At 36.5% G+C, this 117,304-nt stretch overlaps 12 protein-coding genes, 1 long non-coding RNA gene and 2 other non-coding genes across 19 annotated transcripts; 6 read left to right on the plus strand and 9 right to left on the minus strand.

Annotated features, from left to right (window-relative positions):
- Positions 1-4,011: 4,011 nt before the first annotated feature.
- LOC103937351 (AUGMIN subunit 7) lies at positions 4,012-9,562 on the plus strand. Its single transcript, XM_009347295.3, has 9 exons — positions 4,012-4,358; positions 4,440-4,516; positions 5,278-5,339; positions 5,708-5,799; positions 5,935-6,060; positions 6,369-6,459; positions 7,143-7,250; positions 7,673-7,771; positions 9,193-9,562. The coding sequence occupies exons 1-9, from the start codon at positions 4,225-4,227 to the stop codon at positions 9,388-9,390; spliced, it is 987 nt and encodes a 328-aa protein (XP_009345570.1). The 5' UTR covers positions 4,012-4,224; the 3' UTR covers positions 9,391-9,562.
- A 2,518-nt stretch (positions 9,563-12,080) lies between these two features.
- Positions 12,081-15,600, plus strand: LOC103937363 (aspartic proteinase CDR1-like). The gene is made up of 4 exons (XM_048586471.1): positions 12,081-12,149; positions 12,599-12,821; positions 12,937-13,045; positions 14,436-15,600. Exons 1-4 carry the CDS (start codon positions 12,081-12,083, stop codon positions 15,598-15,600), a joined length of 1,566 nt encoding a protein of 521 aa, XP_048442428.1.
- Positions 15,601-17,098: 1,498 nt separating this feature from the next.
- Positions 17,099-18,707, plus strand: LOC103951740 (aspartic proteinase CDR1-like). The gene has a single exon (XM_009363187.3). It carries the CDS (start codon positions 17,333-17,335, stop codon positions 18,704-18,706), a length of 1,374 nt encoding a protein of 457 aa, XP_009361462.2. The 5' UTR covers positions 17,099-17,332; the 3' UTR covers position 18,707.
- Positions 18,708-18,765: 58 nt separating this feature from the next.
- On the minus strand, positions 18,766-24,351 carry LOC103937350 (pentatricopeptide repeat-containing protein At5g01110). Of its 3 annotated transcripts, XM_048586351.1 has the most exons (5): positions 24,085-24,351; positions 21,137-23,680; positions 20,275-20,363; positions 19,952-20,108; positions 18,766-19,378 (listed from the first exon to the last, which is right to left on the minus strand). In XM_048586351.1, the coding sequence occupies exon 2, from the start codon at positions 23,421-23,423 to the stop codon at positions 21,156-21,158; it is 2,268 nt and encodes a 755-aa protein (XP_048442308.1). In that variant the 5' UTR covers positions 23,424-23,680; positions 24,085-24,351; the 3' UTR covers positions 18,766-19,378; positions 19,952-20,108; positions 20,275-20,363; positions 21,137-21,155. The 3 variants fall into 3 exon arrangements, with proteins under 3 accessions (XP_048442308.1, XP_009345567.2, XP_048442307.1); XM_009347292.3 differs by lacking the exon at positions 19,952-20,108; XM_048586350.1 differs by having other exon boundaries at positions 19,952-20,363.
- A 599-nt stretch (positions 24,352-24,950) lies between these two features.
- On the minus strand, positions 24,951-34,233 carry LOC103937349 (protein TIC 40, chloroplastic). The gene is made up of 14 exons (XM_048586327.1): positions 33,904-34,233; positions 32,917-33,025; positions 32,705-32,762; positions 32,586-32,603; positions 31,961-32,294; positions 30,273-30,382; positions 30,127-30,190; positions 29,408-29,486; positions 28,694-28,734; positions 28,245-28,290; positions 27,442-27,536; positions 26,740-26,843; positions 26,260-26,307; positions 24,951-25,455 (listed from the first exon to the last, which is right to left on the minus strand). The coding sequence occupies exons 1-14, from the start codon at positions 34,088-34,090 to the stop codon at positions 25,396-25,398; spliced, it is 1,353 nt and encodes a 450-aa protein (XP_048442284.1). The 5' UTR covers positions 34,091-34,233; the 3' UTR covers positions 24,951-25,395.
- A 28,121-nt stretch (positions 34,234-62,354) lies between these two features.
- Positions 62,355-63,656, minus strand: LOC103937360 (F-box/kelch-repeat protein SKIP25-like). Its single transcript, XM_048585975.1, has one exon. It carries the CDS (start codon positions 63,654-63,656, stop codon positions 62,508-62,510), a length of 1,149 nt encoding a protein of 382 aa, XP_048441932.1. The 3' UTR covers positions 62,355-62,507.
- Positions 63,657-72,186: 8,530 nt separating this feature from the next.
- Positions 72,187-75,918, minus strand: LOC103937346 (disease resistance protein RUN1-like). The gene is made up of 3 exons (XM_048586472.1): positions 73,948-75,918; positions 73,067-73,764; positions 72,187-72,974 (listed from the first exon to the last, which is right to left on the minus strand). The coding sequence occupies exons 1-3, from the start codon at positions 74,450-74,452 to the stop codon at positions 72,828-72,830; spliced, it is 1,350 nt and encodes a 449-aa protein (XP_048442429.1). The 5' UTR covers positions 74,453-75,918; the 3' UTR covers positions 72,187-72,827.
- A 146-nt stretch (positions 75,919-76,064) lies between these two features.
- On the minus strand, positions 76,065-80,785 carry LOC103937347 (disease resistance protein RPV1). The gene is made up of 5 exons (XM_009347290.3): positions 80,120-80,785; positions 78,730-79,831; positions 78,215-78,652; positions 77,240-78,115; positions 76,065-76,959 (listed from the first exon to the last, which is right to left on the minus strand). Exons 1-5 carry the CDS (start codon positions 80,623-80,625, stop codon positions 76,249-76,251), a joined length of 3,633 nt encoding a protein of 1,210 aa, XP_009345565.2. The 5' UTR covers positions 80,626-80,785; the 3' UTR covers positions 76,065-76,248.
- A 6,547-nt stretch (positions 80,786-87,332) lies between these two features.
- Positions 87,333-89,425, minus strand: LOC103951676 (UDP-glycosyltransferase 89A2). The gene is given in 5 exon segments (XM_048586323.1): positions 87,333-87,985; positions 87,987-88,202; positions 88,204-88,883; positions 88,886-89,040; positions 89,076-89,425. Coding segments are annotated over 4 exon segments (1,419 nt in total). The 5' UTR covers positions 88,953-89,040; positions 89,076-89,425; the 3' UTR covers positions 87,333-87,529.
- Positions 89,209-90,794, plus strand: LOC125468039. Of its 3 annotated transcripts, XR_007259118.1 has the most exons (5): positions 89,209-89,350; positions 89,459-89,514; positions 89,928-90,249; positions 90,413-90,576; positions 90,656-90,794. It is a non-coding gene; the product is annotated as an uncharacterized LOC125468039 (long non-coding RNA). The 3 variants fall into 3 exon arrangements; XR_007259117.1 differs by having other exon boundaries at positions 89,928-90,576; XR_667811.3 differs by lacking the exon at positions 90,413-90,576 and having other exon boundaries at positions 90,656-90,789.
- On the plus strand, positions 89,260-89,362 carry LOC103951675. The gene has a single exon (XR_001953517.2). It is a non-coding gene; the product is annotated as a U6 spliceosomal RNA (small nuclear RNA).
- LOC103951674 (probable glutathione S-transferase) lies at positions 89,971-91,334 on the minus strand. The gene is made up of 2 exons (XM_018648523.2): positions 90,515-91,334; positions 89,971-90,336 (listed from the first exon to the last, which is right to left on the minus strand). The coding sequence occupies exons 1-2, from the start codon at positions 90,821-90,823 to the stop codon at positions 89,971-89,973; spliced, it is 675 nt and encodes a 224-aa protein (XP_018504039.2). The 5' UTR covers positions 90,824-91,334.
- Positions 91,335-95,524: 4,190 nt separating this feature from the next.
- On the plus strand, positions 95,525-98,254 carry LOC103951677. The gene is made up of 4 exons (XR_007258940.1): positions 95,525-95,728; positions 96,270-96,339; positions 96,433-96,525; positions 97,962-98,254. It is a non-coding gene; the product is annotated as an uncharacterized LOC103951677 (transcript).
- A 420-nt stretch (positions 98,255-98,674) lies between these two features.
- On the minus strand, positions 98,675-101,254 carry LOC103951678. The gene is made up of 4 exons (XM_009363109.3): positions 101,096-101,254; positions 100,490-100,616; positions 100,314-100,386; positions 98,675-99,090 (listed from the first exon to the last, which is right to left on the minus strand). The coding sequence occupies exons 1-4, from the start codon at positions 101,121-101,123 to the stop codon at positions 98,821-98,823; spliced, it is 498 nt and encodes a 165-aa protein (XP_009361384.1). The 5' UTR covers positions 101,124-101,254; the 3' UTR covers positions 98,675-98,820.
- A 4,302-nt stretch (positions 101,255-105,556) lies between these two features.
- LOC103951680 (mechanosensitive ion channel protein 10-like) lies at positions 105,557-115,356 on the minus strand. Its single transcript, XM_048586070.1, has 6 exons — positions 113,948-115,356; positions 109,571-109,694; positions 109,231-109,327; positions 107,876-108,072; positions 106,501-106,703; positions 105,557-106,041 (listed from the first exon to the last, which is right to left on the minus strand). The coding sequence occupies exons 1-6, from the start codon at positions 115,144-115,146 to the stop codon at positions 105,771-105,773; spliced, it is 2,091 nt and encodes a 696-aa protein (XP_048442027.1). The 5' UTR covers positions 115,147-115,356; the 3' UTR covers positions 105,557-105,770.
- Positions 115,357-117,304: the final 1,948 nt, after the last annotated feature.

Consider the following 117,304-nt stretch of genomic DNA (forward strand, 5'->3'; position numbering starts at 1 on the left):
TTTGATGATTTTAATTTTTTAAACTCCTAAAAAAACTTACTATAAAATACAAGAGTCATAGTGTACTCGTATATATTGTTTATTAAATATGTATTATTGTATTATTCTGTATAAATTTAAAAGATTTAAGTTTTATTTATTTATCTATGTAGTATACTATAGGTAAAGAGTGGGATTAAAAAACTATAAAGCACATTAAAATTAAAAATATCAAGTAATTTAAAAATATCAAACACATTGAAAAAAAATTCTAATAATTAATTTACATGTGCGAAAAATGTGAAGATAATTTGCAAACACTCGTGATGCATCCTCTATGTTTTGAGGATGCGTACATCGTCATTTGAATTTTTAAAACCATACAAACCAGCATGAATAGTATTTTTTAAAGGAGTTCAAAATAAATAAAATTTGTAATCATTGATGTGCAACTCTGAAAAATGTGAAAGAATATATAAATGCTTGTCATTGGATCCTCTACACTTAGACGATGATTACATATTGTTTAGATATTTGAAACTCTCCAACTCTCATGAATACTATATTTTATTTGAGTGCCAAATTTAATAATAATTATTGTAGGAAAATGTAAAAAAAAAAAAAAAAAAAAAAAAACAATCACTCGTGTAATGACAAGTTTTACAACTTTAGTGAAGGGGTCAACTCCAAAATCCGACGCCATAATCCATAAACCTTATATTTTAATTTAACCGTAAATTATCGTTTACACTTTATTCTACTCACCAAATTCATTTTTTAGATTTTTATTATTTATTGATTTAAAATATACTTTCTTTAACTGGTAACAGGTCAAGTCATATTACCTAATAATATTAACTAGTCAATTTCGGATCAGGTCATATTATCGGTTTACTTTAACAAGTGTTACGCGACACAACCCGTTAAACTATCGGGTATGTCACGAAAACAACACAAATGTGAAAAACACGACACGAATGCCAAGTTTATATAGCCTCCTTAATTTACCATCTAAGACCCAACAAAGATTTGAAATCAAGATTAAAATTAAGTGCCCCACCCACCTCGATGGTGACTCCATTAGGCTCTAACTTAAACACAATATTTAAATGTTCAACTGCAACCACTTAATACTACAGTCTAGTAGTATGCCTCTTCACTTGTAAGTGAGAGATCTTATGTTCGATTTTCGCCAAAGACGAATTTGAACCACATTATTGCTAGGCCATTATGAGGTTTAGCCCACTCCCTCACCCTTTAGTATAGATAATATCGTTTGTTAAAAAAAAAAAAATGTTCAACTGCATAATCAATATCCAACGATTCAAATTAAAAAAAAAAAAAAAAAAAGAACAAAAATGGTTACTTCTTCCATTTGTGCAGTGACATCCAAACTATAAACTCCCTTCATACTCAAGCTTCAATGGCTTGCCTCTCTTTGCTGGTGATTTGTACCTTTTGTTGGTAGATTGTGATTGTGGTGGCACTACTTGGGAAGTGCCACCAGTGCATCCTTGCACTTGTTGAAAACCAAATGGCAACAACTTATAATTAGTCACCCTATAAAATCCAATTGATACTCTTTTTATCAAATTTACACAAATTATTATTGAAAAAAAAAAGGATAAAAAATAAAGCCAAATTTCATAGAAGAAAGAGAGATTACTATTGAGCCAATAAAAGATATTGATATGGAGCAACATCAGCTTGAAATATTTAGAATTAGCACAATACAACAACAATATAAAATTTGTCTTAGAATTGTAACAATTGATATGTAACTAATGAAATCCTGAGAGAAGAAATCCTAAATACCAAATCAAGACTAATTTCCACTGACATGCATTATGAGTTTGAACCTCAAACAAAACAAAATGTAAACATCATTATAGAACCCACTATGATGAGGATATAATAGTAGAAGAGTTCAAAGAAAAATCTTTGTTCCTTATAGTCATTTTGCATAAAAAAATATCCTTAGAGGCAATTGACCAAAGTTTTGATCCTTATGGGGAATCCTCTGTGACATCCCACATCGTCCAGGGGAGTGATCCTTAAATGTATATTCACATCCCTACCTAGCACGAGGCCTTTTGGGAGCTCACTGGCTTCGGGTTCCATGGGAACTCCGAAGTTAAGCGAGTAGCGCACGAGAGCACTCCCAGGATGGGTGACCCATCGGGAAGTTCTCGTGTGAGTTCCCAGAAACAAAACCGTGAGGGCGTGGTCGGGGCCCAAAGCAGACAATATCGTGCTACGGTGGTGGAGCGGGCCCGGGAAGTGATCTGCCCCGGGCCGAGATGTGACAATTTGGTATCAGAGCCTAACCCTGGTCGCGTGTGTGCCGACGAGGACGTCGGGCCCCTAAGGGGGGTGGATTGTGACATCCCACATCGCCCAAGGGAGTGATCCTTAAATGTATATTCCCATCCCTACCTAGCACGAGGCCTTTTGGGAGCTCACTGGCTTCGGGTTCCATGAGAACTCCGAAATTAAGCGAGTAGCGCACGAGAGCACTCCCATGATGGGTGACCCATCGGGAAGTTCTCGTGTGAGTTCCCAGAAACAAAACCATGAGGACGTGGTCGGGGCCCAAAGCGGACAATATCGTGCTACGGTGGTGGAGCGGGCCCGGGAAGTGATCCGCCCCGGGCCGGGATGTGACATCCTCCCTATTAACTAGTGCATACATGAATTGTTTTTTTATTCCTTTTATTTTTTCACTCAGTTTCTTGTTTTTTGTCTGTTAAGTTTGTTTTAATTTATTCAATTCAAAGGTTAAAAAATATAAATAAATGAGTGCATGCGTGAAAAAGAAGTGCAAAAATTACTTTCACTTCTTCATATTAAATGAAAAGTGATATTCACACATTTATTTTCTAACCATACATACTTCCATTTATTTTGAACTTTTTTGTTGAACAAATCAATAGTAATGCTATCATCACACTTCTTTTTACTTCACACATACATGTCTTAATTTTCAGCCGTCAAATCGAATAAATTGAAGAAGATTAGTGACAAAAAAAATTAATAAGGGCATATGGGGAAATCAAAGATAGGTTTGTGAATAGCACTTGATTTAGGGTTGGTTTGAGATTGTAGTGCTTTAAAAAACAAGTAGCTTATTAGAAAATTTGGAACATTAAATGTGTTTGGTAAAATATAAAAAAAGTGTTTTTGTTTTTTTTAAATTGCTGTCAATGAAAGTAGATAAACATAAAAATACAGAAGCAAAGTCTACCATGTTTCTAAATTTTTTTTTTTTTCAAAGCATAGTAATCAGTGCTCATTTAATGAACTTTTTAAATGACAAAGTATACCGCCACATGCTTTACAAAATTACAATCTTTACTGCTACATTATTGTTTTTGACAATTATTATATCACATTAAATACTATATCATTTTCAATCATTTAACATAATCAAAGCAATTTATATAAAAGTTTACCAAACATTCAGAAACTGCATTTTTTTTTTTTTTTTTTTTTTTTTTTTATACTAAAAGCACTTTTACAAAAAAAGATTTACCAAACACTTAACAACTTTAGCTGTTTATTCTCACTGTACGCCAGAAACATTTTTTTTAAAGTATGTACAACATTATCAAATTAGCCCTTAAAGAACCGAGACACATAAATTAAGAGCTCGTTTGGATGTGCTTTTGACATGACTGAAAACGCCTTTGGTGAAAATATTTTTGGAACCAATTTTTAGTAAAAATGCAAGTAAATTATGAAAAAACACTTAAAATGCTTTTTGAAAGAAGCACAAGTTATATGCTTCTTCTAGGAAGCACTTTAAGTGCTTTTGGGACCAAAAAATATTTTTTCTAAAAACGCTTTCAGTAATTTTAGAAGTACATCCAAACGAGCCTTAACAAAGTATGTAAAACTTAAGTGTTTGGAAATCGTTCCCCATGTGGATTTAGTAGATTGGGCTTTGGGCCTCATGATTGTGTTTTCAGTTTGTTTATCTTGCCCCAATCATTTTGGTTCTGAGAATTCCGTGGCAAAAGAAGAGTCCCATCATTCGCTAATTAAACCATCTATGTTTTTGACTTAGATCTAAAACCCCTTAAACAAAATTCAAAAGCAATTTATTAAATCAAAAGCTAACATCTCAAATTGTTGATTGATTCAAACGCCCCAACTAAAACCTCAAAATTCACCAAAACATTTTTTAGTTTTTGTGACGATTTCGGATCTCAGTCCAAGTGTTTGATTTAGTGTTCGAATTCGAAAATGGCAGCAAGACAAATGGAAGAGATACAGAGGAAGCTGGCGCTGCTGAATTATCCTAGAGCCACTGCGGCTGCTCAGTCCCTCCTCTTCGCCGGCATGGAGCGCTACGCCCTTCTCGAGTGGCTCTTCTTCCGGTACACCACACATGTCGTTACCTTTTCTGGTTCTCACTGTGTAACAATTTTGATTGCCCTGATTGTGTGGTGTGATTTCAGCTTGTTGGGGGACAAGTCGCCATTCTCTCAACAAAATCTTCAAGGGGACGCCAACGAAGAGACCGCTCGAATCCAGTGTAAGCCGTCTTTTGTAGAATGCTGAATTTGTTGAGAATTTGATGAAAATGTAGACTTTATATTGGTTTTTGAATTTTATCGTATCGTTGATCTAAAGTTTATTAATGTGTTGTAATGTTAATTATAAACGAAAATGTGGGCAGTGATTTTTGTTTAACTCGTCTGCAGACTTCTTAAATTTTCGTGATGATAATGAAGATTGACAAAAGTTATGACTTCAAAGAACTTCTGCAGTAGTTTCCGAACACTAACAGAAAACAACCTTTTGGTATCAGCACTACATATATGTTCGACATGGCCATGCCAAACTGATATGGCAAAATCGCCAATCTCTCAAATCTAGAATAAGACTATTTAGCGTACGAAGATAAGAATACATATCAATCCTACTATATAAAAGATGGATGCTTGCTGCAGCTATTATTGCACAATCTCAACTCAGTGTCACCTTAACGATGCAAGCACGGATAGGATATTGCTTGTGCTTGGGAATTTATAATTATCCAACTTGGTACTGTATGCACCCAAATTCTCTCATTAGGGACTTTTTAAGATAACTTTGGGGATCATCCTTCTCTTGCTGCTTCCTTTTTGTTTAATCCTTCTTCTAAAGCCATCTGGCGTTGATTGTTTTTTCCTTTCCAAATTCCAAGTTTCTGAGTATGTGATATTATATACGATTGTTTTTTCCCTGTTTTCGGTCATTGATGCAATATTCTCTTTTATTGTTTCTCATAACAAATATTATTTTGTTTTGCAGATTTGGCAGAGATTGCAAAGTTTTTGGGTATTACGACTACTATTGACACAGAAGCCATCCAAGTTAGTTGTGGATTTGTGTTGATTTAGGAGTATTTTTTCTGCTGATATGGGAAATTTCTTTTTTTCTTTAGCAAGCTTTACAAATTGAGTGCACTTTTACTTGTGTTGTCTTTTTATTTCATATCCCATTTGAAAGTCATTGTTTGGTTGGTTTCTTAGGCAACCAATCTTTATGACAATTGCATCCTGAGTCGAATCAATATATTCATATTTCTGTTGAGTTTCCATTAAGTAAAATTTATTAATTGATACTCCGTAAATAATGTCAATCTTTTTTCATTGCTGTTTATTTGAAGTGCTTTGGGTAGCAACTCTTTACTGTGTGAGTTTTCTCCACTTTTGTTGAATGCAAATAAATTTTGTTGTAGGGGCGAGGAAGCTATGAAGATCGCACTGAAATGCTTCGTCTAATTGTAGATCTTGTGGAGGCGAGTATTTATGCTGATAATCAAGAATGGAGGTAGGATGGTACTAAGTATTACATGGCTTGGCAAGGTGTTATTGTTTGATAAAATAACTTTTACATCTTCTACAGCATGTGATTTGTTTTCTGATTTCGAAAATCATTTTAGGCTGAGACCTGTAATTTCTGCAGTACCGATGAGCAGGTAGCAAAGGACATACAACTAATTGATTCCATAGCTGAAAAACAAGCTCAAATATTCTCCGAGGAGTGCAAATTGTTCCCTGCAGATGTTCAGATTCAGTCCATATATCCATTGTAAGGCTATCTATTTTTCAACACTGCCCATGAAGTAACACAATGAAAGATAATTGCTTCATTGAAAATCTATCCTTGTACTTTTTAACAAAAAAAGAAAAGCCCTCATTTTTGTTTCTACTCCCCTGAATTAAAAAGAATAACCGCTTCCCTGAAATTTTCTTGTCAAAAAGAAGAAACCTTTTTGAAAACCAACCCAATTAATTAGGATAAAATGCTTAAATGAGATGATCGCATCATGTAAATTTGAACAACTTATTCCATTAGATACAATAACATCCTGTTGTTTAATCAAAGTTCATTTGCAGGCCTGATGTTTCTGAATTGGAGAAAAAGCTTTCAGAACAATCAAAGATATTCTTAAGTCTTCAACAGAAGGTTGACGATTTGGCTTCAAAGGTTCTCTTCCTTTACTTAGACCTTCTTGCCTTTTACAAAAGTTGCTTATATTTTCTTATGATTTGTATCCTGGAACTATTCAACTATTTGATCAGCTTCACCTAGCTCTCTTTGTGCTATATAATTGTGCCAATTGTTTATTTCAGCATAATAACTAAATCGTCCAACTTAAACCAGAAAATAAACTCTTCTTTTTAAAAAAGTATACTACTGATTCTCTTTTACAGCCATTCTACTGTCATTACCCCCTATCATTGTGTTTATGAAAGTTCTCAGTTTCTCTGATTGCCTCTGACACCTAAAGACACCACCTCCTTACTTTTCCATTTCTCTTTGGGCTTCACCTATCCCATGCTGATATGCAGAGAACAGATGCACAGTAATGCCCTCTGTAGTGCCAAAGATTGCTGAAAGATTCATTTATATGTTCGTAGGGTTCTTCTTAAAATATATATATAATTTAGTATGGTATTTTATCATTCCTTTATTGTCGTATGCATTTTGGATTTTTTTTTCTTCTGTTTTTTATGATGTTTCCCAATGCCTATAAATCAACTATATTTCTTCTGGCAATGAGTTCTCCCTCGAATTTGGGTTGTCAATCTACATCTTATGTATTTGTAAAGTTCTCCTTGTCCCAGTTAATTCCTTCTTTTTCTCACTCTATGTGCTATTGCATGTAGCATGCTTACAACCCAGATGAGGATTATGCAGAGGTGGAATCAAGATTGCGTGCACATTTAGAGTCTTTTCTGGAAACTGCAAAATCATTCAATACGATTTACACTAAGGTTGGAGCTGCTCTGTCTTTTTATACTCTGCCTTCTGACAATCTGATGTCCCTTTTTTTCTTTTCTTTTCCTGTTTGTTGTACCACTTTTTAATATTTTGGCATGTTACTTAGAATTTTATATCTGCCAAAAAAAGTGAGGCGCGGGTGGTGCATGTGCACCATGATGAACTTTATGCTTTTTGGTGGATTCCATATTCACATATCTGGCTTGGTTGGCGTGGGAGAAATTTATGCTTCCGTTTCAGCTCCTTGCTTGTATAAAAGTTCACCCTTTAGCTAGTACTCCAGTTGGAATATTGACATTTATTGATGTGCCTGAATCCAAAATACCTTTTTGTTATTTGTTTTGCTTTGCTTTGTGTGCATGTGTATGAGGTATCTATGCTTATCTGCAACCTTGAAATGTCGTCCCTTTTGTAGGAAATACGTCCTTGGACACATATGATGGAGGTACCCCAGCTCCATGGATTTGGGCCGGCTGCCAATCGATTGTTGGAGGCATACAAGATGCTTTTGAAGGTACCTCTTTTGCTAATCTATACATTTTTTTATAGCACATTAGTCTGAATGCCAATTCACTAGTTCATATACCGCTATTGTAGTGATGGTTTTTATATAGTACTAAGACCTCATGGGGAACTCATTTTCTACTAATTCAACAGGTGTTACTACCTGTCTAGAAAGTGACATATTTTCTTGTTATACGTAATTATGTACCAGTGAAGTATCTCTCTACTGTAGTTCATCAATATTCAATCTATACTAAATTTCGTTTACTATTGAATGTCACAAGGACAGGTGTTTTCTTTTATTTAAGGTGATGAACATAGGTATCTAGGGTGTGTGTTGGTTGGAAGGGGTCTAGATTGAAATTGTTCAAAGTACGCTACATGCCACATTTGGCTTCTTCTCTACAGACGGTGTCATGGGGATAGTCTTTTATCATTGTTCATTTGGTTTTACATGTAATCTTGATCTTTGGTTATTCTTTTGGAGTATCACACATAAGTATCTTGGTAGCACAGTGGGGCACGCATGATGGGCCTTAGTTGAAGCTGGCCCGAGTGAACAATTGAACGTTCTTTTGCATATCCCCACATTTTTCATTGGCCTTTTTATTCTGAAAGCCTTGATCTTCTAAATTTAATGCTGTCCCTTCTCTTCTCTCCCTTCACATTTATGCCTTGTGTTTGCTGTCCATATGGAAATGCTGTGGTGGCTAATCCACCACTTGTTTACACGGACCGTCCCTGGTTCAAACGTCCATAGTGGCCCGTAAAGTTAGCATGGAAAATTAAGTAAAAGAGTAGCCATTTTCTTGTAGCACGTACTCAGTGCTCACTTGGTCGACTTCACCTTTTACCTTTTGTTTTGGAGAAAAAGTGAAGGAAAGAAAGGGGAAAGGCAGTATATCCTTAAGCTAGGAAAGCATTCTTCTCAAGCTCGGTCAAGCATTATCCTCCAACATGGGGAGAAAAAATGGGAAGACTGAATGTCTGGTTATTTATTTTTACCTTGTGATCTTAAAAAAACAAAATGGGTACCGAAATGTTTGTACATTATGCAAAGGGACGTAGTGTAGTTCAAACATTTCTGGATTTCTTTGCTTCCCTTCTCTTTTCATCAGACGAGGAAAATCCATGTTCTTCAACTGAACAATAGGAGAGAACCATAACCAAAATTGTCTGGTGGGATTCTCTCCCATTCTCTCTTGCTCCCAAACATGGTATTACTTCCCCCATTGCCTTTTGTATGTCAGTGTGTTCGTGTTGCTGTAGGTCTAATTGGGTTAGAAGTTAAATATGCCAGGTGGGATTACTTGGGCATGGAGCAGTGTAGCTCAAATTACTGAATAATACCATATTTTAACCAGACCATTCGTATGACCATGAATTTTGTAACAAGGTGTTTTCTTCTTATAATTCTTACATTTATTGCAGTTCCTGGGGAACTTGAGGAATCTTAGAGACTCATACGCAGCTCTTGCTGTTGGATCGTCTGACTCAGTTGCTGGCGAGCCCTCATCTGTCACAAGAATAATCTCTGAGTGTGAATCTGCATTGACATTCCTAAATCGCGATCTTGGGATTCTCTCAGCTTCCATTGCTCGCGAGCAAGGTGAGGAGGTGAGTTTATGATGAAATTGTTGTAATTGTTGTGGGGAGGGCCATGAATTCAGTGTCTTCCCCTTCTTTCGGGACTGCAGATGTATGCTTGGAAAATGTTGTTTCTTCATGTCGAATGAAAGCGAAGTACAATGTAATATTGATTCTGTGTTCATATCACCCATCCTTGTTCGTTTGGCTTGCAGACTGACTACATGACTAGACCTTTCTTTTTAAGTTCTTAGGATTTAACCCTAGGTTTAGTTTTAGAAGGTTCGACATAAAATTATGGAATCAATTGATGCTAACGCGGATCTAGTTTTCAAAATAGTCATCTTGCACTTCTTCCTCTTGCGGTTATATCCTTTTAGTGTACATCACGACCAACTTGTCTGTGAAGGCTGGGGCGGGGCTTGTAGTGTATTCAACCTGCACATTTACTCAATCCAAAAAAAAAAAAAAAAAAAAAATGCATCAACATATTCAATTATATACTTGATTTTACGACAAAATATGGTCTTCCTATCATTTTCCGAAAAATTAATACAGAAGTAACTTATGTACTAGAAACCTTCATTAATCCGCTTCCTATAAACAAATATAATAACAAGTTTTGAAAACGATTACTTTAAACTTGATTAGCTAAGGCATGGTAAAAAAGAAGTTAATTGAGAAAGTTCCCTTTGATGACCAAGACTTCATACGGTAATTGAAAGCATTTTTGTTTGCCACCATAAATTATGTTGTATGCTCACAATACACCTAATTATCTGACGTGTGTCATTTCACTTAACTTTGGTTAATTTTTTACAAAATTGAAAAAGTAACATTTAATGTGAAAGTTAATTAGAATTAGGTAAATGACACGTGGCAGATGATTAAGTGTATGGTGAGCAAAAATACTTCCTACTAGTAATTGTGAAAGTTATGATACCTGTTGGCAAAGCTAATTTTCCTTCATAAACAACTTTTCCCAGGTAGCATTTGGTCGAGACTCCAGATTATGACAACCTTACCAAACCGATCATAAACTAATAATCTGGTCAGTCTGACTAAATAATAATCAACTTTGTAATTAAATTATATTTTATCAAATTAACTTTAGCCCACATAACAAATTCATACCTCATATTTTGAACATTATGATGTCATACATAAACGAGGAAATTATAGTAATGGTCTTTCAACTTTAACCCAACTGTATTAATGGTCCTCAACTAAAAATTTGCGATCATTGATCCCTTTAACTCATTAACATGTGCAATTATGGTCTTTTTTGTCAACTCCGTTAGAACTTCAGTTAAAATGAGTTACGTGTCACACACGTGAGGCTCAATCAAGGGACAGATATGGAAAACCAAATGAGAAGAATTGTAGCAATGGACCCTTAATTTTAATTGAATTGGAGCAATGACCCTTAAGTGTAATCCAATTGGAGTAATTATCCCTCAACTTTAATCCAATTAGAGTAATGGTCACATAACTCATTAAAACGTACTTCTATGGTTTCTTTTGTCAACTTCATCATATCCATCAAAACGAGTTTTGTTGGAAGGAATTCTGAAGAAGTTGACAAAATGAACCATAGCTGTATGTTTTGATGGGTTAATGGACATTTGCTCCAATTGGGTTAAAGTTGAGGTGCTACAATTTTCTCTACGTAAACTTACGAACTTGTTACAATGTCATAGCTTCATTAGTTAATCTGTTAATTTGACCATTAAATGATGGGTTGTCCCCTATAGCCTATAGGTCCCCATATTTACTTATATGATGTCAAATTTGTGCCACGTGTACAAACAACCAAAAAATTCTACGAAATGACGAAAATGGTATGGAACTCGTGGCGGTAAACCGAGTTTGGCATCAGGTTGTGCTGCTGTTATTTCATGAAGATAGGATCTTGGTCCGGGGGTGCAGCGGCGACTTCCGTGACTTTCAAGCGGGTGACAGATGGTGATAGTCTAGTGATTGGTGGTGGGTCAAATCGCGGTGGTGGTGGGGAATAAGCAAGTGGGTTTCAGTCAAGCAGATTGTGGGTTGGGATCTCGTGGGTCTTGCGAGTGGTGCAGGGGTGCAGATGTGCAGAGGTGCAGTGGAAGAACAATGTTGGTGTAGTGTGGATGATTCGATGGTACGAGTAGGCTAGTGCGGCTGCAGGTTGATGCTTCATAATATTTTTTTTTATTTATTAACAAAAACCTTAACAAAATTGATACATCAAATGAATATAGCCCCAAAAATGTGATTTAATCTACTTGGATGAGGAAGATAAAGGGAGGTGGAGATATAGAAGAGGGGAAGGGTTATCATCGCCAGGGTTAGGGCAGGCTGCTAATGTTAGGTCTATTGAATTTAATTTAAAGACTGTTGGAATCAAATTCTCACATCACCATTGACGGAGGAACTACGCACGTCTGACCACCTAGAAGAAACCAAACAACCATAATCGGACCTTGGGCATCGATGTGATACTGGCCAAATGGCCTCCAAAGGTTAAGTTAGTAAGCAATATTAAGACTTAAGCAGTGGGCAAGATAATAAGCAAAGAGTATGTGTAGATTGTGCTATATGTGTTACTAAAGTTATGCCCTAGATGAGGGTGAGTATACTAGTCGAGTGAGAGACCCTTCAGAATATGAAATTTGTATCAAATTGGGAGAATTTAAGTGAATATATAGGATTAGATATTGTTTCCTCTTGGAAGGGTGATTACTTATGGTATGGTCGATCTCAGCGAAGTTTGTAGACTTTGCCTACCTTACTGGGTACAGCAGGATGTGGTAGCACTGGTTTGTTTAAGCAGCTTAATTTGATCGGAGCTATTGAGTTCATGGTTGGATTTCTGACGGACGCATATTTTGATTTGCCTTACTCCACCCTTGGAAACTTGGGAGTAAGATTCTCTCCCTTCCTATCCCTTCTTATTTAATCAGTCACAATTAAGCCACGTCAACATCTTATGTTGAGTTCTTTATAGAGAGAGAAAGACAAAATGGAAAGTGAGAATGGAAGGGAGCAAAGAATAAAGGATTTATTAGGGCTAGTTTGGCATTGCTGTGTTTTTTCAAAAAAATTGCTTTTGCTGTACTTTAAGAATAATCAACTATAAAATAAAGCAGTTGAGTGTTTGGTTAACTGTATTTTAAAAGTGTTGTGAATAAGAAAAACAATGTAAAAGCATTTGGTAAATTTTAATACATAAAAGTAATATAATTGTATACAATGACAATAGTAGTAGGAGAGAGGAGACCATAACAGTTGTGGGAAAAATGGTGGTAATGGTGGTGTTGGTTGCGGTGGTGGTGATGGTAGTAGCAATGTGGAGGTATGGTGGTCGGTGTTAATAGTGGGATGTGGTGGTTATGGGTGTAGAGGTAACAATGGTGCTAGGGGTGGTGGTAGCGTCAATAGTGGTAGTTGTGGTTGTGGTGGCAATGGTGGCGATTGTGATTATGGTGGAGGTATGGTGGTGGTGCTAATAGTGGGCATATGGTTGTTGGGGTGTAGAAGTAACAATGGTGGTAGGGGCGGTGGTAATGCTAGTGGTCGCAGTGGTGGCAATGGTGGTGATTGCAGTTATGGTGGTGATGGTGGCGGTGATGGCAACAATGGTGGTAGTGGCAGTCACTGATGGCAGTTGCGGTGGTGGCAACAATGGTGGTGGTAATGGCATAGGTGGTATAAGGTTAGTATTTATAGTGGTCGATCGTAGCGGTCACTTTATTTTCTAAGGATAAAATGTATGTGGAAGGCAAATTATGTCATTTTAAAAAAATTAATGAGGTATTACAAAATTAAAAATATTAATTAAAGGCTCAATTTTGTTTTTTATCAAAGAAGCTTTTAAAAGCAACATACATGCTGCTTTTAAAAGTTGTTGTATGGAGGTCATTGTTTTAAAATAAGTAGGATATTTTACTTCTATCAAACACTGTTTTACTTCTTAAAGTGAAGCAATTTTGAGTGAAAAAAACAATATCAAACGAGATCTTAAAGGGGAGAAAATCCTACTCCATAAATTTAGTAAAGCGGTTTTTATTTCTTTTTTTTTTAATTATAAGGAAACCACTGATCAGAAATATAATTAGGGAAGTGTTATTAGCACTCCAAAAATATCATTCTACACTCCTGTATTTTTCTTTCCTAATGTAAAAAGTTTAGAATGTAGAATGAGATTTTTGAATTGCTAATAACAATTTCATATAATTATTCATGCAGAATCCCATACGCGTTGACTATTGCATTGGGCCGATCGATTGATCCCTTCACAATTTATATGACAAATCCACTCAAAATTTTCTTTTCCTATATAAAGGTAAAGAAATAAAATAAAGGTATCTAATCATTTCTCCTAATCTTCAAAATCAGACTAATTACCATTAATATAATAAAGAGAAACTTACACATGCATTGACTCATCACGAAGCAAGCAGTAATCTTGGGACAAATCCATGCAAAATCCCCTACTCGTTAATTAATCATTTGATAAGTCAACTTGAATATTTATATAGGATTAGAATTCCATTCCCTCTATATCTCCACGTCTTGATTCTCCTACTCTTTCACTTTCCCCTTTTTTCTTTCTTTCCACAAAGAAGTCAACACCTTCAAATAAGGGACCAGAGCATAAGGATATTTGAAGGAGAGAGAATCTTGCTATATTCATATGTTGATGGAAGAATCACTGAGAATCCAAGAAAAAGGAAACAAACGTCAATCTAGGCAACAAATTATCGTACAATTGGATATCGAATTCACGGTTGTCGTAAGAGCAAATCCCGGATTCCCTCTTTGAATCACATAGTTTAGGCTCCTCTCTACCTATAAATACACACCATAATCCCAATGTCTTCCTCACATACTAATCTTTTCTAGCCATGGCAGCTTATCATTCTCTCGCCTTCGTTTCATTGTCAACAACAACATTGCTTTTTATTCTTTGCGCCTCTAGTTTCTCTTTCGTCTCAGCTCTCAATGGTGGCTTCAGTGTGGACCTCATTCACCGTGACTCACCAAAATCTCCTTTCTACAACCATTCACTAACCCCAGCTGAGCGCCTGCGCAACGCCTTTCAGCGTTCCATTAACCGAATCAATCACTTCAACCCAACAGCTTCTTCACTTCTCTCAGCAGGCTGGTCTTAACCAAGCTGAGGCCACTATCACCAGCGATAATGGCGAGTACCTCTTGGAGTTATCAATCGGAACACCGCCCTTTCCAATCAAAGGAATTGCTGACACAGGTAGTGATCTAATTTGGACCCAATGCAACCCTTGCGTAAGTTGTTACAAACAAAAAGATCCTGTTTTTGAACCCAAAAAATCCTCAACCTACAAAGCCCTTTCTTGCTCTTCAAGCCAATGTAACTCTCTAAATGGTACTTGCTCTAGTGAGAGTTCTAGTAACTGCCAATACGAAGTCACCTATGGAGACCAATCATACAGCTATGGAGATTTTGCCAGAGAAACCCTAACCCTAGAATCCACCACTGGCAGAAATATAGCATTCCCAGAAACCCTAATTGGATGTGGGTTTGACAATAAATTTACCGCTGGTAGAGGTAGCGCGTCCGGCATAGTAGGCCTTGGAGGTGGCTCAGAGTCCCTAATTACCCAATTGGGTTCTTCTATTGGTGGAAAATTCTCCCATTGCTTGGTCCCATTGGGTTCCGAAACCACAAGCAAGTTGAATTTTGGTAGTAACGCTGTCGTTACAGGCGCTGGAGTTGTGTCCACTCCTATAGTCCAGGGCCAAGATCCTAAAACCTTCTACTTCTTGACCTTGGAAGGTATAAGTGTTGGTAACACAAGAATTCCTTCTTCGTCATCAGCTGTCTCCTCAGGTGAAGGCAACATTATTATCGATTCTGGCACCACATTGACCATACTTCCACCATCGGTGTACTCGGATTTGGAAGCAGAAGTTGATAAAGCCGTTGGTAGTTTGGAACATGTGCGACTCCCCGGCGTTCCTTTGAATCTTTGCTACAAGATTAGTGAATCCAGTTCTGATGATTTCAAGCCACCAACCATCACTGTGCATTTCAGCGGTGGCGATTTGAAGTTGCCTCCGACTAACACCTTTATTAGGGTCAGTGAGGAGGCTGTGTGCTTTGCTTTCGGTTCTTCTCCAAGTGTTTTAATCTTTGGGAACCTGTCACAGATGAACTTCTTGGTCGGATATGATACTAAGGAGGGGACTGTTTCCTTCAAGCCAACTGACTGCACCAAGCAGCAGTAAAAGTCCCTATTGCTTGTAATCTGTGTTTTATATTTGGTGATTTTCTATTTAATGTACTTTAGGCTTCTCATTGTTGTTGCTTTGTGATAAATAATTAATCGAATAATAATTTGTTTTTTTATATTCTACTTTCCATTTTTAATTCTCTTTGCTAGCTCACCATTTTCATTTGAATTCAAAAGTTGAAGATTAGCTAACTGCAGTTTCACTAGAACTATTTTATTTTCCAGTTAATGATAAGGATTTATTTGATTAGAGACGTTTTTAGGGTTTCTAATCAACTAATTAAATCTTCATCATTTGCAAATAGTATTAAAATTTAAAAATCTTGCCTACAAGAAACTTACACAGTTGCACTTTTTACGAAAGCATTGACTTTTACCATTACTCATTAATCCGATCATTCGTTTTTTGGTTCAATTCATCAGCTGAGGATTTCAGTAAAAATGGCTATCACTAAACCCCAAACCCTAAAGCCTAATAAAATTCATGATTTGTTTTGCGTATCTCTTGTTTTTTGTCTTGTTTTGTTTTGTTTTTGTTTTTATTATTATTTTTTATTTATTATATTTTTTATATTTGGTCTTAGTATTGAACTCAATCACCAAAATCTCCCTTCTACAACCTTGATCTCTAACTCAATCACAGCGGTTGACCAATGCTCTTCGTAGTTCCTTTCATTGGTTTGAACCAAACGTTTCGACCCGACAGCCACAAGTACTCTCTGTAGTTCCTTTGGTTGTATTTCTTAGCTGCTTCTCGTGCTTGTCATGCCACAGATCCATCAATATGATGGCTATATTAGATTAGCTAAGTTGACCTTGTTTTAGCACGAGAATCCAATAAAATTTAATACATAATGTCCTTTATTAAGTTTATATTTTTCTAACACTGCTATCGTTTTACTTAAAACATTTCGACAAAGAAAAACCTTTTCCAAAGCGCAATTAATTTAGAACATCTATATATATATATATATATATATATATATATATATGTCAATTGAGCTGTCCTTGAGACAGACCAACCAAGAAACTAGAAGGTTTGCTGGATCTTATCTTTTGTGCAAAGAAAGAAGGTTTGTTGGAATTTTGTGCCAACAAATAGAAAGGGACACCAGCACGTACGTCATTTGCACGTACGTTTAAAACTCAAACGTGATGTGTTTATCGCGTTTTAAGTTTGTTGTGTTTATCTTGTTTTTGTACTAGATTTGTATTGATGACGTTTTGTAGGGACATGACAATGTTTCTGGTAGCCGTATAAGGGTTTACTATAGTTTGTTTCATGATGCAAATTTACTCTAGATAAATTTCTTGATCACTAAAACTTATTTACCTAATTAACAACCTCTAATTATTTGTGAAATTCAATGAAATACCACCCTCTAATTTCTGGTAGAAACAACTCAAACCGAGGAATTAGACAAAAGAGGAAACAAACTATAAATTCAAATCATAATTCCCACAAAGCATTAAATTTGATGCTATGTCAAACTTACTCATAAGAAAATATAGTCAAACCATTCCACTTTCTAGAAACAGTTTTTGACTCTCTCAGGTCCAACCATGATTTAATGAATAACCAAATCCAACCAGATGTGCTCTGATATTTTTAGTCTTTTGAGACTCTCATTTGGAAAAGAATCATTCTGGTTCCGCCACCAATTATATAAAATACCATTGCAGAGACTCTTTTGTTATATGTTCAAAGTGTTGTCTTCATCTTTCTCATGGAAGCTATTCACTCACTTTTCACCATTGCATTTGCCATTATTTTCCTCCCATTTCTCTCGCTCACAGAAGATGATGACCATCACCACGGAATCGGCTTCAGCCTCGAACTGATCCACCGCGATTCGCCATCATCTCCGTTGTACAATCCGGCGGAGTCTCATTGGCAACGCTTAAGCAATGCCTTGCAACGCTCGCATTACCGTGTGACCAACCATTTCGGCAGAAAAGGTTCAGGACTACGCGCTACGAGTCCTACAGCGAAAGCCCATTTAATCTATGTTGCAGGAGAGTATTTGGTGAACATATCGATTGGGACACCGCCCAAAACTTTGATTGGCATTGTGGACACCGGCAGCGATCTTACATGGACGCAATGCAAGCCGTGTAAGGATTGTTTCAAGCAAAAAATCCCCATCTTTGATCCCAATTCTTCTTCAACATATGAGCCCCTTTCTTGTTTGTCCAAACAATGCCATTTGCTAGGTGAAGGCACTTGCTCAAACGATAAGTTTTGCTATTACAATTATACGTATGGGGACAATTCCTACACCTCTGGAAATCTGTCCGTGGACACTGTTACATTGGCTTCCAGAACTGCAGGCAAGGCCGCCGTATCAATCCCCAACACTATATTTGGATGTGGACACCACAACGGAGGAATCTTCAGCGGGACTGAGACAGGCATAGTCGGACTTGGAAGCGGAGCTGTGTCGCTTATATCCCAAATCGGAAAAGTGGTTGGTAGGAAATCTTTCTCCTACTGCTTGGTGCCGAGTTACGAACTACAATTTCGTTCAAACTTGCACTCTAAGCAAAGTAGTCAAAGTGAAATCCCAAGCAAGATGTACTTTGGTGGTAAAGTTTCAGGCCGTGATGTGGTCTCAACTCCTGTCCTGTCGAACGGTTCGCAAACCTATTACTACCTTGAGCTTCAAGGCATCAGCGTCGGAGACGACTATATTAAGCTTGAAGTTTCCAGTCCTCAAAGTTTTAAGGGCAACATGATCATAGACTCCGGGACTACTATAACAGCTTTGCCTACACAGCTTTATGAAAGTTTCGAATCGGCAATTAGAAAGGCAATTCATCTGGAGGTGACGAAAGATCCAACCGGCATTCTACTGCTCTGTTACAAGACTAAACCGGAAATCGACGCTCCCATTGTTACAGTCCATTTCCGTGGTGCAGACGTGAAGTTAAAATCCGTCAACACTTTCGTTAGGGTTAGGCAAGATGTTGTGTGTCTTGCATTTTCCCCGACCAACGATGTGGGGACCTATGGGAATGTGGCACAAATGAACTTCTTGGTAGGATTTGACCTGCAAGAAAGGACATTATCCTTCAAGGCAACCGATTGCGGTACTGGGTAAAGAATTGCCATGGATTTTGTTTTCCATATTTATTTGCCATGGTACCTGATGCCAAAGAATAATAATAATAAGAGTGATCATATATAATGGAATTTTTTGAGCATTGTTCTAATTTACAAGGGATTTGATGAAAATAAATAGTAGAAAACTTGAAGATTCACAATTTTTGTTCTCAATGGATTTGTAAAACCGATCGATATTACTTGGAATTTTTCACAACCCGTCACATCAAATTCCGAAAACAGCTGCCGATACCAACATTACAAAAGCCTGTAGATGGCACCCCCGGCCTTTCCTCCCAAATTATTGCAGGGTGCCATTTTTGCAGCACACTGTGATGACTGATGACTGATGAGGGCACACATTCGTACTGGCTTCATCTGGCCAGTCACACCTTATTTTTCAGATGTGCAATTTTTCTTTTGCTTTTGGTATTCCTCAAAAATCATCACTCAGTGTAATTAGTCTCTGTTTTTTTGAGATGGCTCGTTAGTCATCCAAAAGAGCGAGATAAGGTTGGAGTTCACGAATTATAACCTTACAGCACTGGGCAGTGAGTCCAGCCTCTCCAGTCTTCCCTGCAACAGAGGTTCTCGAATATGCTAGAGTGGTCATCCAACCTGCTTCAACTCTCTGATCTCACCGGACTGAATCTGGCTCCATTCCTGGAATCTGTGGGAAAGCCATTCATACTGTTTATGACACAAAAGGAGAGCATAAAAAAGAAACTGAAATTGCAGAAAGCGAATATTGTTCTAGGAAAATCATGTAAACCCTGCAACCAATTTTATTTGAACCCATGTCATCTCACTGTACAGTCTACACCCAACTTAAACCATATATGTGAATCGTCTTTTCTGTCCTATTGTACAATTACCGTTAGAGACAGGATTTTATTAAAACTAAAACCATATTTATCTATAACCACATCCAATAATCAAACCCTCCACTTTGTGCCTCCATTCCTGGAGAGCAATGGGCTCGTCAAACCCTTGAAAAAGTTTCTTTCAGAAGCACATATAGAGAATGGTGGATTGAAGGACTCTTTACTGGATTTAGAAGAAATGTACTGCAAGTATTTTGAGATGAGTAGTGGAGGTACAAATGTCCACCGTGAAGAAAGCATTTAATGCCTTAGAATAGCTGTAATGATTGACAAGTATTACAAGGAGGCAAAGAATTCCAAGAAAGCTTCTAGTGCAATTGAAGAAATTTTAAAGACAACAGAATTAAACATTTAGTTACTTGTTTCTTCATCACAAAATCTTTATAAAGCAATTGCCGCTGTAGCAGATAAGGGGACACTTTTGCTCTACTTTTTCTTTCTTTTATGGTGATGGGAAATTTTCCCTCCACTTCGAACTTTTCACCAAGGGGTAAGTGAAAGACGACTGGACCAAGCCTAATTGATGACAACAAATCAAATTTTCGAACTTCAGAGACCAACGATATTTATGCTTTGCAAAGTAAAAAGCACAAAATGCTCACAATTTTTAACTAAATAAGTGAGAACAGAAAGCTCCAACAACAGCTAATGTAAATACAGCAGAAGAAGAAAAGGAACTTACAATATGTCTTCTAGTGATCACTGTACGTACTACTGAAAGATGGACTTACATTGAAGGAAGAAGGTTTCTTCATCTCCTCAAGTAAATATCTACAAGGAATAGAATTAATTCTTCTCTATAATAGCATGAAAAACATGTGATTAAGTTCTTCGAAAGAAGTATGTTGATATTAATTATCCAAATATGCCACTGATACAAAGTAATTTTCTTTTCCTGTTCATTAATTAATTAATAAAAACATTAAAAACTGTCTGAACAAACTCCAAAAATGCAAAATTGAGAAGTAAAAAAAAAAAACAACAAAATATAGTTATGAATCAGTCATAGATTCATAGCTATACTCAATGAGGTTAAAGCAGGAGAGTAGGGTACATAATTAATCGATATGAACTTCAAATCATAGTGACTAGAATTGCTTGGTATTTCAATTTTGATTATTTCCTATTGATTCACGACAGAGTAATATATGATGATGACTCACAGGATATATTCACTATAAATCCCATCCAAAAGTGAAATCCTCTCATAAATAAATTCCCTCATGTGACTGCAGCCGAAGTACTAAACGTAGAAAAGCATAAAAATCCTATAATGGCTATTTAAAAGATGATGAAAACAAATATAAGATGAGTAAGCATCATCTCACTACATTCAATATGGTGTATGACAGAATAGACCTGTATATGCATTATTTAAGAAATTGTAATCTCACATTATGATAACAAAATACAAGACAAGGTATGTAAAGTAATGAATTCAAGTCCCTGTATGTAAAATATAAACATAAGATCATTAGGTCACAACATTTTAGAGGTAGCTAATTAAAATGAAGAGCGCAATGAGATTTAAGAGAATATCCAACCTTCAGCTGCAAGAGCAAACTAGAATTCATCATCCGGCACAAATCCCCTTTGAAGCATCTCATCATGGAACCGAAATGCCTCCTTCAAATTGTCCTGGGTCACATGTCCATTTATCAATGACGTATAAGTGGATCTATCAGGTTTTACACCTCTCTCAATCATCTTCCGCAATACTAGCTCGGCTTCGTGCATTCTACCTTGCCTACAGAACCCATTTAGAATTATATTGTATGTAAACTGATCCGACAGTATCCCTTGCTTTTCCATCTCCTGAACTGAGGAAAATGCTTTGTTCAGATTCTCTTCTTTTACATATCCGTTAATCAAAGTGTTGTAAGTAATACTGTCAGGAACAACTCCTTTTGAAATCATTTTGCCTAAGAACTCATCCGCCTTTGTTGTGTCACCAGAGCGGCAATAACCTTTAATGACAGTGTTACAAGTAACGAGAGTGGGTTTGATGCCTTCTTCAATCATCTGGTCCCACAACCTAAACGCCTCATGCACGTTCCCCACGCTACAAAATCCATTGATTAGGATGCCATATGAAATGTGATTGGGTAATATCCTTCTTGAAACCATGTCACACCATAACTCCTTAGCTTTATCCATTTCACCTAGTTTGCAGAAGCCATCAAACAATGTGTTGTATGTGACAATATCAGGCTTAATATTTCCACTAGTCATTGCATCAAACAGATTGAGAGATTTAGTCATATTCCCGTGCTTGCAATAGCCATGAATGAGCGTTGTGAAAGTATAAAAATCAGGAATGACACCCCTTTCCAACATTTCATTGAAAAGCTCATCTGCATCAGAAAGCATTTTCTCTCGACACAGTCCGTTTAAAATTGTATTGAATGTTACCACATCAATAGTGCAACCTTGCTCAAGCATTTCATCACGCAGCTTCAAAGCCTCTAACATCATTCCCTTTCTACAATATCCATCTATAAGAATAGTGTAGATCACATTATCTGGAACCAAGCCTGCCCTTTTCATATCTCTAAAATATAGCAACGCACGATCAATATTTTTGTTCCTCGAAAAAACCCCAATAAGGGAACTGAAACTAACTATATCAGGAACAACACCTCTCTGTGACATTTCATGGAAAATTTCTTCAGCCTCTAAAAAATCACCTTTTCTACAGCTCTCAAAAAGCATTGTATTATAAGTAGTAGTATCAGGATTCAATCCACCTTGCAACATTTCATACAACATTTCCTTTGCTCTTGCATAATTTCCTACTTTACACAAACCATTCATGATAGCATTGTACGTGAAAAGCTCAGGTTTCAACCCCTTAGAAGACATAGAGTTTTTTAACTGAAAAGCTTCTTCTAGAAGCCCTTCGCGACAATAGGCATTGATTAGTGTATTATACGTCACAATATCTGAAAACACCCCCTTCTCTTCCATATCTGATAAGAAGAATTTAACGCTCTCAATTTTGCGAGCTTTGCATAAGGCATTAACCATTATATTTAGTGTATAAACGTTTAACTGAATCCCACTGCTAACAACTTCCCCATATACCACCCATGCCAAATCAATCCACCCGACTTTCACAAGCCCACCAAGAAGACTATTGCAAGCATTTATCGAAACACAAAATCCCTTTCTTCTAAACACCTGAAACGCCTCAAATCCTTCTCTCAACTTCTTAGCCTGCACATACGTTCTAACAAACAGATCAAAGACCAAAGAACTTGAGCCGCAACTGCTATAAGTTGAAACCAAAGAGTCTGCCACTCCAACACGCGAAATGCCACTCTTTCTAACCATTCTAAGAATCAGAGGTTGTGCATCTGACACCCTTCGACCACGCACCAACATGTGAATCATTGCACTCAAAGACTCTGACGAATGTTTAAAATTAGGGCTATTTAACAGAATCAAATCAACAAAATTCAGACCCAGTTGCAAATTTTCACGGCAGCGAGAAAGAACTTCAGCAATAAGAAATGGGTTTAACTGAAAACCGCGCAAGGAAGTGAGGGTGCCTTGCTTCAAACCTAATAAAATCTTTTCCACCAAAAGAGAATCTGATAGAGACGCTGACGAAAACGGTTCTTGGCTTGTACTACTACAAAGTTCTTGGGATTGCATACTTTTAAGACCAAGTTCCAGGTCATTTGGTGGACAATAAGCAAAAGAATGAGGTCTATGAGAGTTAAAGAGTGAGTACTTAGTTGGTTTTGTGAAGGTTGTGAGGGTTCTGGGAGCTACATTTCTTAAAATTAGCCGTTGGGTTTGCATATTTGAAACTATAGTTATAGCCATTGAAGAATGAACTTAGAATTCAAAAGGATGAGGGATGCTTGGGGGTTAAAAGGGCCTGTCTACCGATTAAAAGTTCATTCCAGTTTGACTGGGTTAGGTCCCAAACCAAGAACCAGTACCAAACAGTTTGTAGGCCATAAAGATGAACCGGAAACTGAAAACTGTAAACTTGGACCTTAAATAGACTGACCGTATACCGAAACTTTAAGTATGGTCTGGTCTCATTGAATTATATTCTCATTTCTGGCAGGTTGATCCTGAAAAAAGAAAAAAGCAGTCATCAATATCGAAACAAAACTAGAGAATGAAAATACTTATTTGTGAAATAACAAAGGAAAAATGAGAATAGCAGTTATTAGAATATCGAAATTGCATAATCCAAATGTAATAGAAAACAATCCAACAGACATTGGATTGCAACGAGAATCTCCGAATATGGGCAGAAAGAATTTGAACAGATGATTAATTCAACAAAAATGATAATCCAGATTAACAAAAGGCTAAGGGTACAATTATTTAATCAAAATTTCCATGCTTGTTCCTAAAATTTTAAGATATTTCAGCAAAATTTACAGTAATGGCACATAGTCAGTTGCAAGATATTCCGGCAAAATCTTGTTCCTAAAATTTTAAGAATCACGGAAAGTAGAAGAAAAATAACCATGAAGTCTGAAGATTGCCTCGGTGATCGGACGGACCAAGTCCAACAGCGGCGACAGGAAGTGAGAGCAGCGAGCGATGGGTTTGAGTTCGAGCTTCGATAGAAACCTTCAGTGGAAGAAGAAGAGGATGAGTTCAGATGAGAGGTTGAGAAGAATGGGAGGATTCTGGTGGCTGTGAATGGCGGATTCCGGTGGTTACGACGTTGAGAGAGAGAGAGGCGGGAGAGAATTCCAGACAGAGAGGTTGACAGATGGAGAGTGCAGAGGGGTTTTTACTTAAACCGACACAGGGTAGATGTATTTTTCCATTTCTTATAAACTTATGATTGATTCTCGTCTAACAGTAAATTTAAACTAAATTATTGTGAATTTATTGTGAGACTAAGCATATCATCTCTCTATTAGTCTAGATAATATCGGTTGAGTTGGAGTTGTATTGTTGACTTGGGTTGAGTTGTGTTGATGAAAGCTTGTTGGAATTTATGAATGGACTACATTTTTTTTATTCATGAAGCTTTGTTCAGGGTTGATGTATGTTTATGATACTTGGATGGCTAAGATTTTACCGTGGTGAATTCTGTTATTTCCAGAGTTCCAGCAACTCGGCAGAACTACATTGGAAATCAAACCAAATACAATATAAGAATGCTAGCAACCTTCTCATTCGAATCTTCTTCTTCTACCTTTCATTTTTTTTTTTTTTTTTCTGATCTAAATTACAACGTTGCTTGATAATCGAAACTGTCTATTCTCCGTGCCAACCTCGAAAGATCAACCTTGCCAAAAGCCCTTTCATGCAAGGAGACTTTTCATTTTAGCAACCGAGGACATGCGTTGGATTCTCTCTACCTCGATATCACTTGCATAAGACGAACGCATATTTTATTCAAATTTTCCTATGTACAGCCAATAGAATCCATTGGAATATTATCCTTAAACATAACATCACATGGTGTACAGTCATAAACCTTGTAAAACCTACCATTTCTATTCCGAACTGGTCACAGTTCCCTACATAAAGTTCTGAACAAAGCTACCAATACCAACATTACAAAAAGTCTGCTAGACAGATGGTCTCGGACACCAATATACATTTCGTTTTCACATTATGGGACATGAAGCTTTTAGTTTGTCCAACTACGCTACAAGGGTGTCAACTCATCTCCAAACAGGGCAGCAAAATGAGCCTATCGCGCTATGCATGGGCATGAGAACGACAAGCATGTTCAGTTTCGCAGGACTGGTAAAGCTCTAATTCCCTTACTTACTGAGCATGTTTAACTCGAGAAACTAGCATCCATGAACAGAAATTAAGGCGAACCAGACACCCCAGGGAAGAGTTCTGATATCTTATTGAAAACATCCATAACCTGAGACAACAGAACACAGCATACTGTCATATTATATTAAATACGTAATATACTTATAACAGCAATCAATGCCACATCCCAACCTGGTAAAGCCACATAATGCCCCTTAAAGTACATTGTGTATCCCAAAACAAGATCAATCAAACTTAATTAAACTTGAGGCATGCTGGGAGAAAACCATTTCCAACGATCCTCAACAAAAACAGATACAAACCAATAATATCGCTTGATCCAAGTCAAAATATCCCATTGTAATATTAAGTAATTGTACTGTTCCGCGTCAACTGTTAGATCACTATATACATACTTTGGCGGGTTTTGCTAATGTTTTATATGAGTTACTGAAATATTGCCTATTGAATTTGGATCTCACAAATTAACCAACAGTATGTGCTCGTTGATGTCTCTTGGAAGGAATTTATTCATCTAAATAAAGGTCTTAATAAAGTACTTCTACGAGTTATCCAAAAGCTCTTAATTACATTCCATTAGATAGATATTATCCAGTTAAAGTTATGAGAAGGAAGCAAGAATACAAATCAGAACTTTACAAGCAGTAGCCATCATCTCCAATACAATAAAGTAATTTATTGTTACTCTCATGCTAGCTAAATAAGAAACAGATGAACTAGAGTGTTAAAACAATCATTTTGAAGAAGAGAAGGAAAAACTCAATAATAATCATATAGTGAGTTACCGATAGGATAAATTATATGTTAAAAAGGTAATAAATAAACACAACTAGAAACCACATAAGTAGGCAAATCAGAAATCATTATTGAAAGTAAAAAAGTTCTAACGTACCTCCTTATCGTTTTGATATTTTGCAATGCTCAGTGGGTTCTGTGAACACTGCAAAAGGAACATAAAATTTAAGAGAATCGGTATGTGCCATATAAGAGTGATGCTATGACCTCCCATCATTCCCAGTTGCCCACCCACCAGGTTTCTCCGCCTCTACCAACTTTAAAAGTATTAATTTACTCTTCCCACCCTTATCATTCCCATAATGTCTATTTCTTAACTTTGACCATGATACCGGTTAGGACTCCTCCCCATAGTGGGAGGCCAGTCGGACTGACCTTCCTCAGAGTGAGGCTACCAGCGGCCAGTAACACTATAATTCTATTATCTTTTATCTTCATATTTTGCAAAAAACAGTATTGTCGTTAAACATCGTTCTTGAACATAGTTTTACAAGAGAACAAAGTACGTGGGTAAACAGAAACAGTGGGGTGAGAAGAGACATTCTAAATCAAATCCAAGTACATTGGAAATACATACATCCATGATTGCTGCTTGAACTCTTGGGTTTTGAAATGCCATAGCAACTTCAGGATTGGCCATTATTTTTGAAATTACTTCCTCAGGTGAAAGCCCAATTTGGTCTGCAAAATATAAACAAAGAAGAATTAAAGAAAATACATGCTGCATGAATTTATCTATTCTCCTTGAGCTTTTATACCTAGTCTCCCACACCATGGGAGAAAAATAAGTCTACCTTCATGTTTTTTTTAGCCAGATACTTTCTTGTTAAATGACAAGGAAATTGTTTTGAATTTCATAAATATCAACTTATCAAGGAAAGAATAGTGTTGAAAGTGAAGAACAGCTTGAAAAACGAACAAATAAGTTTTACAACAATCGAAAGCCAAATAAAGCATACACAATTGACAACTGAGAACGTTTCAAAAAGGAAAAATAAAATAATAATAATGGAACAAACAATAAAAGATCAAGAATAATGTAAATTACTCAATCTTAAACTTGGTCTATACTAAAATTATCCAATCAACCTAGTCACTAGCACATCATTCTGCCATGATGGAACTGATCTAACTTCCAGATTTATGGAATTATCAAATTTAATCAGGAAAATGAAGTAGCCAGAAGATAAAAATTGTAAATGAATGCCATTCGCTAGAGCAATTGGAATTTAATCAGAAAAAGACTGAAATCCAACAAGACCTGGTACTTCACACTTACCAAACTGCTGCTTAACCTCAGGACTGCTAAGATCAAAATTTTTCAATGAATCCATCATACGATTGTCCCATTCACTGCTTCCGCCCATATTATTTCTGAAACAAACATCAAGCATAAAAAAGATAAGAGAAATTAAATTGGATAAAGATTAGAATATCTTGTTTAGCATAAGCATCACACTGCTCCAGCCTTCTCTGGTAACAAAATGTTTGTCATAAAGTTTAGTGGACACTATTTCTCAAGTATTATTCCAGACACAAGGGTTCAAAATTCTGACGAACAATACATCCTTTAACATGACCGACTAACAAGCATGGTCGTTCAGATATACATGCAATTGAGATCACTGACTAAATCAGGTTTCTTTTATATTGAAGCAATGGTATGTCAACTATGGTCAAAGTTTGTTACAGGAATGCCGACTTGATTCAGTTTCTGCTTCATGAGAACTAAAAGTATTACAGGATGTCAGAACAGGCAATGCACATGCAACCTATGGCTTTAATTAGATGACTTATGACTTTATTTCAGGCAAGTTAGTACAGCTGTAGCAGATGGGAGAACGATTTTGTTCCATAAATTTTGTATTCTATTAGAGAAAACATTAATCCACCTTTTTAACAAAATGCCGGGATTGAGAAAATGAGAAGAAAATCAAAATTTGGGTCAAACTTCAGAGACCAAAAATATTGTTTTGCCACATCAATTTATGAAGCAAAATTGCTCAGAATCTAAGTACAAACACAAGAATAAAAAGCTACCAGCAATATCAAATGTAGATAGAGCCAAGAAAAAGAACTTACAGCATGTCCTCTAGCTGTTGGCGATACTCTGGATTTTGTAGCATCCCTATCAAATGATGACCATCATAATAAGACTAATGATCAAAAGCTACAGATTAAGAGACACAAAATGAACTCTGGACCAACAAAAAAGAAATGGAATGGAGAAAACAACCCTCCACCATGAAAGAACACATGGTCACAACAAAAAAGAGTATTAAAAAATAAAAATAAGGAAAAGGTTCTACGTAATATGAAAAAAAGACCAGATATTATGCAGTAAGATCAGCTATGACAAGGGGCAACATAGACATTGCTTCAAACAGGCGGATGACCGCAATTAGCCTTATCAGGTGTGAACAAATAACTATCAAATTGAAAACATTATTTATGGTTATAAGCCATATCAAGGCTATAACTGATAACCCAGGATCTTAAGGAAAAGCTGTGTTACTGAAAGATGGACTTACATTTGAAAGTGGTAGGATTCCTCATCTCCTCTGGTAAATAGCTACAAGGGTATAAATAAAATTAATCTTCATTCCAATAGCAAGAAAAACATGTTATAGTTCCTCTAGAGGAGTAAGTTGATGTTAAGTCACATTCATGAGACAGAATAAAATTAAAAAATGTTAAACAAAGAGTACGACAACTGGAAGCTTATTACAACATATGATATAGACTTAGAAGGAAACTCTGAGATCAACTTTTATAATCACATAAACATTCCAATAAATGAATGAAAGGAATGAACAAGATATTTGATAATGGAACTAAACAAGGTGAGGGATTTGCCAAAGGATAACCATCTTCCTATAAAATGTCAAATTTTTGACTGAAAATTGGTATTCCTGAACAACAGACCAAACACTTTCAGCTTGAAATAGGCAATAAGTTATCCTCATCCAAATGACGAGGTTACCTTTAACAAGCTTGAAAAATTATCCTTGTCCAAATGAATTTAATACCCCAAAAGTAAACAGTTCAAGCTAGATTTAAATTGCATATGCTGAGAATTTGATAAAATCTTATTCCAACCCAATCAAAATACCATTGACATTCCAGAAATTCACAAAGGTATGCAAGTGATATGTAGCTAATTAGCTAGATTCAACCATGATAAGACACTAGAACAAAATCATTTTACACAACTAGTAAGCACACAAGATAAGAAGGTATATTACGGATAAACCATCTTCTGCACTGTGGGATCTTCCAACATTTTCTCCAAGGCTTCCACTGATATTGCAGGATTTTCTTTTCCTATCCATTAATAAATAAAAACATACTTAAACTGTCTGATTAGATTCCAAAAATGAAAATCATAGCCACTTAAAGACATACTGATTAGGATTACACAGTAATGCAATCAGGATTATTTCATATCCATTTACAGCATAGTCGTGTAATCCTCTCAGCTGGCATAAACTATTTAAGTAAGCACTACCTTAACAGACCTATGCGACTATTTAATTCAAATGGCAAATTTTCAAGCAGTAGTTTCGGAGAGAGGTGATTTATTAGCAATTTATTTTTCAATTTATCCATATACAACAAGTTTTGGTGTCAACATTAGTCAATTAAATGTATAAAAGTAGTGCCTCATTCTAGGTCTTTTCTTTTTTAAGGGGCTGCCCTAATTTCCCAGGGTTGGGCCTTGCTTTTAGGGCAGGCCAGCCCAATCCTTGATCAGATCCATGCACGAATCTTTACATAACTAGAACTCTAGAACCATTATCCCAAGTGGAGCAGGCGAAATTTAGCATAAGCAGTTCAAAAGTCTTTAGATAAAGATGGCTTTTGTCACAACTAAGCTACCAAAAATATTTGATATTAAATCTAAAGCAAAGCATTCGCTGGAATCCTTAGAGACTGCAAAAGTCTCACATGACTCTTTACATACCAGTAGATTGGGAACCGGTGAAAGAACCTGCCCCCTGCTTAAAAGTAGCTCCATTTTGAGAAACCTTCATGGAGTTTGGAAATAGTTAAATTTGAAGATTAACTCAAAACACAACATCTTGAGGAACAGCGACAGTAGATACTCACTTCCACATCATTCTGGGTACCCTTAGATGAACTTGCTTCAGAAATATCTTTTAAGCTACTTTCGAAAGGACTCTTTTGCTCTGTTTCTTCAGGAGTAACATCTACAAAAGCTGTGAGTAGAACATAAATTTAGAATATCTAACAAGAAACCTTCATAAGAAAATATTTCAATGTCCAAATAAGAGTATCTTGTAAAAAATCAGACGAAGAATTGATGGCCTTCATTTGTTATAGAAATTTTCAATCCATTCACTACAGTAAACGATAGTATTGACAATATTCCTACGTGTCAATATAAGATAGGTCATATGACTAGCCCCCACAGCTGTATGCAGGTAACTGCCTCTGACAGATCTAAGGCTTCCGTCGCAATTCAAGCCCACAAGATCATTTTGAAAAAGATTTTGTGAGTTCAAACATCACGGAAATCACATATTTAGCCTTGATAGTTTGTCAATCATACTTTTTGACATTAAACCAACCATAAACAGCAATCTGCCTTGAAATCAGATCAGCTCCATTAGAATCAAATGGCCTCCATTTATTACTCCAAGCTGTGTGAGAGAACCATCATAGCATGGATTCATACAAATGACAAATAACACAACTACTAACATATTACAATGATAAGCCTTGCACACCTTAGATTGGTAGAAGAAATATAACTATTCATCTAAGTTATCTATGTATCTTTTTTTACACATAAATTAATATATATACATATATATGTAGTCCCCTTATTATAATGATCGCTTGTGAGGAGAATATATAGATTGAATTCCTTTATTAATAGGGATCGGACTCAATAGGAATCCCTTGTGAGGAGAATCAAAAGAGGATCCCACTGGGCCACCATGCAATGCAGTTCAGCGATCCAAATGTCCACTACCAGAGCCCCAACAATGAAAACCGCGCCTTTAACAGATGGACCAAGTGCTGTGTTGCCCATACCATTAGCAACTTACCTTTCTTTCCAAATTTGACTACGTTGTTTTTTTGGTCAAACGATAGATTTAGTTAGATTAAATGTTAGATTAAGAGCTGACGGGATTCGAACTCACGCCGTAATGCAAGGGCACAACAACCTTTCCACCACTGTGGTAAAGGGCCACTTGCATTTGTGACTACTTTGTTGAACTATTGAAGAAATCTCCCAGGCATATATCTTTATAATTACGATAATTCCTCAGGAATGATTTGTATTGCCCAAAACAAAAGATTTCAACGTTCCTAACAAGATGTCTAACAAAAATCAGTATATGACATGATACCTCAGATATAGATAGCCCACACAGATCTTCACTCGTTCTTGCAGCCATCAATAAATGATACTTTAGAGTGCCCACATATATTTAGAAAAAAAATTATGAAGTCCCAGCCACTATAGAAGTGAATTCCCTGTTTTACTTTCATGGCTATTTGAGCAACTTAAATTTACTATAACCAATATATTGGAACATTGAAAAGGGAATTTAGATCATGTATTAGGATCCCAAGATAAAGTTAAAGAAAAAGAAGCAACGGAAAAACAAGATACATGCATTGAAGGCCATAACGATTATTAATAACATAAAATATTCTAGGTCAGAGACAATTTTCTTTGTAGATTAAAAATAAATTTCAGATTGAGAAAATTGAACCATATAAATTCTATGTGCAATATAAATGAGAGTATCATATGGGCTTACCAAATCTTGACGTTTTATTTAGTTCTGAGTCACTTTTGACATCAGTGGCGGGGGTGGCCGGTGTGGTCGGCGTGGTAGGTGTGGTAGGTGTGGCTTGTGTGGCTGATGAGGCTGGTGCGGATGGTGCGGATGGTGCGGCATCTACTCTGGTTGCAGATACATCTACGGTCGAATGTTGGGAAGTAGGTGGAAAAGGTGAGCCAAAAGGCCCTGATCCTGGAGCTGATGGAAACGGAAATGGTGACCCAGGAGAAAATCCAGCATTGTTGAACTGGCTATCTTGTGGATTCATTTGACCCATCAACGTCTTAAAAGCTTGTTGCATTGCATAATTCTGAAAGAATATTGAAGACAAGTTAAAATTAAAACAAAACTCACATATCAAAAGAGTGTGAGGCTAGATTTTGTGTCAGACAATAAACAAACACTTATCCTTTTAAACATATGTATTCGCATACACATTTGAGGATGGCAATTTGAAAAAAGTTCTTTCACAAATATTAAACATGTTAAGGGCACTCAACTCAAATATTGTCTTTTTATAAACACCCTGCGATATTAAAATCCAGTAATTGAAAAAGAAAAAAAAAATAAGACCCATAAATGATAGAATGAAAAGACGCACCTTTAATCTCGTAGCTACCTGTCATTAAATATAACTTGTCAAACACGCAGCAAAGGTGAAATGGTCTAATAAAAGTTCATTTTATCAAGCAAAAAGCATGCAATAATCCATGTTCTCACCCATGAAAATAGTGCTGAAAGCCCAACACCAACTCCAATCCAAAACAGAGGCGACCCTCTAGAACATAAAAGGTAAACAGGTGTAAAGATGAAATGGTCATGAACGTTTGGGCACATGGACGAAAGAAGAAGCAGCCCAAAAAGCTCATAAAATACATGATTAGTTATAAAATAAATTAATAACTGAGAAAGTGAAGAAAACAAATCCTTACACATTTGAGGGAGGGGGAGGTACTGAGATTTGTGGGTTGACACCAATTGAAGATGTTTCTTGGGTACTCGAAGAAGAAATGCTCGCAAAACGTTCCACTTCTAACTTTGCTGCAATGGTATCATAAAAATAACCCGTGTCAGTACAACTAAATTGAAAACTTGCACAACCGAGAGACCATAGGAAATATGGCATCATAGAATCAGTAAGATACAATAGCACTTTAGAAGAAAAATAAAACAACATCCTTAAAAGCTAGCTTCTTTGTTTTTCCCACCCTCAAGAGCTATCATTATTATAGTCTTATAGATACACAATGTAGGGTAAGAATAGTAGTGTTCCAGAAGGGCTACAAGCACTTTTGACTGCTTGTAGCAGTCAAAAGTGCGTTTTCACAAAACACTTTCAAGTGTATTTCCTGGAATCGCCTGGATGTGCAGTAAATTCTGACATGCTTCTAAGAGAAACACTTATGATCAGAATTGTTTTTAATATAAGCACTCCTAACGCCTATTCTTGTCTCCAAAAGTGCTCAATTCCAGAAGTTGTGATTCCATTATAACTACTTTACGACCACACATAAGTCAACTAGCATGTTTTATCTGTATTCAAGCGTCAGTATGCAGCAATGCAGACAGGATGTGAAGGTTATCTTTCCCGAATACAGCCACTTTCAACAAACCAACCCATCCGCTCTCTTCAACCCGCTAGAAGTAGAAATTTCAACCGCTGCGACTGTCTTTCTTATAGCCACTATGCATGGTTTTGAAGACCCTTCACTACCCAATTCACTAAAGCTTGAAAAATTAAGAAATTTAAAAAAGTTAACAGTCATGCATTTCAAACTTAGAAATCCAATTCATACAACACCAAGGAACATATTTCCTGTCCCGGACGCATCATTTCAGACTCACAATTCAACATAGAGCAAAACAGGTAAACAAATTTCTTACTTGAGTCAGTCAACAGTAATGGAATCAGTAAAAACCTGGGAGGCGAGGGGCAGTGAAGCGACCAGTGGCTCTGGAATTTTGGTGATTTTTGGAGTTTCTGAGATTGGCGGAGCATCGAAAGAGAGGGAATCGATTGAATGAGGGAGCGAGAATTCTTAGTTGGTTTGAATGGAGGAGCGGCGGCGAGCGAGGAAGCGAGTGAGGAAGAGACAGAGACGTCATGATTTGCTACGAAACAATCAAGGAAAAGGGCACTGCAATTGTACCAACCCAGAACCAGTATAAAGCATAAAACGCAAAGCTTTGGTAGGGTTTTCTTGTGTGACTGAAGAAGAAGAAGAACCTGAGCCCAAGAGTCTCTCTCCCTTTTTTTTTTTTCAATTTAAAAAATAAATAAATAAAAAATAAAAAATCTAGTCTCTAGTTTTACAATGTTCATTGATTAAGACCTTATAATTTTTTAAATTTTGATCAAAGTTTCTAGTATTAATATATTAATGAATTATATGTAAGTTACATAATTTTAATAATAAAAATTAGTAACTGATTTAGAGTTTTTTCATCTTATACGCATATGGGCACACACAAAGTGTGTGAGAAAATTTTTTATTTTTGTTTTTGAAATATAAGGAGAGAGGAATGGAGTCATAGAGAATGTGAGAGTTGGAAGTTTTTTTTTTTGTTCTTTTATTTTTTTTAATTTTTTTAATTAAAGATATGTTAAGATTATATGTAGGTCAGGATTTGAAAAAAAAAAACAAAATTTGGTTGTGTGAAATTACATTTCTACCCCATATTTTTTATTCATGTTCTGTTTTAATTAGATGGTTAAACTGATAATTTCATAAGGTTTTGGTTAACAATGAGTGTTTTATTAATTAGTAGAGATATGTACTCATTCTTAAATATACCAATTTGTTATATGAAAATGTACCCTTTTTTTAATATAAAATGCACCCATTTTTTATATAAAATTCATTCAATCTTTTCTCATATCCATTTTTTAAACTTATATGGATACATTCTATTTCGTTAAATTGAGAATGTATCAATGTCTAGTTTAATAGAAGAAATTTAATAATATTATTAAGTCTAATATCTTTTTTTTTTTTTTTATGTCTTTGAATAACGTACTCATGTTTTGGTACAATAATTTTTTGATTAATTTTTATGAATGTACCTGTGTGTGTACACACACACACACACAATATATTAGAGAGTATAATTCATCTTTAATATTTTTAATCCCATAAATTTTAGGTTTATTTAAATTTCATTAATATAAATAACTGCAAATTTCATTTTTAATATAAAAATATAATAACCTATATAGAAATATATTATTACATTAATGTCAGGGACTTCCTTAAAAAAACTAAAAAGCACAAAGGTTTCAGTCAAAGAACATTGGTAGTTAGGAACGACATTCAAAGTGTCCCTTTTTTTTTTTAAATTCATGTCAGACTTAACAGAGTTGCTCTTCTAAAGTTAGGCTTGGCAAACAGGTCGTGTTTGTCGTGTTTCGTATTATTTTCATGTAACACATGTTATCTTAGCTGTCAGTGTCGTGTCACACCCTTTATCTTAACGAGTCCTTAACAAGTCGGATCACTTTACCCAACAGGTAAAATGACCTAACTCGGTATGACCCTTTAAGAAAAATACTTTTTTTTTTCCTTAAATTTGCACATACCACATTGCCACGCAAATATTACTTCAAAACATAAAAACATATTTGTCGTTAAGTACTACATTTACACTCTAAAATAAGAGCCTAATAAAAAAGCATGAATACATTACTAGTCTACCACAAAATATCAAATGTACAAGGATATGCAAAATGAATGAGTTTTTCTTTCAAGGTAGCGAAGCCTATCTTAGAAGTTAAAACCTTACCAATGAAATTCAAAGCTTGCAAGTTATTTCTTTTATAAATTCCTTCAATTTTCATTGATCATCATGGGGAAATTGTATTGGAACTTTGACTTGATTTATTGCCTTCAAGAGTTGTGTTAATGATGTTTTCAGTAAGGTTATCCACATCAGAACTCTCTTATGTATAAACTAAGTATAGAAAAACCAAACATTATAAACCATTCAAATTATGAGAAGTTTACCAAAATAATTATGAAAATAAACAAAACAATAGTACTATATCATATAAAAATATATTACCTCCTTTTCCAAATTTTCTAAATTTAGTTTAATGTATATATATTATATAATTATATATATAATTATTATAGTATTTTAGTGGTATAAAATTATTAAATTAATATTTTGCTTATAGTGTATCAGGTTACCTGATAATGAACCGATTCGTTATCATGTTGACCCGGTAACCTGTTCATTTCGTGTCGTTTCGTGTCAAGTTAACAAGTCGTGTCAGAAATTGCCAGGCCTATCTAAAGTCATCGTCTTAAAGATTTGTGAGGTCTTTCTTATATGAGCTTAATACTAATTTTACAATAGATTTAAATAATTCTTGTTACATAGAAACAAAATACTAATTGATAAAACAAAAATATAAGAAGAGAGAAGAAGGTTTCACGTCATGTCGAATCCCTTATATTTGCAAAATCCAGTTGTATAAAACTCTAATAACTTTAAACATTCAATTTCATCCAATCTCTTATCAATAATATTCAAACCTAGTTAATTACAAAGCACCAAAAATTTGAGATTGTGGGGTCTCGATCATTAAGGATTCCCTTCTTCTTGAACACATGAACTTTTTTTCCATACAGAATTTTGAATTTTTTTTTTATTTCAATGAATTCGCAGAATTATTGTGTTTAGGTGCAATAATAATTATTTAAATTGATAACTTAATCTTCCATAAGACTAATACGAATGTTCATATGAAAACGACCTCACAGATCCTCAAAATGAAGACCTTATGAGAGCAATTATCTGTATCAAGTGCAATTTTAATCTGGATTAATGCTCACCTAAGGACCTCATTTTGAGAACTTGTGAGGTCCTCTTTCATTTAAAACCCTTAGATTAATTTGACGGTGAATTAATTAATAGCCATATATTATCCTTGCTACACCCTAATAAAATAATAATGTCAATTAAAAATAAAAGAAACAACATTTGCGCGTGAAACGGTTTCACCTTCTTCTCATACCGTCTCTCTCCCCTATATCCCTTCTCTCGCCCTCCCTCTCCATCTAAATTTTCTACCCAGAGAAAATATATAACATACCATTCAATGTCATACATGCATTTCACTTTCCTGATGATTGGATCCTTAACAGTAGGCAGAACATTTCCGTCAGTCGATGTTTTGTTCTCATAATTATCCTTAGCATAGGTTACATAGCTAGAACCACTTGTTTGCACCTAAAATGTGCACAATTTTACTTATTTGGGCCTAAAGTCAAAATATGGCATTTGGAGGATTATTGTGCAAGAGGGCAAACTTGGAAGATAATTGGCTACATCAAGGGGGATGATTTGACATTAAGATATTGCTTTTCCCGGTGATGGAGGTGTGCCAAGAGCTTTATTTAATCAAGACAACTACATGCTTTCCTATTGCAAGTGGATTGGAAGGCAACATGCGGGCATTTGGGCAGAGGACATGTGGTGAAAGAAGCTAGCTTGCTTCTTTTAATTATTAATCTATTGCATATGGTGGAAACATGTGGTGGAAATGTGAGTTGGCCTCTTTTAATATTATTTGATATGCACGTTGGTAGTGGAGTTCTATTGGGCAAGTTCAATGTTCTCAACAAAAGGGCTATCTCATATCTCTATATAAAGAAGTAGAGGCACAAGAATTATGGACACTCAACCAATCAATTAAGCAACTCTATTTAAATCAGCTCCTCAATTTCCTTGTAGACATATACTTTTAGCCAAGCCCCTTTACTTTCCTTGGTTTTAGCTCTAATGCTCACTTGGTATTGATCTCCTTTGTATTTTTATTTACAACCTTCAAAGCCAATCTCCAAACCAACAAAAATTGCCACAAGACTATAGCAACTTGCCCAATCCGTCTGGAACAAGCTCAAACCTTGTATTTGGCATCCCTTTGTACTTTAAATAATTACATTTTTGTACAACTTATTTCCAGTCATTTAATTTACAAGCAATCTACAATACCAATCATTTACTTTCCTCTGTCATTCATACTTCCATCAACCTTGTCATTTACATGTTGTTATATTTCTCCACATAAGTAAAGTCCTTATCTTTAAGGCAAAGAAATAACCTTGATTTGAGCCATTCCCACTCAATGGCGCAATCTCTTGATTAGAAGTCAAACTCAGGCGCAATCTTAATCATTCAGATCCCATCTACTAGCGGCATCTAGTAGTGGCACGCCCACACCCACTAGTTTTTTGTTCGAGTAAATTCCCATCTTACTCGCGAAGCCCATGGAAATTTTGGGGGCGAACAAATTGACACGCCCAGTGGGACACTTATATGGAGTTAGATCATGAAAAATCCTTATGTTCATTGTTTTTCTCAATATGCTTTCGACCACTACATTCCAGAGTATGAAGAGGATGACAGTGTTGAAAATTGCCCAAACTATGGCTATGACAAAAATCACATCAAGCTAACCTATGAGCTACCAACTTATGGGTACATGGCTGGAAAGTACTCAAGTCCTATGGAATATGATTGTCGGCCAACTAATGACTACCAACTATACAATAATAATCTTGAAGATTGGCCAACTTATGGCCATGGTGAAAGTTATTATTCTTTTGATGACAATCACATTCATGAAAACTACCATAGGTCAACAAATGGCTTTGAGTATCAAAGTGCTAGCAATGAGTACATAGAGCCAATATATGAGATGCCAACTAATGATCATCCGGATGAAGAGCTTTACAATAAGGATGTGGGCAAATTAGGTGACCAAGTGTTTTGAAAGGATGGTGGAAAGCTACACAACTTTCGGAGAAACTATGAGAAAGTTGATAGATCAAATGTGTCAAATCCCCTATACAAAACAAACTCATCCTACTACAATCAAGGAAGAACAAATCATACACATTGATGAAAGCCAAACAATGGCCCCAATCAATGAAAAATCCATGAAAATGGATTTGGTTGTAGGAGAACAAACCAACTTGTCGAAACTGATAACGGCTAAAATGGAGCTTATGGCTAGTAAAGGCAAAACACCAACACTCGGAGGGCTTAAACTTGCATCTCATGTGAAGCCCGAAGAAGAAGAGAGCTCTTACACTCTCCCCTGCCAACACAAGTATGTCGTCCATGCCGAGATTTCAAAAATGACAGGGCTTGGGGTGACACATGAATGGCCTCCTCCTACAACTCCCAAGCTACATGGTATGGTATGGCTAATTTAAATGTTGGATTTGATTTTTCTGCACTCAACTTTAAAAAGAGAAAAAGGCTTAAGTGTTAAGAGAAATAAAATCTAGACAATCAAGGGTCTTCATCCAGTGTGCCGAATAAGGCTTTTATTGTTGTTTCCTCGTTTGCCCGAAGTGCTCCTCTTTCTTTTCCTTGCTTTTTCTCCTTTCTCCTTTCTTCTTTCTCACTTTTTTCTTTTTCTTTCTCTTTTTTCTTTTCTTTCTCTTTTTGCCTTTTTGCTTGAGTGGGCTTTCTTTTGCTTGCTTTTTGATTTAAAAAAAAAAAGTCATTCAAAAAAAAAAAAAAAAACCAGGTTGCTTTTTCTAGTTGGCCGATGAGGCTTTTTGTGTTAGACCATCTCCAACCGAATGGTCCAAAGGGCTAGAGGGCCGAAAATAGCCCAAAAATCGTCTCCAACAGAGAACCAGGCCAAAGGGCTTGTGAGCCCCATTGGACAAAAAAGGGACAAAAGGCCAACCGGCCAACCCAAATGAACTAGCCAGCCGGCCTTAGGCCGGGCCACAATTCAAATTGCAACGGCTAGCTAGTTGATGTCAACTAGCCATTATTTTTGAATTTTTTTACATTTTTGTTTTTACAAAATTTTTAATTTTTTTTTAAATTCTATTTTTTTTCCCTATAACTTCCTAAGTCATTAAACAACATTAAATTAAATTAAGTAAATGAAACAACATTAAACAATATGAAACAACATTAAATAACATTAAACAACATAAAAAAAAACATTTAACAACATGAAACTTAAACAACATTTTAAAAAACATTTAACAACATAAAACTTAAACGCCTACTTCATGCTTGTTTTGGCCCAAAGATGTGCAACAAGCTCCTGTTGTAGGTATTTGTTTGTGGCACGGAAACGTATCATCCTATAGCTGACGTCACCTAGCCGTTGGATTTGAATTTGAATTTTTTTCGGCCAAAATTTTTTAAAAAAATATTGAAAAATTCTCATTTTTTCCCTATAAATTTAAGTTGTTGTAGTTTTTAAATTTAAATAATAAATTATGTTTAGCCCTTTGGCCCACGATTGGAGACCCTTTTTTGTGACAAGGCTAAAACGAGCCTTACGGCCCTTGGGCCCTCGGTTGGAGATGATAAGAAATATGGTCATGCACTGTTCATTAAAATATTAATTTTTTGGAGGGCCAGAGGGCTCACCCTCCTTTGGTTGTGGATGGTCTTAAATGCCCAACCGGGCTATTCAGTTTGCTTCTTTTAATTTTTTTATTTTTTTATTTTTGTTCTTTTTCTTCCTCTATCTCTCCCCCTTCCTTTCTTCATCTTTCTTCCTTCCTCCTCTATCTTGCTTTATTTCTTGCCCAACTTGGGCATATGTTGTGTTGCCCGAATGGGCTAGTGTAAAAATTTATAATAATAATAATAATAGAAAACACAAAAATCTAGGCAGTCGCCCAAAGGTCTTTTACCTTTCTTCCATTTTCCTTCTGTCTGAATGGATGTATTTAGCTCGAACCCAAAAGTTGAAATTAGAAAACCATCAACAACTGCAACAAGATATTCTGATTTTTCTGCCATTAATTGTCGAGGACCTGTCAACCACCATTTTTAATGGGTGAGAAGTAGAAAAGTGAAGCCTCGTTTGGATTTGGGTTCTCAAAACATATTAAACCACAGAGGTTGGATGGTGAGTGTAGAAAATTGTTTTTACAATTTGCCTGAATGCTTGACTAGGCTTTCCTTGCATTTGCCCGATGTAAGTTTTCTTCCCTCTATCTCTTTTTCCCTTCTCCCATTCTTTTTCTCTTTCTATCTCTCTCTTGGCTGTTTGCTTCTCTCCCTATTTCTCCTTCTTTCTTTTTTTCTCTCAATGTCTGTTTTATAGTTTGCCCAAATGGGTTGTGTGTGTGTATATATCACTGTTCTAAAAATTCTCGTCTAGGTCCCGCCTAGGCGCTAGGTGGCTGGCCACCGCCCCGATTAATGTCTAGTCGTTTGAAAATTAAGAAAGGGTGCCTATATCTGTTGAGGCATCCGTCTAGCACACCCATACCCGACTAGGTGCAACAATAATTATTTAAATTGATAACTTAATCTTCCATAAGACTAATATGAGTGTTCATATAAAAATGACCTCACAGATCCACAAAATAAGGACCTTATGAGAGCAATTATTTGTATCAAGTGCAGTTTTAATCTGGATTAATGCTCACGTAGGGGACCTGTGAGGTATTCTTTCATTTAAAACCCTTAGATTAATCTGATGGTGAATTAATTAATAACCATATATTATCCTTGCTACACCCTAATAAAATAATAATGTCGACTAAAAATAAAAGAAAAAACATTTGCACGTGAAACGGTTTCACCTTCTTCCTATACCATCTCTCTCCCCTCCATCCCTTCTCTTGCCCTCCCTCTCCATCTAAATTTTCTACCCAAAGAAAATATATAACATAACATTCAATGTCATACATGCATTTCACTTTCCAAATGATTGGATCCTTAATAGTAGGTAGAACATTTCCGTCAATCAACCTTTTGTTCTCATAATTATCCTTAGCATAGGTTACATAACTAGAACCACTTGTTTGCACCTAAAATGTGCACATTTTTACTTCTTTGGGCCTAAGGTCAAAATATGGCATTTGGAGGATTATTGTGCAAAAGGGCAAACTTGGAAGATATTTGGCTACATCTAGTGAGATGGTTTGACATTAAAATATTATTTTTCCCTTTTGTTTGGGTGGTGGAGATGTGCCAAGAGCTTTATTTAATCAAGATAATTGCATGCTTTCCCGTTGCAAGTGGATTGGAAGGCACATACAGGCATTTGGGCAGAGGACATGTGGTGAAAGAAGCCAGCTTGCTTCTTTTAATTATTAATTTATTGCATATGGTGGAAACATGCGGTGGAAATGTGAATTGGTCTCTTTTAATATTATTACATATGCAAGATGGCAATGGAGTTCTATCAGGCAAGTTCAATGTTTTCAACAGAGGGGCTATCTCAGATCTCTATATAAAGAAGCAAAGGCACAAGGATTATGGACACTCAACCAATCAATCAAGCAACTCTACTCAAATCAGCTCCTCAATTTCCTTGTAAACATTTACTTTTAGCCAAGCACCCTTTACTTTCCTTGTTTTTAGCTCTACTGCTCACTCGGTAGTATCGATCTCCCTTGTATTTTTATTTACAACTTCAAAACCATTCCCCAAACCACCAGAAATTGCCACAAGACTAGAGCAACTTGTCCGATCCGTCATGAACAAGCTCGAACCTTGTATTTGGCATCCTTTTGTACTTATAATGCTTTGTACTTTAAATAATTACATTTTTGTACAACTCATTTCCAATCATTTAATTTACAAGCAATCTACAATACCAATCATTTACTTTCCTCTGTCATTCACACTTCCATCAACCTTATCATTTACATGTTGTTATATTTCTCCACATAAGTAAAGTCCTTATCTTTAAGGCAAAGAAAGAACCTTGATTTGAGCCACTCCCACTCAATGGCGCAATCTCTTGATTAGAAGTCGAACTCAGGCGCAATCTCAATCATTTAGATCTCGTGTACTAGCGACATCTAGTAGTGGCACGCCCACACCCACTAGTTTCTTGTTCGATTAAATTCCCGGCATGCCCGCAAGGCCCATGGGGAATTTAGGGGGCGAACACCACTCATGTATCGTTCTTCCATCATTTTTTTCAAACTCTTCACCATCTAGATGCTCCTTTTTAGAAACGAATTGAAGGTTATGTGCTTTCCCTGGATCATTATGGGCTACAAGTTCTGTTTCAAATTCTTTTTCTATAAAATCTGCAATTAATAATTTCTAAATAAACTCCCATTGTAAACACAAATTCCATTTGCATTGCTGCTACTGCAAAAAGTTCAAATAGGAAGGGAAGAGGAGGGAGAAAAGGGATGAAAGGGGGGAGAGAGAGAGAGAGAGAGAGAGAGAGAGAGAGAGAGAAGGGTAAGGGAAAAAAGGTGGAGCAGTTTCAGTATACACCCTTTTTTATTTTATTTGTAATTGAGATTATTATTTTGTTAGGATGTAACAGGGATATATAAGGATATTGATTAATCTACCATCAGATTAATTTAAGGTTATGAAGTAAGGAGAATGACAAAGAAAAGAAAGCAACAAAAAATGTTATAGGGATGTGCATTGATAATCATCAGTGGTCAGTTTAATGTAATCACATAATTGATTGCCACATTTGTGGATAATTACAAATGAGTATAATATGTAAAGCCGAGTTACTAAATAGAGTCTAAAGCTAATGCTTCGTCCCTAAAACATAAGAGCCAGTTGGAAGTGCTTTTAAAATAACCGAAAGTGTTTTTGGTGAAATTAATTTTAGATTCCAAAAAGTGGTTTTGAGAAGAAACACCAAATATTTAGTTCTTGCAGGAAACACGCAGTATGCGGGGGCAACCGTAACATCCCACATTGTCCAGGGGAGTGGATCATGTAAGCCACGCAGTATGCGGGGGCAACTATAACATCCCACATTGTCCAGGGGAGTGGATCATGTAAGCCTTATATGTATATTCCCATCTCTACCTAGCACGAGGCCTTTTGGGAGCTCACTGGCTTTGGGTTCCATCGGAACTCCGAAGTTAAGCGAGTAGCGCGCGAGAGCAATCCCATGATGGGTGACCCACTGGGAAGTTCTCGAGTGAGTTCCCAGAAACAAAACCGTGAGGGTGTGGTCGGGGTCCAAAGCGGACAATATCGTGCTACGGCCAAGTTGAGCCTGGGATGTGGTGGGGCCCGAGCCGGGATGTGACAATTTGGTATCATAGCCAATCCCTGGTCGGATATGTGCTGACGAGGATGTCGGACCCCTAAGAGGGGTGGATTGTAATATCCCACATTGCCCAGAGGAATGAATCCTGTAAGCCTTATATGTATATTCTTATCTCTACCTAGCACGAGGCCTTTTAGGAGCTCACTGGCTTCGGGTTCCATCGGAGCTCCGAAGTTAAACGAGTAGTGCGCTAATGCAATCCTATGATGGGTGACCCACTGAGAAGTTCTCGTGTAAGTTCCCAGAAACAAAACCGTGAGGACTTGGTCGGGGCCCAAAACGGACAATATCATGCTAGGCGGAGTTGAGCCTTGGATGTGGTGGGGGCTCGGGCTATCAGAGCCTAGTTTTGGCAGTCTTGCATTATTTGTGAGTGTTTTAATTATTTTGGTGTCTTCTGTCAGAACTATGCCACCTCGTAGAGAAGCACGTCGCTCAGCTAAGCCTAGTTACCCCGATATAGATCAGTTGGGGGAATCTATATGTAACATCCCACATCGCCCAGGGGAGTGGATCTTGTAAGCCTTATACGTATATTCTCATCTCTACCTAGCACGAGGCCTTTTGGGAGCTCACTAACTTCGGGTTCCATCGGAACTCCAAAGTTAAACGAGTAGTGCGTGAGAGCAATCCCCTGATGGGTGACCCATTGGGAAGTTCTTGTGTGAGTTCCTAGAAACAAAACCGTGAGGGCATAGTTGGGGCCCAAAACGGACAATATCGTGCTACGGTGGTGGAGTGGGCGCGGGATATGGTGAGGGCCCAAGCCGGGATGTGACAGCAACGCTATCACTAGTATTATTTTAAAACCACTTCTAAACGAGCACTAATTAAACATAGATCCAGAAGATTCAACATTTCCTCCTCGGAAGTTGTCGGTCCATAGGGCCCAAGCTCAATGGGTTTACTTCAAATCATAAGTTGGCTAGAAGTGCACAAGTGGCCTATAAAGGATCCAACGGGCCAACACCACTTTGGATGAAAATTGCTAGTGTCGGACGATGCTGATTATTTCTTTATAGATAGAAAAATAAAAATTGTGCATACTTACCTTTTTGCATGTATTTTTTTTTCTTTTATGATATTTCTCTTGGAATATGAATAGAGGACCAAATGATGTTGTTGATGCACAAATTTGAATGAATTTTGAGTCAACGTAAAGAGTGATGTGAGTAATTTCGAGAGGGGGTTTCGGTCAAAGGTAGACAGACAAAGTGACTTGCGAGGAAGGTAGAGTAAGTAACGAGAGGCACCGGTGTGGTATTGGCCTAAGAGCCTATGATGTTTAAGTTAGAAAGGTATGTTTAAGCTTACACATGGACGAGTTTAGTGATAATATAGTATTGAATAGTAAATGTGAATAACCTTTTGAATGGATGAGGCAAAGTTGAAAGAGATTCTTTGACTTGGCTAATGTAGGATTGAATGCATTTAATATGGTGTTGCCACTTGTCGCATTGTGATTTGCGTCCAAGTTAGAGGGAAATCTCTCATTAGTCATGGAAATAGCCACATGTGTAGCTCTCACTTGTTGTGAGGTTGATTCTAGCGCCTCAGCAAGGGTATTGAAGCAGGGGCCCTTCAGAAGATTATCAACGCTTCCTAGTTGATCAATACTCGATGATTTCAGGTTTACTATTAATATGCTACAACATGTGTAATATTCATAACATTTAAATCTACATCAAACTCAATAATAAATCATGCTATACAATTATAAAAAAAAAAAAAATTTACACATTCAACCAAAACAAATAATTTGCTGATTTAAACAAAATTAATGCCAATAAATGAAAAGGTGAAAAAGCCTACTTCTGGCTCTTTCTACCCCTGTCTAAGGCCATCTCCAATGGGGAGGGATAAAGGTCTAAAAACCAAAAAATGACCTGATTTGCCAAAAAACTCATCACCAATTGATGGCTGGCTACAATTCTATAGAGCCTACCAAACCATTATTTGGCCAAGGGGCATCAGGCTGGCCAAATGTAGCCCCCTTCTTAGCCTTTTTCCTTTTTTTTGGGTTGAGTTCCTCAGTTGTAATAATTGATTCAAAGATTTGAAAGCATCCAAATGTAGTTTAATTAAATTAACTAATAAATTTAAAGTATAAACTTAAAACTAATAAATTATTTAGGGGCTATGTTTAGCCCATTTAGTTGGAGATAATATATATGATTATGGTTGACACTGTTGATTTAATAATAACTTTTTGCAGAGCTATAATTCTAGACAGAGCTATATTTAGCCCTTTCGGTGGAGATGGCTTAATAGTTTCCATTAGGCCATGTATGAAACGGTTCAAGTAATTAATCTTGTGTTAACAATATAATAGCAGTGTCCCACAAACCACACGTGTGAGTGGTGAGTGAAGAGAAATAACAATATTTTTTTTTTTGTGAAATTACTTTAATGCTCGTCATTTTTCGTTTCAAATATTTTTATAGAATATAGAGGATTAAATTGTCTTTTCACCTTTTTGTTGACAAAAAAGGTTCTTTCGATAAGTAGTTTCAGAAGTAAGGAGAAAAAAAAGTAATATAAATTGTATAGGGATTAGACTTGACAATTTCTTGCATAACTCGTTAACCGATATGGAACAACACAAAAATAACGAGTTTCAAGCCAACACGTTAACTAATGGGGTCGTTATCTGGTCACCCCTTAATAACGAGTTCTTAACAGGTCTACAATAGTTACAGATCAACCATTTTTTTTTTTTTTGTCAAAACAAATCAACCATTTCAAACCATTAAGAAAAAGGTTACTTTTTGTGTTTTTAAACTACTAAAAAACCTTAGGACATTAGTCATACGGTTTAATGTCACATAAGTGAAATTAAATACTTACATTTGGTCAACAACTTTGTGACTCCCACATCATCCAGGAGAGTGATCCTTATATGTATTTTTCCATCCCTACCTAGCACGAGGCCTTTTGGGAGCTTACTGGCTTCAGGTTCCATCGGAACTCCGAGGTTAAGCGAGTAACGTGCGAGAGCATTCTCATGATGGGTGACCCACTGGGAAGTTCTCATGTGAGTTCCCAAAAACAAAACCGTGAGGGTGTGCTGGGGGCCCAAAGCGGACAATATCGTTCTACGGTGGAGTAGGGCCCGGGAAGTGATCCCGTCCGGGTCGGGATGTGTCAAAGTCTCAAAGGTTAAGGGTGGTCAACTTTGACTGCTCATTATGAATTTTTAACGTAATTTAATTTTTCCTACAAAATACCAAAGCACATAAAAAAAAAATTCATAGTAATAAATTTACAAGTGTGTAAAATGTGAAAAATATGCAAACGCTTAATATCGCATCCTCTACACTTTGGCGATGGGTACATCGTCATTATGATTTTTAAAACCTTCCAAACCCTTGCGAACAATGTTTTTATGAGGAGTTCAAAATAAATAAAATTTCATAATAATTAATGTACATGTGTGAAAAAAGTGAAAAAAAATATATATAAACGCTTGTGATTGCATCATTTACAGTTGGACGATGGTTCTATTGTCGTTTGGATTTGTAAAACCCTCCAAACTCTCATGAATTAAGTGCAAAATTAATAAAAATTAATGTATAAGTGTGAAAAATGTAAAAAAAATAAATATAAAAGGTGAAGGGGTTAACTCCCAAATTCGACACCGTATCCATAACTCTAGATTTACATTTAATCGTTAATTGTTATTTACATTTACACTTCATTTTTCTCGCCATATATATATATATATATTTTCAGATCTTCTTTTTTGAAAATATGATTTTTGCCATCCCACCCTAATTTCCTAACGAGTTTCAAACACCATCAAAACCTTCATCTCGTCCCTGGAAACGTGATGTCGACGTTGGTTTTGTGAAATTTAGTGCACAGACGTGATTTCAAGAACATGTTTTGGAGCTGTACTTTTCCGATGAGATTCAGGAGACCTTCGGCTGACTTTTTTTTTCTTTTATTCCAACAGGCATAGAAATGTTCTACTCTCTTTTAGCTTCATTTTCATTTAAAGATCGACGAATTTGGTTAAGAATCGAAGAAGTTATGAGCATTTGAAATCAACTCAGATATTCGACAAAAATCTGCAGAAACTGGCGACTTGGTCGGTGACGGACGGTAAACGGCGGATGGCGCCTGCGACTGGAGAAAGAAAGGGGGAAAGTGAATATTTTGCAGCCTCTGGAATATTCTCGAACGGTGTCAAGGTATATTCCTTAATATTCCATTTGTTTTAACGAAATATTCCATTTGAGGATAGAATATTCCCACTGAATCTCAACTATGCGTGGGGGTACATGGTAGCGTATGCAGTGGCGCACTACGGTATGTGGCCAGAGCACGGCGGTGGTCTAGGGACGAAAAATTCAAAATGTTGTCCTAGGCTAATTTTGATGCTTTGATTCTATTTTTGGCAGTCGTTTAGCGAAATTCAGCCATTTTAACATAGTTTCATGGTGGACCGCCACTTAATTGGTGGTGACACACCCCGATCGAGATCAGGACATGCTGGCCGTCACGTGGAAGTGACGTAGCCATGTGCACAGTGCGGAAGCTAAAAAAAGTAATAATAAAAATAACACGAATAAATAAAATCCAGCTTAACACAAGGCAATGTCATACATGTGCAAGCAAAGTGTGAAGACAACGTTCAGAGCACAAAGACCTAATGCAGTCCGGAAGAAAAATGACACGACAAAAGCACACCCGAAGGTGGTCCTACACTGGTGACGGTCTGTCAGATATGCCGGGGAAATCCTCATGGAAGCCACCAAACGTGCTAGCCAACTAGAACCTGGAGGGGCGCAAAACAAAAGCGTGAGTGGGCAAAAACAAAGCTTTTCAAAAACTATTTCAAAACAAATTCTAACCCCTTGCCGTAAAACCTGTATACTTCCCAGAAACATAATATACATATAAATATAATCGTGCTCGGAAAATGTGCCATGCCAGATGCCTCGAAATAAACGCAAGTGCCCAGGAAATATCGAAATCAACGCTATGTAAACTGTCAGCCGAAGTCACCTAACGTGACCTGTACGACTGGATCTAGAGCTCAAATCTCCATCTCACTAACTATACCTGCATGTGAGTCGGAACCACCTAAAGTGGTCTGTACGACAGGCCTGGGTGTAATATAAGTACGCTCAAGTGCTACAATCACGTGAAGGCTGGGCGAATAATCACGGGTCACCTACGAGTCGGAACCATCTAAGGTGGTCTGTACGACAGGACTGTGCACCTAACTTGGATCCAAGACGAGCGTATGGTGCGGGAGGTGAACATCACGTGAAGGACTGTGCCCTACTCTGGGCGAGAGCACTAACACCGGGGGTGCAGGTTATGAGCTCTCTATGTATCTAGAATCATTACTGAATGTAAATATAAAACATACTCACCTGGCACTTACCCTTGCGTCCGCAGCGCCAACAAACAATATATATATGCTACTAATAATGCATAACCAACGATAAATACAATGCATGGCATAAAGACGTATAAACGTTTTAATTCATTTTCTGGGAAAAACATGAGTATATAGGTATATACGGAAAACCAAAAGGCCACTCACTGGTATGTAGAAGGGTCGTAACCCCCTTACCTCGAGTGACCACGCTCGTCCTCGGGATAGGTCTCACCTATATGCGAAACAACTACAAAAACATTAATTTTAAAGCACATAACCAACCTTATGAAATAACTTCTCATACAATGTCAAATGGGGTGTATGAATACACCAACGTGATCTACTCAACCTCCGGAACATCCCCATATTTTTAGAAAAAAATTTCACCGTCGCACGCACCCCCACGTGCCGGCCACGCGTAGGCACTTGCTTGGCACGCTGACGACGTCAATTAACGCCGTCAGGAATATTCTGTTAACTTTAATAGATTCCGTTAACGCCGTTAGGAATATTTCGTCAGTTTTGACGGAATATTCCGTCGTCTTCTTCGGCGAGGCTCCGGCGCTGGCGACAGCGCCGGAAAATCGGGAAATTTTCAAATCGCGATATCTTGTTCGTTTTTCAACCAAATTTCACAAAATTGGTACCAAATTGAAGCTTACAACGAGAGGAACAAGTTCATACCACTTTCAAGTGCTAAAATCCACGAAATCTCGCCGGGAAAACACCACCAACTTCGGCCAACCTCGAAACTCACTATCCCGACGTCCAAAACCTTCAAATGAACCACCCCGAGCCTCCTAAGGACCTCACCAAGCTTTCTACAAGCTTGAAATTCCCAAAAACATAAGAATTTACGTGTGCATGAACAGTGACAAAAATCGAGTATCCCGAGTTCGACGTGAAAACGAAGGTATCCTTACCTGAAATGGGTATGGTTGGACTCCTATGAACCTCACGAGCATGGATATGTACTTTGTTTCCTCGATCTGTGAAGATTTGATGGGTTTTGGGATATGTCCGTACGAAATGGATGGAAATGAGAGGGAAAGGGAGCTCGGGACAGGGTGCGGGGCAGGGGAAAAAGGGTGTGGGGTGTGGGAGAATGTGTGTGTGGCCCAAAACTTGCCAACAAAACCCCAAAAACAACCACACAACGAAAAATCACACTAGGGGCAAAATCATCCTTTCACACGTACGTTTTAAAATTTCTGGAACGGGCTGTCACAACGATCCGCCCCGGGCCGGGATGTGACAGGTGGAGACCCAACTATCGGATCAACATGAACTTTTAATATGTTGTTTTCGAACCTGATAGGATTAAAAGCACACCACAAAGTAGCACACAAATGTCCTATTAATTTTCCTTATTAACAATAAGATTTATCAATTGTAGCATATGAAAATAAGGGTCTTTCCTGCAGAAGATTGTTTTATCTAACTACTTAGAATGTCACAAAAACTGGGCTGTTGTCCCTACTGACCAGCCACCGAAAAATAATTATTAGACCAACTTACACTTATCTAAAGTCTACAAAATTTTATACGCATATACTAGACACACAGAGCTATACTCACACAAATATTTGGGATTTTTGGAGTTGATTTGATATTTAAATTAAATTGAACAAAAACAAGACAGAGACAGATTTTTACGTAGTTCACAAATTAAGAAAAACGAGTTAGGGGAATTGCTATCCACCACCAAATAATCATGCAAACATGTTATGTTTCATTCAAATTCCTTTCATTTTTGGATGAAGATGCTCAAGTTGGCTCAATGTTAGAACTCAACCTATTACTTTTTCTTATGTAGTATGTTAAGAGAATGGCGTTTTCAACTTAACTTAGTCCCTAACATGCAATCTCGAATGGTGTGTTCATAGATTTAACAAGTAGAAATCATTAAGAACGAAAAAAGTTTGAATCATCACAAGGCATCGTAAGTACTAGCGTTGTCTTACTAATCCTAGAAATTGGTTCACATGTTAATCACAATTAACAAGTACTACTCTAGAACATATGTAGGTCCTCATTCGACAAGGGCAGGCACACACATATTCATAGCATTAGAATCCTAGATATGCTTACTAAGTATGCATCCGTAGAAAACACATAAAGAATTCATCAATGAGACAAGTAGTGAACCAATTTTCATCCATTCATAAAAGTAATTCAAACGAAATGTCATAACAAACTTGCAATCATATTAGGGGCTACAAAACAGCCTCTAACTACTAAAAATTAGTTACACATAATTCTCAAATTAAACCAAAAGAAAGACATAAGTTTGAGAAGATAAAACCGAGAGAAGAGAATGCCAAGATTTCCTCCTTCCTTTCCTTCCTTCCCCAACGCAGCAGCCTTGCCTTTTTTCCTTGCTTTCCTTCTTTTTTTTCTCTCTTTTTTCCACACTTTTTCTCCTTTTTGTTGCTACAACCTGTAGGTCTTTTCTTCTTTTCTGCTGCTAAAGTTTTTTTCTCCATAACTCACCCCACTAACAGCCATTTAGTGATGACAATAAGTGAGAGGAAATGCTAAAACATTTGTAACTCTTTGGGCAGCATTTATGCCCATTACTCTCACTTAATTTTTCATTTCCTCTGATATTTGAGTAGGTGTTAGCTGGCTTGTTCTTGGCTGCATCAGTTTTGGCTGTTAGTTTTATGGGATTTATTGCTTTCAATGCTTTCTTGTTAGTTACAAACTGATCAGCCTCTTGGAAACCTTTCAGTGTTAGAACGGCCATAACGTTTTCTAGAAATATGATATTAACAATCCGCAAAATGCGCCAGAAAATAGACATCCGTAGCTTTCCAAGCATATAAGGCTCATTCTCTAATTCATTCTGAGCTGTCCGCAACTTGCTTCCAAAGTCAGCTGACCTGCACAGGCAGTTTTGACGAATTTATTACTTAAAATTCCACTTGTGTTATTTTTCTTTTCTTTACTTGACAAATCCTACAAAACACAAAAGCAAAGTAAATAACTCAAAAATATAAGGAACTAACTAAGAAAAGACAAGTGAATTTGATATAAAATATATATAAATATAAGCTTATCAGAACCATATTGAAATTTTAGTATCTTTCAGATCGAGTTACGTAAGGTTATTGACCCTACCGTTGACGGTCGACAGACATTCAACTTTTGGTCAACGCGTCCCGAATCCATCTAGAATGTCCTAGAGGACGTGTACAACGTAAAATTATGTGCTAGAATTCTGAGATGGGACTTGTGATTCATTATAGGCGACAAACGTATGTAGACGCCTCGTTCTCTATGCGAAATCCAGGTGAGTGATTTTAATATTTGTGGTAATGGTTATTACCTTGAGAATTCCCCTGTTAGTATCCTTGGTGGAAACATCATGAATTTATAAATGTGTTTTTTTTATTAAATAGTTATTTTAAATTATGTCATCAATGTATTTTATGACATGTGATTTGACTTGCATATTCGAAATGTTTGTGAATTGTGATTTGTTATACATATTTGAATTGTTTGAGAAACATGAGGGCTAGCAAAGGATCATTAAGCCATTGGCATGGGGAGTTGTTAAGGCAAAATTGTCAAGTCTCATTTTGTTTAGCCGTTTGAAACTGAGTTCCTTGGATTCTGGTCGGTTCCATTGAGTGTTCTAGAACCGGGTTCCGTTGGGGTTCCATTGAGTGGTCTGTTTCCTTGCTCTATTTGTCTACGTTCAGATTTCGTTGAGTGGTCTAGAATTGTATCCTGTTCGGTTTCGTTGAGTGGTCTGGAACACGTTTTTTGTTGGATTTCATTGAGTGGTCCGAAATCGCAACCTTTATTTAGTTGGTTCGTTGATTCTTCAGATTCAGTCTAAAATGTTAAAGCTTAGAAGATGTAGGCTCCAGCCAAACTAAGTCACTTTAACCCTAGTTTTCGGTGCATTTATGACTGATATGCCTCAAAACCTTTGTGGTTGATTAGAAAAGTCGATGGATGTCTGTGTGATTCCTTTGGAATTTTCAGTGGTTTATTTTTTATTTTGATTATGTTTTTATAAAGAATTGATTTATATTTGTCGTTAATAAACTATGATCGATGGACTGGTTTTTATGATTATCACATATGTCGGATTATTATCACTCGCATGAGCTTCACAGCTTATCCGGGTTGTTGCTTTGCCCAATGCACCATTCCCACGGTGTATGGGTGATTGTATAGGACATAGGTTTGAGTAGATACAAGGATTGGGGTAGCAGTCAAAGTTCATCAATTGGAGCGATTAGGTTACCTTTGTACCTTTCCTCGTATTTCTTTGCGACTTTCTTTTGGGAGCATATGGGTGTTAGCTTTGTTGTACAGTTGTATATTTCTGATTGAGATCCTGCCACCTTGTAAATGTTGTTAATTTCAGTTTTAGTATGCCATTGTGTATATTATTTGTATTACTTTGCACCCTCTTACAATCACTGTCGCACGTCGATACTGGACGTATGTTGGGATCGGGGCGTGACCCGCCCACACTTACAAGGTGGCCTAGCCACAAAATATACTTGGTTCCACGTAAATCAGTCTAATTAATCCATTATATCACATAACTAATCATGCGTATATTGTTTGTATTCACGTGGATTACAGTTATTTCATGTGATCTTCCAGAACTGGCTGTGTCAATACTATGAACAAAGACCAAATCGGGTATCCGACTGACTAGGTTTCAAAGAGCTTTATCAAGTCAAAAATATTAAATTTGTAAAGGTGCATGTTGTTGGAGTGGTTGTTGCTTTTAGCGGCAATAAATTGTATTGTATGGATTCGGGAGGCGAACATCGTTTTTGATCACTTTACAGGCCTTTGTCAAATTTATTGCAGACAAAGAAAGAGATGCCTTTAGACCTTTACACCTCACTACCTTTCATGCATTTGACGTTTTTCTGAATGTGGTCTCATCTCCTCTCTTATTGATTTTGTCTTCATGTTGACTATTTTGTCAATAAATTTGTTGATTGATGATTTCTTCTTCACATGCACGATGCACCTTTCTAAGACCATCTCCAATGGTTGAGCTACAAGTCAAATATTTTAATCCGAAAATTTAGTTTTTAGCTCAGAAATAATTTTTCTGCTCCAACCGTTCTAGCCTAAAATTTTAGCCCGGGATTATTAAAGAATGAACTTAGGCTTTTTTTTTTTGTTAAATTAAATTTTAAAAAATAAATAAATATGTAGACTATCGTAAATTAATTTTATGAACATTTTAATTTAAAAAAATTTAAATTCCGATAAATATTAGATGAAGTCCACTCCGATTTTTGGGCTAAATTTTGGGGGGAATTTGGCTTTGGTTTAGCATTTAGCATTTAGCCCAAATTTTCCCCTTGGGTTGGAGTGGGTTTGAGGGGAAATTTTGGAGGGTAATTTGGCTTTTAGCCCACCATTGGAGTTGGTCTAAGTAATATGGTAACATTTGAACCTCATATTGAAATATCATAATTTCTTTAAACAATTCTACTCTTTAAATCATTATTTTTTTTATAAAGAAATTTGAAGTTTTGGTCAAATAGGAAGATAACTTAACAAGTTAGATACAACAGTGTGTTTTCTTCTCGCACTCAATTTCAAATGTCACTCCATGCCATTCAGATTGTATTTAATTATCCCTCTGACAGACAGACTTAAAAAAAATAAGAGAATAAAGTTGTTAGTAAGCAGAAGCTGAAAATGGTTTCGTAGGGGCCAAGGCGGAGTGCACGCTGCCTGATTGCTAGTTGAGTAGTTGCTTGTTGGGACACCTTGGGAGAGAGAGCTTCATGCGCTCATGTCCTACTTCAAAACACCTCGTCGTGATTGCATTGTGTTTCGATGTGCTCGAGGAGTTGTATCACCAAGTGGTCTGCTACGTGAGCATGGGTGAATCTTCACTAGAGCAAAGAGGGGCCTTTGATCATCTGAAATTCCTAGGAAATTTGAGGAATCCGCCTCTCTAAACTTACATGGAAAAGTGTTTGAAAATATGCTTGAATGAAGGATGTTGTCACTGCTACTGAGATGCGCGCGCCATATTTATTTTTTCAATCCGATTTTATAATTCGAAATTAAAGTTTTCTGTTTTTGAAACCAGAGAATACAGACTTGACCATTTTTTTTTATTTGAAACCAGGGAAATCAAAGTTTAATTGTATAATTCGAAAACTAGGTGGAGATCAGGAAGAAAAAGAGAGAGTTTCTCACTCATTCCCACCCACATGATTTCTTAACTTTCACCATTTTTTTTGTTGTTTTTTCAATTGATGTCTAATCAAATTACACCACTTGTTCTTGTAGTTATTGTCCAATTAAGTTGCGCTCTTCTATGTGTCCTTCTTCGGCAATGTTTTATTAAATCACATGCTTGACATCGTTATTCTTCTTAAAAATCACTATAAATTTATATGAGTTTCAAAAAAAAAAAATTATATTCTGTAAAGTCTTACAATCTCGTAGTCACTCAAACTTTTATCCCATAATATAATTGACCAAAATATTAAAGGAAATTTGACACACCCCGACCTAAATCAGGGCGTGTTGGCCGTCACATGAAGGTGATGTAGCCATGTGCACAGTGCAGAAGCAATATTAATATAAGAAATGCGAATAAATAAAAACCCAACTAACTAGAGCACTAGATAAGATGAGGTGCAAGACAAAAAAAAGTTGTGAATTCACAACCAGAGCATAAGTAGCCTAAGTGCAGTCCAGCATGACGAATACTAATTATACAACACCAAAGGTAATCCTACAATGGTGATAATCTGTTAGAGCTTCTGTGCATTCCTCGCAAGCCATCAAAAGCATTCCTAACTAGAACCTGAAGGGGCGCAAAACAGAAAGTGTGAGTGGGCAAAAACAAAGATTTTCAAAACCATTTCAATTATCAAAGATAGTAACCCCTCGCCGTAAAACCTGTATAATTTCCCAGAAAATAGAATACATATCTATACCACAACCATGCCCAGAATAGTAAAATTCACAAAATATGCATGTCGAATATCTCAGCATGAAAATATGTAAGACAGGTGATATAAATCAATGCAAATGATATGTCAGCCGGAGTCACCTAACGTGACCTGTACGGTTGAATCTAGAGCTCATCCATCCAGCCGGAGTCACTTAACGTGACCTGCATGGCTCAAATCCACATCTCAACAAATATACTGCACACGAGTCGGAACCACCTAAAGTGGTCTGTACGACAGGATTAGGTGTAAATAAATACGCTCAAGTGCTACGATCACGTGAAGACTGTGCGAATAATCACGGGTCACCTACGAGTTGGAACCACCGATAGTAGTCTGTACAACAGGACTGTGCACCTAACTTGGATCCAAGGTGAGCATATGGTGTGGGAGGTGAACATCACGTGAAGAACTGTGCCCTAACTCTGGGCTAGAGCACTAACATCGGGGTGCAGGTTTATGAGCTCTCAACATATCTCACATAATCATCAAGTAACATAAACAATCTATAACTCATCTGGGTACTTACCTAAGCGTCCACCACGTCAAATCACAATATGCACACTATATTAATTCAATGATCTACGTATAAATCAATATGCATGGCATTTCTAAACATAATTTCATTTAAATCAATTTTCTGGGAAAAATCTCAAGTATATAGGTATATACGGAAAATCAAAAGCCCTTTAACTGGTATGTGGAAAGGTCGTAGCCTCCAAGTCTCGATTGACTGCGCTCATCCTAAGGATAGGTCTCACCTATATGTGAAACAACTATATAAACGTTAATTTAAAGCACATAAACGAAACTAGCTAATAAATTCTCATACATTGCTCAAATGGGGTGTTTGAATATACCAACGTGATCTACTCAACACCACGAACATCCCCATATTTTAAGAAAAAATTTCCGACCACCTACGCACCTTCACGCGCAGGCACATGCCTGGCACATGTACGGAAACCCTAACGGTGTTAGGGAATATTCCATCCAAAAATGGAATATACCATTAAATATACATGATGCCGTTAGTAACGCCGTTAGTATATTCCGTCAAAGTTGACGGAATATTCTCCTTTCTTCTCTAGTGGATCGCCGGACTCCGCCGCCGGCCGCCGCCTATGTCACCGGAAACTGGAAAATTTTCAAAACTTGATATCTTAGACATTTCTCAACCAAATTTCATGAAATTTGTACCAAAATGAAGCTTAGGATGAGATGAACACAATCTTACCACTTTGGGTCCTAAAACCAACGGAATCTTACCGAAAAAATTCGAGGAAACCGATCAAACACTGCAACTAAATAAACCCGAGTGTTCTTATGTCAAAACCACTTAAAACCCTCGCGATCACGTAAGAGGAAATCACCCTAGAAAAGCAAGAGTATTACCATCTTAAGTCTCAAAACCACTTAAAACCCTCACAATCACGTAAGAGGAAATCACCCCTCACCGGAGTTCGGATAACTCGAGTTCCCGTGAACCATTCGTCGTCTTAAAGGTACCACTCAACTCGTGAAGTCACGAGGAGTACGATGGTGGTCTTAAACAACTCGATCTGTGAGAGATGACGAGACTTGAGGAGATGACCGTATGAGTGTACGGACAAATGGAAAAATCCGAGAGGAATGAGAGAGAGAGAGTCAACGAGATTAGATGTGTGTGTATGAGTGTGGTCTTGTTGGCAACCAAACAAAATCAACAAAATCTTACTTCCAATTAGGTCCAAAAAGTTAGGAAGAAACATAGATTGGTCCAAAACCTTAGCCTATTTACACATACAACCACACAACGTTCAAGGGCAAAATCGTCATTCCACGCTATCGATAAAAATAATTTGCAACAGGTTGTCACAAAAATCTATCAATTCTTATATATTATATGTTATATAATAAATATTTTATACAATATATATACTATATATAATAAATTACTTAAATTCACCTAGTCTGCCTAGGCTCTGCTTAGGTGCTAGCATTAAGGCACATCATCGCAAGACTAGTGCGTGGCATTTTTAAGAACCGTGCTCATTATACAATTACATAATGGGACTATACTATAAGAAACGATGCTTAAATCCTCATTCAAATATTATGGTTAGTCCAAATCCTCATTTGAAAATTTCAGGTAATCTAAATCCTCATTCGAATATTCCGATTAGTACAAATACTCGAATATTCTGGATAGTTCTCAATAAAGTGATGTCACTTAGTTGACTGAAGTATTATCTAATCTTCTTGCAGACCATGAGCATAGACCTCGAATGGTTGTTACATTTTTCTGGAACTTCTTACGCTTTCAAATTTCACCTATCTCCTCAACAATTCATGGGGCCACTGTATACGAGGGCGCTTGTTAAGTTTGTGATATGTTGGGATAAGTTTAAATCACCATTCAGAGTGGATGAGCTCAGGTTGATAGGCATCTCATCGAGTAGTGGACAACGGCCCTAAAATTTGAGCTGGGACAAGTTAGAATCGTCAGAAAACGGATCAGATTTGCTAAAATATGGTTGGATTTGCCAGAAATCTGGTCAGATTCTCTAAGAATCGCTCAAATTCATCATTGGTTCAATTTTTGGTTCGTTAGTGGACCGATTGATACAGCCTAAACCAAGATTGGTTAGCTGAAGCTGATCGAGTCGAGCGCACTAGTGCAAGCATTGGAACAAGTTGGCCTGCTAAGAGTTAATAGAGTAGGTTTGTGCGATTAGGCCTATGTTGAAGGCAGCGTGCCTTGGCTGCTGCAACACATTGGGTAGCACAAGATGGGTCTCTAGATTTGGTTCTCGGCTTGTGCAACTTGGCCTGGGCTTACTCTTAGGTTTGCACATGTGACATCCCACATCACCCAGGGAGTGATCCTTATATGTATATTCTCATCCCTACCTAGCACGAGGCCTTTTGGGAGCTCACTGGCTTTGAGTTCCACAGGAACTCCGAAGTTAAGCGAGTAGTGCGCGAGAGCACTCCCAGGATGAGTGATCCATCGGGAAGTTCTCATGTGAGTTCCCAGAAACAAAACTGTGAGGGCGTGGTCGGGGTCCAAAGTGGACAATATCAGTGCTACGGTGGTGAAGCGGGCCCGGGAAGTGGTCCCCCCAAGGTCGGGATGTGACAATTTGGTATCAGAGCCTAACCCTGGCCGTGGTGTGCCGACGAGGACGTCGGGCCCCTAAGGGGGTGGATTGTGACATCCTACATCACCCAGGGGAGTGATCCTTATATGTATATTCTCATCCCTACCTAGCACGAGGCCTTTTGGGAGCTTCACTGGCTTCGAGTTCCACGGGAACTCCGAAGTTAAGCGAGTAGGGCGCGAGAGCACTCCCAGGATGGGTGATCCATCGGGAAGTTCTCATGTGAGTTCCCAAAAACAAAACCGTGAGGGCGTGGTCGAGGCCCAAAGTGGACAATATCGTGCTACGGTGGTGGAGCGGGCCCGGGAAGTGGTCCCCCCCCCGGGTCGGGATGTGAAAGCACATGTTGGGCTGCACTGTTTTTGCGAGTTGGCTTGCACGCATTGGGGTGTGTTGCTACTACGAGTCGGGTTTGTGCGATATGGGCTTGTGTTATTACTGTGAGCTAGGCCTACGTGTCGAGGGCTTGGTTGTTGCTTTGAGCTGGGCCTCAACAAGGCTGTTGTTACTGCATTGATTTGGACAACGTATAGTTCTCGATCAGATGAACAATTTTCGTGAAAAGATCGTTTCGAATCGAACTACGAAAAATGGGATTTTGGCACCCTTAACATGGCTTTCTGTATTTATACTAAATTGCACACCGGGTCAGAACTTTAAACATCTAGAATAATCACACTGTTGGATCTTCCACGGAAGAAGGAGATTTGGTGCATTGATCAAGTATCTTTGTGTTCCGTCATGAGAAACGGGGTGACTTTTGTCTTTACGTGCAAACCCAGACACGTAGGAAATGCCATTTGTCATGGTTTCAGAACTTCCAACTATGTTTTCATTTCTCTAAAGGACACAAATCAAGAAATTAAAAAGTTTGGATGAGCACTAGAAAAATTCAAAGAGGGGGAAATTCCCGAAAGAAATTGCTAAAGCTTTTTTTAAAGTTAAATGAAGCTCTCAATAAAAGCATCAATTTGTGGAACAACTGGACATACAAAGCAATTAAGCACCTTTGAACAAAGTCCAAAGCCACACACCCAAGGAAGTGGGGGGTTCGGCCAACGGATCTCCAATGCCTAAATCAGTTTCTCTGAAAAGAGGAAGTTTGTGGCTTAATTGCGTAGCAAAAACCTACTAAAAATTCATGAAGAATGAGTATTTGTAGGAGTTAGGGCAGTCATGGGGGGAGGGATCTCACACCATGTGTAGGCATCCAGTTAGCTAAAGTGTGTCATCCGTTGGATGGAGGAGAGAATTATCCCAAAGATATTACTTAATTAATAATATCTCGGAATTTTCTCGTAGAATCCTTGTTTGGATTTGATTGTGATTCGTTGGTCGATTGAGTTGGTCTTCAATAATGAAAGCTTAAAGATAGGAATTAGTTATTAACTATGGGGTGTGATATCCACACACCATTTTTTACTTCTCATACACCCTTCTAATTCTAAGTCGTCGGATAAGATAAATTAAAGAAGATCAACGAACAGAAATTAACAATAGGTGTGTGAGAAGTAAAAAGGAGTGTGTGGATATCACACCCCTTAATTATATATTCAATTCCCTTGATTTATCTCGCTGTTATGGGTAGTGGAGCTTAGAAAAGTCATAGATAGTAGCTCAAGTTTTCTTGGTGGTTGTACCGCACATGGAACAAATGTGTGCCTCGCCAATTTAATGAATGCATTCTCGTTACTTATGGATAAAAGTTCATGAGTCAGCTTTAGAATTTTTCGAATTATTTTTTACTCCACAAATATAGTGACATTTGAACCTCAAACTAAAATACCATAATTTCTTTAAAGACAAATCTACTCTTTAAATCACAAATTTTTTTTAAAAGAAATTTGAAGTTTTGACCAAATAAGAAGAAATTTGAAGTTAAAATAGTCAAGTTAAATACAACAATGTGTTTTCTTTTTTCTTTGGACACTCAATTTTAAATGTTACTCTATGCAGTTTAGATTATATTAAAATATTCCTTAGATAAACAAACTCGAGAAAAGAAGAGAATAAAGTTGTTAGTGAGCAGCCGTTGAAATTCTTTGTTCTTTTCAAACAATCAAAGTCTCTAACATTAATGTAATAATGTAAGTTATTATAGTTTTTAAATTAAAAATTAAAAATTGAAATTTGTATTTGTTTATATTCATGAGATTTTAAATAAAATCCATAATTTGTGGGAATAAAAATAATAAAATATAAAGTATACTCTCTATTATATTGTGTGTACATATATACATACATACATACATACATACATATATAGGTACATTCATCAAAATTAACAAAAAAAAAAATTATTGTACCAAAACAAAACATGGGTACATTCTTCAAAACCACACGAAAAAAAAAAAAAAGATATTAGGCTTAATAATATTAGTAAATTTCTTTGAGTAAACTTGAAATTGATACATTCTCAAAATTTATGAAAAAGAATATACCCATATATGTTTAAAAATGGATTAAAAAATTTTGAATGGAATTTACATTGAAAATTTGGGTTCATTTTATATTTAAAAATGATACATTTTACATATAACAAATTAGTACATTTAAGAATGGATACAATTAAGATTAAAAAAATTGAAAATTATATGAATGGGTACATTTAAGATTAAAAAAATTGAGAATCTTTTTATAAAAAAAAAAAAAAACTAATGGGTACGAACTTATTCTAATTTATTTTGATTTTTTATTTTAGAAATGTTTGAATTGAAAATAATTAGGAGTTTAATAGAGGTTTGAGTACTAAAACCCTAAACCAATTACTAATTTTTATTTTAAAAAATTATGTAATAAATATGGAAATTCATTATCGCATTAAAGCTAGGAACCTCAATCAAAATTTGAAAACTAATGAGGTCTTAGTCAATGAACAATATTAACTAGGGATTAGATACTAATTTTTCCTTTTGCAAAATATGATTTAAGGCATCACTCTTGTCCAAGCTACATTAAACTATTTCAGAAGACCAAACACTTACTCCGACCTACACATCCTAGGCAAAATGTGTACCGCCACAACTTGCAGCATCGGCGGCGGCTCCACCACCCAAATCCTCGGCTGCGGCGCCACCACATCCACCACCGCAATCCTTTTCTCGTTAGCACAAACCACACAAACTCTCCCTCTCCCAGCACAAACTTGCTCAGCCTCTCTCAACACATCCGACTCCACCACCATTTCCCAGCAGTCGTTCTCATCATCATACTTGCTCAGCACGCCTCTACTCTCATCCACCACATACATCACATCATGATCATGATCATTGTCGTCGTCGTCATTGATGGATGCAGCAGCAGGCCCATTCCAACCACCAATCATGCCTCGAGGCATGTCTTGCCATGTGTCATTTTCCACGTCATAAACAGCTCCTTCTTTTCTTGCATTGCCCTTCACATTCACCATCCAAAGCTTCCCTCTATACCCAATTGCCTCCACAGCGTCCCTACTAAACCTCCCATCTTTCAACCCCGCCTTCTTAACCCATGATGAAGATGCCTCCTTCTTCTTCTTCATGTCCCACTCCTCCATAGACCTCGCCACGTCGCCATTGTAATTTGATCCAATGCCACTTGCAACGTAGACTTTTCCCCCTACTGTCCCTGTCGCACACCACCGGCGAGGCTCTGCTAGCGGAGGGCCAAATGACCAATTGTTGGACAATGGTCGGAAGACGAGAGGACGAGGCAGTGCTGGAGTGAAATTGTAATTAGTGGCTGCGACGAGGACAAGACTGCCAGAGACGGATAGTGATTGGATGGGGATTTTTCGGGAGAGGAAGGAAGGGTGGCGGCGGAGGAGGTGGAGAGGAGGGTCTGAAGGAGGTGGAGGGAGAGATGTCCAATTGTTTGATAGGGGATCTAGTGAGTAGAACTCAATTGATGAATTGCAGTTGTAGTGGGGAGGTGGAGGGGAGAGAATGGCATAGAGAGCGAAGAAAGGAGGGAATGAAGGAGAGTAAATGAGGCGCCGCCATGAACGGCAAACAAAGTAGAGAGTTGAAGGTTGGATCCTTGTAAGGCAGAGCTGTGCAAGGTGGTTGGGTAAGCCTGGCAACAACGAACACTCGCTGGAAGAGTTCCGTGTGTTTTTGTTGCGTTTTGGTTTTGGTATATCTTGATCCATGGCTTTATTGTTTGGTGTGAGATGAGAGATGCGAGAAGCAACTTCTCTCTCTAGTATGGATAGTATGGTGGTTTTTAGACGGGCTTGGGTGTCTGGAAAGCTTGTGCCTTTTTATACTCACGTGGGTTCGTTTCAGCTTCTGTGTTAAGTGGCTCCATGTGTGCAAATTGATATGTGGGGTTTTGGTGCTTTGGATTGCATCGATAGCCAACATAAAGATAGCAATTAATATGCATTTATTTTTGGGAAGTGTTGTTGGCACTCCAAAAATCTCATTCTACACTCCTCACAAGTGTATTTTTCTTTCTAAATATAGAAAGTTTAGAGTGTAGAATGAAAATTTTGGAGTGCCAATAACAATTTCTTATTTTATTGCATTTCAAATTTGAGTACTGTCCGAGAGACCACATATTTATATCATCTTGATGTATTATATAACATGGTAAATGATTCAAACAATCATTAGCTAATAAGATGGATTCATCTGAAGTTAGTTTTGCATCAACTCTTATTAATGACGAGTTTGATGTCCAATTATGATTAACATGTACCAACACAATTTATTCTCAAATTCAGAAAATTATAATTCTAGCGTTATTTTAACACAATTCACGTTATCACTAGTATAGGGCTATACTCGTGAGTTGTATCATGAAGCCAAAATTCACGTTATCACTAGTATAGTTTTTGAATTTTTTTATGTTTCTTCATTAGTTCAAACTATTCAATAATATGAAAAATGAACGGTCATAATTGAATTTAATTTTTTTTTTCTCCTTACTTGCCAATTTAATTGATAAAAAGCCGGATTATGCAGTGTCAAGGATTTTGAAGACAAACCACTTTTAGTGAGTTGTTAACTTGTTATGCGAAGTATATTTTCTTTACTGATCGTTATATACAACTTCATTGTTGATGTTGGAATTTTGTTTTCTTTACTGATCGTTATATACAACTTCATTGTTGATGTTGGAATTTTGTTTTGCCAAAACTCTCATATAATTTTTTTGGACAAATCACTAACTTCAATAAATATTGAATAAAAATATTGATGTCAACTTGCGTATTTCCTTCAAATCCCTACGCAAAAATAGTAGGATTGAGAAAGACAAATTTTCTTTGTAACTTCTTCATCTTCTAATGTATTGTCCATGCTAAACTAATCCTAGGCTTCAACCGAGGCATATAATTATTAAACGCGAAGTAGATTCATGAACCTAAAGCCCTTACCTAAATTCCAAACCCGCAAGTTGCTGAAGCAACTTGTAAAATAAAACGAAGATTGGTCATCTTGTTGTCTCTTGTGAGACAAAAGGGCCAAAGTCCGACTTTTGCTGAGCGAAGCCGAATAGTAAATACGACAAGATTTTCCGAGTTTTTTACAATAAACAATTGCGTCACCCAGCGTGCTAAGTCAGGGGCTTTCAGTAGTTTCCGGGGATTTTTGGAAAGTTTCGAATGGATTTTAGTTAAAAAGAGAGAAGAATGATGCCGGCTAAAAATCGGACTGCAAAACTACAAAGAACGATAAATGAACAAAGTTAAAATAAGGCCTTAAAATAATGTAAAATAAATATACAAAGTTGTGTGCAGAGTAGTGTAACGGTGGTGTCCTATGCCAACAATAAAAATCATATTAACTCTAAAACTACAAAATTTATGTGGCAGGCAAGCCGAGTAATTATAAGTTACTTACATCATTCTTGTGAATGCGGGCATGCCAACTCGTGACTGAGCTCGGTCGAACAAGTAGAATAATTGTGGCAATTGTATTGAATGCACTATTAGACTACAACTGAGGAATGAATACCTCTCCTGCAAGAATTTAAAGCAACCAAACACCAAGACCAAAACATGAACTACAAACACAAAAAGACTAACCTGGATATATGCACACAAGAAACCAGAAAGGAAAACATACATGCAGCAACAACAAAACTCGAAGCCATTGTCGCAAACTCTCAGTGAACCTTCTCTTCTCTTGCAAAAAGTTAAGAGCTCGACTCACAGATAGGTTATGGAATATGAGCATTGAATCTGTGAGAAGATAGACCACTATATATATACATATAGACTTTTCCAAAATAGATCAGGATTTCCTATCAAAATCCTCATCAGAAACAAACACTTGTTTCCGCACCCTGCAAACTAATCTCAATGCTAACAAAAATCCTTTTCTATTAAGGATCAGTATTCCTTTCATCAATAGGACTTTCTATCCAAATTGAATACCTATAACTATTCCCAAAACTTCTCTATCTCATACTCATATTCTTAAATCTTAGCCTAGGCTTCTAGAACCTGAAATCAAGGTTGCTTAATTTATCGTGAAGTTTAGGATCTTGTGCGCTGGGGTTTAACCGCTTCAACTATATTCGTGAGAATATAAGTGTGTTGAATCGGTATCAGACTATAGGGGCTAATGACCCAAAGGAGGTGAGGTCTTTATAATGAGCATGGTTCGACCATCCAAAAGCCGAACTATTAAGTACACTTCAGAGTAATTGATCCTAGAACACCTCACTTCACTGAGGCTAATAAAGTGACTTCTTTAGGTGAAAGAATCAAGAACTCTTCGCTGACTGAGACTTGGTTAGATAACCAACCAACAGAAGCAGTATTGCTTACTTGTCCAAAATAAAAGTGCTTCTGAATTGTCTGGTTTTACAGCTCCACTACCGTTTACTTATCCAAACTGAAGGTGTCGTTGATTGTCAACACAATGTTTACTTATCCAAAATGAAGATGTTTTAATGTTGGGCACTTCTAGGCCCACAAAATGGTACAAACCGAGAAAGAGGCCACAAAGAGCCCAAAGTGAGATTAAAGACCAAAGAAGGTTATAAAAGAGCCTAAAGCCCGAAAGGTATAAAGGAAGGCATTTTTGAGCCCTAAGATCGATCGTTTACCAACCCAATTTGACGAGGTTTCAAGAGCAGGTTTACTCAAACATCGATTGAGCCACATGATGACTCACAATTGAAAGCAGGTGTCACATCTCGATCCCGACATACGTTCAGGATCGACACGTGACGTCACCAAGTATCTATATATCCAACAGATCCTGCCTTCGGGATATGTACAAAGCATAATTCAAGATTCGAATTGCGTAGAAATTTTTGTATACTTTATGGATGCATCTAACCTCCTCGTTAGACTACCTACGTACCCTAAAAAGGGATCAAGCCATTGGTAGTTCACCATTCACTACAATTCGACATATATCACAATCCATTCAAGTGGAAAGACATAACATTTCTCAATCTATCATTAGAACTTGACAAGCATGAAATTACTAGACTCAGGGCTACATAACAACCCACATGACAATCAAGATTTCCAATTCATCCATCATATAAATCACTATGTTTCAACTTAGTACCGTAATCTATAGCATGTAACATATCAAAGAACCAGCGAAGTACAATATTATTCTCTAGCCACATTGGTCAACTAATCTAATCGTAATAATAACACTCATATCCAACATCATTCCACAATCACTCGAATTAATCAATTCCATAAATCACAGATGCACGGTATTAACATTTAACTACATTAATCAATCAACAAGATCACATATCAATTTATGAAATTTAATAAAGGAATTCAACATAATTCCCTACCTGGATTCCAAGTAATAACATGATAAATCCAATTTACAAACACAATGTCTACTGTGAACAATTCCTATTCACTTGAATCTAAGGGCTGGACTAACTTTATGGAAGTAAGCAAGAGTAGGGATTCCAGACCACTCAGCGGAATCCAACTAAACTATGGTCGCCTATTTCAAATATACCAAGTACAACTAATCCTCATCACCCCTAGAATGCGTATGGTCCCCCATAGCGGATATACAAGCAGAATTGTATGAATAATCTTATTGTGTAGGCAGTGATCACCCATCGCAGATATACCAAGCATGATCACCCTTGAATACGTATGGTCCCCCATCACGAATATACCAAGCAGGACCAAACCCTAACTCTAGGTAGTGATCACTCATTGCAGATATACCAAGCATGATTAATGCGTATGGTTTCCTATTGCGGATATACCAAGCAAGACCATATGCATAGTCTAATAACGTAGGTAGTGATCACCCATCGCGGATATACCAAGCATGATAAACCCTAATAGTCCTTCATCGCGGATATACCAAGCAGGACTATATCCTATAGCTCTAGGTAGTGATCAACCATCGCAGATATACCAAGCATGAGCACTTCTAGAATGCGTATGGTCCCCCATCTTGGATACACTAAGCAGAACCATAAGCATAGTCTTATCGTGCAAGCTGTGATCACCAATCATAGATATACCAAGCAGGACCATCCATGTACCACTGCTACATGGTGCAATAAATTCAACACACAACCTATCCATACCTCAACCCTATGAGTGACAGCGTAGTCACCTACACCATCAACTTCTCATGGCCACCAACTAATCTGTCACACAAGCATATAAGTTGTATAGAATACATCTAATAGGATTCTAGGATTACATTGTCATAACATTTATCATAATTATCATTCACATTATTAAGAAGATAAATAAACACACACACACACACACACACACACATACATACACATATATCACAATATGACGTCTCATACACGTAAACTGATGTATATATATCTGGGATAATCCACTAAGCAATAAAGACCCACTAAGCCCTACATAGTGTCTGTTAATACAGATTTTAATATTTAAGATCAATTCGTAGCCTATTGACCAAAAGTTAAGTCTTTGTCAAAGGTGGGGTCCACAACCCTATACAAGTCAATCTGGAACATCCACCATGGATTTCTGATTAGTAACTTCCCAAAGGTCTCGTTTATCTTCTAGAATAATATTCCAAAATTTCAGAACAATCCAATGGTCGGATCTCCGTCAATTGCTAGAATTAGGTTGCTATCAACGTTTGGTTTTACAAACTTAGAAATTCAATTTATGAAGATCCGTATGTTGGATTCCCAATCTGTCAGTTCCTATGGTACTCAAATATTATGTACTATAACGTACTAAGGTTTGGTGACGATCCAACGGTCGAATCGTTGAATCATAAAATAGTCAAGTGACATAATATTCCATACTAGGTTCAAACTATCGAACTATATCAAATGGTTATCAAATTTGAAATCAGAACATCGAATTTAACTTAAAAAGGTAGGGTCGGCCCACTAGCCACACGCCACTGTAGGCGCCGCCACAGGTGGCGATTTCCGGCAAACGGAAACTTGAAATTCCGACCAACACTAAAATTCACCAAATTTTGCAGAAATGTACAACTTAAGGAGAGGAACATTTTTCATACCTGGGCCGAAGTCTAGTTCGATTAGGAAGTGGCCTGAAAATCCCTCGAAGTGTCAGAAACCCTAAAAATGGTGAGCTTCGATTCGTCACCAAAACAAACTCTGACATCTCATTCAATGCTTGGGCCTTGTTCCTGAGGTTGAGGGAGCCTATTGGTGGTGGTAATTGGCTAAGTTAGTTTCATGATTTTCGGATCGCCGTCGTACACCCACACGCATCATCATTCGTTTTTCCCCAAAACTACCACCAAATTCCTTATAATTTTGGGTGAAAATGGAAGAGGGAAGGCTAGGGAGCTGTTTCCAGGTGGCGATTTGCTTTGATTCGCTGTGAATGCCATCGGGTTTGCAAGCTGCGGTCTGGCTAGGTCGGCGGCTACACGGTTTTCTCCTTTTCTTCTTCTTTCATTTCCCCTCCTTTCTCTTTTCTAATTGGTCACTTTCTTTCCTCTCCCCCTTCTGATTGGTCAAGCCTTCTCCCTTCTTTTCCTTTCCTTTCTCTTCATCACGGCCTCACACGTGGCTTCATCCCAGCCATTCCTACTCCAACAAATTTGGAGCCTTCCAAATTTAATAATTAAAGGACCATTTTGCCCTTATCTTTGTTAATAACTCATTCATTATAACTCCAATTTACGTTCTGTTTGCGCCCACGTGTTTATATTGACACATACTATCCAGATATGCTAAGAAATCTGAAAAATTATGAAAATATCAAGTCCGTCCACAAAAAACTTGTTTAACATGATAAGGGCAATTTCGTCCCTTTACTTATCGAATAAAATTTTATATGCCGTAAATATAAACGTGTCAAAACTATGAATATGAATACTACATATTAGATACGTAATTTTAAACAGTGAAATCCGAGAACGGAATTTCATAGCAAGAGCCTAGGATGGCCCTTAAAGGTGGTCGGGTTTGAAACGCCTTGATCCCAGCGTTGAGGCCTATTTGTATCAGTAGTTTCGAATCCTCCTCTCGATGTTGGACCCCTTTTTTTATAATCCCACTTTTGTATAATATTCCTTCCGCTTGTAATCTTAATTAGTTGTATGCTCTGAGTATGTTCATGCATTCTCATATTTTTAATATTTACGTTTGTTTCTTTTCGACACAAATTGCATGCATCTTGTACATGATTTTAGCATAAGCATGGTGGATTGGCTTTCATCACCCTCGAATGTCGACCAACATGTGCCTATCCTGGTGATTTGGAGGATACCGGGATCGAAGCATGTCAGGGTTGCTGCTCAAAGAGGTAGGGTTGGATAACCAAGGCCGAGCAAGTCACTCGACATGCATCACTCTGAAAAGGCATGCCAATTAAACTAAGCACTTGTCACTTTACTGCCGAATACTTAGTTAATAGGTGAAAAGGTGTTAGTACACCAATCTACACAAGTGGTTCATTAAATACCAGATAAGGGGAACCCAAGGCTTGAGAGTTCATTAAGAGCCTATATATAAAGAGGTGGGATCCTCTTGGTGTTTGTGAGCATCCTCCACGAGCTCGTCACATTGTTGAGATTTTGTGGCATCCTCCCCTAATCAATTAGATTAAAGCTAATATTGGTGGTGCTACTGGTGGTTATCCTGGTTTAGCGAGTTTTGGTGTATTTCAGCAGGCTTTACTTTGGGTTGTTTTGCTAGCTTTTTACTATTTAGCTTCTGCTTTAGAAGCTGAACTCTCTGGTGTGGTTGAAGTGGTAACTCAAGCATAGTCTCAAGGTTGGTCGTGTTTATGGATTGAATGTGACTTGTCATTGGCTGTTCACTTTCTTTCTTCTTCAAGTTCTTTGGTGCCATGGCATCTTAGGGTTCGTTGGTTAGATGTATAGCTCTCTTAGCTAAAGTGCGTTCTCATTTTTCTCATAATTTTTTAGAGGGCAATCAGGTTGCTGATTCCTTAGCTAATTATGGCATTGTTCATGTTAGCTGTCAATGGTGGGATCATGTCACTTCCTTTGCGTGTACAGCTTATTCTAGGAAAACTTTTTAGGATTTCCTAGCTATCATGACTTTGTTGGCATTCTTTCTCTTGTGGGGTTTGGCTTTTTGTGTCCCGTCTTTGTGCTACCTTTTTCTTCTTTAATAGTTTAATAAACGTAGAGGGCTGATCCCCCTTGTATTAAAAAAAAAATTATTGATGTTCTAGACAGTGATTTGTAATATCTGCTCTCGGAGGAGATTAACTCTTAGTGTTTTGTTTCTTTTTACTAATTGCCCATTATACATGTTCCTCCCAGTACGCATTAGACTAACATATCATATTATTAGTTTTAGAGGAATGGCAAAGTAGATAGAACAAAGTTCCATCGTCTCTCCCTTCCACGAGTCCATGATCTCTTGTTCCTCTATTTCTCTCATCTCTCTCTTTTCTCCTGGCTTTGTAAAGTCCAAACCAGACTCAGACGAAGGGCAGCCTCCAGTCTGCTGTACTCCAGCACGGTCGCCGACCTTCATTTGAATGTTTTGCCGAGGGAGAAGAGGGAGGGAGTAAACGGGGATGCAAATACAAGGAAACAAAAAAGGCAGGAAAGCGGGAAAAAAAATACACAACTTACTATGTTTAAGCCAACCTCTTGTATTATCTCTAACTTCAACTTGAAAAGAACCACAAACGTCGATACCTAGATTGTATTACATATATAGGTTTTACTTTGTCACCGCTTTTTTAAGATACTTTATTATCCTGCTCTCAGCAATATCAACCTCGTGCTTGAATAAGAAATCATCTAAATGAAAGGAGCTAGGTGGATTCCAAGTTGAACAAGCCCATGTTTCTTATCAAATCTATGTCAACACTGCTCAACGGTTTTATCTCGAACAAGCTTTGAGCTTCAACTAATTTCTTACAATACCAAAAACTTTTACAGAATGATCTGAAAATGTTTGGTAAATTTGTTATCCTTTTCAATGATGTACTTATCTGCTTCCAATCTTGTTAAACTTAAGGGGAGCTCTGGAAGTGTTTGAAGCTTTGTGCAACCTTCTAGCAGCAGAGTTTGGAGCATAATAAGATCCTTCATGTTTTCTGGTAGGTTCAGAATTGGGTTTGCAGATAGATCCAAATGCTTCAACTGCCGATAAGAAACCAAGATCACTAGAATTTGTGATAGATTGCAGTTGGCAAGACTTAAGCTTCCTAAAGAATGTGGTAAACTTTTGAATGAGAAACCGGTCAATTCAAGATTTTTCCTTGGTAATACCCACAACACGATAGATTGCCATAGTTTAGCTGATAACAGGTTGAATTTCTTTGCAGCAATAGACACATGCTGGAATCTTCGTGAGATCTTTGCAGTCTCTTAGATTCAATAAAACAAGTTTCTCTAAGTCTCCAACTGACTCATCGAGCTCGACCAAATTTATGCAATTTTGAAGAATTAGTTTCTCAAGGTTAGGGAGTCCCGACATGTCAGGGATTGTTTTTAAGGCTGTGCGAATGACTGAGATTGAGAATTTTCATCCATCCAAGAAACTATAAAAGCGAGATGCAAATTAAGGTTCATGAGTATAGTATTTTCCATTAGTATGTGTACAGGTAATGTGAGAGAGAGAGAGAGAGTATTGTACCCTGGTTCCCTTCCAAGCATGTTCCAGGCTGCTATTCCGCAACTCAAGAACAACTAGATATTCCAAGAAAAAATTGGCTGGTATTGATTTTAAAGGAAATCCTCGCCAAGACAACCATGTCAAATTTTTCGAAAAATCCTCAAAGTCTCCATTGATTTGGACATTATTGAGCAGGAGAAGCTGAAGACTATTCATCCCTGTAAATGCCTCTTTTTTGAATTCCATCTCATTTGATGCAGAACGTTGAGCTAAATTTGTTGAGGAAAAGCTAAATCTGACGACGTCTTGAAGCATTTCCTTCATAATCTTCAACATGGCACCGTTTTCTGTTACTTTTACCAAATAATGTCTTGCAAGACTCATCTTCCATCAACACGGGCAGGTTGAGCATGAGGCCCCTAACCTTTTCTGTACCCTGCAAACAAATCAGACCATTCCATTAGTAACATGGCACACAACACAATTGCAAATGTACCAAAAAATGAACAGTTTTTTTTTTTTCCTTACAGTTCTTTTTCTCAAAATGTTAAAGGCATCTTTATGCCACACTCTACTACGTTTTCCAGGATCTTGAGGCGATTCTTCCCGAATAATTCCCCTTCCCATGTCTCTAAGTAAGTGATGCATGCTCAACCTGTTGTCTTCATTATCTATTTTTACGAGACATCTGTCAACCAGATTTTGAATTCCAATCCTCGTGTAAAAGTCAAGGCCGTCCAGTACTTTAATTGCAAAATTCTTCTCCTTTCCAATGATGAAACAGGCTATGTGAAGGAATAAATTTTTGTCATGATCATCTTGTAGAGAATCATAGCTTATTCGAAGAATATTTTGAACTTTGCCATTAGGAATTTCGTATAACTTTTGTAATGCACTTTGCCATACATCTACTTCGTTCCCAGACAAGGTAGACCCGAGAACTTGAAGAGCCAACGGAAGCCCTCCACAATGTTTTACAACAGATCTTGAAAGTTCCATGTAACCTTCAATTGGATGGGATTGTCCGAAGGTATGCCAACTGAAAAGCTCAAGCGATTCATACTCATTCAATTCCTCAACCTTGAACATTGCATGATCTTCATGTGCCCTTGACAAATTTTTGTGTCTTGTTGTTATGATGATTTTACTTCCTGGATAAAACCATTCCCTGATTCCAAGAATTGCGTTAAATTGATCCAAATTGTTCACGTACCTATGAATTATTGATCAGATCAAAGTACAAAAAGAACAATAAGATCATTGTTGCAATAATTTGATGAAATATCATCAGTATGAGAACCTCTTGCTAGTGTAAATTGAGTGTGCTGATAGTTATGTCATAATTATAAGACTTTAAAACATGTCAATTTAAATTCAAGAAAAATCTAATACTTTCGGAAAGTAATTACCTATCTTCCAAACCATCCCTGCCAGATCCGCAACATCTCTAAGTGCTCGTCTCCACTCCTCCACCTTATCCATATCCTCCTTGAAACGCTTTTCGTGTCTACAAAATGCTTCTCTGAAGCTCCCAGTCTGTTTCCTGACATGGGAAGGATCCACATCATAGAAAACCGGCATAACAAAATGTCCATCATCACTTCTTCTTCGTTCCATGATCCTTGCAAGTTCATCCAAGCACCACCTAGAGGTTGCATAGTTCTTGGAGAAGACGATTATTGATACTTTGGACTCGTTTATTGCTTTATGCAACTCTGCTGTAATATTTGCTCCTCTCTCAATTTCATCATCATCTCTAAAGGTAATTCCTGCCAGCTCCAAAGCTCGGTAGAGGTGATCAGAAAATCCCTTGCGGGTATCTTCACCTCTGAAACTCAAGAATGCATGGTAGCTACATCGGTAAAAGCAAGAAGAAGCATCATGCAGCCGCGTAAGGCTTATAGCAGCAGCCATTGACCTAGCAATGAATGATGAAGAGCTTACATTTTGCCGTTTTTCCCCATTGGCAACATGTATTTTGTTGTTTTTCAAGCATCAATTGTTTTCCAAAGACTAGAAGACAGGAACATATTAATTACATGTTGACATGTTGTTCATTTCGCAAGGTTGACCGCATACATATAAGTTTCCTCATGTCCACTGCATTTGTCCTTTTTTGTGTGGCTTAAACGCAAATGCTAATATATTTACAAGTAAGGTGTGGAGAATAAATTAGTATCAAACTCGCCATTCATGACATTCAAACTTATGACCTATCACTTACAAGTGAAGAAGAATACCACCATACCTTAATACTAAGTAGAAACCCTACAATCTTTTAAGAGGCTAAAAAGAAAAACACATAGTAAGTAGCTAGATAGGTACCTCGAGGAATATATAAAACCCCATACCTGATCACTAGACTAAAACACAAGCCTTATCACTCAACTAAAACCTTGTTTGTTAACTCAAATCTGCTAACCCGTCAATCTCGTGTTAGGTTCGTGTCCGGTCATGTCATGTCAAAAACTACTGCCCCTAGTTTATTACATATCTAGATCCCGTCATGTATGGACATAGGACTCGTTTGGCAAACATGATTGAATTGGAATGGAGTGCTCTCAAATTTCAATTTATATGGAACGTGAAATGAATGAATTTTCTTGTGGAGGGATTAGGATAGGATTAGCTTTGAAGGAAATTCATCCCTTCTAATCCCACCACCTTTAAAAACGATTGGAACGGATAACCTTTTTTCATCGAGTAATCCATCTTTTATTCTCTAGGTGGTTATAATTTTATAGTTTCTCCCTTTAACATACCTTTAGTTTAGTAGGTTATCCATTCTTCCAATCAAGAGTACCAAACGAGCCCATGAATTATTACACAGACGTATTACCAAATACTAAGATACACTATACATATGAGGAAATCGGCCAATAGTTCACAACTCGACAGATGTATATATGGGAAACAGTTGTGTGTAGAAGTTCCAACACGTTACAAATAACTGGACCAAATATAAAGTTCCAACATCAATGATGTCTTATTGGAGCTAGGCACTCATGTCATACGTTAAAACCATCGTCTTTGCACTTTTGTACTCGACAGAAGCTTGTTGTATCGAAAGTGCACAAGCTAGTAGCTAAACATGAAGGTAAAGAGCTACTATAGCTAACCAATAAGTTTGCAAACGATAAATTACTCTTCTGCTCTGTAATATCTGCACTTTGCAGAAATGACAATTTAAAACAAAACATGAGAGAGAGAGAGAGAGAGAGAGAGAAGCTAGTTACCTGATTATTGTTGCCGCTGCGTAAAAGGCATTCTTGTATGGAAAGTCAACAATTTGATGTCATTATATGATCTCCATGACACGTTGAATATCAAAGATGCTGCCAACTCACAAGAATTCCATTGAACTTGATATCAGAGAATGTATATAATTTGAATCCCTTATCAGCATATGCTGTTGCACTGGAAAAAGGTAAGATTATCCGGCTAGCCTGCAAACTGGCCTTAGTAATCGGATAAACTTCTGGGAAGGAAGATTAATTGTTGACGAAAAGCCAAGAAAAAAATAATATAGTCCAAAAGAGACCGATGTCATTAACTTGTTTAACATAAATTTCTCTCTACATTTTATTTCATCTCAATCGTAGTAGATTCAAGGCGCGGCAATCAGAAGACAGATTATAGAGAATGAAACCTAATTACATATCAATGCCTACGTAACATAAATTACATAAGCAACACCTAAATTGGATAGCTTAATTAGTCAATGCTCTTCTAAAATACTGCAGTTGGTACTTAGCAATGTCAACCTCGTGCTTGAATAAGAAACCATTCAAATAAAAGGAGTCCCCTGGCTTGTATGAAAAATCAGCAAAAGCTGGGTTCTCTTGTCTCCTTCTGAATTGAGCTTGATGGGTTCGAAGCCTATGATTACAAAGAAAGTACTTGCCTCTCCACATTTCGTACATTGAATCCGACACTGTGACATCTCCAGCAACAACATTACTTTGTGTTGTATCTTCATTATTTGATCGAACACCCTCACCCTTGCTTTCGTCCTCGTACACAAGTTCGATTCCAAACTCTTTTACACACAAACCGCACTTCACAGAAACCCGTATTTCGTCCCCACTCTCCAGTTCATCATTTCCAAACACCCAATGACTTAGCCATAACATGTCTTCGTTCTCTTTTGGAAGACCCATTGCGACAGGGGAATAGGTCCACATACGACCCTTGGTCTCATTACTCACTTTGAGAAAGTGTTCACTGGCAACATGTACACCACCGCTTCGATCAGGGAGTCGTGTGTATATAACGCATGCATTTAAGCCTCGGACCTTGATATTAACATGTAAAGGTACGAAAATCGACAACGACGAGTTAGCCATGCTCCTGTAGCTGAACCAATCTGGAATCTTGCTCCCATGAATGAAAATGCTAAATATGCCGCATTCTTTCAGTACCTGTTTCACGGAAATGACAGATTCAAATACCTACAAGCTAGCAGTTAGATTTTCAAACTTGGTTAAAATCACTCAATCATTACACCCCAGAGTCGGATTCGAATTTTGTTTTTCTTACGTGATCGATATATCTACATATTTACTCAAAGTAACGTATTTTATCTAAGGATGATAATCTCTCCTACCATAATCATTTGAACAACTAGCCTCTGAGCCATAGAAATTATAACCATAACAACAATATATGATAGAGAGAGAGAGAGAGAGAGAGAGAGAGAACCTGAAGGCAACACTTCTTGGTTGTACATGTCAGGTAGTTGATCATTTCCACTTGGGTGCTTTCAGTGGATTCCAAGTTAAACAGGCCCACATCTTTGATCATTTCTATGTCAACGTTTCTCAACGGTTTGATTTCGAACAAGCTTTGAATTTCAACTAACTTCTCACATTCATCAAAATTTTTACTCAATGATTCAAAGGCGTTTGGTAAATTTGTTACTCTTTTCAATGATGTACACCGACCTGCTTCCAATGTCTTTAATTTTGGTGGAAGTTCCGGAAGTGCTTGGAGCTTTGTGCAACCCTCTACTACCAGTTCTTGGAGCATGTGAAGACCGTTCATGTTTTCTGGTAGGTTTGGAATTGGGTTTGCAGATAGATCCAAATGCTTCAACACCGATAGGGCACCAAGATCACTAGAAATCTCTGATAGATTGCAGTTGGCAAGACTTAATCTTCCTAAAGAATGTGGTAAACTTTTGAATGAGAAACTGGTCAATGCAAGATTTTTTCTTGGTAATACCCACGACGTTAATGACTGCCATAAGTTAGCTGATAACAGATTGAATTTCTTCATAACACTAGCTCCTGAGTAGACCTGCTCTGTTGCATTACCCAGCTTGGAGCAACCAGAAAGAATGAGAACTTGAAGAGATCCCGACCTATTAAAACTTGTTGGAATCCTACTGAGATTTTTGCAGTCTCTTAGATTCAAAACAACAAGTTTCTCCAAGTCTCCAATAGACTCATCAACCTCAACCAAACTTATACAATCTTTAAGAATTAATCTCTCAAGGTTAGGAAGTCCCGACATGTCAGGGGTTGTCAAAAGGCTGTGTGAATGACTGAGATTAAGAACTTTCATTCTACCAACAAACTGTAAAGGAGAGATGCAATTAGTTTCCATGAATATAATTGATTTCATTAATTAGTATGTGTGTGTGTGTGTGTGAGTGAGAGAGTAGTAGTATAGTACCCTGGTTCCCTTCCAAATATGTTGCAGGCTGCTATTCCGCAAGTCAAGAACAACTAGATTTTCCATACAAAAAACGGCTGGTATCGATTTTAAAGGAAACCCTCTCCAAGACAGCCATGTCAAATATTTTGGAAAATCTTCGAAGCCTCCACAGATGCTTACATTATTAAGCACGAGCAGTTCAAGATTGTTCATCATTGTAAATGCGTCAGTTCTGAACTGCAAATCATTTGATGCAGGAGTTGAGTATGTTGAAGAAAAGTTACTTGCAATTGATTTCCAAGAAAAGAAATCAAGCCGACGACGTCTTGAAAAATTTCCTTCATAATCTTCAACATTGCATCGTTTTTTGTTACTTTTACCAAATAATGGCTTCAAAGACTCATCTTCCATCAACACAGGCAGGTTGAGCATGAGGCCTTTAACAGTTGCCGTACCCTGCAAACAAATCGCAACATTCTATAAGTAACCAGACACGCAACATAACTCTTAATACACATACAAGCGAACCTTACCGTTCTTTTTCTCAAAATATTAAAGGAATCTTTATGCCACACTATACTACGCTTTCCGGGATCTTGAGGTGATTCTTCCCGAATAATTCCCCTTCCCATGTCTCTAAGTAAGTGATGCATAGCCAACCTGTTGTCTTCATTATCGATTTTTACTAGACATCTGTCCACCAGATTTTGAATTCCGATCCTCGTGCGAAAATCAAGGTTGTCCAGTACTGTAATTGCAAAATCCTTCTCCTTTCCAATGAAGAAACAGGCTATATAGAGGAATATATTTTTGTCATGATCATCTTGAAGAGAATCAAAGCTTACTCGAAGAACTTTGTGAACTTTGTCATCGGGAATTTCGCATAACTTCTGTAAAGCACTTTTCCATACATCTACTAGTTTCCCAGATAGAGAGGATCCCAAAACTTGAAGAGCTAATGGTAGCCCTTCACAGTGTTGCGCTGCTGGTCTCGAAAGTTCCATGTAACCTTCAACAGGTTGGGCTTGTCCGAATGCATGCCAACTGAAAAGCTCAAGCGATTCATTCGCATTCAATTCTTCAACCTCGAACATTGTATAATCTTCATGTGCCTTCAACAAATGCTCGTGCCTGGTTGTTATGATGATTTTACTTCCTGGACAAAACCATTCCCGCATTCCAAGAATTGCGTTAAATTGATCCAAGTCATTCACATCGTCAAGAACAATAAGAACTCTCTTGTTACAGACAGCATGTTTGATCTTCATTATCCCTTCATTTATGTCGTATATTTTATTTGCTTTCCCTTTTTGGACGTCCGAAAGAAGTTTCCTTTGCAAGCGAACAAGACCATATGGCTGTTCCGAATTTGTTCTAATATCTGCAAGAAAGCTGCTACCTCGGAACCTTGCACAGTTGAGGTTATAGGCAGCTCTGGCAATGGTGGACTTGCCAATTCCACCCATTCCACATATCACAGCTACACCAACATCATTTGATCCGTCTTGTAACCACATGTTTATGCCTCGCACACGATCTTCTATGCCAACAGGATACGGTGCAACGTTCAATGCTTTGGGATCCAATTTATTTCCAACCTCTTTAACAATATCTTGGATAAACTGCGACTCGTACCTATGAATTATAAATCAGATCAAAGTATAGAAAGCACAATTAGATCATTTTTTTAGTAATTTTTCCTGATGGACCAGAGTGAATAAATTTGATGATGTATCATCCGTTGGAAAAAAAATATATGGTAAACTCCTGCTAATGCAAATTGAATATAGGGTACTAAACAAATGAATCTTTTTAACAAAAATTTTGGCTAATTAATTATATAATACTTTTAAGCATCCATGTCAAAATTAATCAAAAGCTAAAACTTTCAAATTGAAATTTTTCAGGAAAAAAATTAATTACCTATTTCCCAAAACCATCCCTGCCAGATCTGCAACCTCTCTAAGTGCTCTTCTCCACCCGTCCACCTTTTCCATCTCCTCCTTGAAGCGCTCTTTATGTCTATGAAACGATTCTTCAAAACTCCCAGTCTGCTTCCGCACATGGGATGGATCCACATCATAGAAAACCGGCAAAACAAAATGCTCATCATCACTTCTTCTACGTTCCATGATCTTAACAAGTTCGTCCAAGCACCACCGCGATGAAGCATAGTTCTTGGAGAAGACAATTATCGATACTTTTGACTCATTTATAGCTTTATGTAACTCTGCTGCTATATCTTCTCCTCTCTCGATTTCATCATCGTCTCTAAAGGTGTGGATTCCTGCCAACTCCAAAGCCCGGTAGAGGTGATCAGTAAAGCTCTTACGCGTATCTTCGCCTCTGAAACTCAAGAACGCATGATAAGTACATCGGTAAGAGCTTGAAGTGTCGAGCAGCTGCATGGAGCTTATAGCACCAGCCATTGATACTACGTGGAAATGAAGAGATGAACTTTATGCAGGTGTTCTGAGAGGGAAGATATTATGCGCAAATGGAGATGTCCCAACAGAAAAATAGATAAGAAAGAGTGGATCGATGGACAATGACCAAAGTGGCAGTAAAGTCCACTGTCCGCACCAGCTACCAAACGCAGCTACCAAACGCTGTTATGATTCCAATTTTCCACACTGAGATGTGATACACGTTGAAGAGGAATATAAAAAGAGAAATTTTATATTCCTATTATATTTTATCTTATTATCTTAATAAAAAAAATTAATATAAAATATTGACGTCAGTTAATCGTTATCGTACAAAATAGAAGGGCATGAAGTGAGCATCATATCAGAAGGACAAACAATCTGCCTCAGTACAAAAGTCTAATTTTCCTTGAACTTCTTTTTACTGTTTAATTTGGCTTTTTTTTATTTTTTTTTATTTTTTAGAGCAACTCCAATTCCTTAAAAAAAAAGTTGGCCCAAAGTTCATTTATTCCACCCAAATAAATAGTAATTGACTTTAATGAACAGTAATTGATCAACTGTATTTCTACCCCTAAAAAATGAGCTCAGCAAGAGTCTAGTCAATTTGTATTAAAATATTATTTTATTTATTTATAAAATAATACAAATTTATATTATTTTTAATTTCATATATGATTTTTAACCAATCTTGCCAGGTCATATGTCACATCCCGTTCTGAGAATTATGGTATTTTATTCTCATTAGTAGTGAAATTATTAAAATGCCCCTGAGATGCCACATAGGTTTTCCATGTGGACTCAATTTTTCCTTCACTTTTCCACTGTTATTTCACTATTTTCGAATAGTACTCATTTTTACAGACACGTGGCCATAGACAGAACTCAATTCGAAACTATAACGAACAAGTTATGTTCGAAACAATGTAAATTTACCTGAAATAAATTCTAATTATTTCGTGCAGTGTGCACCATTGCCTTGGTCTGGCATGAGAAAGCTTAAATTAGCCTTAAAGCCTTAAAGAGGCTTTGTTCAGACGAACTTCCACCAAATCCACAAATTCGGGGCCTTGAAATTTGATCCAACTGCTAAAGTTATTATAACTTTTAAAAAGGGTCTTGTTTTTAGCTATTAGATCAAATTTCAAGAGTCCGGATTGGTGAATTTGATAAAAGGGATCCGGAGAGGATCCCTTTCCTGTTCAAACCATGTAATAGGAATTTTTACCACCTGCAAAAGTAAGGATAAAAACACTTAAAAAGACTTGCAAGAGTACAAGGTTATCGTAGTATAACAGCTCAAGTAAGGTTGTTTTCCACAGGGATTGAATGAATAATTTATGTAAATATCAAATCTTAATTAATTATTTAAAAACAAAGTTTGGAAGAGGTTGATTTTATGACCTAAAATATTAAAAACGAATTTAATTAAAAACAATTAAATAAATTGGCAAAGTAAAGAAAACAAAAGAAAATAGTTTGAAAATAAATTTGAACACTAGGGTTTCGCTGTCACCTTAACAATACTACGTAATTCTTTCAATTACTTGTGAATTACACATGCATATTTTGAAGGTTAGGTTTTCTTAATATATATATGTTGACCCTAAAAACTACCAAACCTACGTGGCGCGTAGGCCGAGTAACTAATGAGCTAACTACGTCTTTCGGTTGATACAAGACGTGCCAACTCGTTGGCCGAGCTCGACTGAGGAGTAAAATGTGTTGATGTTGCTTTGAGTGCGCTACTGACTTCTTGGTTTTGCAATTGCGGCCGAGGAAGGAACACGTCTCGGCTTTCGGGTTCTAGAGCCTAAAGACAAGGTTGCTAATCTTGCGAAGTTCACAGATCGTCGACGTCGAGTTCAGTCAGAGTGATTATATTTGTAAGAGTATAAGCACGCTGAACCAAACCGACACCAAACTATATGGACACAAGTACTCAAAAGAGATGTATGTCTTGATAGTGAATGTCGTTCGACCATCAGAATGCCGAACACTAAAACCTATTTGTGAATATCCAATCACAAACAACTCCGTGTTCAATGTGCCAAGCCCAATAATCTGTAACACCTCACTTCACTGAGAAGACTAATAAGATGACTTATGCCAATAAGGATTTGAAAATCCTTCTCGATTGAGACTTGGATAAATAATCAGTCGCCCTCGACGTAATGCTGTTTATCCAAACTGAATGTGCTCCGCGGTTGGGTGATTCTACGACAATAGTGTTGTTTATCCAAACTGAAGGTGTCACCAGTTGCCTTCACAATGCTGTTTGTCCAAACTGAAGATGTGTTGGCGAAATAGAAAATAAAAATCTCAAGGTGTTTGAGAGGTTTCTCGTAAAGTAAGAGTTTGCGCAGGCCTTTTGTATGTTAAATTGGAGGGGCTTTAGAATGATGCATCCCCTTCTTATTTATAGCAGCCAATCTCGTCATGGCCGAACCAAAACTATACTCGGATTATGATTCTTCATCCTAATCTAACCAAGTCTCGGCCAATCCTACCTCCATTAGGACTTTGAACCAAACTCTTTATCTAGCCACATTCACTTCTCAAATCTCAACATCCTCATCCCATTGAGACTCCTTGTTATGCTAGGATTCAACTTTCTCATCAATCCGTCTCATACTAGGGCTTGGCCAATCTTAATCGAGCGGTTCATAATAACTAGAATTCGCGACGATTCTAGAATCATACTGTCGAGCTGAGAACTCAGCTCACACCAATATTTTGGGCCCAAACAATATTCTACTTGGAACCTCCAACATAGAACTTATATCTAACATGCAACCCGTCTGTGACATCTAGATCGAATGTGAACATGCAACACTCATTAAGTTTTGTGAAATCCTTTTAAAAAACCATATAACCATTAAGACGTGACATCCATCATAAGAAGTTACACATATTAACCACAAGAAGTTAGCGTCAATTTCAAGGATAGTCCTTCACCAAAATTGCATCAAATTACTTTTCTAAATATCATAATGGTGACCAATCATCAAGACAATTAGATAGTTTCAAACCCGGTGATTAATAATTCAAGACTTGCATGCATAATATCATAAGAAAATTGAAAAGAGATTACATATTTTTGTTAAGACTCGTGGCCTCGTCCTAGCAAACGAAACTAGTTACTAACAATCATAAGACAAAATATTATTAAAAATCTAAATAGAAAATACCTTAAAAATAAACTTAAATCTTCCAAAGTAATGCGTCCCTAAATTTTATGCATTTTCTGTTCCTTGTCTTATGCCTAAAAAGCTTTATTTATGTTACTACAAAACAATATCCTACCTATGAAAGGTCTTCTAAAAACTATGAAACATAATAAAATAAAATAAGTAGGAAATAAAGGGTGTCCTATTTAAATTGAAATTCGGACTTCTCAGAAAATTAGATTTTTGACCAACCAAATGAACTCTGATTTGGTCCCAAAATGTCTCTTTTGAAAGCTAAAGACGTTCCCTACAAATCCTCAGAATGAATCTTCCTCAAAATGTGTCATCTGAACCTTCAAAATACCTAAAACGTTGAGAAACGTCAATTTGAGAAAGCTGTGCGCTGGATCTTTATTTCATTGCCATGATCAAACGGCTTGGTAGAAAAATCTGAAATTTTGACACAATCTTCTAGAAAGACTCACAAACATCCTCCAATTAAAATCATTCCAAAATTCATCCGTTTGATCTTCTTTTACTCCAAAGAAAATTAAATATCTTACATTAAAAATATATAACAATATATCAAAAATTTACTAAAATAGTCAATAAATTATAACTAAGAATAAGATAAAATATATGGTGTAATATGAATTCATAACCATGCATGATATTTGATTATAATAGCGTGCAAGTGGACTATTAAATAAATTTTTCTTTTTTGGTTTGAAAATCCCACTCCACCCATCCAATCCACCAGATTCCATCATTACACCCCATTATTGCATCTTTCCCTCTCTTTCACGCCTCACTCCCTCCCATTGAAAATTTTCCCTTCATTTCAGCCGACCATTTCCTCTCACACGTCACTCTCTCTTCCACTTTCTCCTTCTTTCTTTTCTTTTCATTTGACTCTCTCGTCCCCTTTCCGTCTTCAGAGCTGTCCTAGCGTGGTGGAGGCCCCTAGGGCTACCTACCATGTTATCTATTCCGTAAATAGTAACTACTTTTAATAAACAGTAATTATTTTTTACATTTTTATCCTTATATTTGAATAGCCTTGACAATTAGTAATAAAATATTAATTTTTTATTATAAAATAATACAAAAGAATTTTATTTGTAATTTCGGATAACATTTATAATCGTTCTTGTTGCGCATTATGTCATCATCCGAAAAGACAATTATTGATGATGTATTTCCGATAAGATTTTTAATCGTTTTTGTTGAGCCACATGTCATTATCCGAAAACACAATTATTGGTGATGGATTTTTGATAAGATTAATAAACAATCACATCGCGCCACATGTCATAATATGTTTACAGTCTTTGAGGATAGATTTTCCATCAGATTTTTAACGAATGAAGGCATGCCACGTGGCATTATCTACAACCTAATCCTTTTTTAATCCTCCATATAATCCACTATCAATCCTCACAAATCTCACACCAATGTTCTCAAGATCTCTATCATCATTCATAGTTTTTGCTTCATTCTTCACCAAAATCTTTATCATTATTTTCTGCTTCCTTCTTACAATGTCTTCTTCTTCAAGGATGATGTGGGAAATCGATCAGTAAGAGGAAGAATTGTTTAACCAATCAGAATGAATGTTCAATCTCCAGGTGGCCCAAAATGAGATGGAAGATGATGAGGAGTGTAGAAGGAGAGATGATGAAGCAAGAATGACCAGAACCTCACATTCCCGTCGAGTACGCAACGCAACATCTTCAATTAAGGTGAATAACGTGGACCGTTGGATCTAAATAAGGTTTTAAAATTATTATTACCGTTGGAAATCCAACAGTAGAAAACAAATGACCGTTGAAATCCAATGGACGCCGAGGTGCCACATGGCCTCTAACGGTCACTAATGCAACTGCGCACGCAGGCTCCGTCGATTGACACAAAACAAAAGAAAATAACGTGGCTGACGTCAGCCTTGCGTCAAACCCACTTCGGGCTGGCAACTCTCCACGGGCCTGCTCAGGCTCCCTCGCTAGCACACACTGGACTTGAATGCTCAGGCTCTCAGCCACTGTTCGCGGGCCTATCCTTCGGGCTCCAGCACACGCTGAAGTTACTCTCATGGCACAACAAATGCAGACAGCAACTCGCCGTTGTCCTACAACAGACCATGACATCACCACCATCTCCGCAACCCTTTCATAACTACGAATCCTTTTCTAACTTTTGTTATCTGAAACTTGGACGAAAAACCTTCGAACCAAGGAGCTCTGGCGACTCCTCGGTTTCCCCGAACAAGGTAAGGCTTGAAATCACTCCTTACATTCCATTCATCATTTTGTTTAACTTTATAACCTTGCATGTGAGCTTTGGTTTCACACTTGTGAGTATTTGTGTCTTTAATTGCCTATTAGATTTAACCACTCTTTCCTCATTGTTATATTGGCATTAAAATATAACAACATTAGTACAGACACAATATTAAGTTCTTATAATTTCTAACAAGTAAAATTTGATGCCAATCTTACCCAATCGTTATCATGAACTTCTTGGGTTTAATATGGAATCCTGAACCCCTTACTCTTTTAATATCATATAGGTATGTTCATTGGTTATTATGAATGAGGTGTTAACTTTACTCTCTTGTGTGAAATCCGAACTCCTGCTTGTACGGTTATTTATAATTATTATTTTTATATCACTCGATGCACAATAGGGGGTTGATTATGAAGAGATTAGGTTGTCCATCAGCAGCTAATTTTAGGATTTTTTTTTTAATTTTTTTTACCTTTCTAAAGGGGTTGTTTGAAGGATCAAAATGCAAGATTTGTTGAAGCTTTAGGGCTGTTTGGTATTTTAAAGAAATTAGGGCAGTTTTGCAATTACCTCTAGTTTTAGGGGCAATTTTGTAACATGGGAATTTTGGACAGATTAACTATAATCTCCCCATTTTGTGTACGATTTGTGTGTTAAGTATTTTGTTAAGTCAATGTGACTTGGTATAGGTACAAGCTTATTCGGTTTGACAAATGACAAGGCTTATCGAGAGCAAGCAAGCTATGGTTATGTGAATATATCTTTTTGTTTTTTTGAAGTATATATGTGTATTTGTGATTTTCCCAACTGCTTTTATATATTATGATGTGACATACCATATTTAGTTTTACAAATAAATTTTTCACACACTTCATGTTTTTAATATTATTTGTGAGTATAAACTTGTGGTATGATATCCTTGTGTTTTATTTGCTCATTATTACATGTTACATGTTTGTATGATGTCTCTTAGTTATTTGTATTGTCCTGAGCTAAGGATCAGCTTCACGTGTAGTTCACATGCACTGTTGCATTCTCTTTGGATTCAGAGTTAGGTGTCAGCCTATCTTTTTATGTGATGTTTTGGACTCGTATGTGATGTGACTAGCTCAGCTCATGTGATGCAGTACTAGAATGTAAAACTACACTCAACTTGTTCCACTGTCTTAATATCTCTGCAATAGACTTGTGTGGCTACGTAAATTAATGAGCACTGGTTTCTTGTATGTACGTGTCTTATTTGCGATAGAGATATTGGCAAACCCAACGTTTTGCATACCAGTTGTATTCAAGAAATTTTCAGTCTTACAAATGAAATGAGCGCATCATATATTTTTGAGGTTTCACAAACTAAAGCAATGCAGCCACAGGTTTTACAAACTACTCAAAAGGCTAAAGCAATGCAGCCACGGGTTTTACAAACTACACAAAAGGACTTGACATGAAACCGATCAATTATAAACTTGTGAGCTGGTTTTTGGCCTAATGAAATCCACAAAATCATCCAATGCAGCCGCGGAGCTGGCCGGAAATCCGTCCTCAAACTTCCGCCCTATCTCCAAGGCCCGCCTCTTCACATCTTCATCGCCCATCAGCCTCTCAATCCCTTTCACTATATCTTCTTTCTTAACCAATTCTTCAAAACTTTCACAAACTCCATAACCAACCTTGAGATGCTTTTGCACCAGCTTGGCATTCCAATACTGGTCCCCCCTCATGGGCCACCCCAAAATGGGGACCCCACGGCAGACGGCTTCCACGGTGGAGTTCCACCCGCAGTGCGACAAGAACCCGCCTGTTGACCGGTGGCTCAGAATCAGCAGCTGCGGTGCCCATCCGCATATGATCAGACCCCTCTCCCCCACTCTGCTCTCCAGCCCGTCTGGGTTGTACCCGCCACCCACCCCCAGTTTGGATGACCCAGATGAATGGCCGGGTCGATTCTTCCAGCGCACTCGCCAGTTGGGGATACTCCTCCGCATTGGGACCCACTTCGCTGCCGAAGGCCACGTACAAGACAGACCCGCGTGGCTTTGAGTCCAGCCACTGAACGATGTCGTCTTCGGTGTAGTTCGATTGGCGCTGGTTTGCTTCGACCGGACGGTTCGGGTTCCGGTTCCAGTACGCTTTCCGGCAATAGTGGGCCCACACCCCATACGGGCATCCCCATCTGATCTTTCATGTAGTCGATGAACGCACGGTCGATGAAGTCACACGTGTTGAACATCAGAGCTATGGAGCCTTCTATTTCTGGGACCCAGGGAGGTCGGTCTCCCGGATTAGGCGGACCACCACCACCACCACTTCTTCCTTTTCCTCCTCCACCTCCCGGAGGCGGGTTCGGAACGCCACGTGGAGGACCTGCTGGCCTTCGTTTAAGATCGGCAATCGAGAGAGCCATGTGGTTGGGCAGGCCGGGAATTGGTCGGAGCTCGTCGGGTCGGATGTCACCAACACCGACTTTCCATGAGCCCCACTCGATGGAGGCAGCGGACGCACCAAAGGTGAAGAATCCGATGACCGGCACGTGGAATCTCCAGAAGACCTCCTTGGTCCAACCCATTTGAAAGTCGACGATGGCGCAGAGAGGGAGGGACGCGTCGGGAATATCGGAAAGGCTGGCGAGGTGGTTGTGGAGGTCTTGTGTCGCTTGGTAGCGGAGCGGGTCGGGTCCTGGATTGGGTGGGCCTGGGGAGGCTGTGAGTTGGAGGATTTTGGCGAGGGGGTTTTGGGTGAAGGAGGAGGAGGAGGGGATGACGAGGGTAGTATGGTAATTGCGGGAGATAAGGTGGTTGCAGAGCTCGCGCAGGGTTGGAGATGGCCACGCCCAGCTGCTGAAACCACAAAAATCTCACCGCCATCCGCCATCGCCATGTATAATAGAAGAAAAATGGTGAGGATTTGTTAGTTATACAAGAACTAGACAGTTTTCAAAGTGATATGTAGATGTTTGACTTTCAGCTTTAGACTACCAGTTTTCAAGGTTGAAGGGCTTTACCATGATGGGTGCTAAAACATTCTTTCCAACCTTCAAAGAAGGTGATCCGCAAAGAGAGGCCCAACGGACCATATTTGAAGAAACAAGCAACTTGACTGCTGGAAAGAGGGATGCGCTTGTCCCACATCGGCGGTGAAGGTTGGTTATCAGTTCTTTATATAGAGAAGCTAGGCAACAAGGCTTGTCCCTTCGGGGACATCCGATAAAATTGGAACGATACAGAGAAGATTAGCATGGCCCCTGCGCAAGGATGACACGCATAAATCGAGAAATGGTCCAAATTTTTTTTGCACTTTTCCCGTGAAATTGAATTGGATTCAGAAGCTTCTTTTCCTTGTTTGTTCTTTGTTTTCTCACCATTTTGGCGTCAAATGGAATGCAGATTTGAGTTTTAGAGGTTGGGAAGTAAGCAAGCATCTTTGACGGCTCATATTCCAGGTTTGCCTACTAACTGTTTGAGAAAACGACTTTGTTACTGTGTTCCGCTAAAGATTATTAAGCATATATATATATAGTTTACTGTGTCCCTTAGTATTTCTCAACGCATATGGTAACGAAGATAGTGTATATATTACAATTGCAGATAATGTATGTATAATAGTTACACATATTTTAAGGAAATTAATCTCAACGAACAATAATATCTCTGCATTTTTCATTAACATGCATTGAAGGAAGAAACAGAAATCTGGCCATAACTGAGCACAACCCAAGAAAGAAGGAACTTGCTTCAACTTTGAAGTGTAACTATGTAAAAAGAAAAACAAACACTTTCAGTTATATTTTAACCAGACATTACTTCTTTTGTCCAAAATCCATGATCATCTCTGTTTAATTCTTAACTTTGACAGGAGTTATTTAACCAATTCATGAAATGATCACAAACCAGATCATTTAATCAACTTGGTACATTTTCGAAAGATGACTTTCGATGCTAGCCTGAAACTTGGCAATAAGTTTGCCTATAGACGGCCAATTATCTTTGATTATAGGAACATCTGCAAAAGTTGCCGCCCATGCTGATAACAATGGAAACTCTTCTTCGGTCACCATTTTCATATCTGCTACGTCTTCAAACACACTCACATAGTGTGCGAGCCATCCAAGTGCAATATCCGCAAATCCAAGTTTCTCTCCGCCAAAGAATTTCTTACTGTTTAGCTCTTCTTCCAGGTACTTCAAGTTTTCCTTGGCTTTTACGATAGCTTCATCTTGCTCTTTCCCTTCCTTCATAAAGGATTCCCCAATAGATGGCAAAACCTTCATAGAAATCACAACCAAACTGAATAATCAAATATCAATACTAAGAATGCGGTTTTCTTTCCTTATTTTTCAGGTAAGTAATGATGGTTTGGTTTAGCTACCTGATGTACTTTCACTCGATGTTTTATTAATTGTGCAAGAAACTATCCGATTATGAAAGGCTAGTTTAGATTACCTTCTCATCACCATATCTGGCCCAAAAGCGTGCAGTCGCTCGCTTAAGAGGATCTTCCGGCAGTAAGGGATCCTCCTTCCAAGTTTCGTTGACATATTCAAGAACTATGAGTGATTCAACAACTGCATTTCCATTGTGCAGGAGCACTGGAACTTTCTTATGAATAGGGTTAGACTGAAGAAGTAAAGGGCTTTTGTTTGAAAGATCTTCGTGGATTGTTTCATACAGGACGCCTTTGAGTTGTAGTGCCCAAACTATTCTCAGAGAAAAAGGTCTGGACCATATCATAAAGAGCTTCACTTTTGCCATTTTTGTTCGTAGTTTGAGCTATCTTGTGCTAGGCAAGCAGGCCTTTTATGCTTAACTTTCAGTGTGGAATTTTGCTATGGCCTCCCTAGAGTTTGTTGTATTTATTATTGAAGCCTTCTATATTGTCAAATATGAATTGCTTTCTGAATCTGTTACATATTTTGCATGTAATTGACATGATGATGATTGGATTTGTGTGAAATTAGGAAAAATATGGGGGAGAAAGTGAGTGGAGAGAAAAAGAGAGAGGTTTTTGTGTGAAATGAAATGAGATTGAGTTCTGTGATGTAACCAAAGGACATAGGGTTCTGTTCGTTTTCTTCGGAGTGTGGGACGTTTGTTTTGGTCCAACCCTCCAAGGTACCGGCTACGTAGAGATGCCCCTTTGAAATATTGGCAATCAAGTTAGACCTTGAGTTGAAACAATCCAATACAATAGGTTCATTAAGTGTCCTTCGTAAAAAATAGCTAGGTGGATATATATGTTGGATTAGGATTTGGAGACACATTTTTTACACTAATTTGTATAGTCCATCTCGTAATGTATTTCAACGATCCAACTCTTTGCAAAACTGTATTCGTCCATTTTCTTCACGACAAATAAATGTGTTAATAATTTTGGGTTTGCTAATTTTTAGCAAGTATGATTTATGAATGATAAATTAAAATATAAATGATTCGGATTATTGAAATAAGTTATTGAGTAGACCCTAAGAATGTGTGTCAAAAAATTGTGTCCCCAACATGTATAGGGAGTAGCCCAACATTTTATAAGAACTTGCACGATTTCTTCGTTCACCAATGTCAGACTCTTTTACCTTCACATTCTCGTATGTGTGGCGAATTTTCAAGTCAAACACGTAGACAACACGGATTGGGTGACTGTGGAGCATATGTTGCTGTTGGGCTTCACACATGGATCAACCTGCTTTGATACCATGAAGAAATTGAGGGTTCCACCATATAATCAATTGATTATATGAAGAGTAGTCCAACCTCTTATAAGTCTCTTACAATGTTTCTCTTTTCACAAATGTAGAATTCTTTTACCTTCATGTTGTCACAATTCCAACCCACGCACACATATATATAATTTCTGTTTTTCATAATTCTTTTAATGAGTCAATTTAAAATTGACCACAATTATACTTACGGAGGTGATTTTCAAATATCCTTATTATCTTCTCACATATATATATATATATATATTTATTCTGATAATCAAATTGAATAAATCAAACGAAATGAACACACGAGATTAAACAAGAATGCATTTAGAGACTGATGGGTGCATATTTTCATATATATATATATATATTTATCATATATTTCCTTTGGATTTTGTATATATGAATGGGTTAAATGCACTAATGTATATTGTTTTATTTTCTAGGCATTCAATACGGGAGTTAAGTGAAAAGGAAGTGGAAAATGGAGTTTCGGGTGTCTATAGTAATTCCATTGGAATTCCAATGGAATACGAGGCTAACTAGTTGCGCAAAGACATGTGCATACAATAACAAGATGAAACTGAGCAGTTTTGTAGATCAAATGGACATGGGAATGCTATTCAATGGACTTTAGGAGAGAACTTAATTATTAGTTTTATTATTTCCGTTAATTTTTCTTTTCTTTAATGAGGACTTGAAAGTCCATTACGCTAGGATTAATGGTCATTTTAATTGGCCTTGGTAACCTTCGCCGTAGGTTTTATATGTGGAGATTGATTCTCCATTGTGAAGTAAGGATTCAGCCACCAAAACAAAACCAAAACTCATATATTCTACATGGGGGGCAGCGGCAAGGAAGGGCAAAGAGGAAGTACATTGGAGTTTTTCTTTGATAGGGCTACGATGTAGCCTAATCATGAATACTTAATTGCCTTGTGGCATTATTATTATCAAGTTTTGCATCTTTATTGAGTATCTTTTGCTATTCAGTAATGCGTTTGATTTTTATTTAGATGCTTGATCACCATCTAGGTTTAAATTAGGTTGACTTCATGCAAGTTAGAGTAGATGCCATACTTAACTTGGGTTTAGCTTCTTGCAATTGATACCATAACCACGTATTTGTAGATGCCATACAATTAGGGTTTTGTGTGATTTTCCAACAATTTCCATAGAGCTTAATGGGTTCTTACTTGTTTAAATCCATCTAGATGCCATAGAGGGTTAACATGTAAGGATAATTTTGATGTAACCAGATGCCATGGCTGTCGAATAATTTAGGGAAAATCGATCATCAATATTAGGGAACTACTTGAGCATAACATATTAAGGGAATTAAGTAGGATTGGTTAAGGTGAACTCGGATGCCCTAGATCTTCTTTTCTCATGTTTTCAATTTATAATTTCCATGCATTTTATTTTCAAGCTTTATTTTATTTTAGTTTAATTTCAAAGTTTCATATGTTTTCCATTAAACTTCTCCACTATGATTTGTTTCAATTTAGAGGGGTGTAGTCAAACTCGGATTTAAGAGGATTTTAAAAGACTTTAAAATCCTAGTGTAGTCAATTAAAAGATTTTAAAGGATTTTAGAATTCAGTCAAATCTAGGTGCAGTCAATTAAAAGATTTTAAGGGATTTTAAAATCCATCCAAATCTAAGTGTACTAAAAAAATTAAGATTTTGGAGAATTTCAATAAGTTGTGGATTTTGTGGGATTTGAGAGCAAGAAGTATATATAACCAAGACTAAAAAGAATCCAACCTCACCCCCTAGGTTTTCAAATCCTTTTCCATTTGGGCAGTCCTCAAATCTCTACCAACCCCAGCCACACACAGGTAACCACCATATACTTTGGTGGAATCGCTTATTATGACCCTTAAACCTTAATTAGGCATGTATGATCATCGAAGGACATGATCGATCTAGGATTTTGGTTAATACTACTCTCTTGTCATTCTGATTTTTTAATGTCTGTGGTACTACAAGCACTATTGAAGTACCACATCGTACGTCTATGGCAAAAAGGTAGTCGGTGGTGATGGTTGTTAGTGGTGTGGTGCTCAAAACAGCTCACCAAAGTTATGTCGATCTATCAATTGAGAAAGAGATTGAGCCATGGTTGTGTGAAAGGGGACCCGAATAGGGAGGGGATAAAGTGGCTATTGAGTACACTAGGGCAAGAGCAGTGTTCTAAAAATCGGCCTAGGCAGTGAAGTGCTGCTACGATTTGGGCCAAATCGTCCAGTTGAATCGAGTAGGAGTTAGGCACCTGCCTAGATGCTCTATAGGCGGTCTAGGCGGCCTAGAAGGCAACCTAGGCGGTGGCCAAGGTGGTAGTTTTTTTTTTCTGGCGAATTGACTCTCTGGTCTTCAGTGGTTATTGGCATCTTATCTTTCGTTTCCAATCGGTGTTGTATCTTTAGCAGAAAATGAAAGATCTAAAGAGAAGAGGGAGGATGAGAGAGAGAGAACAGTTAAGGGTGCAAACTTGCACCACATCGGAGGAGGGAATTTATAGAGCAAAAGAATGATAGAAGATGAAGAAGTGAGAGAGGAGGAAGAAGAAACGCTAAAAAAAAAAAAAACCAAAATATAGGCTTTTAGCTTTCCAATGCATCAAATGTGTTGGTGCGTGTATCCCGACACTTATTATTCAATTGCTTTTAATTTTTTCACATTGTGTCTGATATAGATTGAGGGTTGGGTTATGTGAGAAAGGTTGGGAACTGTGGCATGAATCTTTTGGTGTGGTTCCACATATTGGAACCTTGGATGATGTGGAGGAGGTTAGGTGGAGGGATTTTAAAAAACATTAAATACTAATTTTCTTCAAAATATCTTATTTTATTATTTCATTCTAAAAATTAAATTGTGTCGTTTCGGAAATCCTAAATAGAGATGGGGATTTTTTGAGACTTTCCTTTCATTAAGACCACACCATACCATGCTTAAAACTCTAACATCACATATACCATTCTTTAAAATAATAATAATAAAAAAGAAATAACATATTTTTCGTGTTTATTTTTATATCATATGGTAAATTTAATTATTTTGTAATAAATATACTTAAATCCGCCTAACCCGCCTAGACGCTAGGCCCCAGCTTACTGCCGGACTAGCGTCTAACGTTTTTTAGAACCTTGGGCAAGAGGAAAGATTTTTCCTTTTTTTTTTTTCAATAAAAAAATTATATGAAAATCTACCACAATCCACCAAAATCTACAAACTAAATCCATTCAAATTCTTTAAAATCCCTATGAATTTTGTAGGAGTCTTAAATCCTCCTAAATCCTATCAAATCTATCACTTTTAAAATCCTTTAAAATCTTAGTTTGACTACACCTTAGTTAGTAAGATTTTAGAATCAATTCGATCTCTATGAGATGATATTCGTGCTTATATGCTATATTGTCATTTGATTCGTATAATTGCAAGTGCTAAAATTTGAGACTTAATGAGTTTAATTTTTGTTATCTAACTTATGTAACAGAGACTGAAAGAGGCATCTGTCAATTTATCATTTCCTGTACACTTATGAACCCCTCTAGTTTTGGGTACGTAACCCAATTCACCCTTCTCTCAGTTGATTAAAAGCTATTTTAAGGGCCATTGAGTGGGCCTTTTTAAAGGCCATAAATAAATGATCCAAACTACAGTCGAGTCTGAGCCCAAACCAAACTTCTTGGCCCAAATCTATGCGAACTGTGAAGAGCAAGAAACTTTCTGAACTATTATTCTCCCCAGCTTCTCTAATTTTTATTTTGCGGACCAGTGTCGGAGAAGACTGAAGAACCACAAAACAGACTCAGAGATGGCAGCTGTTCCGCCGTCATCGTTTAAGGCAAATTCTAGCTCTTCCGCGGCGGCGGACCCCAAACTCGGTCTCTTGAAGCAGATACGGAGCCACGAGGTCGCAATTGCAGAGCTCGGTGCTCTTTCATCTTCCCGGGTAATATATATATATATATATATATATATATATATATATATATGATTTATTTCGAAACGAAAAACCAAAATTTATTGTATATTTTGTTTATTTGGTCAATTAATTCTTGTAATTTGATATGCAATAACAGAGTTTTGTCGATTTCTATGCCCTGCCTATCATCCGTGCTAAAAATTTCTATCCTTTGTGAGCATGTGTTTGTTTTTTCTTCGTCGAAAAGATGATATTTTTTTTTTTCTAAACTACTCTTATTTACGGAGAAGAAGATTCGAAACCGGGTGCAAATGGCCAATTGGCCTAACTCATGTCTGCGTAAATGTTAAATTTTGCGAAATTGGTACTTACATTTTAAAGTTCTATGATTTTGTTCATGGAAAACTCTAGCTAGAAGTAACAGATAATAGCAATTAGGCTTGCATTGATCTTCGCTAATAGCAATTTAAGTACAAGCTCAACTGCCAATTGCGCTTCTCGTCATCTTGTTTGGTTGGAGTGCCTTGTTAGTTTACAGAGATGTAAATATACTTTTTTTTGATCACAGGGTGTCTATCAGAAGAATGGCAACTTGTTTTTTCGTACAACAATCGAGAAAGCATCGGCATCTGAACAAAGTAACAAGTTTTGCATCAAATCTATGGTATTTCTCTATTCGTTTAAACTTTAAGCAGCCAAAATGATTTTCTTCTTGATTGTTTATTGTGCAGAACAAATTGATTTGGCTAAAGCAAGACTAGGAAATCTGAATTCTTCTTGATATGACTTTGTTTGTGATGGTTATAGTTCGACAGCCTCTTAAGGTAAAATGCCTACCAAGTGTTGTATTTGAATGATAAAGATAGACGATTCCTTTTTATCATTACCTTTCATTGGGCTAATGATGGCTTGAGTGCTTACCATGATCCTGTCAACGAAAGAGTCCTTTTTCTATTACCTTTGACTGACTTCTGCCTCTGTTTGCAACATGCTTTTCCATGCATTTTATTTTCTCTCTTATCTATTGCTTACGACAAATTAATTTTTTGCTGTTTAAGGAGAATTATAGGAGAAACTTTCAAAATGATGTGTTTTTGTATCCGTATACAAAGTAGTCTTAAGTGTCAATTCTTGTCAATTTTTAAAAATAAAACAAGTACACTGTTGGTGGGTAAAATGCCAACCCAGGAACACATTAGTAAAGAAAAAGATTGGTATATACTCTACCTCAACGAATATAAACCAAGACATATGACTCAGAAAACAGCTGCTTTCCAATCAGCTAAAATACTAGAGAGAATGTTCCAAATCTCAGAAACACAGAAGCCCAAAGGGAAAGCTAAATTCTGAGTGAGTTTTGTTCCTTTTTTATTTTCCATATGGCTGAATAGGGGTAAATGATTAATATATATATATATATATATATATATATATATTATAAGCTGATATATCAAATCTAGTTCGATTTTGATGAGTAAAGAAGGATTATGGGGACCTAGAAAACTTGTTCCTGGCCAAAGTTTGTTGAAAATTGGTCATGTTTTTCTTTAGGCTACAGGAGATAATGGGGGTGGTGGCAATTGAACTGAGAACCATGGGTGCATGGGGTTAACGCTCTTAACTAACTGAGGAACAAGCCTCTTGCAAGAAATGGTACATTTTCAAAGAAGAGAAATTGGGTAGAGTCAATAGTTACAGAACTGTCCTCAATATAACATAGAGAATCACGAGGAGTATGCTTACCAGAAGATAATGATAGGGGGTTTAAGTTTCTCAAATGGATACAAGGGAAGTCCTTGTAATATGGACACACCACGAATGGTGTATCTGATATCAGCTCAGCATCAAGTAAACATTATGATTTGAGTATGTCTTGATGTCCAACTGGTTTATTGAAATATTAAATTTTCATCTACATGTAGGTAAAATTTGGTTACAATGTTTTAATTAACAACTCAACCAATATAAAATTTGTTAGAATGAAAGCTACAACTAACCTTTATAGTTGTCCACGTATCCGTCCAAATCTTGTATTCCTCTCATAGGTTTAAATTTAATCAAAGTTTTCAATTTTTTTAACGGGAAGAGATTATACTCCTTTGAGCTTTTCGAATCAGAAGACTAAAACTAAGATTTAGCTCGAAAATTTGTTGTTTAGAGACTTTTGTCAGTCAGACTGACCTTTTCTTGCAAGGACACAGCCCTTTGGGAAATTATTGATAATGAATGATTTGATACTTTAATTGGTGCTGTGAAACAGGATAATGAACGGGTGAACCGCTTCTTGTTGCAGACTCCTATTGGCTTTGGAGTTTACAGGACTCTTTTTCTTTGCTTTTGGTACCCCATCGACACTGCTCATTGTTTATTTCTGAAATGTCAGTTTCTACCATGGATATTTTGTAGAAGAATAGTTGTGGCAACTTTAGGAGAGGGGCGTTATGTCGTAGATTTTCCTTTCCTTTTCTTTTTCTGTAGTACGTCTGTAATTTTGCTCGTACATTGTGTTCATATTTTTTAGATAACCATAATTATCTATCGTTTCGCCAAAAATGCATCGTTTTGTATGGTAAGAGTCCAGATTTGAATGATTGGCTTTGGTAATTGGCCTTTCATAATCTGAAACCTATTCCTACTGAGACACTTTGACAACATACACCGAGCAAAAATCGAATCGGTAAAGAGTTATCTGGTCGGAACAAGATATTCCCAAACACCAATCCATCGGTTGGCTAGCACCAACTGCCAAGGGACTGCAGAGTTTGGGGTTAAGGAAAGGTAACGATTTTGGCACCAATCCATCCCTTTAAATTGGCATTCCTCGCGGACAAATCACGCGTGCAAACATCTTTCTTTTTGTGCATTGGATTACAAGTTGCGAGTAAAGAGCAATGACTCCTTACGAGTAACGAGTCAAGCAGTGTTCTTAAAGAAATTTCGTGGCAGTTACAAGGACAAACTAAAACGGTTAACTTCCAAAAAGATTACTCTTTATATATGAGAAGTTCAAACACCATTCTCCCTTTACATTATTGGAAACCACACACACCCAGATTGTCTATATGATAAAGTCTGCCTGAATAGACCATAGAAGGATTGAACTGAGAACAAACTTGTGGCTAATCGAACTCCTGGCGCGCTTGCTGAAACAACAGGACAGTAAGAGTTATAAGGGATGCATAAACTGAATTGGGTAACCTTTGCACGACCTTTCCGACCCCTGGTACGCCCTCAGTAGCTCTCTTCGTCGCCATTGCCACCGCTGGTGCTGCAACCAGTGTGAGGATGAGTCCCTGACTGACTACAACGAACGTCTCTGCTGTCAACTGCTTGATGAACTTCGCAAACTCTTCCCGGTCAATTTCTCCGTCAAGATTGAGATCATTTTGCTGCAAATATCAAGGGTAAACATTATTAAACGAATCAAACGAGTTTCTCTGAAGGAAAGTCGTTGATTGAACATTTTCTAAAAGAGAATAACGAGCTCAGAGTCTCCCGACGGTTTTTATAGGTTTTCTGAACGAGACACCTTAGACAGATTCTCAACGTGGATTCTTGCCTAACAAACAGCAGCAACAACAATCTTCCTTTGTATACAAACAGCAGAAACTTAAACAACCAAAGTCGACAAACACAGTTTCCATCAATGTCCAAACACCATCCAAAATTAATCCCATGTTTCAATCACATTTCCTGAACTAGGGAATTGCTAATGAGACATGAACGATACTTAACTCACAAAATTTTATAGCATCCGACCTGACATGCACACCGCAAACGACAATCAACCTTCTCATCATTTCATGCCTTCAGGCAAGATATCTCGACAGAAATTTAAAATATAAGTAGGCATTAGAAACAGTTTATGAAAGAGGTTCCCTTTTTCAGAGAACTAGCCAGGTGAAGACTTTCTTCAGTGCCTCGGCCAACAGGCCTACTGAAACAAGATGAATTTTGCAGCCAAACGGACTTATCTTCAAAGTTTCTAACATCTAAGTGCTTAATCGGAACAAACTGAACTTCGGTAATCAGAAGATGAAGAAACTTAAAGTCTAAACAGAGCAGAATAAATTGGTTGCGCATATAGAACCTCAAACAAACCGGTCACATCCTGCTAAACCAGACTACGTCAAGGACTGAGAGTTGCTTCTCTCTGACCACAGCAACTTAAACGTGTATCAGTTCATTTTCCATGCATAAGATAAAAGGTATGGTATATTGGTCTAGCTGTCAGAAGTTTAGAATTGAAATTTACACACCAAAGATACGAATGAAAGGTACATCGCTTGCGAGAGTAATTACTAATTACTCACTGTGCTCAAAAGATTGAAAAACTTATAAGAATATGTGCAGATAACTAGCTTTCCATAACCGAAAACAAAAATTGGATCACGAATCTTATTTGCCTAATACTGGGGACTACAACTACAACTTGACTTTTGCAGCACAGCACCTTAACTCAAGAAACATAACAGATGTACATGAAATCCGCTGCTAAATTGGATACATACCATTGAAATTTCAAAAGATATTATCCTATTTGTAAATGGTTTGAGTCTAACAAATTTCATTTCAACCGTTTGATTGTATCCAACGAAAAAAACTAGAGTACCTGCATCATAGCTTTGACTAGATCTTTGGAGGGTGGATCAAAATGCGGGCCGGGTAAACGCTTATTGATATCACTAGAACAGGAAGATTAAACAACAATCAGCTAAAATTAGCAGCATGATTTAACAATCAGTTAAAAAGACAATCGGAATACGTTTAGCACGAAAAGCTCCTCACTTGTACACAAGTAGTACACCGATGTACAGATCCTCAAAATTCAAGCTAGCCCTTCCTGTCTCATTTTTAAAATGATCAAACACCTTATCTGTAATCCTCCTTATTTGCTTTCGCCTCCATTGCTTACCTGCAATCCAGAAAAGTATCAGATACCTCATAAACATATATGTAATTAACGGTTGCTTCATGTCCGGTACCTGTAACATAACATGGCAGACTGTCTGTGCCGACGGATATCTACAAACTTACTTACGGATAATAATGCTATTTTTCGATGTCGCATAGAGAAATATCAAATTGATGATATCCATACACCATACTATAAATTGATACATAAAATCCAGTACAAGAACAAGATAAATGGAAACATGGGTATTCAAAAAGGTAACTTTCAGCTGGATCACCAAAACAACTAACACATGAATCCACAGTTCAACATCATTTGCAGATCCTACAAGTTTTCAAGGATGGAGATTGGAGAAGGCATCTAAACTAAAACTACAGATTCAGAAAAGGAAGAAAAAGAAATAAAACCCAACAGAAAACAGGGAAAACTCAGAACCGGAAAGAAAACATTAACACGATGTCGAAGGAATAGAGTTGTACCTTGTAATCTGTCGAGGATCTGTCCCATGGCGCAGTAGTGAGCTCAGTACAGAGATTTTTGCGAGTTGGTTGGATGATAAGTTGAGAATCAGAGAGTAAGAGGAGGTGGTGATCCCTTGGCATCGGAGATTTGTTTTGACTTTTTCAGGCAGCGTAATCATTACGACAAGGTCCACTGTGTTTGAGACACTTGGACCGTGCAAAGGCCGCCCCGGACAAAATAAATAGGGTTAATCTTAGTTTACTACTATTAAGTTTTACAAGGTTTTTAATATTTTAGTTTCAGTTATTTAATTATTTTAAAATTTTTTAATATCCACGTGGTGCCCATTTATTGTCCATGTAGGCGTCACATCATCAGTTAACAGTTGGTTTAACAGCAACCTTAACAGATATATAAAAGTATCCCAAGATTATAACTTTAGGTACCACTCTGGAATGAAAAAAAACTTTATATACTAAATGTTGAAAACTATAAAACTTCAGGTAATAAACTGAGATTAACCCAAATAAATATAACAAATAAAAATGGATAACTTGCCAAGTATTTTAAGTTGGAGGTTTTACACGAATTTGATATCTAATTATTAACAGTTATTATGCTTCGGTACTCAAGAATAATTTTATGTTACGGATGTTTTAACTATTAGATATAATTTGCATAACCATTAATTTTTTTTTTAATTTCATCTATTAATTTTTTGTATGAATAAGTGCTACGTATCGTTAAAAAAAATTGCATTTTCTCATTATTTTCTATTACATACCAATATAAATATTTTATATGAAAACAAAAACAAGTTTACCAATGAAAAACAATAATGAAGCACAAATAAAACTGTTTTCCGGCGCTGAGTCGAACCAAGAAGTCAAGCATACAGTAATTCCAAGTTTTGATTTGCTACAACTAATGAGTGATGATGAATGTAATATAAAAATATATTGGTCTAATCGGATAAACGGTTCTCATGGTGATAAGTTAATCGAAAGATGGGCTCGTGGTAAAAAAAAAAAAAAAAATTAGGATTTAAACCCTCGTGATGTAGTCTTTTAGCAAATTTAGTCCAAAAGTGATTGTTCGTCAAATGTCTGTTAAATGTAGAGGTATAAATGTACTTTAACGTGTGCATCTTCTTCTTCCTCGTCTCTTTGCTCTCCGTAATTTGTTCACTTTCTTCTATTTCGGGATGCTGTATTTTGCATATCTTGCATGTCAGCAAGCACATAGATTGCTTCAACTGGACCAGTACATGGGTTCCGTAATTTGCTCCGTCCACCACCCTGCTAGTGTTCACAGAGGAAGGTCTAGTGTAGGAAGTCACCCTACAAGCAGTGTTGGACTGAAGAATTTATAAGCAAAGGAATGCTGTTAGAGTTTAGGCTTTGGTGCAGCGGCTTGGTCAGACAACAGAAGCAGCTAATGGTATGAATCTGTGATTATCTTGATCACAATTAGTAATGTATTAGTAGATTAAATAATAAGTATTAGTTGAGCGATCAATTATATATGAGCTCATGCTCTTGGATGTAAGCAACAAATATATTTTACAAAAGAAATTATATACAAAAAAATAAATTGGAGCTATGCTTCTTCCTTCTGTCCTCGTCTTCCATTGCCATTGATTCTGCAAATTAGAGTTGATTGGATCATACTATTTATTGAGAGGCTCTTCGGACCCACTTACAAAAAGGTGAAACTTTTGGTTGATTTTTGTTTAAAGTTATAAATTTTGATTGAAAATCTGAAGCGGGTTTTGTGTTGATATTTGTGGGTTTGCATGATGATTTTATTTTGAGGAAAAAAGTTGGGTGAAAGTGCTTTTGGAGTTGTTTAAAGAGTTTCATTGGCTAACAAGAAGCCTTCTTCCAAGTTAATAAAGTAATTAATCAATTCAATCTCTTTACATATTTTTGAACAATTTTTGATTAATTTGTTTGTGCAATTTTTTGAGCTGTTATATTGAAGAATGTACATGTTATGGAATGAATGTGGTGCGCTAACGTGTTGATTTTAATTTTTAATAGAAAGAAGGTGACTTGGTGTTAGATAAGGCGACTGATTATGGTGCAGTAGAAATTTAGATGAACGATCATGTGCGAAGAGCGTGTGCAAAGAGCTATGCTAATTTATGTTTGGCTTTCTTGAGGTGTTCCTCTATAATACAAAATACAATATACCGAAATGGAAAGAAAATGAAATACAAAATTATAGAAAGAGAGAGAGAGAGAGTTGAGAGATGAGAAAGAAGATTGTACACACGTTAATGTACATTTTCTCCTATATTTAACAAAAAAATCACTTTTAGATCAAATTTACTAACGGATTACAACATGAAGATTTAAATCTTAATTTTTTTACCATAGAGACTACTTTCTAATTACCTTGTCACCATGAAGATAGGATAAGCCAAATATATTTACACACATTTGGAGCAAAAAAGTAAAATAAAATGACACACACCAGAAGATGTTCGATTACGAAATGACACAAGGGGAGGGAAGTCCATAGGCAAGGGCCCATAAACATATGAAAATCTTCACATATATATATAATAAATAAAATAAAAAATAAAAAATGATGGTTTTTTTTTTTTAATCCTTAACGATAAAATCAACTAGTTCAGCATTTAATAAATTTTATTTAAAAGTTATGTCAGTATGAAAAATAATGTAAACACATATAGTAAGATTTAGAGTTTTTATCACAAATGGTTTCTGGAATTGGTCCTCAATATCAAGATGGTCTCTAAAATTAAAAATCAATCAATGTAATCCCTAAAAATAGGTGTTGCAAATCAATATTGTTTTTCCGTCACAATTCCATTAAAATTTCATTAAGTGCTAATGTGGCATAAATTGACCCCACAAGATTTGCGGGTTTTTATCACGAATGATTCCTAAAATTGACTCAAATCATCAAGATGGTACCTAAAATTGAAAATCGATCAATGTAGTCCTTGAAAATAGGTGTTGCAAATCAATATAATCCTTCCACCACAATTCTGTAAAAAAAAAATTTGTTATGTGTTGATGTGGATTTAATAATTAATTAAAAAATTTGTCTAAATACTTTTTTGCACAATGGAATTTTTTTTTCTTATAGTAGGGCATATTGCGAAGAGAGATCTCTTCCATAAATTCTCAAAGGTACAAGACATAATCCAGGCCTATATGGAAATATTTTCAACCAACAATAGATGCACCTCGGTCATAACCTCATTATCTCAAGGCAGACATCGTCGTTCTTTGGATCACCAAACCACCAGGAAGTGCCGAACAAGCTCTCTAAGATTAAGGTTGTGAGGAAGTTGATCGCTTAAATATCAACGGTCATGTCCCATAAGTTGTTGCCAATCGGCCAAGCCGTCACCAAATGTGATATCTATCCAGGTTCAATTAGGTGAAGGTGTCGAAGTGTGTGAAGATAGGTGTATTGAGATTTTTTTTTTTGAGAATAGGGAGCGAACGAGGTAGAGAAATGTGGACTAGGATCGGAGATGATTGCCGAATTGGGTTTTTTGGTTGACAATTTTTATTAACTATTAAATTATTAAGCCTATTTGTAATTGTTTTTAGTTTAATTAGACTTGTGTGACCATTTATGTGTCAAATCAGCATATAACAAAATTGTGACCGAATGACTACATTGATTTGAGACACTTACTTGCAGGACTACATTGATCAATTTTCAATTTGAAGTACCATTTTGATGTCGTAGGTCAATTTCAGGGATCATTTTGATGCCGCAGATCAATTTCAAGGATCATTTGTGAGAAAAAATGACTTATGTGGCAGGGCCCTATTTATGTGCCATATCACCACTTAACATGATTTTTAACATAATTGTGACAAAATGATCACATTGATTTGTGATATCTATTTTCAAGGACTACATTGATTGATTTTCAATTTAAGGATCATCTTAATGGTGATGATCAATTCTAAAGATCATTTGTGATAAAAAGTGGAGGCAACGATGATGCTAAATGTGGGTTGTCGTGGTTGGAGGTGTAAACACATGTACTGTTTTCTCCTGAAAAGCAAACCACTCTACTCTAAAGCAGAATTAACAACATTAACAATCATTGGATTATCACCAAAGACCTCATATACCATCAACAACAATATCCGTCATACAAAAAATGACTTTTCTTTATAATTAAATAGTTCCGTAGTAATTAACAACAAACAAATGAAACATGATTTGTATCAACTTTCACACAAAATAGAGAATAAGATAGATTTTACAAATCTTATTGTTGTTAAATTAATTTGAATTTTGGAATGATATATGAATTGAGGGACCGACGGACCGTTGTGAGAAGAGAATATCAAATGTTTATTAATTTTATGTCATATAAATATAATAAATATGTTAGAGTTAATGGTGCTATGTAACTGACAGTTCCAATTTGGAACATGAAAAAATAGGTTTGAATTTGTTGAATACTGACCAATAAGAGGAAGATTGTAAATGAAAGAAGTATATAGGAGGAGGGTTGCACAAAAAAGTCAGGATTGCAAATAGTTTTTAGTAAAATTCCAAGTGCTTGAAAACCCCATTAGTTGCATCTCCAATGTATGATTCATTAAAGTTAGGCATACAAAGGACAAACATGTCTAACATAGTGAAGTGCAGGTAAATTTTCATGGCCCTGATGGAAAATGGTAGTGATTAAGAAGCCATGGTTAACCTTCCGTTGCTTGTGTTGAATTGCGGTATGTTTACTTCTTGAGGAAGAAGATGGTACTTTATGCCAAGGTTTTGGAAAATTTTCTTTAACTCGAACACAAGCTCTGATCTTCGAGCACTCTTTTCCCCATAATTTTGATGGTTCATGGTGTGTTGAACACACAGCGTCATTTTCATCTTGTCCACATTCTCTATCTCCTTCACTAGGATTGAGTGTTTTTGGTTCCAATACTTCGGCCTGCTCTCAAGGTATCTGCACAAATTCCATGCAACATTTGTAACCAAAAAATAATTCCTCAACATAGTGTTAAAATATGTAATGATGTTGTAGTTTAAAGTGTTTTCCTGTGACTTTTCATAGTAAAAGACTAACAAGTTTACATGTTGCATGCATGTGAGAGAAAAATATGGAATATAAAATTTAGAGAGAAGTGTGGAAGAGTTGATTTTTTTTTTCTTCTATTATTTGAATGTGTAAAATTACTAATCTATTCTTATTATATAAATGTTGTTTATTGCAACTAATCTATCCTTATTTTCAGAAAAAGGTTTAGCATATGACATACATATAATTCAACGGTAACGATATATTAAACTTAAACTTAAGCTTTTATAATCAGCGTGAAGTATATATATTACCTTAATAATTTCGATCATGTAACCTAGTAAAAATGGAAATATATATGCATAGTAGATGAGATGGGTTGCTTACGATTGTATGGACTTCTTGAGTGCAGAAACATCATCAACTGGAGTAGAGACATCAATTGTGAAATCAACAGTGTCAGCCATATCTGGACTCCTTCTGAAATTACTAATTGGTTTTGTAAGAAGCACAGAATTTGGGTAGTATATTTTCTCATTGTCGTATCTTAAGAAAACGGTTGATAAAATGTTCATCTCTTCTACAATCATCTGCATAAAAATAAGTATTCAACGTTAAATTTATATGATCCTAGAGGAAATAACAAGGCCAATTCCAAAACCATGCTTATGCAATGTTTAGTATTGATAGGGTTACTTTATTTTCTTCACTAAGGGTAAATTCTAATGAATTCAGCTAAGGCATAGTGATGGAGAAATACATCATAAAAAGTTAAATAGGAGGAAAGGGCACTACATGAGCTGATCAAGAGGCATGCGAGGAGAATTTGAAATGAATGAGTCATTTATAATTCTCTTTTACGTATCTTTGTAATATTCATGTAGTGCATTTTCTAATTTCTAACATCCATCTTTTTGTGGCTATTTTTTTTTAATTTTGCATAAATGCTTGAAATTTGAAAATACCTCACCTAAACATTACCCTAAATAATTTGACGTACAATACTTTTTTCATCTCCAACATTAAGACTTGTGACAACAGATTATCCTAATTTTTGCTCAATTTTAAGCCTCATTTATTTGTAGTGCTCTAAATTTTCATTCTTTCATGAGATTATTATTTATTTTATGAAATTGTATTTTCTATTTTATTTACACCTTAGAAAACATGTATTCCTTTCCATCCCCTACTCAGAACACCTTTTCTTTTTGTAAGTTATTATCATATTCACAATATTATATTTACACTCTAGAAAGTCGTGGGTCACCACAAGTTTGCATCTTTTTCGGCCAAATTTTTCAGCCGGCCAAAATTTTAGAAATCAAATGATGTAGATGTTGATGATTGAATTATTAGTTAAGTGTTAATTAACATGCTTATTTCTTATTGATGACACATCATTTGATTTGCAAATTTGGTAGTTTTAACAAAACACTTTCTGTTCATTTTTAACGAAAAATCACATTTTTATTTTTTTCAGATACTATTCACTACACGTTTATTTATTCTCTTTCATTAAAACTAAAGTTTTTTTTTACTTTTGTTAGTTTTCCTTTAAAAATTTGATCTTCCTAGTATTATCTTTACAAAAAATTACTCCTCAAGACCTTCTCTATGTACGTACCTATAATTTGGGACCGCAAGATAATCGAAATTTTTTTTTCTAAGAGATGAATGAAGAAGAAAGGTTTGTACAATGGGTTGTTAATATAATTTCCTAAAGAAGGTATTCCAAAAAATAAAATATATAAATATATCTGACCTGCACGCCATCCACCACACATCGATCACCAACATCGAAAGGGTGCATCACAAACACAAAGATGATGGACTCGAACATAGTTTTGCACATGTTCTGGAACATGAATCCCACAAGCAGCAGTTGAGACGTAACAACAAAGATCACCTTAGTAGTGGCCAGACCCATCACCAAAAGGCTCACCACGGTTATAATTACAAGGGTCCCTTAGATATAAGTCCATGCAACACTTATTTCCTTGACAAAAACCCATATCATTTTAAACATCCAAATAAAACCCAAATTTGAAGTAGACTGCCATGTAAACAATTAAATACCTATTATTTTCAAACTATTTACAATTGTGCCACAACACTCTAATTATATTAATGAATTTAATTATCCACCATAATTGTGGGAAATAAGTGCCTTATTATTATAAAATTATCTACTTTATACTTCTCTTACCATCATATGTTTCATTTCGTTTATTTGTTTGACAATCATTGTAGGTAAATTATTTTGCATGTATGTATTAGGTACTTTGTTAAAATTATATATATATGCATGCAAATAATTTATCTATATTTTTATGTAAAATAATATGTAATTAATTAATTTTGAATCAATTGGCTAAAAACATTTATTTATTTTGTAGGTAAATTATTTTTCATGTGATAATACATATATACTAGCCACATTTTGTTATTATTATATAGAGTGTGCAATCAATCTACATTCTTTTATTTTGTAGGTAAATTATTTTGCATGTAGGTAAATTGTTATATATATATATATATATTTGCAAAATATTGGTATTTAATTAATTTTGAATAAAAAATATTTATTTATTTTGTAGGTAAATTATTTTGCATGTATCATTACATAATTTACTAGGAACTTATATTGTTATTATATATATGTTGTGCAAAATAATTTACCTATTTTATATTTAAAATATTGATAATTTTGAATAAAATAACTTTTTGATATTTGTAGGATATACTAATTTACTTGTTAGCATCATGTGAAAACAAATATATAAGGAACATTGGTATCATGTAAATTTTTGTTATTAAATGCATATGAATCATGACATTTAACTTTTTTTCCAAATCTCCATAAGGTATTTGAAGACATTTAATTGAATGAAATAATGTAAAATAAAATGTAGATAATAAGTGAGAGACCCAAAGTAAGTGTTATTAAGGGTAATTTAGACATCAACAAATACAAATTTTGCCAAGTCAAACTTAATTATGGATATTACTTAGTTGGAGCCTAGTCATTGGGTTTTTGTTAGAGAAACTTACCATGATGGGTTTTAGTTAAAGAAAATTGAATTCTAAGGGGTGTGCTCATATTTTCAGTAATTACAATTACGACTGCACTCGCCAACTTGTGAAGTTGTTGGACAGCAGTCTTGGTATCATTCAAGGAGTGAGCCAATGCTTTGCGCTCAATATAGGCATACACCTATAAAACCCGTCAAACAATCTTAAATTATTATCAGAGAACGAGTAATGCTATTTAGACAGACAAACTGATCTTGTTACGGACACACACTGCAATTTAATTAGCTTTGTATGTCTATATAGTTCAATGTGTGCTGTTTTGATTTCATTTAGTGCCATGTTTGTTGTCTCTTTCCTTTAGTTTCTGGCGACATCATTAAATATTGACCGAGGAAATTGCTATTTGTAAACTATTGAAACTCACCACCCAATTTCTGAAGGAAGACTTCGTTATTTTTCCAGTTTCAATTGCTCCTTCAAAGAGAGGAAATATGGTGTGAGTTTCATCACTCTTCAAGAACCGTAGTAAATCTTCCTCTTCTATGTATCTGTATAAGGACGCCATAAGAAAAATATAACTTTGAGAATGGTATTCATCGAGGCCTGGTCGGTCTCAATTATCTAAAGGATACGGTGCATAAACAAAAATATCTAATTAAAACCAAAACGTTAGCTAAATTATGATATCAATGAGTTCATGCATGCTCATTGCTCAGTATGTAGATATAATAACAATTGAAAACAATCAAGCCAAAAAGACTATTGTAAGGACTTGAAACTTAGTTAATTTAGATTATTCAGATTTTTGGCATGTTTCGAGTTCCATACCTCACTGTTTTAAGATACCATCAAACTCGATACTATATCAGTATGGTTTCTCAACGTACGTCGTTGAGCATGCTTAAATTTTAACAAAAACTAAATAAATAAATAAGGATAATGTTAGGAAGAAGAGCCAAATAGATAGATAAATAGACACGTCTAATTTCTTTTATCTACCACTTAGTATGACGGTGTAGTGGTATTCCACTTCACTTATAAGTGAAAGGTCTTAGGTTTGATTATCGCTAAAGGCAATTTTGAATCACATTATTGCTAGCTCATTGTGAAGTTAAGTTGACCCCCTCTGCTTTAATATAAATAATATTGTTTGTTAAAAAAAAATTCTTTTATTAAGCATAATGATGCGAATTGGGCTTTAATGAGTTCAAATATGCAACTTAATTAAAATTTTAAACTAAATTTTATAAACCAAATAATATGAATTATGATGATTGAATTATTATTTAAATATTTATTTTTTATTAATATTATTCAATAAATAAATAAGGGTACAGTTTTACAGAAATGTAGTGCATCTTTCAGTGCACCACCCAACTCGTGTGTCCAGGTGTGCCAGCTGTGTGCCATTTATACCCATAAATCGCTACGGTGCTATTGTGCTCAAGGACGTTGAATGATAAGGGTTTATACCCACAAATCGCTATTGTGCTCAAGGACGTGCGTTGAATGATAAGGGTAGATGCCATGACCACTATTGACATTTGGTAGTCGTGGGTAGATGCCATAACCACTATTGACATTTGGATTGTGAAAGGTTTTTACTAAAAAATAGTTTTTAAAATTGGTATAACTTTTAATTTTAGTTTTTTAGATTTAAAATTAATATAAATGATAATTAAGATTGTTCATCGTCAATTATTTTTATGCTTTTGTGAAAAATTTCCGTTATATTAAACAAACACCAGTTCAAGTGGAGTGTTTATTTTGACAAAACACCCTCAATTTACCAAAGATATGACCAAAATGATTGACGGTGGACAATCTCAGAAACCATTTTTATCAATTTTAAATCTTAGGAACCAAAGTGAAGAGCTATGTGAGTTTAAAAATCGTTTTGGCTAAAATACTGAATTATGAATACAATGAGTGCCCTTCTTATATGTACAACACTACAACTAATATATTGCAAGAAAAATCCCTTTATTTCTGTATATTGAAGTAATTGTGCTATGGCTCCCAATTAAAAGGGCATAAAATTTTAATCAAACACACTACACTTATTGATTAAATAAGTAAGAAGCTCTCAATTAGGAGGCTCTAAGATTTCTTTGTATCATCATTACAAGCAGAGAGCACACACTTTGTGTATGCGAACAATTTCTCTTAATAAGTGCATATTTTTTTTAAATATTACATAATTACTGTTTTGTCCTCTTTATGTAAATATTGTGTATCAAAAGTGAGGATAAAATTGGAAAAATAAGTATATGATTGTCATTTTCTCAAAAAAAAAAAGGGTAAAATATGAAAAATAGGGATATGATTGTCATTTTGTTAAAAGGTACAAAATTACTATTTTGCCCTTCTTTTGTCAATAGTGTGTATCAAAAGTGAGGGCAAAATTAAAAAAAAAAGGGAAAAAAGTTGACAAGGAGGGTTCTCTTAATAGAGTACTAGCATATGAGCACACACAAAGTGTGTGAGAGAATTTTTTATTTTTGTTTTTGAAATAGAAGGAGAGAGGAAGAGAATGATAGAGAATGTGGGAGTGGGAAGGTTTTTTTTTATTTTTATTTATATATTTTATTTTATTTTATTTTATTATTTTAATTAGAGATATGTTAGGAGTAGGTGAGGCTTTGAAAAAAAAACAGCAAAATTTGATTATGTGAAATTACATTTCTGCCCCATATTTCTTATTCATGTTCTGTTTTAATTAGAAGGTTAAACTGATACTTTTATAGAATTTTGATTGACAATGAGTGTTTTATTAATTAGTAGAGATCATCATTATATAACAAGTGTACTCATAAACCAAGTCTAGTTAATGCATACTTTTGTAGGCTAAAAAAACTTAAAAATGAGACACCTTTTGAGCCTCAGTAAGATTTTAATTTGGCATATATACTGTGTTCTGAGGGCGCCAATATAATATCACACAATAGAACATATTATGTCTAATAAACATTCAACATTAAAAAGAATTTGAAATCAAATTATAAAAGACAACACAACATCTCAAACCGTCTAATAAGAGAACTGTTTGTATACAAACAATAAATTTATTGTTTTTGTTGGCCAGGCATAGAAAAACTATGCATAATAATTTTATGGCATGTATACTTATAATAAATGGAATTTGAAAGAATATGTATCATTCTTATTTATGTGTTCACTAACAATAATGTGATTGAAAAAATAAATCTGTCCCAGCATGGCATAGCATTAAAATGAAGGTGTGTATATCCCGTTAATATACGTACATGGATTGTTTATCTCATACCCATTCTTGTTCATCTCTCATTTTTTGTAAGTAAGCATGTCGTTATATATAGTAGAGCATAAAAACATTATCAATGGATGTGTTAAGTGACACTCGAGGGTTTCATATTTGAAAAGTATTCCATTAATCAAGGAGATAACTGGTAGAAGGGACCGTATATAAAAAATTAATCAAGGAGATAACTATGCATCAAGCATGTTCATTTCATGGTCCAAAATTGAAAAAATAAGCAAAAGTTAGAAAGCGACCGTATATATATATATATATATATATATATATATATATATATATATATATATATGTATGTATATATATAATTATTTCAAATGTATGATGAACCATCAGTAGTGTCTCAAGCACTTACTATATATTAAGTGATAAAAATAACTGAAAATTTAACTTTCCCCCTCCAAACTCATTTTTTCTAGCCTCTAGCCCATCATAAAATATTTATTCGAATAAAACCCAATGATTAGGATCCAACTAATCAACTTACCAAATTAAGTTTGTATGTCCGTTTTTATATTTTTTGGATCCCTAATATACCCCTTCTAAGCTAGTATGGAAAGTTCTTGTAATTTTGTTTTAATTGATCACGTGCATTGAATTTGGCAAGGCCTTGTAGCCATGAAATATGGGTCTAGATAGAGGAATTAATTTGGAATTTTTTTTTTTAATTTCTACAATAAATTTCAATTTGAATATACCTAATTTAGTGTTTATTTTCAACAATATCTATTGTTTAATTTTATGAAAATAATTTACCTACTATGAAAATTAATTTTATGAAAACAATATCAATTATTTAATTTTATACCTACAGTATAATTACATGAAAATAGTTTACTTACTATGAAAATTAATTTTTTTGAAAACAATATCTATTGTTTAATTTTATGAAATAATTTACCTACTGTATAAGTACATGAAAAAATTTACCTACTATGAAAATTAATTTTTTGAAAACAATATCTATTATTGTTTGATTTTATGAAAATAATTTACCTACGGTATAATTACATGAAAATTAATGTGCCTACTTTTTAAATTTGTGACAAAATTAATTTACCTACTTCTTTTTATGGTATTAGTATACATAAATGTAGAATATATGTCCGTATATATTTGATCTAATTAGATTTTGGATTGGAGGAGTTCACACAATATAAAAAATATACTAAACAAATTAAATGTCTAGCAAAAAGAAATGTATAAGAGATTTGGTGGCATGATTTTGTAAATAAACACAAATTCATGGACATCTTTTATCTAACATGACATCATCTTTAAAATTTGGGTTTTATTTAGAAGTTATAATATATATGGGTTTTTGTCTAGAGTTTAAAAGTTGCAAGGGTTTAAATCTAAAGAACCCAAAAAAATAATAAAGAGGGTTGGCGTGATATCTTAATCTAGTACTCACTGAGGATGCACCATATGCTATTTTAAATATGTAAATTATTAAGTGGAAGTAAAAGTATATTAGCTAGGGAAAGTGAAAAGTGAAAAACTTACTTAGCACCAGGCTTGGCAACGTTCTTGAAAATCCTTCGACCACTATTTCTGGCCTCCCATTCACTTGTAATCTCCGACTCTGCATTTCCAAAATCATTTATAGTTCTCGAAATCGTGGACAACCCCGAAGACTTAACGTAGTTTACAAGCCTCTTCACGCTCCACGCCGTTGCTCTTCTCGTCATGCTCAACCTTCTAAGCTTGTCCATGTCAATCCTCCTCGACCCTTCTCGCCTATAAGACCTTGAAACTGGATGAGACTTGTCTCTCAGCCTTGCGGGCAACGACCTCGAAGCCTGAAAACGATGATTGGGAAGCTCCCTTTCGTCCTCGTCTAGTGGAGGCCCAGATAGGGTTTCCAAAATATAGTGGTGGAAAACACTCTCTTTCATGCGATCAAAGAATGTAGCTACATGAAACGAGGATGCCAAGACTTTAACAAACAAAATCTTAAGCAGCCATATCGTGGCTCCTATTAGCACGGCGATAAGAGCACGAAAGACTTTCTTGAGGACCTTGCTGTGCTTGTCAGGGAACATGATCGTCCAAGCAACTAAAACAAGGCCTAACCAAGCACAATTTTGGAAACTCTTCCTCAAACCAAACACAAAGTAGAGTACCTTTTCTCTAAGCATGAAGTTTCTCTCTATGAGAAAGACAAGAAACCCCACAACCCAACCAGAGACTAAACGCCCACAAAACAAAACCATGACCATTAGACACCATTTCCATATCTCCAAATCCCATTTCACTTTATTTTTCAGAACATCTAGGGTTAGGGAGCATACCAAGCAAGTCATTATTATGAGAAACAAAGTCCACTCAATTACAGTTCGCTTGTTTATCTTTCTCTTCCTTCTCTTTCGGTGCTTTCCGTGCTTGCCGTCACCATCTTCATCGTCTTCATTTTCGTACCAGTCTTCATCGTCATCTTCATCCGTGGACGAGTAATTTTCTTGGGATGGGTTTAAGTGTTGGAGTTCTTCCGATTCGAGAATTGTTCGTGGTGGCAAAGGGTACTTAATCTCCTCAAACCGTGACCGGGGCTTCGAGAAGTTTAGGCGTCTAAGGGTTTTTGCACTTGGTAAGGGTTGTGGGATTGAAATATTTGAGTCTGGTTGGGGTGACTGTTTGAGTTTAGGGTTTGCTTGGTCTATGGTGACTATCACATGCTCTGTGTTGCTCTTCTGGACCTCCATGGCTTGCCTTCAACTCTCAGAAAGAAAAAACAAAAAACAAAAAACAAAAGTATACTTGGATGGAAGACTGGAAATCTGTTGGGTTCCCTCTAGGATAAAAGATTCAAGAAGAAAACATCATTGATCAATGGAAGCAAGATGTTGTTCTCTCTCTCTCTCTCTCTGACACTCTCTATCTCTCTCTCTCTGTCTCTCTCTCTCCACTAAATATTCTAGATTGTAGATGAAGACTGCAATTCTCATGTTTTACTTATGAATCATTACTTTAATTTTGTGGGGAACACTTTGTAAGAAGGATGAAGTTCAAAAGTGTGATCCATGTGAGGAAGTTATCAATGGTCAAAACAAAGCCACTTGTCAAAAGATTAAATAGGTTGTTATACATATAGTTGGTTAGTTAGAATCTGGTGCTTTGGTTAGAGGGAGTTGGTTAGAGTGAGTTAGTTGATATAAGGAGGTAGTTAAAGAGGAGTACTTGCTCTGCAAGTTTAGAAAACTTCTATATAAGTGAACAATGTAAATCGTATGGTTCCTAATGAAGAAAAACATTCTCTACTGATACAATTTTCTCTCATCTCCTTTATCTCTCTTCTTAAAACATATTTCAGCTATCTTAATATGGTATCATCGCCGGCCGATCCGGTGCTTCCGCTCAACCTCTAAAGCATTTCTTTCTCTTCTCTACCCTCTAGTTTGCTTCTCTCTGTGATATTTTTGGTGACGGAAAACATACCAGTCGCTCAGAAAGTTGGTTTCTTCTCGTCTGCCCACCAACTGTTTGATCAAACGTCTCAGTCAATGATTGTTCACGAAATCTGCAACATGGTCACTGCAGCTCAGTTACAGATTGTTCAGTCGCCGATTACTAGTCTTCTCTCCATCGTCTCCACTTCTGTTACAGTAAAGCTTGATGATTCGGTAGTGCCATGGTTGCTGGAATTCAATCTGACAAAGGGAAAGCACTTGTTCTTCATCAAGATCAACCACGGTCCTCCTCTGATCCATCTTTTAGGCACAATGGAGGATCCAGTCTTGCTAATTTCAATCATAATACTGGAGCTTACAACACTGGGAGTTACCATAACTTTGGCAACTATAAGGGTAACAATTTCAGGGGCAAGGGGAGAGGCAGATTCCAATACAATTCAGGTCCTAGATTTTCCAACGGTAATCCCGGCATTCTTGGTACTCCAAAGCCATATCAATCTCACTGCCCAGATCACCCTTCTGAGATTCCTACTTGTCAAATATGCAACAAAAAGGGTCATGTTGCTGCAGATTGCTTTCAAAGACATACCCACACTGCCTCGAGCTCTCCTATTAAGGTCATTGAGGTTGCTAAAATGGTATGGATTGCCATGATGCAACCACCACCATCTTCATTGCCCACAAAGAACTTTAAGTTTTACAAGCCGAGAATCGACAAATGAAAAAATCACATGAGCACAAACAAACTCCTTGAAACCCTATCTAAATTCTTAATCATTTTCTTTGTTAAGACACCGTCCTCATGATGTGATTTCAATTGGGGTCCATTTTTAGTTCAATTCAATGCATTATGTAGTTGATCATTAGATTCCATATTATATCATCGATGTTGAAATTTGGATATTGAGGCAACTAATATTAATATTGTCCATGATATACCTAGTTGGTGGATTTTGAATATAATCCATGTTTGAAAAATTAAATGGGGCTTCACGGATGTGATCTGTTTAATAAGTTGGGCACTTGTTTGTAATATTTAAAAATGTTGAGATCAATTTGGAATGACACAAAAAAGTTGTAGGGTTTTAGGTACTTAATCCTAAAAAACCTCATGATAATTATTTTTGGTTCTTATTTAAGGACAAATAGTAGCTCAACCGTTTATAAGTTCTTGCATGGTTTGATCTCTCACTGATGTGTGATTTTGTCCTCACATTCTCACACATCTCTCACGTATGGTGAAATTTCAAGTCAAAAACGTGGAGAACACAAATGGAGTGACATGAAGCAGGTGTGGCAATTGGACTTCACACGTGGGCCAACCTGCTCTGGTATCATAAAGAAAGTTGTGATTCTACCATAAAACGAATTAAAAATATGAGAAGTAACATAACATCTTATAAATCATTATATGATTTGGTCTCTCACCAATGTGAGACTTTATCCTCAC

This window comes from the organism of the source record quoted next, unplaced genomic scaffold, assembly GCF_019419815.1.
Source record: "Pyrus x bretschneideri cultivar Hongxiangsu unplaced genomic scaffold, Pyrus_bretschneideri_v1 Contig24, whole genome shotgun sequence".
NCBI classification, from domain to species: Eukaryota; Viridiplantae; Streptophyta; class Magnoliopsida; order Rosales; family Rosaceae; genus Pyrus; species Pyrus x bretschneideri.

Bases quoted from the DNA above. Each gene is read 5' to 3' on its own strand.
- LOC103937351 (XM_009347295.3), top strand. From the start codon at position 4,225: ATGGCAGCAAGACAAATGGAAGAGATACAGAGGAAGCTGGCGCTGCTG. The intron at 5,340-5,707 runs GTTAGTTGTGGA...ATTTTGTTGTAG, and splicing joins TTGACACAGAAGCCATCCAA to GGGCGAGGAAGCTATGAAGA. The intron at 6,460-7,142 runs GTTCTCTTCCTT...TATTGCATGTAG, and splicing joins TTGACGATTTGGCTTCAAAG to CATGCTTACAACCCAGATGA.
- LOC103937363 (XM_048586471.1), top strand. From the start codon at position 12,081: ATGGTCGATCTCAGCGAAGTTTGTAGACTTTGCCTACCTTACTGGGTA. The intron at 12,150-12,598 runs GTTTGTTTAAGC...CAATAGTAGTAG, and splicing joins AGCAGGATGTGGTAGCACTG to GAGAGAGGAGACCATAACAG. The intron at 12,822-12,936 runs GTATGGTGGTGG...TGGTGATTGCAG, and splicing joins CGATTGTGATTATGGTGGAG to TTATGGTGGTGATGGTGGCG.
- LOC103951740 (XM_009363187.3), top strand. From the start codon at position 17,333: ATGGAAGCTATTCACTCACTTTTCACCATTGCATTTGCCATTATTTTC.
- LOC103937350 (XM_009347292.3), bottom strand. From the start codon at position 23,423: ATGGCTATAACTATAGTTTCAAATATGCAAACCCAACGGCTAATTTTA.
- LOC103937349 (XM_048586327.1), bottom strand. From the start codon at position 34,090: ATGACGTCTCTGTCTCTTCCTCACTCGCTTCCTCGCTCGCCGCCGCTC. The intron at 30,383-31,960 runs GTAAGCCCATAT...TTCTACTCACAG, and splicing joins AAATAAAACGTCAAGATTTG to CTTTTGTAGATGTTACTCCT. The intron at 28,735-29,407 runs GTAATATACCTT...ATACCCTTGTAG, and splicing joins GTGCAGAAGATGGTTTATCC to CTATTTACCAGAGGAGATGA.
- LOC103937360 (XM_048585975.1), bottom strand. From the start codon at position 63,656: ATGGATCAAGATATACCAAAACCAAAACGCAACAAAAACACACGGAAC.
- LOC103937346 (XM_048586472.1), bottom strand. From the start codon at position 74,452: ATGGCTGCTGCTATAAGCCTTACGCGGCTGCATGATGCTTCTTCTTGC. The intron at 73,765-73,947 runs GTAATTACTTTC...CTTTGATCTGAT, and splicing joins AGGGATGGTTTGGAAGATAG to CAATAATTCATAGGTACGTG. The intron at 72,975-73,066 runs GTAAGGAAAAAA...ATTTGTTTGCAG, and splicing joins ACATTTTGAGAAAAAGAACT to GGTACAGAAAAGGTTAGGGG.
- LOC103937347 (XM_009347290.3), bottom strand. From the start codon at position 80,625: ATGGCTGGTGCTATAAGCTCCATGCAGCTGCTCGACACTTCAAGCTCT. The intron at 79,832-80,119 runs GTAATTAATTTT...TATAATTCATAG, and splicing joins GGGATGGTTTTGGGAAATAG to GTACGAGTCGCAGTTTATCC. The intron at 78,653-78,729 runs GTAAGGTTCGCT...ATTTGTTTGCAG, and splicing joins ATATTTTGAGAAAAAGAACG to GGTACGGCAACTGTTAAAGG.
- LOC103951674 (XM_018648523.2), bottom strand. From the start codon at position 90,823: ATGGCAAAAGTGAAGCTCTTTATGATATGGTCCAGACCTTTTTCTCTG. The intron at 90,337-90,514 runs GTAATCTAAACT...ATTTCTATGAAG, and splicing joins CCAGATATGGTGATGAGAAG to GTTTTGCCATCTATTGGGGA.
- LOC103951678 (XM_009363109.3), bottom strand. From the start codon at position 101,123: ATGGGACAGATCCTCGACAGATTACAAG. The intron at 100,387-100,489 runs GTGAGGAGCTTT...TTCCTGTTCTAG, and splicing joins GGTGTACTACTTGTGTACAA to TGATATCAATAAGCGTTTAC. The intron at 99,091-100,313 runs GTACTCTAGTTT...TGATATTTGCAG, and splicing joins TAGTCAAAGCTATGATGCAG to CAAAATGATCTCAATCTTGA.
- LOC103951680 (XM_048586070.1), bottom strand. From the start codon at position 115,146: ATGGAGGTCCAGAAGAGCAACACAGAGCATGTGATAGTCACCATAGAC. The intron at 108,073-109,230 runs TTGTAATTACTG...TCTAAGGGACCC, and splicing joins GTTGGCGAGTGCAGTCGTAA to TTGTAATTATAACCGTGGTG. The intron at 106,042-106,500 runs GTAAGCAACCCA...GAATTTGTGCAG, and splicing joins CTCAAGAAGTCCATACAATC to ATACCTTGAGAGCAGGCCGA.